General features: G+C 46.5%; 1 protein-coding gene across 1 annotated transcript; it reads right to left on the bottom strand.

Moving 5' to 3' along the window:
- Positions 1–22,674: 22,674 nt before the first annotated feature.
- On the bottom strand, positions 22,675–90,298 carry TMC2 (transmembrane channel like 2). Its single transcript, XM_039912807.1, has 22 exons — positions 90,214–90,298; positions 87,732–87,772; positions 85,083–85,124; positions 84,131–84,238; positions 82,777–83,108; positions 81,802–81,954; positions 79,328–79,418; positions 76,300–76,381; positions 76,097–76,203; positions 72,371–72,469; positions 71,649–71,791; positions 70,748–70,895; positions 67,970–68,158; positions 66,372–66,551; positions 64,787–64,936; positions 61,795–61,923; positions 60,893–60,960; positions 59,553–59,792; positions 55,328–55,453; positions 52,283–52,361; positions 50,405–50,522; positions 22,675–22,784 (listed from the first exon to the last, which is right to left on the bottom strand). Exons 1-22 carry the CDS (start codon positions 90,296–90,298, stop codon positions 22,675–22,677), a joined length of 2,820 nt encoding a protein of 939 aa, XP_039768741.1.
- Between the last annotated feature and the right edge of the window lie 50,474 nt (positions 90,299–140,772).

The raw sequence follows: 140,772 nt of genomic DNA, 5'->3' as shown, positions 1-140,772 counted from the left end.
GAGGGACACAATGCAGACTCTTCCCGATAACCTATCAACCTGAAAAATGCCACGGTTGAAGGTATCACGACGACCTTAGAAGAAGGATGAGACAGATGATGGTGGAAATTCCCAGAACATCCCGCTGTTCTCCACAGTTATCCGGATCCTGGTCATGACCTTTACAGTCACTCTGCTGAGGAATCCTGTTGACCGGCAGCCCGAAATACGGAAGAGCAGAAAAGATATTTGCAACACGGCAGGAGAGCGGCAGAGAGGCACTTCAAGCCATCTACCACACGTTTATAGCTCCTAAAAAAGGCGTTCGACATCATGAGCTTATGAGAGCCCCAGGAACCATGAAGCCAAGTTGGCAGCCTTGAGAAATGCAGCAAGTTTTTTAGGAAAATACCTCCATACAGTCGAACTGGCTGCACCAGAGAAGCAGGTGCTGCCTTACTTCGAGCGGCTTGGCGTAGTGGATAGAACAAGGGCCTGGGAGGAAGGCCGTGGGGTCTAATCCTGCTCTGCCACTCGTCTGCTGTGTGACCTTGGGTAAATCACCTCACTTCTCTGGGCCTCAGTTCCCTCATCTGCAAAATGGGGATCGAGACTGTGAGCCCCACATGGGACGGGGACTGTGCATGGGACAGGGACTGTGTCCAACCTGATTTGCCTGTATCCCCCCCAACCCGGTGCTTAGTATAATGCCCGGAACATGGTAAGTGCTTAACAAATACCAGAATTATTATTATTATTTCCTCTTCGCTATCAAAGTCAATTAAGCCTGTGCAGTTGTTCCAATTCTGGAAGAGATAGAAGCTCAGCTGATTACGCTTTAACTTTAGGTGGCACCACAGCCAATTTCTAGAACAATTTCAGCTGGTTCACCTTTGTGCCTTATTTCACAACCAAAGGGCCGCCCTGGATGCACTGAAGCAAGATTAATCATGGGTCTCTTTCACTGGGAGGCTTATTTGAAAAAGGAGGGCAAGAGAGGAGGCCAACTGCTCCACTTTGAACATTTTTTATAAGGAGGTGAGTCAGGTATCCACTTTTTTATCCATGTTCACAAGTCAAATTTCACCATTCATAGGGAGAGGAGTGGGGGTGAGTGAAAGAGAGAGAAGTTGGGGAAGTGTGAAGGGGAGAAAATATATACTTATGAATTTCTGAATCTGGGGTCTGTTTCTGAAATAGAGACTCTGGTACAAAAGGAGTTTACAGCAACAACATCTAGCATGGAAATACAATACACTTAAAAGCACTAGGTTCTCCTTTGCCTCCTAGATTGGCTTTGTCAATAAATATCCAGTTATAGCTCAAACCAGCCACCTGATATTAAGTCATTTGTTTCACATGCCTAATGGAAAAGTCCGTTGACCCCCCCAAAAGAAAATGATTTAAATGAAGTATTTTTTTATTAGATTTGGTTTTCCAACTGTTTTCACTTAATGGAATTTTATTCTTAATTTCAACCTATATAGTGCTTTTGATGGGAGACTATCACCTTTTTCCAGCCCAATGGCCCCTTTTCTATCAATGGCAATTAAATCCAGAAAAATGATTGCTTTTGAATGGTTTTAGATTCTTTCCCCCCGCCTTCCACATCTCTGGCATATTGCTCAAGCCAACCAAATTGGAGCAGGCAAATTCAGTTTGATAGGACAAGGCTCAAAATCCCCAAATTAAAATACAAGCATCTTGGGGATAGGTTGATTGTAATGCGCAATGTGTAATTACCACAGAGCTCGGTACGTATGGCTACCCAACTCGATTTGTTTGATCTGTTCACTTCAGTTTTCTTAAGGGGTTTTTGTTTCCATGTTAAATGTGACTGCTGAATGCAAGGACTTTACACTTGCCACGGTACCGGGAGCTGAATGTAAAACTCCAAGAATCTCTGTTGCGGTTTAATATCCAGTAGTGATGCACTGAACTTTCATTCATTCAGTTGTATTTACTGAGCACTTAGTGAGTGCAGAGCAGTGTAGTAAGCGCTTGGGAGAGTCCAAACAAGAGATGGACACATTCCCTCTCCAAACCAGCTTATGTGTCCGTTACCCTTCCCTTTTCTCCCTTTTAATTTTTGAGATTGTGTACCGCTGAGGGACGGGGACCATAATTCCCACTTGGATAGGTTTTTCCCAGCACCGAGTACACTGGTCTGCATACAGTGAGTGTTTAATAAATTCCATTAATGCTATTACTCTGCCTACTAGTATGTGCCCATCTCCTGGGAGGCATTGCAGCAGACAGATGAGTCTGGAAGACTGGTAGGAACCAGGAGAATGACGCTTATATTCCTTGACCAGAGGTTTCATGAAATTTAAGGAGACAGAGTTCAAAAGAGAGACAAGCTTGATGGGGGGGTGCCCATTCGTGCAGCAAGGTGTAGTGGCTAGAACACGGCCCTGGGAATCGGAAGATTATGGGTTCTAATCTCAGCTCTGCCGTATGTCTGCTCTATGACCTTGGGCAAGTCAGTTCACTTCTCTGGGCCTCAGTTACCTCATCTGTAAAATGGGGATTGAGACTGTGAGCCCTCTGTGGGACAGGGACTGTGACAACCTGATTTGCTTGTATCCACCTCAGTGCTTAGTAGAGTGCCTGGCACATGGTGAGAGCTTAACAAATACCATAATTACTATTATACAATAAGCGTTTCTACTTATGTGCCAACAATGCCAGAGGGTGTTTACATCACATGTTGGTGATTTTGGCCACACTTGCCCAACACTGATAAACTCTCACCATCGCTGGTGTCACCTTTGAAAATGCAACACGGTTTTCTATTTATCTCTCCACTGAATCTCTTTGTTGTTGTTATTAAAGACTCACCGTGCCAGACACTGTACTAAGATCTAAGGTAGATACGGGCTTATCGGGTTGGATGTCCCCTGTGGGGCTCACAGTCTTAATCCCCATATTGCAGGTGAGGGAAGTGAGGCGCAGAGAAGTGACGTGACTTTTCCGAGGTCACACAGCAGACTGTATTACCCATTCTGTTTGACCGTCTATCCGTAGGAGGATACATCTTAGATCTAAAATACTAAACAGACATCAGGGAGGTGGAGAGGGAGGGGCATTTTGGTGCTGAAAACAGAAACGAAGACTCCTGATTTTTCTCACCGCGGCCTAGTGGAAAAATCACAGACCAGGGGAGTCAGAAGATGTGAGTTCTAATGCTGGCTCCACCATATGTCTGCTGGGCAACCTTGGGCAAGTCACTTAACCTCTCTGTGCTTTGAAGAAATCAACTGTAAAATGGGGATTAAGGCGGTCAGCCCTGTGAGGGACAGGGACTGTGCCCAACGTGATTATCATGTGTCTACCCCAGCACTTAGAGTAGTGTGTGACACATAATAAACACCGAACAAATAGCACAATTTGTTTCTAATCACAATGCTACTGAAATCTGATCTGCGTACTACAGTGTTTGCTAAGAAGACGTAACTGGAGCAGTTGCCGTAGGAGGGCCGATACGCTGAACCTGAATTCTTGACTTCGCTCCATTAACGACTGGATTCCGCTTCACAGTCGATCTTACCCTCTCATCTGGAATATCTTTTTTCCTTTCTTTTGGTTTATTCAGCAACATAAATATGATTAAGTCCCGTCGATGGCAATCCAGCGGATCCTGACGCTGATGTCTTGAAAAGCCATTTTAGTGCAACACTGGGGTTTTCGTGGGGGAACAGAAAGGAATGGTTAAGGCAGAACTAATAGCAATGAGCCCGGTATTCCTCCTACTTAGGACGGCCACAGACCCATCATCAACTCATTCTTGCGGACGGCAGAAGGGAAGCTGGGCTCCTGCTTTGGGCCCTCATTATAGGCAGATAGAAATCTGCTTTTACAGAGAACGTAGGATGGCCACAGGCCCATCATCAACTCATTCTTGTGGACGGCAGAAAAGAAGCTGGGCTCCTGCCTTGGGCCCTCATTTAAGGGCAGGTAGGAATCTGCTTCAACAGAGAACGATCTGTGGAACCACCTGCAGTCTGGGCTGACACCGGACCTAGTATCCACCCTGTTCCATTCCAAAGCCAGCTGCTCTTGGAGCTCAGAAGAGAAGGTCCCAAAGGAGAATGGGGCAGTGACGACTTGATGAAGGGATTTTGCAGCTTCTATCCTTTTTTATTTTTGGTATTTGTTAAGCGCTTACTATGAGCCAGGCACGGTTCTAAGTGCTGGGGTAGATAATGATAATCGTAATATTTGCTAAGCACTTCCTGTGTGCCAGGTTCTGTACTGAGCGCTGGGGTGGATACAAACGAATCAGATGGGACACATTCCTTATCCCACGTGGGGCTTGCAGCCTCAATCCCCATTTTACAGATGAGGGAACTGAGGCCCAGAGAAGTGAAGTGACTGGCCCGAGGTCACACAGATAAGTGGCGGAGCTGAGATTGTCAACCATGACCTTCTGACTGCCAGGCCCATGCTCTATCCACGACACAAGGTAAGTAGGTTGGACACAGTCAATGTGCCACATGGGGCTCACAGTCTTAATCCCCATTTTACAGATGAGGTAACTGAGGCACCGAGAAGTTAAGTGATTTGCCTGAGGTCACACAGCAGACAGGTGGTGGAGCCGGAATCGGAATCTAGGTCCTTCTGACTCTCAGGCCAGTGACTTAGTATTCTGCACCAGTCTGGGGCACCTTGATTCTTAGAGGAATGGTAAAAAATGACTGCCCTCCCGGAATTCCGTCCTGTGGTTAAGGGATGTATCAGTGGGGAGATTCAGGGGCCATGAAGAATGGTGGGATTTTTTGACTAATTATCCCAGCCCCTAATAAATGGCTGTATGCATTCTAAGTTATCAAATGGATGTAATAATAGGAAAGTAAAATATAACTATGATTTTTAAGTGCTTACAATACACTAAGTATTGGGGTATATCCAAGATAATTAGGTCATACTTGGGACTCAGTCTACCTGGGGGAGAATAATAACAATAATACTAGAAGCAGCGTGCTTCAGTGGAAAGAGCACGGGCTTGGGAGTCAGAGGTCATGGGTTCGAATCCCGGCTCTGACACCTGTCAGCTATGTGACTGTGGGCAAGTCACCTCACTTCTCTGTGCCTCAGTTACATCATCTGTAAAATGGGGATTAAGACTGAGCGCCCCATGTGGGACAACCTGATTACCCTGTATCTACCCCAGCGCTTAGAACAGTGCTCTGCACATAGTAAGCGCTTAACAAATACCAACATTATCATTATTAATAATACAGAAGTAATGATGATCTCATCAGATTGTATAAATGTCACTTAGATCAATTCTGAATACACTGTCAAAGCCTCACAGAAAAATAGTGTGGCCTAGTGGAAAGAACCTGGCCTGGGACTCAGAGGACATAAATTCTAATCCCAGGTCCGTCATTTGTCTGCTGTGTGACTTTGGGCAAGTCACTTCAGTTCCCTCATCTCTAAATGGGGCTTAAGACTGGAAGCCCCAAGTGGGCCATGGAGTGTGTCTAACCTGATTAGCTTGTATCTTCCCAGGTGCTTAGTACAGGGCCTGGTACATAGTAAGTGCCTAACAAATACCATAAAAAGCAACAACCAAAGAGTGGCAGATCAATATTGAACTGAGGTCCTTTTGACTCCCAGTCCCATGCTCTATCCACTAGGTCATGCTGCTTCTCTTTGCTCTGCTGAAGTAGGAAAATTTTCTTTCTCTCTCTTCCATCTTCGGGAAATTAGGGTGGGTCACTCTGGAGAGAACTGGGGGCTGCCTGAATGGTAGCCTACGCGTTTTCTGATCGCGACCTCTGCCGTTCATCCCACATTCCTAGGGACAACATGCTGTGCTCTCAACCTCAGAAATACCGGTCCTGGAAACTCAGCCCAGAAGACTGGATTCATGGATAGCATTGGACTGATCCTGTGAATGTGAGAATTAATAGTCATAATAGTTATAGTACCCACAGTCCCTCAGCACTCGTGTACCTATCTTAAAATATATAATTTATATTAATGCCTGGCTCCCCTCTAGACTATTAATTCGTTGTGGACAGGGAACATGTCTGCTGTCTCTGTACTGGATTCTCCAAGTGCTTAGTACAGTACTAAGTGCTCGATAAATTCCACTGATAGTGATTGAGCACCCAATGCCGCTGCTTTAAGTGCTTGGGAAGTACGAGCAAGTGATATATTCCTAGCAGAAGGAGCTTACGATCTAATGGGAAAGACAGAGTGGATAAATAGGAGAGAGAGAGCTAATTGAGTGGCTAATCGGTCAGTAGTTTAGACTTGATACGGAAAGGACGAGTGATCGTTGGAGGTCTTAGAAGAGTGATGAGATATGGGCAGAATGGTGTTTTAGAAAAAGTTGCTTTTGCAACTCTGGGTCCTTCATTTAAAAGCACCCTGATGCTCAATTTACAATGTTCCAAATGTTTCCCAACCCAGGGTTTGTAAGGAATAATGAACAATTTCAAAGTGCAATGGCAATAGATTGTGACCAGCTCTCATTGAGCAGAATGTGGTTTGACAAGAAACTAGATATTATGTATGCAATAGTATGACCTATATTTAAGAGTGGAGAAAGTTTGAAATCTTTGGCTAAGCAAAGTGCTATTTACTTCCACATCATTTACATATTATAGCACAGTTTTGAAGGCTATAGTTGCATAATTAAAACTTCTAATGTACAAGCGAACTTACAGGGAGTCTCTCAAGAAACCACCCTTTTTCCAAATGTATTTTAAAATGACCTTAAAGTTTGAACAATATCACATAGAGAGGGAAAACAAAAGAACCCTGCAATAAAATACGTGCAAAACTCATTGAAATAATCAGTTACAATCACCATTTCAAATGCAAATGCTTTTACAATTTTTTAAAAAATTCCTTTAAAGGTTTCAGAAGGTAAACTTCGACATTAGACTATTTTTTCTTATGAACTGAAGAGGACTGACCCCCCAGACCAATAGATATATTGAAATGTAGCAGTGATGATTAATAATTGGGTTTTTTTTTTTGAGAAACAAAGCTGAATAATGATGCTAAGCAGTGGAAATTCATCTACTCTGTATGGACCAGAAAAATCAGAATAGAATATGATTGGAGATGGGGCTCCTTAGACCTGCCTTGACATATAAAGCATATGGGTGATCAATAAATGGTTTAATTGATTGGGTTGCAGTAGACTCGGCCTGTTTTTTGGTTCACTCCTAATTTGAGAAGAAAGCTAATTCATAGTATTTATAATCCTGCTGGTCTGCTAGGACACTTCTTCAGGAGAGAATGAAAAGAGGGACTCCAGTTTTCTATCTGTAAGAAGCGGAAAGAAGCAGCTTGGCCTAGTGGAAAGAACGCAGGCCGTATACCTCCTGTGTGCCCTTGGGCAAGTCATATACTTTGTGCCTCAGTTCCTCATCTGCAAAATGGGGGCATCAAGGCCTGTTCTCCTCCTATCTAGACTGTGAGCCCCATGGGGGAGCTGACGATCTTGTATCTACCTCAGCGCTCAGTCTAATGCTTAGGATATAGTAAGTGCTTAACAAATAGCCCCATTATTATCATTATCCGAAGCGGCCGCTACGGCGACAGTGGGTGTGCTGCAGGGGAAAAAGTCAAGGGGCAGAAACGAAGCAAGTAAGCACAAACTGCAGCTGCCGACCTCTCACCCACGTTCTGTCTCTGGCCTGGATTGTCCTCTTCCTTCCTACCTGACGGATAATCACTCGCCCCATCTTCAAAGCCTTATTAAAAGCACATCACCTCCAGAAGGTCATCCCCAGCTAAGCACTCAGCTTTCTTTTTCTCCAGCTCCCTCCTTGCACTTGGGTTTCCAACCTTTTAATTCACCCCCTGGCACTTACGTACATATCCATAATTTATTTATATTACTGTCGGTCTCCCCTCTAGATTGTAAGCTTCTGGAGAGGGGAGGGGAAGATGCGTCTTCCCACTCAGCCACACAAGGTGCCTGACTCGGAGCGAGCTGTTATCTTCTCTAAACTACATCTCTCTGGGAATGGTAGCAAGGGCTCAGCACACGGTGAGCACTCAGTAAATACCACTGATTAACCGATCGATTGCACCACATTTTCTCAATCCTTTTGTGTATGAATGATCCCTCCTTATCCCTTTACTCCCTTTTTTTTCCCCCAGCTAAATCTTCCTAGAAACCAAAGTCATACGGCATTTGGATTTAAAGGTGCAATTGGTTGGAAGAGTCGAGTCTGATGCTCAGAGGCACAGACTTGGCTAAGCAAATGCTTTTCTTTCTTTATGAAATGTTTCGGGCCCAAAAGGGTGGTATATCATGAAATTACCGATCATGTCCCTCAACCCTATAGATGAGTCATGAGTCTTTCTCAGAAATGATCCCCCAAATGGGGATGGGATAGCAGCCCTCTTAAAATCACAAGGCTGCACTTTGTCTATTCCAAATCATCGGAGGCAAAATTAGAGAAGCAGCGTGGCCTAGTGGGTGGAACACGGGCCTGGGTTCTAATCCCTGCCCTGCCACTTGTCTGCTATAAGACCTAGGGCAAGTCACTTCACTTAATGATGATGATATCCGTTAAGCACTAATTCTATGTCAAGCGCCGTTCTTCGTGCTGGGGTAGATACAAGTTAATTGGGTTAGACACAGTTCTTGCCTCAAGTGGGACTCACAGTCTTAATCCTCATTCTATAGATGAGGCAACTGAGGCACAGAGAAGTTAAGTTGCTTGCCCAAGGTCACCCAGCAGACAAGGGGCGGACCTGGGATTGGAACCCAGGTCCTTCTGCCTCCCGGGCCCACACTCAATCCACTAGGCCATGCTGCTTCTCTAATTTTGTCTCTGATGAGGTAACTGTGCCTCAGTTACCTGTAACTGTAAAGTGAGGATTAAGACTGTGAGTCCCATGTGGGGCAGGGACCGTGTCCAACCTGATTTGCTTGTCATCAACCCCAGTGCTTAGGTCAGCGCCTGGCACATAGTAAGTGCTTAACAAATACTATAAAACTTTTTAAAGAAATATCGAAGAGCAAATGTCTCCCCTGGTGACTGATGGACCTGGCTGGCCATTGCTGCTGTTGTTGATTTTCTTTTTTCTTTTTTTTTTCCTTTCTACTTCGCAGAGAGAAAAGACGGTAAAAGTTCCTTCTTTGAGTTGCCAGGGTGCTCAGAGCCCATTGTGCAGAATCATTGTCAGGTTAAATTAGGGAGGACAGACTCCATGAGTGTAAAAAAATCAATACTTGATGGAAGATTGCTCCCCGGAAAATCTGTTTTGATTCCAGGATTAATTCGCGACCAAAGGCTTCTGCAAAATGACATGCCATTAGTCAGAAATGAACACATTCTACCCTTGAAATTGGATGGAAATATGTCAGGTGATTGACCCTTCATTCTCTCTGCTCCCTGGGCTGAAAGAGTGGGTGTGGCAGCTGGGTGAATTAGGGCTCCGAACCAGGTCCATTTTCAATAGAGGAGGGGAAAAAAAAAAAAGGATTTGAAAAAAGTCATCGGTGCAATGGGGTATTCTCTAGGCCATTGTTCTAAAGCTATTACAAATGAATTTTGTCAAGGCAAATGCATCTGTCTGGAAGGTCTGACTCTCCTGTGCCTTCTAAACCTCTCCGTAAACCATACTTAAAATCTTAAAATAAAGTAAAGATTTTTTTTTCCAAGCCAGGACTTGCATTATTAATGACAGCGTAATCTGTTTGTCGTATATAAAGCAACACTCCTCCCCCTCCTTCCTTTGTTGGTTTCTTCGACTGGAAAACTTTTCCAGAGGCAAACGGGCTCTCGAGAGAGGCCCGATGCTTCCTTCTTCCCGGTCCTTTCCCCGGAATAGCAGTCCCTCAGGAGTGGGCAAAGGACAGAGCAGAGAGTTCTGGGTACCCAGCAGGCTCCGCTTCTATTTAGGCCAAGCACATCCTCTCTTCTCCAAGTGCCAAGCTCTAGGACAAAAGGGCATTTTAATCTCTCTGTTGATGTATTTCTGGCCCTGAACTCTAGCTGCTAAGGTGTCGAAACATGCTGAATCTGTGGAACAGGAGGGGGTCGTGACATTAGATGTTTGTATTTATTTAACTGGTAGAGGAATCGCCAAGGTGAAGCCGGCCTGCTTTGGTGGAGTGGCTTTTCCCCCCCCCACCGGTCCCGGAGACGAAGACATCAGTTTTATCAGTTTTAGTAGCTAACAACTGGGCGGCAGATTGAGACCTCTTAGCGGAGGAATGCGCCCGCTTCATCCCTAACGCCGCCTGTGACTTGATTAGAATCCCCTTATGCTGGAGTAAATAGAGATGGCAGGAGATGGTTCTGAAACCTGTATTAATCAAAAACAAAATCGCCGTGCGGGCCGTGGTGTATCCGAGACGAGCGGCGGTGGCAGCTTCTTTTGCAGCTTGCTCTACACGCTGTTGCTCTGGTTGGTTCGGCTTTTGACTCTGGAAAAAAAGTGAAGATCTTTTGGCTAAAATTGAGCACGGCAGAACGGGAGTGCAGAACAGAGGCAAGCCAGTTAAAATGCCAGAGGGTAATAAGAATAATGTTGGTATTTGTTCAGCGCTTACTGTGTGCCGAGCACCGTTCTAAGCGCTGGGGTAGATACAGGGTAATCAGGTTGTCCCATATGAGGCTCACAGTTAATCCCATTTTACAGATAGGTCACCGAGGCACAGGGAAGTTAAGTGACTTGCCCACAGTCAGCTGACAAGTGGCAGAGCTGGGATTCGAACTCATGACTCTGACTCCCAAGCCCGTGCTCTTTCCACTGAGCCACGCTGCTATACCATCACCCCTGGTAGATTGATCTCATTCAGTCTGGAACTTTTGCTACGTTCCTGCGTAACCTTAAGCACTTTGGATACTCAGCCCAGCCAGATAGGTAAATATCCTTATATTGTCCTATTTCCTCCATCTGTAATTTATTTCATGACCAATTTCCATTTAGACTAGTCAGGGATTATATTTACTAACTCTACTATATCGTACTTGCCAAGTGTTTAGTATAGTGGCTTTGCACACAGTAAGCGCTCAAGAAATACTGTTCTTTGATCGATTTTGCTCGTCCTCCCTCCTGCCTGGAATTCCCACGCCTTTATAGTCAACAGGCCCCCTCTCTCTTCCTCCTCAAGCCTTCCCTACAATTGATATCTCGTCCAGGAGACCTCTCCTGGCTCATCTCTCATCTCCTCATCCTATTTTCTCTGCTTGTCTTGTCTTATGCTGTCGAGTGATCTCTGACCCAGAGCGACGCCATGGACACATCTCTCCCAGAACGCCCCACCTCCGTCTGCAATCGTTCTGGTAGTGGATCCATAGAGTTTTCTTGGTAAAAATGTGGAAGTGGTTTACCGCTGCCTCCTTCCGCACGGTAAACTTGAGTCTCCGCCCTCGACTCTCTCCCGTGTCACTGCTGCCCAGCGTGGGTGAGTTTTGACTAGTAGCAGATTATCTTCCACTCGTCGCTGGCCAAGCTAGGATTGGAATGGGTAGGCCTCTGCTTGACTCTCCCTCCTGCAGTCGAGACTGGTAGACTAATGGAAACTCTCCAGGTGTGACCCTCCCACTGCATTATTTATTCATTTGAGTCTCCACCTCCTAGAAATTTAGTTCCTTCCCCATCTCCAGCCACCAGAGCACTTACGTACATCTCTTTGCTTCCTCCTACTTGGAATATGTTTTAGTGTCTGTCTCCTCCACTAAATTGTAAGTTTAAGGGCAGGGAGTGTGTCTGGAGAAGCAGCATGGCCTTGTAGATAGAGCCACGGGTTTGGGAGTCAGCAGGATCTGGGTTCTAATCCCCGGTCTGACACTTGTCTGCCAGGGTGACCTTGGGCAAGTGACTTAACTTCTCCTGGACCTCAAGTTACCTCATCTCTAAAATGGAGATTAAGTTTTGTGACCCCATGTGGGACTAGGACAGTGTTCAACCTGATTTACTTGTACCCGCCCCAGCTCTTAGTACGGTGCCTGGCACATAATAAGCGCTTAAGGGATACCACAGTTATTACAAACTATTGAACTCTCCCTAGGGCCCAAGGAAGTGCTCTATAAATGTTATTGATTTTATCAATCGATGTAAACTTGATTGGAAATGCATGGACTTCTTCAAATGATTCAGATAGAGGAGGCACAGAAATCTTAGCTATTGAGAGTTATTGTGATGGCATGAGTGGTTGGGCCATGAGAATTGTTCAAGGAAGGGAGGAAATATGCTACCTAGTGACGATGATGGTATTTGTTAAGCGCTTACTATGTGCCAAGCGCTGTTCTAAGCGCTGGGGTAGATTCATGGTAATCAGGTTGTCCCACATGGGCTCACAGTCTTAAGCTCCATTTAACAGATGAGGTCACTGAGAAACAGAGAAGTGAAGTGACTTGCCCAAAGTCACACAACTGATAAGTGGCAGAGCCGGGATTTGAATCCACGACCTCTGACTCCCAAAACCGTGCGCTTTCCACTAAGCCACGCTGCTCCTCTGGCAACGAGGCACCAAAGAGATGACGGTACCAATGTCAACACTGTTTGGTGCCTATTTTCCAGCCAAAGGGGATCAGGTCCTGGAGGTTTTTCTTCCTCTATCCCTGCTTGAAAACAAGAAAGTCAGGGATAATGGTGCAAAAAATTTCATTGGGCGATTCTGAATGCTAATCTTTTCCTCAAACCCAACAAGATCTAAAGAAAACATGAAATAGTTATGAGATCTAGTGAGAAACGGGGTGGCCTAATGGAAAGGAGCACGGGCCTAGGAGTTAAAGGATCTTGGTTCTAATTTTGCCCTCGCCATTGTCCGCTGTGTGACCTTGCACAGGTCACTTTAGTTCTCTGCTCTAGACTGTTAGTTCATTGTGGGCAGGGGATGTGTCTGCCAACCCTGTATCATACTTTGCCAAGCCTCTTAGTATGGTGCTGTGGCATATAAATACCATTGGCTATTACATTCTGCCTCAGTTCCCTCATCTGCAAAATGGGGACGCAGTACTGCTTTCCTTCCTTCTAAGACTACGAGCCCCATGTGGGCCTGATTATCTTGTATCTACCCCAGTAGTTAGGACAGAGCTTAGCACATAGTAAGCACTTTAACAAATATGACATTATTATTATTAATTGTCATGGTCTACTCCTGTCTGGTGACTGGAACATGAGGCTTATGAAAGATGAAAATAAACCATTTAATTTATAGAAATGATGCATTAGCACAGTTAAATAAATCAAGAACATAAGTCACCCAACTAAGATCTCTGTTTCTACTTTAGGCCCTGTGGCTTAGGGTTGGGATGTAACTCTGGCCGTTAAGAAGAGCATTTTATTTGACATTTATTTCCCCATATTCTAGAGGCCTGTGGGATGATTTCTACTATAGGATCTAAGGGGCAGAGCAACAGATGTAGAATCAGGAGCCCTCAGTCCTTCTCCCAGCTGCCAAGGGAACTCCTGAATCAACTGGGAAAAAGTAATTTCGTCTTTCTCGGTGGTAAAAAGGGAACTGGAAGTTTCTCTGATGGAGGGGTCTCTCAACTTCTCTGGCCTTCAGTTACCTCATCTGCAAATGGAGATAAAGCCTGTGAGCCCCGTGTGGGATGTGGACTAGATCCAACCTGATTATCTTGTGTGCTCAGTACAGTGCCTAGCACATTAACAGATATCATTAAAAACCCACACTTTTTAGAAAGGAGAAAAGACTGTTTCGGCTGACAGGGCATCCATATCCCAGAGGTAAAGATTATTGAAAAATTAAAAATAAAAAACCTCTTGCCCCACCAAGAGAGACGGTTGAAGTCTGTGAACTTTGGACATTTGATATTCACCCTATCCTCAACCCATGGAACTAAGATACACATATTTAAATTATGTATCATAAATTATTTACTAATTAATATAATTGTCTCCCCCTCTAGACTATGAGCTCGATGTGAGCAGGGAATGTGTCCCACCAACTCTGTTGTATTGTACTCTCCCAAGCCCTTTAGCACAGTGCTCGGCACCTCGTGAGCATCAGTAAATTCCACTGATAAGGAAGAGGGTGCTTTTGCTATCAATTTTTTTTATTCTGAAATTATCCCCAGTGCCTCTTAAAAGGAGTAATTGGTGAACTTTCTACCTGATCATGTAAGGAGAAGGGACTTCAAAGGTGTCTTTCAATGTTAGTCCGTAGACGGATTTCAAAAAGAGTTAATGACATACTTTTTCTATTCAATTTCATCTTGCAAGATAAAAAGGAGAGCCACGAGAATTTGCCTATAGCAGAATGAGTTCAGTCAATACTTTGCTACTTGCCTCTGTCGATGCCATCAAAATATTGTTTAATAATTTGAGTGCAACCATGCAATTTTCTTCTCCAGCAATAGCAAATTAGGCACTTACTAAATAATTGACAAAATACTTAATTCTAGGGAGGTCTTGAAGAAAATACTATTATTATTAGGAATTCTTCTGAACTTTTCTTTCTTTTGGTGTCTACAATACTTTAAAAAACATGTCCACATCATTTTCTTGAGTAACAGATCATTTTACATCTTGGGAACTGACGTAGTCTGACTATGCATTGATTGATGTAGATAACCACCAGGTTCACAAAAAATAATTTACATCTCTATCAGAAAATATGAATAATCTCTATTTATGTTTATCTTACATATGTGTGTATCTTGTTACGGGAAAGGGATGTGACCGCTAATTCTTTGGTAATGGACTCTCCTGAGCACTTAGTACTGTGCTCTGCACATAGTAAGCAACGAGGACCAGAGTAGCAGTGTGGCCTAGTGGATAGCACACGGACCTCAGAGTCGGAAGACCTGGGTTCTAATTCCGACTCCACTACTTGTCTGCAGTGTGATCCTGGGTAAGTCACTTCACTTCTCTTGGCTTCAGTTCCCTCATCTGTAAAATCGTGGTGCAGTGGAAAGAGCACGGGCTTGGAGTCAGGCCATGAGTTCGGAAATCCCGGCTCTGCCACTTGTCAGCTGTGTGACTGTGGGCAAGTCACTTAACTTCTCTGTGCCTCAGTTCCCTCATCTGTAAAATGGGGATTAAGACTGTGAGCCCTACGTGGGACAACCTGATTCCCCTGTGTCTACCCCAGAGCTTAGAACAGTGCTCTGCACATAGTAAGCGCTTAACAAATACCAACGTTATTATTAAAATGGGGATTTAGACTGGGAGCCCTATGAGGGACAGGGACTGTGCCCAACCCGTTTTATCTTGTATCTACCTCAGGATTTAGAAAAATGTTTGGTACATAGTAACCTATAACATTATTATTCCTAACTCTCGGTCACTGCTCCAAACAATAGGCTAGATTGTCCTTTACGATTCTTCATTTGGAGTCAACCTTACTGATATGAATGGCACAACTTCCTGCTTAATTGACATTAGGAGAAGCAAATATGCCATATTAAAGAACTCAAAGCTTAAAATGACTGAGGTGTGACCTTGGGCAAGTCAATTCACTTCTCTGTGCCTCAGTTCCCTCATCTGACTGTGAGCCCCTTGTGGGACATGGACCGTGTCCAACCTGATTAACTTGTATTTATCCCAGCACTTAGTACAATGTCTGCCACATAGTAAGCACTTAACACCTAACCCTCAAAAAAAAAAATCGAAAAAGAAACCCTGAAAAGTTCTAGGTGGACTCAGAAATACACCTCCTTCAAGAGTGCAGGAATGATAGTGGTTTAACTCCATAAAGCACTTAGCTCTCATCCACGGATAAGCACTTATATGCTCTTTGGGATGGTACCTTCTATTTGCTCTAAACGTTTATCAAGAAAAATGAGGGACCGGCTGCCTGACAGCAAGTCTTGATAAAATAATGCTTGTGTCTTGGTAGAGCATTGATACTTTGTTTAGGAGATCTCTGAACCCCGTAGTGCCATGTGACCAAAGTGAGGGTAATAAAACAGCCTATACCTACAACGTTCACTTGGGGACGATGTCATAGAAAGAAAGTCAGATCCTTGTCCTAGATAAGTCTCCTCAGAAACCAGTGGTTGGTTTACAGAGTCAAGCTCTATACTAAACACTGGGATAGATACACGATCACAGTCCAAGTAGAAGAGAGAACAGGTATTGTCCCCGTTTTGCCCAAGAAGGAACTGAGGCACAGAGGAGGTGAAGTGACTTACCCAAGGTCACGCAGCAGCAAGTGGTGGAGCTGGGATTGGAACCCAGGACCTCTGACTCCCCGGCCCGTGCTTTATCCATTAGGCCATGCTGCATCTCATCTGATCTAATGGCTGGGTGAAGGTGAGGAGGATGTAGAAAATAAGATAGTATAGAAAATAAGTCTAACTGGGTGACAGAATCCAGATTAGAGCAGCGCGATAACCTTTTCTCGTCCCGGAAGCCCTTATTTAATGATACGAGCTATTTGAGGGGACACCTGCAGTAGTCACAAAACCCAGAGAGTTGGGTTGATCTTGGGGAAAAGGCACTGTTCTAAGATGGAGAACAGAAAAAATTGGGGCAACCAGTTATCTTAGCCTGCAGCCACAATGTACCTCTTGGCTATCCAGTCTAAATAATAATAATTACGGCATTTATTAACTCCTTACTACGTACCAAGCACTGTTCTAAGCACTCAGGTGGATACAAGATAATCAGGTTGTCCCATGTGGGGCTCACAGTCTTAATCCCCATTTTACAACTGAGGTCACTGAGGCACAGAGAAGTGAAGTTGCTTGCCCAAGGTCACGCAGCAGACGAGTGGCGGATCCGGGATTAGAACCCACATCCTCAGACTCCCAAGTCCGGGCTCTTTCCACTAAGCCACGCTGCTTCTAGTGATAGGAACTAGCAAGTCAAAGTAGAGAAGCAGTGTTTCCTAGTGGAAAGAGCAGAGGCCTGGGAGTCAGAGGCCCGAGGTTCTAATCCTAGCTCCACCATTTGCCTGCTGTGCAACTTCGGGCAAGTCACTTCACTTCTCCGTGCCTCAGTTATCTCATCTGTAATATGGGGTTTTCAGACGGTGGGACAATGACTGTGTACAACATCATTATTATGTATCGATCCCAGTGCTTAGTTCAGTTTAGCCTGGCAGATAGTAAGCGCTTAAATATCACAATTATTATTATTAGCTTGGAAGACTACAGTATAACCGAGAGGGTAGACACATGCCTTGTCCACGTAGAGCTTATAGTATAGAGGGGGAGGCGAACACTGAAATAAATTATGGATACGTACTTAAGTACTGCGGGGCTGAGGGTGGAGTGAATAAAGTGTGCAAATCCAAGTTCAAGAGCACAGAGACTTTCTGCCGTACAATTTTCTCTGGTAAAAATGTCCATGTGGCTCCCATCTGTTGGGAAAAGAAGTGCATCACTTCTGGAATGACATCAATCCATCGATTGTATTTATTGAGCGCTTACTGAGCGCAGAGCACTGTACTAAGCACTTGGGAGAGTACCATGTAACAGAGTTGGTGGACACATTCTCTGCCCCGACAAGCTCACAGTCTAGAGAGCACTAAGAGGAAATTGAGGGATTAAAGCCGGGGGGACCTTCCAGCTTCTGTGACGGACCCGCTTTAGTTCTCTGAGACTTGGGTCCGTGCACGGATGACCAGGGGTTATTTCCTGAGTTCAGGCAGTCTTCAGAGTTACGAGACAATTGGTTCCTGAAAGTGCATCATAAATTGAAGCATAAATCAGTCAATTTTCCCATGGGACCGATGTTAGTAATTTGGCATTGTCCGGAGCAAAGATAATCAATCAATCATGGTTATTGAGCTCTTAGTCTGTGCAGAACACTGCACTAAGTGTTTGGGAGACTGTAATATAACATTATAACACAGGTGGTAGACACAATCCCTGCCCATAATAATAATAATGTTGGGATTTAAGCGCTTACTTTGTGCAGAGCACTGTTCTAAGCGCTGGGGTAGATACAGGGTAATCAGGTTGTCCCACGGGAGGCTCACCGTTAATCCCCATTTTACAGATGAGGTAACTGAGGCACAGAGAAGTGAAGTGACTCGCCCACAGTCACGCAGCTGACAAGTGGCAGAGCCGGGAGTCGAACCCCTGACTCCGAAGCCCAGGCTCTTTCCACTGAGCCACGCTGCTTCGATTAGAGACGAATGAGCTAGCAAAATTAGTTAATTGAAATTGAGACAGAGATGTTCCAAAACAGGGCAGCCAACATTTATTTCATTAAAAGTGAAATTGAGTACATTAACTCTCGTCGTGGTGTCACTGTCCTGTGATCAGCTAACCACGCCTGTCTCCTCTCCCTCTGCCCCCCGCAACCGTCCTGGAAGTGTCTCACCAATCGCAAGCTTTAAAAAATTGCTTCCCCGTCTCTCCCTAGTAGAGATGGCAAATGCCAGAGGGTCCATTTAGAAGCATTGTAAGTGCTGTTTGTCATATCTCAAAATGTTTTTCCTTGAGAACTGCCCTTGTGCAGAGCACTGAACCACTGTAGGAGAGTGACCAAGAATTGCAAGGCACCTCTGTCCCTTGGGAGTTTTCATCTCAGCACTGGAGGAATGAGAAAACACGCTCAAAGCCACCAGCCCCAGCTCCTTATGGCAATGGAGACTATATAGAGAGAGAACAAGCGTGGCCTAGTGGATAGAACACATGCCTGGGAATCAGAAGGACCTAGGTTCTGATCCTGTCTAGGCCTCTTGTGTCCTGGGTGACCTTAGGCCAATCATTTCACTTCCTCTGTGCCTCACTTACCTCATCTGTACAATGGGGATTAAGACTGTGAGCCCCATGTGGGACAGGGACTGTGTCCAGTCATCTAGCTTGGATCCATCCCAGCACTTAGTACGGTGCCTGGTGCACAGTAAGCACTTTATAAATACTATTTTTTTTAAAAAAAGATAGCTTGCCTTTAGCTCTGACTGTTAGGGAAGAATTGTATACACATGCAGGCCCACAAACACCCAATCCAGCAGGACTAGCTACAATTACCAACACACCAGATGACATTCGAAACATCTTTCAGATAAGTCCATTCAAATTATTTCCCGTGTAGCTTGTCTAGTCCTGGAGAATGCAGACTATTGCTCGGCCTAGAGGTCACTTGGGAGAAAAGAGCCTTAAGGTTTTGTTGATATCAGGTGTATTCAAAAGAGAATTGCAAAATACAGACTCAAAAGAACCAGCTCAGAGGGAAGAGTTAATGGAGTCTCAACAGTCTGCCTATTTTATGCTAAGAGGAAAAGCAATGACCTCCTTCAGTCAATCAATGGTATTTACATAGTGCTTACTATGTGCGGGACATTACACTAAGTCCTTTCTTCCTGCCTGGAACAGCCTCCCCCTTCATATCTTTCACTGTGCTACTCTCTCCATCTTCAGAGTCTTACTAAAATCCATCTCCTCCAGGAAGCCTTCCCTGACTAAGTTCTCGTCTCCTCATTCTTGTTCCCCGATCCTGTGTGACTTTGGGCGAGTCACTTCTCTGGGCCTCAGTTACCTGTAAAATGGGGATTGAGACGGCGAGCCCCACGTGGGACAACCTGATTACTTCGCATCTACCCCAACGCTTAGAATAGTGCTTGGCATAGAGTAAGCGCTTAACCTGTGCCATCATCATCATTCTTATCAGGTTAGCCATGCATCTCTTTTAAAAAAAATGGTATTTGTTAAGTGCTTACTATGTGCCAGGCATTATACTAAGCACTGGGGTAGATTCAAGCTAATCAGGTAGAACACAGTCCGTTACTCACACGGGACTCAAGCGAGCAACAATATTTACTGAGTGCAGAGGACTGTATTAAGTGCTTGGAAGAGTACAATATAATAGGATTGGTTCCCTCCCCACAGCAAGCTTTACTCATGGTATTAATCCCCATTTTATAGATGAGGTAAATGAGGCACAGAGAAGTTGTGACTCGCCCAAGTTCACACAGCAGACAAGAGGGAGAGCTGGGATTGCAACCTAGATCCTTCCGACTTTCAGGAATGTGCTCCATTTACTAGGCCACAGTGTTTCTCACTTAATTTCTTCCTCTCTTAAGAGCTCAGCGGCATGACATAGTGGATAGAGCACTGGTCTGGGAGTCAGAAGGTCGTGGCTTCTATTCCCGGCTCTGCCCCGTGCCTACTGTGTGACCTTGGGCAAGTCACTTGACTTCTCTGGGCCTCAGTTACCTCATCTGTAAAATGGGAATTAAGAGCGTGAGCCCTATGTTGTACAGGTATTGTGTCCAACCTGGCTAACTTGTATCTGCCCCAATGCTTAAAACAGCACTTGGCACATAGTAAGGGCTTAACAAATACCATTATCATTATTATTATTATTACATTTGTTAAGTACTTACTATCTTTCAAGCACTCTTCTGAGCATTGAGGTGGATACAAGTTAATCAGCTCGGATATAATCCCTAGTCCACATGAGACTCACAGTCTAAGTAGGGGAGAGAACAGGCTTTGAATTCCTACTCCGCAGTTAAGGAAACTGAGGCAAAGAGAAGTTTGGTGAGTTGCCCAAGGTCCCACAGCAAACATTTGGCAGAAGTGGGATTGGAACCCAGATCCTCTGATTCCCTGGCCTGTAGTCGTTCCACTGGACCACACTGCTTCTCAGTGAGAAGAAAATGGCAAATGATTGTGTTTTCTTCGTTTTCATATGTAATAGATTCATTGTTGTCACTGTCAGTTTGGACCGTAGTACTTTACAGATTCAGAGGGAAGATACTTTATTCAAAGTTTTGGAAGCAATCGAATATCTACAGAAGTTGCTTGGGCCATTCAACAAGAGTGATCCTTGGCGTCCACTGGTAAAAGGGGGGGGGATGAGTTCGACGTTCTTTTAACGGAAGTGTGAAATAAGGAATTTCCCTCTACCCATGGTAAATTACTGAGCTCCTACATGAGAGGAATTTTTTTGAAATTCAGGCTTCTATTGCCCCCTGGTGCTTACCGTTGTTACTGGACACATAACTGGCCCTCTCCCCATAAATCATCTCTTAAATTTGAATTTCTTTTTTTTTTAAATGGCATTTTTTAAACGCTTACTGTATGCCAGGGACTGCTCTAAATGCTGGGATAGATATAAGGTAATTGGGGTGGTCAGAGTCCCTGTCTCACATAAGGCTCACAGTCTTAATCTCCGTTTTCCAGATGAGGTCACTGAGGCACAGAGAAATTAACTCACCGGCCCGGGGTCACCCAGCAGACAGGTGCTGGAGCCCAGGATTAGAACTCAGGTCTTCCGACTCACAGACCCATGCTCTTTCCACTAGGCCACTCACAGCTATAAGAGAGATTTAATGGTATGTTTCTGGCAACATGTTGCTAGAAATATATTGAAGGAGGAAACTAGCCAAGCTTTATTCATTCAGTTGATTTTTGGACCTCATTGACTATTCAATGAATTTAGCAGAAATTTCAAGGTAACCAAAAAATGATCTGGAAAATTCCAAGATCCTTAAATGTAAAAGCTATCCCATATTTTCAAAAGATGAAGTTGCTTCTAAGCTATGTCACAGAATTTTTTTGCCTAAACAAATCAATCAATCATTTTTGTTGAGTGCTTACTATGTGCAGAGGCCTGTACTAAGAGTTTGGGAGCGTACAATATAACAGACATATTCCCTGGCCACAACAAGCTTACAGTCTAGAGGGGAAGACAGACATTAATATAAGTAAATACATTATGGACATAAGTGCTGTGGGGCTGGGGGGAAATAAAAATGGAAATGAAGAGAAAGGTGACAAACTTCATTATTTACGTGCATTTTCAAATAACTCCAATATGACCAGTTAGCCCAGATCCCCATGGGGCTACTGCCCAAAAAATTAAATCACATGGGAAATCTCTGCATTACAAAGTAGTTTCGGTCTGCTAAATTCTGGACATAACTGTAAGGATTAACTTTTTCCCAGTATCCAATCTCTGCTGGCAGATGGGTTGGTTTCCCCTGAAAAAGAAGGGTTTTGTCCTCTGGGAAGCAGCGTGGCTCAGTGGAAAGAATACAGCGTTGGGAGTCGGAGGTCATGGGTTCGAATCCCAGCTCTGCCACTTGTCAACTGTGTGACTTTGGGAAAGTCACTTAACTGCTCTGTGCCTCAGTTACCTCATCTGTAAAATGGGGATGAAGACTGTGAGCTTCACGTGGGACAACCTGATCACCCTGTATCGACCCCAGCACTTAGAACAGTGCTCTGCACGTAGTAAGTGCTTAACAAATACCAACATTATTATTATTATTATTATTATTATTAAACCTAAAGACCCTCAACCCTCCAATTCCCTCCAAGCTGCTATAGGCAGACTGTTGAAACTCCATTAAATCTTCCCTCTGAGCTGGTTCTTTTGATCTGTATTTTGCAGTTCTTTTTTGAATACACCTGATATCACCAAAACCTGAAGGCTCTTTTCTCCCAAGCGACCTCTAGGCCAAGCAATAGTCTGCATTCTCCAGGACTAGACAAGCTACACGGGAAATAATTTGAATGGACTTTATTTGAAAGATATTTTGAATGTCATCTGGGAGAGGACAATACAAAACTTTCGCTCTTAAGCCTGTTGTCCCCACTCGCCATCCAAGCCGGAGAGCAAGGTGTACCGAACTCCTTAGGTGACCCTCCGGCCCAATTCATTCATTGCTTCGATCGCATTTCTTGAGCGCTTACTGTGTGCAGAGCACTCTAAGTGCTTGGGAGAGTACAGTGTAGCTATAAATCCCACAGCCAAATCACACAGCCCATCCTACGGGGACACGACAAACCAGACTCCTCCCTGAAGTCTCGGGGATCGGTCCACCAGGGTTCACACGGGATCCCCGAAAGTGGGGCTCTGGTCAGGGCTCCAGGAGAAGTCTGGCAAATATAGGCCACCCATAAGCCACTCGGTGAAGAAAGGATCTCCGCCGGGTAAATCTTCAAGCAGGATCAAACAGCAGATCTAACTAACCAATGGTGCCGTGCCAAGCTGCTCCCCCAGGGCGTGCCGGTGAGTGCTTGGACTCAGCCAAGCACTTAGTACAGTGCTCTGCACACAGCAGTCACTCAACAAGTACGACTGATTGAGCGATTGATCGATGGAGGGTCAGCTCTTTGTGGGCAGCGATCACGTCGGCCAACTCTATCGTATTGTACTATCTTGAGATTCTGAGTTCATTGTGGGCAGGGAAAGTGTCTATCAACTCTGCTGTATCATTCTCTCCCAAGCACTTAGTATAGTGTTCTGCCTACAGTAAGCGCTCAGTAAATACCACTGATGATGATGCTTAGTAGTACAGTGCTTTGCCCATAGTAAGTACTCAATACGTTCCACTGATTGATTGATCGATTCAGGGGTGTGGACTTACCCTCAGAATATCAGGCCGCGGTGAATCCAGTGGCAGGTCCACTAGATTATAAGCTCCTTGTGGGCAGGGGATTCTATTGTAGTGTGCCCTCCCAAGCTCTTAGAATTACGTTCTGCACGCATCAAGCGCTCGATACCATTAATTGATCAAGGGGGCCGAAGCAGCCTGCGTTCCTGATTTTGTCCTCCCTGATTTTTCAGGGCCTCTCCGGGCTCACAGTTAATCGATCAGACAATCAGTCGCAGCCCATCCAGAGAGCCCCAGTTGAGACCAGCAGGTCAGCACTCAGCCCTACTTGGATCCAGTGTTCACCAGTCCAGCCGGACTGGCACATGAAGGCATGATGCCAAACCCTCCCTCCTCGGGGCATTAGGAAGTGGGAATTACGGCAGACCCTCTTCTAGGCCAGCTGCTGCTTTGATGCCTCCTGGCCAAGGTTTTGTCTCACTGACAATAGCTATCACTGGCATCAATAATTTAAAGCCACACACCCTGTCAAGCTGTAAATAATTTAAAAAATATATAATCCATGTCCACCTTATTACTGGGCCGCTAAATTCCTCTTTACCTGGTTTTCTAACCAGGTAATCTATACCCATGCCGGTCAGCAGCACAAGATAGCGGTTTCACTTAAAATAATAATAATAATTTTGAAATACCATTTTACATTAGGTTCCGCAGAGGAAGCAATCAACAGTGGGTGTCTGTAGATTCGTTGTTGTTTTTCAGGCATGCTAACGTGATATATTCCAGTGATTGTTCAGGGCCGGGAGAAGAAGAAAATACAGCCCATCGCAGAGGCAGGCTCAAATATTCTGCCTGTAGCAATATTCCTCAGAAGAAAGAGAGCATCATTAAGCCAGAGAAAAATCTTAAATAAATAATAATTCCTCCTAAAAAGACCAAGGAGAAAGGAAGAGGTCTCTCACTGCACACTGGGATGTAAAATCAAAATATGTTGAGTCAAAGAGATATAGAGAAATGTTCCAGGAAGCAACTCTCTCTCTGAAGAACAAAGGAAGGCAGGAAGGAGGAAGGGAGTAAAGAAAGGCAGAAGTAGAGGAAGTGCCGAAGGAAGCAGAAAAGAGAGTTTTTGAAGTTCCAGTTTACCAACAGCAATGTCAAGACTATATGCCGTTCCTAAGATTGCTCTTTTGCTCCAGTGTTGCCCCAGTCAACCTATCAGTAGTATTTATTGAGAGTCCACTGTGTGCGGAGCACCGCACTAAGCATTTGGGAGAGTACTATAGTGGTAAAATAATAATAATAATCACGGTACCTGTTAAGCATTTACTATGTGCCAAGCACTGTTCTAAGTTCTGGGGTAGGTACAAGTTTCTGAGCTCTGGGGTAGACACAAGTTAATCAGGTTGTCCCTGTGGGGCTCACAGTCAGAAGCCCCAGTTTACAGATGAGGTAACTGAGGCACAGTGAAGTGACTTGCCCAAGGTCACACAGCAGGCAAGTGGAGGAGTGGGGATTAAAACCCATGACCTTCTGACTCCACTGCGCCATGTTGTTTCTCACTGTCTCTTCCCTCAAGGATTTTGATGGGTCAATTGATCAGTTGTATGTTATAAATCAATCAATCAGTTGTATCTATCAAGCGCTTACTGTGTGCAGAGCACATCACTAAGCATTTGGTAGAGTACCGCAGAGCTAAAAGACACTACATCTTCCCTCATGGATTTTAAAAATCAACTGATCATTTGGATTTATTGAACGTTACCGCCTGCAGAGCACTGCGCTAAGCATTTGGAAGAGTTCCCTAGGGGCGAAAGACACCATCTCTTATGGATTTCACAAATCAGTCGATCGATCGTATTTACTGAGTGCCTGTTGAGCGCTTCAGAGAGCATCTCCAAAGTTGTTGGTAGACACTTTTCCTGCCCACAGCGAACTACCGTTCACTCCAATATTTTGTTCAGTGCTTGGGGAAACCATCTAAGAGATCTACCCTTGAAGAGGGGGAGAAACAGCCTCCCTAAGAGGAGAAAAACCCAAACACTTTGACCCGGGCTGTTAGGATAGCGGGACCTCTGGGGAGCAGTGGGACTTCAGAGGATAGTGTCCAGAGAAAGACCACTCTATACTCATTCATTTAATCGAATTTATTGAGCGCTTACTCTGTGCAAAGCATTCATTCCGTAGTATTTATTGAGCGCTTACTATGTGCAGAACACTGTACTAAGCGCTTGGAATGTACATATCGGTAACAGATAGAGACAGCCCCTGCCCTTCGACGGGCTTACAGTCGAATCGGGGGAGACGGACAGACAAGAACAATGGCGATAAATAGAATCAAGGGGAAGAACGTCTCAATAAAACAACAGCAAATAAATAGAATCAAGGTGATGTACATCTCATTAACCAAATAAATAGGGTAATGAAGATATATACAGCTGAGGGGATGAGTACAGTGTTGAGGAGATGGGACGGGAGATGGGGAGGAGCAGAGGGAAAGGGGGGAGAAGAGGGTTTGGCTGTGGAGAGGTGAAGGGGGGGAAGAAGGAGCAGAGGGAGAAGTGCTTGGGAGAGGACAATATAAACCCATCCAACAGGGACAGGGCAACTCTTGGGGAAATTAATAAATAATAATAATGATGGTATTTGTCAAGCGCTTACTATTTGCCAAGCACTGTTCTAAGCGCTGGGGGAGATACAAGGTAATTAGACTGTCTCGTGCGTGGCTCACAATCTTAACCTCCATTTTACAGATGAGGTAAATAAGGTACAGACGAGATAAGTGACTTGTCCAAAGTCACACCGCTGACAAGTGGTGGAGCCGGGATTAGAACCCAAGACCTCTGACTCCCAGGCCCGTGCTCTTGCCGCTAAACCACACTGTAGTGCCCTGAACCCTGAGGAGTCTGATCTTGAACTACCATAGACTGCAGGACTATGAGGAAATTGCTATCCCAACTCAGCAGAGCCATCAGTGGGAAGCAGTGTGGCCTACTGGAAAGAGCACAGGCCTGGAAGTCAGTGGATCTGGATTCTAATCCCCACTCTGTCATTTATTTGCTGTGTGACCTTGGACAAGCCTCTTGATTTCTCTGGGCCTCAGTTACCTCATCTGTATAACGGAGGTTAAGATGGTGTAACAGTAATGATAATAATAACTGTGGTATTTATTAAGCTCTTACTATGTGCCAGGCACTCTATTAACCACTGGGGCCAGTAGTGTGAACCTCATGTGGGACAGGCACTGCCAGATTAAGTTGTATCTACCCCAGTGTTTAGGACAGTGCTTCGCACATAGTAAGTGCTAAACAAGTACCATTATTATTATTATTACAGGCAAATTGGCTAAGACACGGTCTCTGTCCCATAGGGGGTTCCCCGTCTCAATCTCCATTTTACAGACGAGGTAACGGAGGCCCAGAGAAGTTAAGTGACTGGCCCAGGGTCACACACAGCAGGCAAGTGGCAGAGCCAGGACTAAAACCCCTGAACCTCTGACTCAGTTCAACCTGATTAGTTTGGTGATTAGATTAGTTACTCCCTCTGACGCATAGTAAGCGCCTAACAAATACCACAAAAGAAAAAAAGCCAGCTGTCCCTTTGGGTAACTGAAAATGCTAATCCTCAGTGTAACGGAAGACTACGGTTTTGTGCCATCCGCAAAATGGGGAGGAAAGGGTTTACCGATAAGGCTTTGTGAGATGCGGAGTTGAGAAATGCCAGACCAAATATTTGAATTTATTTCTCCAACTTAAATATTTCCTAATCCATCCTTATGCTTTCCGTTCAGGGAAGTTGAGGTGCCTGATAAATCTCCCCGGATACCTCCCAGAGAGCTCAGGGCCCGAAATTAACAATTGCCTAAACCGAACAGACCCACTGAGGCCTGCAGTCAATAATAATAATAATAATGATGATTATGGTATCTGTTAGGCGCTTACTATACACCAGGCCCTGTACTAAGTACTGGGATAGATACGAGATAATTAGGTTGGCCACAGCCCCTGTCCCACATAGGGCTTACAGTCTTAATCCCCATTCTCCAGATGAAGTAACTGAGGCACAGGGAAGCGAAGTGACTTGCCCAAGGTCACTCAGCAAATACATTTGCCCCCGGACTCCCACGACAGAGATTTTCCCTGACTCTAGTACCTGATATTTGTACCCACTTCTCTCTCTCTCTCCCTTCTCTCCCTCCTCCCAGTGCTTTAGTCAGCATATTGCTCTGTTTATGAGTTTTAAATAGCAGAGCCTGGAAGCTTCGACTTTCCTCCTTTCGTCCCCTCAGAACGTTCCACCTACCTGTCCATAAACAATGGAGCAGAAGGTAAAATTTTCACACCGGCACTGCAGCTGCAATTTCTCCGGGTGCCGGTGAGAGATCTGATGCTGTTAAATTAGAGCGCTCGTAAAAAGTTACAGCCTTCCGCTCATGCATGTTATTTCTCTCTCTTTCCACCCCAGTTTCTACACCGGCTGCCCCGCGGATGACCTTGACGCTGGAAGCTTCTCCGTTCAAAAGAGGTGTTATACAAGAGGAGACAGCGTAGATCTTTTTTTAAAAGTCCACAGAACCTGAATATTTATGGTATGCCAAGATGTCCCATATTGAAATGCAATTCCTGTCACCTATGGCTACTGAAAAATGATTTTCCGGATACAGCGGTGGCATTTTTTATCTTTCACATACTGACAGGTAATGGGATTGCTGCTCTCATACATAATCTCTACATCTTATTTTGGCTCCGGGAAACAAATACTAGTGGCAAACTAGCTAAACGCTATAGATTTTTGACCAGGTGGATGGGCAAAATCTAAAGGTGAGTTTCAGAAGCTTTGAGAAGTCCAAGATCCTTTATCCTCCTGTGGAAATCACCACTGGCCCCATTTAAAGGCTGGGAGAGCTCACCAGAGAGAGGTCAATTGATTTGCTAAAGCTCATTCAAAACTCAAAGGTGAAATTAGAATCTAGATATATTGCATTTTATTTTATTTAGGTAAATTGTATTTTAGACAAATGTACTTTCTATTGTATTATATTGTGTCATATTTTATATATTTTTATACATATATAGGGAGAGATGTCTATATTTTAGGTATCTTGTATTTAATTATATTATTTTTCAAGGTAGTTGTTGAGCTCTTACTATGTGTCAAGCACTGTTCCAAGCTCTGGGCTAGATATAATTTAATCAGGTTGAATACAGTTCCTGTCACACAAGGAGCTCACAGTCTAAGTAGAAGGGAGAAAAGGTGTTGAATCCCTATTTTTCATTTGAGGGAACTGAGGTACAGAGAAGTGAAGTGACTTGCCCAAGGTCATCTCCCAGGTAAATAATAATGTTGGTATTTGTTAAGCGCTTACTATGTGCAGAGCACTGCTCTAAGCGCTCGGGTAGATACAGGGTAATCAGGTCGTCCCACGTGAGGCTCACAGTTAATCCCCATTTTCCAGATGAGGTAACTGAGGCACAGAGAAGTTAAGTGACTTGCCCGGAGTCACACAGCTGACAAGTGGCAGAGCCGGGAGTTTGAACTCATGACCTCTGACTCCGAAGCCCAGGCTCTTTTCCACTGAGCCACGCTGCTTCTGGCAGAGCTGGGATTAGAACCCAGATCCTGTGACTCCCAGTCCCATGCTTTAATGCTTTAGGTCATTCTGCATTTGGTGCAGATCCCATTTGACTCATGGGATCCATCGATCCTATCATTTATAAGTATATATTTTTGTTTATGAATATAAAGAGCATGGGAGTCAGATGGCACGGGTTCTACTCCTGGTCTGTGTCAGTTGTGTGACCTTAAGCAAGTCATTTCGCTTCTCTTGTCTCAGTTTCTTCAAATGCAAAATAGGGATTAAGACTGTGAGACCCACGTAGGACATGGACTGGGTCCAACCTAATTACTTTATATCTACCCTACCGCCTAGAACAGTGCTTGGCACATAGTAAACACTTGACAAATACCGCAATTATTAATATTATATACATATATTAAATATTGTGTACTCTCAAGCGCTTAATACAGTGCTCTGCACACAGTAAGCCTCAATAAATGCAACTGATTGATCTGAAGAAATTCCTCTCCCATTCTCTTTCCACCAGACCACCACTCAGTCTGGGTGGACAAAATGAAAAGGATGGTCTTAAGTTGCCGGAGAGGCATCAGATGTCCTCAGAATTTGATGGAAGACCTCGCGTTCCATCAATCAATCAATCAGTGGTATTTATTGAGCACTTTCTGTATGTAAAGCACTGTACTAGGTGATTGGGGGGAAATGCAATTAGGAAGTTAGGTAAAATTCCCCTTCTCCTCAACCTCCCCCCCACCTCCCCATACACACACTCTGCCTCAACTACACATTTCATTCACCTGAGTACTGGGTGGGACAGGGCAGGATGCCACCCAAATCACGGAACCCCTTCCGAACCCCTCTAATCCACCTTCAGTCTCTTGGCTAGTATAGACAAGCCTTAGAGAAGCAGCGTAATCCAGTGGAAAAAGAGCACAAGACCCGGAATCAGGAAACTTGGGTTCCATTCCTGACTCTGCTACTCTCCTACTTATCTTTTTTGGGGTGTTTTTTTTTTCACGATATTTGTTAAGCGCTGACTACGTGCCAGACACTGTACAAAGAGGTGGAGTGAATACAAGTTAATCAGGTTGGACACAGTCCCTGTCCCACATAGGACTCACAGTCTTAATTCCCATTTTACAGAGGAGTAACTGAGGCACGGGGATGCTAAGGGATTTGCTCATGGTCAGCAAAAAAGTGGCAGAGCCAGGATGGAAACCTTCTGGTCCTTCTGACTGCCACTAGGTCACCCTGATACGTGATGCTGGGCAAGTCACTAAACTTCTCTGTGCCTCGGTTTCTTCATCTATAAAAAGGGGATTAAATATCTTTCCTCCCTCCATCCTTAGATTGTGAGCCCCACGTTGGCGAGGGATTACGTTCAACCTTATTAACTTGTATCTACCCTAGCACTTAGCATATAGTAAGTGCTTAACACGTGACATGCTCGTTGTCCTCTACGCGCAAAGCTCCGTGTGGGCAGGGAATGTGTCTTCCAACTCTGTATCGTACTCCACCGAGGGCTGAGCACAGTGCTCTGTAAGCACTCAAAAAATATCACTGATTATTAGGCATATCGGCTCTCGTCAGATCTGTGTCCCCATTCCGCCCCCGGGTCCTTGACCAGCGTATCAAAGTCACAAATCACTATGAGGTTCCTGAAATTGAGACCCTCAACACGTCAGATCACGAGGAGGAAGTGTAGTGCCGCAGACAAGAGATTATCATTTGTATATTATTATATATTAAAACATTTGTATTATTGTACTCATCATCATTCTCATTATGATCATCACGGGAAAGAGCACAGGTCTGGAGTCAGAGGATGTAGGTTCTAATCCCTGCTCCACCTTCTCTGTGACCCTGGGCAAGTCACTTCACTTCTCTGAGCCTCAGTTATCTCATCTGTAAAATGGGGTTTAAGATTGGGAGCCGCCTGTGGGACGGGGACTGTGTCCAACCTGATTAGCTTCTATCTATGCCAGCCCTTAGAACAAGGCTTGGGACAAAGTAAGAGTTTAATAAATATCAAAATGATTTGTATTGTTATTATTATAATATTGTTTCAGATACAGTCAGAACCACTGGAAAGCCATCTCCACTCCCCAAAACGTGAAGACACTCTAACCTCTCCTGGATAGTCTCTACTGTCTTGACTTTCTAATGGTTAAATAGCTAAACCTGTGATCTACCCTCTGCTTACCTTGTAGATTTATTCATCTGAAAAATGGGGATGAAGAAGACTGTGAGTCCTATGTGGGACAGGGTCTGTGTCCCACAGAATACCTTGAATTCTGAAGGTATATCTGAATACCTTGTATCTACCCAGTGCTCAGAACGTCGCCTGTCACAAAGTATTGGCAAATACCGTAAAAAACAAAAATATAAATATTTCTTCCCAGTGCTCTGGCTCATTTATTCTTCATTTCCTTTCTTCCTTCCCTGGCTTTCTGGTCTGAGCTCCCAGTCCCTAGAAAATAAAAACTGTGGTATTTGTTAAGCGCAGCGTGGCTCAGTGGAAAGAGCCTGGGCTTTGGAGTCAGAGGTGATGGGTTCGAATTCCGGCTCGGCCTCTTGTCAGCTGTGTGACTTTGGGCAAGTCACTTCGCTTCTCGGTTGCCTCAGTTACCTCATCTGTAAAATGGGGATTAAGACCGTGAGCCCCACGTGGGACAACCTGATTCCCCTGTGTCTAGCCCAGCGCTTAGAACAGTGCTCGGCACATAGTGAGCGCTTAACAAATACCAACATTATTATTATTATCACTTCACTATGTTCCAGGCACTGTTCTAAGCACGAGGGTGGATATAAGCATATACGGTTGGACACAACCCCCGTCGCACATGGGGTTCGGTCTTAATCCGCATTTTACAGATGAGATAACTGAGGCACAGAGAAGTGAAGTGACTTACCGAAGGTCACACAGCAGACAAGTGGCGTAGCCGGGGTTAGAACCCAGCTCCTTCTCGCTCCCAGGCCTGTGCTGCATCCGTTAGGCCCCGCTGCTTCTCCTAAGCACACACTTTCCTTTTCTAGGTGTTTCCAGATGCGTTTTCCTCCTTGAACTGGTGCAGCATCCGTGCCCTCAAGCCCGGGAGATCAAGGAACGTCTCAGAAATACAGTGACAAATCAAGACTACGCCATCTGGCAGGCATAAACATAAATGAGATGTGAGCCTCAAATCTCAAGAAAGGCCGGATCATCATCAATCTCTTCTCTAGGCGGAGTCCCATGACAAGGGAAGAATTACTCGGTGGTGAGTGGTGTTTTGGCCAATTGGCACTGTTCACTTTACAGTGATTCATTTTCACCAGCTAATGAGTTCCACCTTTCCCCCCCTCCCCCCCCTTACCATGATTCTGTGAAACACTAAATTTATTTTACAGAACACATCTTAAATTTCGCTCGTTGGCCTGGTTGGACTTCGTATTTCACTGTACCGGAGGCAGAAATGCAGCTTGTTGCTGTAAATTCTCCTCACAAAACTTTGGAGAATCCTAGGTTCTTTCTGCTGGAAGGAGGGTTTCCATAGAGGGAGAAGTGACTGGGGTCAGACATTTTCCACAGCGGTCATCCCGAGGTTGGACTTTGAGTCCTCCTTACTGGATAAAGGATGATGGGGTGGGGTCAAGAGGAAAGGAAAATGGTGGAAAAGGAGGTGAGGGAGCAAGGGGAGAGGGCTAAAAGTTTGTATTTACCTCGCTCTGTAAACTCCGCAAAGAGTTTTCAGTCTGGGAGTGGGGGGAAGAGGGGAGACAGACATCAGTACAAATAAATAAATGACAGATATGTACATAATAGCTGTGGGGCTGGGAAGAGGGGAAGAAAAGGGGGCAAACAAGTCAGGATAGCGCAGAAAGGTGTTGGAGAAGAGGAAAGGAGGGGCTTAATCTGGGAAGGTCTCTCGGAAGAGCTGTGCCTTCAGTAAGGCTTTGAAGCGGGGGAGAGTCATTGTCCGTTGGATTTGAGGAAGGGGAGGCATTCCAAGCCAGAGGCAGCATGTGGGCTAAGAGTTGGCAGCGAGATAGGCGATAGTGAGGCAGAGTGAGAAAGATTGGGATTAGAGGAGCGAAGCATGGAGGTGGACTGTAGGAGAGTAGTGGGGCGAGGTAGGAGGGGGGTAGGTGGTGGAATGATTTAAATCTAATGGTGAGGAGTCTCTGTTTGATGCGGAGGTGGATGGGCAACCACTGGAGTTTTTGAGGAGTGGGGTGACGTGTCCTGAACATTTCTGTAGACAAACGATCCGGACAGCAGAGTGAAGTAATGACTGGAGTGGGGAGAGACAGGAGGCTGGGAGGTCGGCAAGGAGGCTGATGTTGTAATCCAGGCGGGATAGGATGAGTGACTGTATTAACGTGATAGCAGTTTGGATGGAGAGGAAAGAGTGGGTTTTAGCGAGGTTGTGAAGGTGGGACTGATGGGATTTAATGCTGGATTGAGTATGTAGGTTGAAGGTTATGGGTTTGTGAGACAGGAAGGGTGGTGGTACCGTCCATAGTGATGGGAAAGTCACGGGGAGGACAGGATTTGGTCGGGAAGGTAAGGAATTCTGTTAATCAGTATTTATTGAACATTTACTTTGTGCCCAGTGCTGTGCTAAATGCTTGGCAGTGTATGATACAATAGAATTAACGGAAGGATGCACTCCCTTCCCATAAAGAGTTTACGGTCTAGTCTCTAGTGTTCCTTTCCTTGCCCTCCCCCTTTGCCCTCTCCCCATTGTATTTTAATCTAATCTAATCTAATCTAAAAATTTCCTGCCTTCCTGGTCATAGGTAGCAGTCTCCCCTGTCCTTGTTCTGTTTTTTTCTATCTGTCATTTATTTTTATGTCTGTCTTCCCCATTAGATTTGTAAGCTCCTCTTTGAAAACTAGTATTTGTTAAGAGGCCTCTTGCCTAAGCCCTCCTCTCCTCTTCTCCCACCCTTTTGTACCATCTTGACTTGCTCCCTTTATTCAGCCCCTCTCCCAGCCCCACAGTATTTATGAACATATCTGTAATTTTATTTATGTATTTCAATGTCTGACTTCCCCTCTGGATGGTTAGCTCACTGTGGGCAGGCAATATGTCTGTTATATTTTTAAATTGTACTTTCCCAAATGACAAGTACAGTTTTCTGCATACAGTAATCGCTCAATAAATACAGTTGCCTGGCTTAGTGACTTAAGCGCTTACTGTCAAGCCCTTTCTAAGTACTGGATAGATACAAGTTTAATGAGGCTAGATACGGTCCTTGACCCAAATGGAGTTCACGGTATAAGTAGGAGGGAGAACAGGTACTGAATCCCCATTTGCAGTTGAGGTAACCGAGGCACGAAGAGGTGAAATACAGAGTTAAAGAAGTTAAATACAGAGAAGCAGCGTGGCTCAGTGGAAAGAGCACGGGCTTGAGGGTCATAGCTCATGGGTTCGAATCCCGACTCCACCGCTTGTCAGCTGTGTGACTGTGGGTAAGTCACTTAACTTCTCTGTGCCTCAGTTACCTCATCCGTAAAATGGGGATGAAGACTGTGAGCCTCATGTGGGACAATCTGATTACCCTGTATCTACCCCAGCGCTTAGAACAGTGCTCGGCACAGAGTAAGCGCTTAACAAATACCAACGTTATTAAACGACTTGCCCGAAGTCACGCAACAGGTAAGTGGCAGAGCCAGGATTAAAAGGGAGGTCCTCCGGCTACCAGGCCCATGCTTTATCCACAGGGCCTTGCCGCTTCCTCGAGGACACGGATCATATCAACCAACTCTCTTGGACTGTACTTTCCCAACCACTTAGTAAGCACTCTGCACCCAGTAAAACACTCAATAAATATCACTGATTGATCGACTGATTCTGTCGTCTTGCACTCTCCCTCGTGTTCTTTTTATTGATTCAATCATTCACTGAGGGAACTCGCTTTCAATCAGTCAGTTGTCTTTATTGTGTACTTCCAGTGTGCAGAGGACTGTACTTGGAGCTTGGGAAAGTAGAACAGAGTTGGTAGAAATGATCCCTGCCCAGAAGGAGATTAAAATCTATTGGAAGAGCCTACAAACTACAATCTGCCTCTATGCCAATAAGGATATAGTTTCCCTACCCCAAATCTGCCCTTTTGCCTTTATCTTACCCTCTTTCCCTTATTTGGGAAAAAGTCTGGAATCCCACCATGGGTTTGGAGCCCGTAGCCATATGGTGGCACCCTTTACCCTTTCATGCTGGCTTTAGGCAAGGTGGAAGAGGAGCTGTTCATTGGGATATATTTTTAATGGTACTTGTTAAGTGCTTACCATTTGCCAGGAGGTGTGATAAGCCTTGGGGGTAAATACAAGCTAATCAGGTTGCACACAGTTCATGTCCCACATGGGGCTCACAGTCTTAATCCCCATTTTACAGATGAGGTAACTGAGTCACAGAGATGTTAGGGGACCTGCCCAAAGTTACACATCAGGCAAGTGGAGGAGCCAGGATTAGAACCCAGGTCTGACTCCCAGGTCCCTGCTCTATCTTCTAGGCCATGTGGCTTCTCTGCTGATCCCTGTCAGCTTCTGCGGTATTTTTCGTTCTCTTCCCACAACATTTCAAGCACGGCTTTACACCCAGTCGGGCCTTAATAAATGATGTGGACGACGGCAGTGAGGGCGATAATGAAGACTGGTGATCGTACGAGGTTAAAGATGATTTGAGAATAGTGATTCATCTCTTGCCATAGTTTCTTTCAATAACAGGGCTATATTTTAAAGAAATAATCTGGGAGACAGACATGATCCCATGTATTATCATTTGGGTTGAGCAAATACTGCACATAAATTTGTTCTGCAGGAAACTCTATGGATACGCTACCGGAACGACTGCAGGTGGAGGTGGAGCATTTCCGTGGCGTCGCTTTGGGATGGACACGACTGGACGGCATAAGACAAAACAAGTAAAGAGCCAGGAAGAGAGCACCATCTAGTGACTTCCAACTTCAATTGTTTCTCCAACTGAGACATAGAATTTGGGATGATTAGATATTTATTTTTGGTATTTGGTAAGTAATTACTACATGCCGGGTACCGTACTAAGCGCTGGGGTAGACACAAGCCAATCAGGTTGAAAACAGTCCATGTCCCACATAGATCTCACAGTTTTAAACCCCATTTACAGTTGAGGTAAATGAGGCACGGGGAAGTCAGGTGACTTGCCCAGGTAAGCACCCCAGAAAAGTGATGAAGCTGGGATTAGTCCTTCTGACTCCTAGGTCTGTGCTCTACCTACTAGGCCACTGTAGCCATTTGGTGTGACCCTTTACCCTTTCATACTGGCTTTAGGCAAGGTGGCGAAGGAGCTGTTCACTGTTCATTATTCTGAAGAATAATATTATCTGCTGAATGTCTATTAAGCTCAAAATCTTAAGAATATAAGGTGGGAGGACTGGTGACAGAACATAAGTAGAGATATCACGACAAAGCAACATAAAGGACAAGGGAAAATGCAAAAAATACAGCAAAAAAAAATTGGATACTGTGCTATAAGAGCAGGTTTTCATGATATTTGAAATTTAGAGTCCAATTATATTAATCTCCTCACTACTTCTTATAGGTGAAAATTTTCCTGAAAAATCTCAGGAAATTCTCCTGGATCTGCCCCTGCTTTTTCAATTTAGGTTAGCTTATCATTAATGCATGCGATTGTCAACTGTGATAATAATAACTGTCATATTTGTTAAGTTCTTATGTGCTAAGTGTTGTGGTAGATACAATATAATCTGATCAGACCTAGTCCCTGTCCCACATCTGGCCCAACAGTCTAAGTAGGCGGGAGGGCAGGTATTGAATCCCCATTTTAAAAGTGAAGAATCTAAGGCCCAAAAAGTTAAAAGACTTGCCCAAGGTCATTCATTCATTCAATAGTATTTATTGAGCGCTTACTATGTGCAGAGAACTGTACTAAGCGCTTGGGATGAACAAGTCGGCAACAGATGGAGACAGTCCCTGCCGTTTGACGGGCTTACGGTCTAATCGGGGGAGACAGACAAGAACAATGGCAATAAATAGAATCGAGGGGTAGAACATCTCGTAAAAACAATGCCAACTAAATAGAATCGAGGCGATGTACAATTCATTAACAAAATAAATAGGGTAACGAAAATATATACAGTTGAGCGGACGAGTACAGTGCTGAGGGGATGGGAAGGGAGAGGTGGAGGAGCAGAGGGAAAAGGGGAAAATGAGGCTTTAGCTGCGGAGAGGTAAAGGGGGGATGGCAGAGGGAGTAGAGGGGGAAGAGGAGCTCAGTCTGGGAACGCCTCTTGGAGGAGGTGATTTTTAAGTAGGGTTTTGAAGAGGGAAAGAGAATCAGTTTGGCGGAAGTGAGGAGGGAGGGCGTTCCAGGACCGCGGGAGGACGTGACCCGGGGGTCGACGGCGGGATGGGCGAGACCGAGGGACGGTGAGGAGGTGGGCGGCAGAGGAGCGGAGCGTGTGGGGTGGGCGGTAGAAAGAGAGAAAGGAGGAGAGGTAGGAAGGGGCAAGGTGACGGAGAGCCTCAAAGCCTAGAGTGAGGAGTTTTTGTTTGGAGCGGAGGTCGATAGGCAACCACTGGAGTTGTTTAAGAAGGGGAGTGACATGCCCAGATCGTTTCTGCGGGAAGATGAGCCGGGCAGCGGAGTGAAGAATAGACCGGAGCGGGGCGAGAGAGGAGGAAGGGAGGTCAGAGAGAAGGCCGACCCGGTAGTCTAGCCGGGATATAACGAGAGCCCGTAATAGTAAGGTAGCCATTTGGGTGGAGAGGAAAGGGCGGATCTTGGCAATATTGTAGAGGTGAAACCGGCAGGTCTCGGTAACGGATAGGATGTGTGGGGTGAACGTGAGGGATAAGTCAAGGATGACACCGAGATTGCGGGCCCGAGAGACGGGAAGGATGGTCGTGCCATCCACGGTGATAGAGAAGTCTGGGAGAGGACCGGGTTTGGGAGGGAAGATGAGGAGCTCAGTCTCGCTCATGTTGAGTTTTAGGTGGCGGGCCGACATCCAGGTGGAGACGTCCCGGAGGCGGGAGGAGATGTGAGCCTGAAGGGAGGGGGAGAGGACAGGGGCGGAGATGTAGATCTGCGTGTCATCTGCGTAGAGATGGTAGGCAAAGCCGTGAGAGCGGATGAGTTCACCGAGGGAGTGAGTGTAAATGGAGAACGGAAGAGGGCCAAGAACTGACCCTTGAGGAACTCCAACAGTTAAAGGATGGCAGGGGGAGGAGGCTCCAGCGAAGGAGACCGAGAATGACCGGCCAGAGAGGTAAGAGGAGAACCGGGAGAGGACAGAGTCCGTGAAGCCAAGGTGAGATAAGGTATGGAGGAGGAGGGGATGGTCGACAGTGTCAAAGGCAGCAGAGAGGTCGAGGAGGATCAGAATGGAGTAGGAGCCATTGGATTTGGCAAGAAGGAGGTCACGGGTGACCTTAGAGAGAGCAGTCTCGGTAGAGTGGAGGGGACGGAAGCCAGATTGGAGGGGGTCTAGGAGAGAATGGGAGTTAAGGAATTCTAGGCATCGATTGTAGACGACTCGTTCTAGGATTTTGGAAAGGAAGGGTAGTAGGGAGATAGGACGATAACTGGAGGGGGAAGTGGGGTCAAGAGCGGGTTTTTTTAGGATGGGGGAGACGTGGGCATGTTTGAAGGCAGAGGGGAAGGAGCCCTTGGAGATTGAGTGGTTAAAAATAGAAGCTAATGAAGGTAGGAGGGCAGGGGCGATGGTTTTAAGAAGGTGAGAGGGAATGGGGTCTGAGGCGCAGGTGGAGGGGGTGGCACTTGCGAGGAGGGAGGAGATCTCCTCTGAGGATACTGCAGGGAAGGATGGGAAAGTAGGGGAGGGGCTTGGTGGGGGGGAAGGGAGAGGCGGAAGGGTGACTTTGGGGAGCTCAGACCTGATCGTGTTTATTTTCGTGAGGAAATAGGTGGCCAGATCATTGGGGGTGAGACATGGGGGAGGGGGAGGAACAGCGGGCCTAAGGACAGAGTTAAAGGTCCGGAACAATCGGCGGGGGTGACGGGCATGGGTGTCGATGAGGGTGGAGAAGAAGCTTTGCCTGGCGGAGGAGAGGGCAGAGTTAAGGCAGGAAAGGATAAATTTGAAGTGTGTGAGGTCGGCTTGGTGCTTGGACTTTCGCCAGCGGCGCTCGGCAGCTCGAGCATAGGAGCGTAGGAGACGGACGGAGGAGGTGATCCGGGGCTGTGGGTTAGTGGAGCGAGAGCGGCGGAGGGAAAGGGGGGCGAGAGAGGCGAGATGAGTAGAGAGGGTGGAGTTGAGAGCGGAGACCCGATCGTCGGGAGTGGGAAGAGAGGACAGGGCGGCAAGGTGAGGAGAGATGCTATTGGAAAGACGGATGGGATCGAGAGAGCGGAGGTCTCTGTGGGGCAGTAGCGAAGATCTGCAGGGGGAGGGAGTGTGAGAGATGAGGCAGGTGAGAAGGTTATGGTCCGAGAGAGGGATTTCAGAGTTGGTGAGTGAGGAGATAGTGCAGCGGTAGGAGATGACGAGATTGAGGGTGTGACCGAGTGGGTGAGTGGGCGCGGTATAGTGGAGGAGGAGGTCGGCAGAGTCAAGGAGGGATAGCAGGCGGGCGGCAGAGGAGTCGTCGGGTACATCCATATGGATGTTGAAGTCTCAGCGGGCAGGTGGCAGAGCTAGAATTAGAACTCAGGTCCTCTGATTCCCAGGCTTGTGCTTTTTCCAGGGAGAGTGCAGAACATTTGCAGGGAGAATATACTCTGCTATATTGCACTCTCCCAACCACTTAGTACAGTGCCCTGCACACATTAAGAGCTCAATAAATACGACTGATTGATTAATTGATGGAATAAACATTGTACAGTTGCTCGGTACCGTATACCAGAAGTAAAACGTACAGTCCCTGCCCTCCCTGAGCGTGCAATGTAATGGGATGCCTGATAGCTATTCTTCAATCCATCCATATTCTACTTCCATGCATTCTTCTTGACATTCTGGGAGAGGACTCAACTGTCGTATGGGTGCTTTCAAAATAAGAACACGCCATATCACTTACCTATTCCTGCCTCGTCTCTTCCTTGCGGGTTAATTTCTCCCTTGAACATGGTCGGTCCTCCTATCTAACCTGGCAGCAGATTCCTTTTATTAATCACTTCCAATTTCTTCATCTCGTCCCTTTTAGTTCACCTGTCTGACTGTTTAGAGATCCCGCTCTGATGGTGCCCCAAGGTCACTGCGCTTTCCCACAATTCTGTCACTCTCCCAGCTGACAAGCTGGCTTCTTGGTTCAGCTTCTTAGCATACAGGATTCTGCTGAGTCCTCGGTGTTTTTCAAATGCGTTTTCGTGTCTTCCTGAAGTTGTTCTTTCACTAATTCATTCGCAGCAAGTCTGTTATAAAACCACCTGGCGGATGGCAAATCTTTCAGGGCAGAAACTATTGTGTCGTGGTATGGGGGACGGTTCGTAAGATTAAACTGACTGCTGCGGGTGATAAATGCATCTGGGCGGTAAAGAGCCATTTTTTAGTGGTCACGGTGCAAAATGGACAGTCACCCGTGGAGAGGTGAGATAGAGGTTTTCAACCATGCCCACTACCTCGGACAGAATCTCACCATCAGTAGTGAGATCTTCAAGACAGAGGACCGCTCTCTAACAAAAACGATCAGTTCCTGTCTCCTCACTCCTCAAAGACCTCCCATGGCTGTCCTTCTACCTCCACACTCAGGCAGCTTTAAAAAACTCAGCTCGCTCCATCCTACCTCACCTGACCGACATCCTACAATAGCCCGGCTCACACACTCTACTCCTCTATCGCCAGCTTACTCACTGTGGCCCAATCTCGTCTATCTCACCCATGACCCCTTTCCCACATCCTTCCCCTAGCCTGGAACTCCGTCCCCCTCTTTATAAGCAAGACCACCACTATCTCCAACTTCAAAGCATTATTAAATTCAACTCTCCAAGGGGCCTTCCCCGATTAAACCCTCTTTTACCCGGCTGGCTCTCCCTTCTGCGTCGTTTATGCACCTCAATCTGTGACTCTTGGACACTTGATATTCTCTCCACCCGCAACTCCACAGCACTTGCATAAATATCTTTAACATATGTTATAAATCACATATTCATATTAGTGTCTGTCTCCCCATCTACTCTGTAAGGTCATTAGGGACAGGGAACATGTCTTCTCTTTCAAGTGCTTAGTACAGTGCTCTGCCTCCATAAATACGATTGATATTTACTTTAGAGGATGACATGCTTGTATAGAAGTGTGGCCAGATGTGTATTTCAGAGAGAGGCTTGTTATCATAATATAATGTTGGTATTCGTTCAGCGCTTACTACGTGCAGAGCACTGTTCTAAGCGCTGGGGTAGATACGGGGGAATGAGGTTGTCCCACGTGAGGCTCACAGTCTTCATCCCCATTTTACAGATGAGGGAACTGAGGCACAGAGAAGTGAAGTGACTTGCCCACAGTCACACAGCTGCCAAGGGGCAGAGTCGGGGTTCAAACCCATGACCTCTGACTCCCAAGCCCGGGCTCTTTCCACTGAGCCACGCCGCTTCTTGAGACTCTGGTCACTGGATTAAGAGATCTCCTCGGACGTCCCAACCAGAGAAGCAGAGTGGCTTAGCGGAAAGAGGATGAAACAAATAGCCAAACAACTTGGGTTCTAATCCTGGCTCTACCTGGCTCTGCTGCGTGTCCCTGGGCAAATCACTTCAATTATCTGGGCCACAGTAACCTTATCTGTAAAATGGAGATTAAACTGTGAGCCCCAAGTGGGACAGGGACTGTGTCCAACCCAAGTTGCTTGTGTCCACCTCAGTGCTTAGTACAGTGCCTGGCACATAGAAAGCACTTAATAAACACCATAATTATTATTAAGGCGGTCAGGCCCAGGAGCACCGAGTGGTACGGCCGAGAGAATGGGGACGGGTTTGTCTGGGGCTCTAGCTCAAAGAAGCTGCTGATTCTCGGGTGGTGGAGCACTTATCCAAGGATCCTCGCTGCAATTTAGGATTGTAGTTTTGGGCGTTGATTATCGTTGAAGGGTTTTGGCTGGAGTGAGAACCAGCTGTCAATCTGGGAGCCCTCCTGGGTGGGGCCATGGTGTGCTGTGAGGAGTTTCGAGGCGTTGGAAGCAGCTGTCCGTCATGTGGGGAATTTGGCATATGGCAGTGACCTGATTTTGGTTTTTTTTCATTTTTTATTTTTACAGTATTTAAGTGTTTACTATATAAGCACTGTACTAAACCAGAGTAGATACAAGATATTCAGGTTGGCACAGCCCCTGTCAATCAGTCAGCATTTACTGAGTGCTTACTGAGTGCAGAACACTGTACTAAGCCCCGGGGAGAGTATGACGTAACAAGAAAAAGACACATTCCCTGGCCACAATGAGTTTACAGTCTAGAGGGGAACACTGTCCATATCCCACGTGGTGCTCACAGTCTTAATCCTCATTTTACAGATGAGGTAACTGAGGCCCAGAGAAGTAAAGTGACTTGCCCAAGGTCACACAGCAGAGAAGTGGCAGAGCTAGGATTAGAACCCAGATCCTTCTCACTCCCAGCCTGCAATCCATCCACTAGGCTATGTCTATTGTAGCCCCCCGAATGTCAAACCCAGGAAACGGTTTTTATTTCAGGTCTTTAACAGGAGAAAGTCTTCCCAGCATCCGTCTGAGGTTCTGGACCAAGCTTTTTTTTTTAATAGTATTTGTTAAGCACTGCTCTAACCCTGGGGTAATCAGGCCGGACACAGTACCCGTTCCACATGGGGCTCGCACTCGAATTTGGAGGGAGGAAGATTTCATTCCCATTTTCAGATGAGGTAACTAGGGCACGAAGATGACTTGACCAAGGTCACACAGGCACGCAAGTGGCAAAACCGGGTTTAGAATCCAGTTCCTCCGACTTCCAGGCCCACTCCTCTGCTCTGCTCCTTGCCGGAGAGCTGATATTAAAAGACTACATCCTGTTCTCCTGAGGAAGCAAGAGGACTGAAGAATTAACACCCTTGTGTGTCATTTTCAGGGGTTCATTTTCTTTCCTCCCCACCCCCTGCATCAGATCTCCGGTCAGTCAGTTAGGTGTCAGCATTTTGGGGCCTGAGTGGTGTTTTCTCTCGGGCTTTAAAAAGAAACCGACAGCAGGTGGCACTGATGATCTGTGAGCATCACCACCAGCCCTTGTGTGGGGTGTGAGAGACCTCTCCGAGGCCTGAGTTCTGTGCTCCATCCACCAGTGGCTTATCTACAGAGTCCAGCAGCATCCCTCTCTGCCACTGACCCTGTATCCTTGGTCCACAACATCCCAGGTGAGCCCAGGGATTCTGACCCAGGGAACTGAAGCGGTGTGGCCTAGTGGAAAGCCCCTGGGCCTGGCCTTGCCCCTTCCTACTTCACCCCTCTCCTACAAAAACCCAGCCCAAACACCTCAAATTCATCAATCTTGCGTAAGTGCAAAATAACGAAGAATAATAATAATTAGGGTGTTTACTATGTGCCAAGCACTATACTAAGCTCTGGGGTGGATACTGAAAGATCGGGTAGAACAGAGTCTCTGTCTCTCATGGGGCTCACACTCTCAATTCACATTTTACAGATGAGGTAACTGAGGCGCAGTGAAGTGAATTTCCCAAAGTCTCCTGGAATACTGCATCGGCCTCCTTGCTGACCTCCCAGCCTCCTGTCTCTCCCCATGCCAGTCCATTCTTCACTTCACTGCCCGGATAATTTTTCTACAAAAACGCTCAGGATATTTCACGCCGCTCCTCAAAAAAAACCTCCAGGGGTTGCCCAGCTGACTCCGCATCAAATGAAAACTCCTCATCATTGCCTTTAAAGCACCCCCAACCCCCTCCTACCTAACCCAGGCTTATCTCACCACTGATTCCTTGCCCACATCCTGCCTCAGGCCTGAAACACTCTCCCTCCTCAAATCCGACAATGACTCTGCCCTTCTTCCAAGCCTTATTGAGGGCGCATCTCCTCCAAGAGGCCTTCCCAGACTAATCCCCACTTTTCCTCATCTCCCACTCCCCTCAGCATTACCCTCACTTGCCCCCTTTGCGCTTCCCCCCCTCCCGGCCCCACGGCATTTACGTACCCATCTGCCATTTTATTTATTTGGATTGATGTCTGTTTCCCTTTCTCTGGACTGAAAGCTCACTGTGGTCAGGGATCATGTCTGTTGAATATGTCTCTGACTACTAAATGTAGCAATAGGCTTAAAGTAGCCCCACGGTGGTAGTCATGTGTTAGGGGACTTCAGGATTCTCAAGGAAAGAAGTCTTCCCTGGCCTGAACTGCAGCGTGGCTCAGTGGGAAGAGCCTGAGCTTGGGAGTCGGAGGTCATGGGTTCGAATCCCAGATCTGCCACTTGTCAGCTGTGTGCCTATGGGCTAGTCACTTCACTTCTCTGTGCCTCAGTTCCCTCATCTGTAAAATGGGGATTAACTGTGAGCCTCACGTGGGACCACCTGATGACCCTGTATCTACCCCAGCGCTTACAACAGTGCTCTGCACATAGTAAGCGCTTAACAAATACCAACATCATTTTGACTCTCAGGAGATAAGCCTGCAGAGATAGGCCAAGAACTCAGAAGAGGAGGTGAAAGGTAAAAAGGTGCAGAGGAGAGAGAGTAGAGTAGGTGAAACTGAGGAAAGGGAACGGAGACTAGCAGAAGGGGGAAATGCAAACGTCTTAACCTCATATATGGTTGAGTTTTCTTCCAGGAGAGCCACAGAAAGGATTTAATATTTCAGGAATCACCAGTAGAAAAGGAAGAAGCAGTATGGCTTAGTGGATAGATCACAGGCCTGAGAGTCAAAAGGACCTGGGTTCTAATTCCAACTCCAGCCCTTGTCACTTCACTTCTATGTGCCTCAGTTACCTCATCTGTAAAATGACTGTGAGACTCATTTAGGACAGGGACCGTGCCTAACCTGATTCCCTTAAATCTACCCCAGTGTTCAGAACAGTGCCTGGCACATAGTAAGTGAATAACAAATGCCATGAAAAAGATCGAACAGAACAATTGATGCTGAATCTGTGGTCTGGTCCTCATTCCCCTCCTGAAGGATATTAAAGTGAGAGAGAGGCACAGAGAAACCGAGTCCTGAAAGCATCGCCCTAGGCTGGTGAAAATTAACCTTAAGGTCTCAGTTTGAGGGGGCAGCCATTGGTTTTGAGAATTCCTTAAATTTAATAATGCTTTTATTTAAAAGTAATCAATGTTAATTGATATTAACCACCAAAAAAAGAGAGAGAAAATCAGTCTACTTGGGGAGCTACTGAAGTGAAACTGTTGCTCTCCCCCCCCTAACCCCTGACCCCCTTATAAAAAGGGAAAATCAGTCTACCTGGAGGCCACTGAAGTGAAGTGAGACTGTGAACCATTAGGGTGATTAGTGACTGCCCAAGAGGCAGAAGTGACTGTCCAGAAGTCAGAGATCCAGAAGGACTGTTAAAAAAAACAAACTCTGGTATTTGAGAATTTTCAAGTCACTAGTTTCAGGGTGGAAAGAGTCCTTCTCTTCCCCTCCTTTTCCCTCATTCCCCCCCTTCACTTCAGCTGGAACCAGAGGAAAAACCAGACCCCCAAGATAATGCCTCTTTTCTGCCTTCGTTGCGGTCTTATAATGGAATCAACAACTGCTTGGTTTTGCCATGGAGCAGGGTCTGGAGGCAGGATTTCAGAGCCTGGGGTGGAAGAGACAGGGGTCTGAGAGTCGGAAAGACCCGAGTTCTAATCCCGGTTCTGCCACGGGTCGCCTATGTGACCTTGGGCGGCTCACTTCACTTCTCAGTGCCTCGGTCACCTCATCTGTAAAATGGGGATTAAGAGTGTGAGCCCCATGTGGGACAAGGACTGTGTCCAATCTGATAGCTAGTGTCTACCCCAGTGATTAGTAGAATGCCTGGCACCTAGTCAATGCTTAATAAACACTATTTTAAAAGTCACTTAGCTCCTCTGTGCCTCGGTTACCTCGTCTGTAAAATGGGAATAAAGACTGTGAGCTCCATGTGGGAAAAGGAGTGTGTCCACCCTCATTAGCTTGTATCTACCCCAGAGCTTAGTGCAGTGCCTAGTAAGCGCTGAACAAATACCATAAAAAAAGAGAGAATTCGTCCCCGACCACGGGAAACTGACACAAAACCCAATGTCCCCCATGCCCTCTCACACCCTAGGGGTCAAGGAGTCTCCTGGGCCTTTCCAGAGAGCCTTGGGCCTGGTAAGGGGCGGGGTTGGAGCTGGTTAGGGGAGGTGGCCTGGGGCCGAGAGCGGGGGTCATGGGTCACAGCCAGGTGAAGGGTCACGGGCATCTTTGCTCCTCTTCCTGAGCTGGCAATCCTGGGGTCCTGGCCCTCTCTCCGTGCCGACGGCTCCTTATCGAGAGGGTCTGTCTTGTTCTCTTGAGGCAGCAAACCAAGGGAGAGAAAGAGGACAGAAGAATTAAGACTTTAGTGTGTCATTTTCAGGGGTTCTCTTATTATTAATGGTATTTGCTAAGCACTTACTATGTGCCAGGTACTATACTAAGTGCTGGGATAGATACAGGGTGATCGAGTTGGACACCGTCCAGATCCCACATGGGGTTCAGAGTCTTCATCCCCATTTTACAGATGAGGGGACTGAGGCACAGAGAAGTGAAGTGATTTGCCCAAGGTCACACAGCAGACAAAATAATAATGTTGGTATTTATTAAGCGCTTACTCCGTGCAGAACACTGTTCTAAACGCTGGGGTAGATACAGGGTAATCAGGTTGTCCCACTTGGGGCTCGCAGTCTTCATCCCCATTTTACAGATGAGGCAACTGAGGCACCGAGAAGGCAAGTGAATTGACCGAAGTCACCCAGATGACAGGTGGCAGAGCCGGGATTAGAACCCACGACCTCTGACTCCTAAGCCCGTGCTCTTTTCATTGAGCCACGCTGAATCCCAAAAGGCAAAGCTGGGATTAGAACACAGGACCTCACATCCCCAGGCCAGTGCTTTTCCCACTAGGCCATGCCGCTTCTCTTAGGTCCTTGTGGGCAGAGAACGTGTCCGTCCACTCTGTTACACTGTACTCTCCTGAACTCTTCGTACAGTGCCCTGGACACAGTGAGCGCTCAGTAAATAAGATGAATCAATTCATTGATCCCGTCCCTCTCTTCTCCTGAGAAATAAGTAATCCTCTTTCACATGGGAGCAGCTGTGCCTGGACAAGGGACCTGACTCGGTACATCTCATCTAGGGCTCTCGGAACTGTTTTGGTAGATCAAGCGCACAAATTTTCCGAGTGTCATATTTACTGAGCGCTTACTATGTGCAGAGCATTGTACTAAGTGTTTGGGAGAGTACAATACAACAATAAACAGATACATTTCCCATGCAGATAATAGTATTTATTAAGTACTTACTATGTGCCAGGCACTGTACTGAACCCTGGCGTAGGCACAAGATAATCAGCTCAGATGCAGTCCCTGTCCCACAAAGGGCTCACAAGTCTTAGTGTTCATTTTACAGATGAGGTCACTGAGGCACAGAGAACTAAAGTGACTTGTCCAAGGTTACACAGCAGACAAGTGGCAGAGCTGGGATTGGAACCCATGTCCTCTGACTGCCAGGCCCGAGCTCTTTCCATTAGGCCAAGCCAACTTTGAAACTGGTTTTACAAAATGAATTAGCGTCTCCTCACATGACTGTGATTAAGCCGGGGCTGGGCAGTAGCGGGCCGGGAGCGAGTCGAGGGCGGAGACTCTTGTTTACTGCGTGGAGAGCGACAGTGGTAAACCACTTCCATGTTTTACTGGAACTTCTCTGTGTCTCAGTTTCTTCAACTGTGAAATGGCGATTCCCTACCTGTTTCCCCCTCCTATTAAGACTGTGAGCCCTTTGTGGGACAGGGCCTGTGTCCAGCCAGATTATCTTGCATCTACCCTGGAGTTTAGAACAGTGCTTGGCACGTAGTAGGTGCTTAACAAGTAAAATGACGATGGTTATGTTAATTATAACAATATACAATTTGTTCACACAAGAAGTTCACTAAAAATATCACCAGGCTCAAGAGAAGTCTTGATAAATCCATGGACGGGTGGTCTACGATAGGCTAGTGGAGAGAGCTTTAGGGACATTAACTCTCTCAGTCAATCAGTCATGTTTACTGAGCGCTTACAGTGTGCAGAGCACTATACTATGTTCTTGGAAGAGCATAAAATAGCAGAGTTGGCAGACACACTTCCTGCCCACAACGTGCTTAGGGCCCAGAGATGGAAACAGACATTAATATAAATAAATAAATTACAAAGATGTACGAAAGGGCTGTGGGGCTGAGGGAGGAGTGGAAAAAAGGGAGGAAAGCCAAGTGCAAGGCCGAGAGTGAGAGAAGAGGAAATGAGGATTTAGATTATAAACGCCTTGAGGGCAGGAATCACGATCTGCAACGATCTGCAGAGAAAGGGCTCAATAAATTCTACCAATGGATTGCCCATCAGTAAGGATGAGGAAGGGTGATCCAGAAGGGTAAATGTGGCCCAATTCCAATAACAATTTGTGAAATCACCGTTGAAGTCAGGATTCCGGGCTGGGTGGATCTGTTCTTCTGCCTTCCACTGTCCTGATCCAAAATTGGCACTGTGCCTGATTTTATGTCATCCCTTCAGCATGAAAAGGATCGGGTTCCTCCCAGCAAGGCATTTTTTCTGCTTTCCAATTTCTCCACTTAAGCAGTGACTGGCTGAGTAGTCTGCAGAAACTCTTGAACATTGTTGAGTTGATTTTTTTTTTTACCCAAATCAGTAAGTGAAGAGCAGACACAATGCACTGGATTTTCTGCATCAGAATCCAGAGGGTTTTGCTAAATTAAAGGTGGAGGGCCAGGGGTGGAAGGGAAATGAACAACGCTCTGTTTATAAAGGGAAGTTGGCTTGTCAGAGCCAGGTCAGGAAAGGTGGGGTGTGGGGGGAAAGGAAGAAAATTTGGAGAAGTGGCTAGGAATGGCAAAGAAGATTCGGCTTGTGGATGGGAATGGGTTGAGGGGGAGGATGTGATTAGGAATGAGTACAGGGAAGGGCTAGGATGGGAATAAGGATAAGGCTGAGTTAAAAATTCCCAGAAATGTCACCTGAGGGCCTCTGCTAGTAAACGAAACATTTAACAACAGCTCCTGAGCCATCAGGAGAGTGGCAGCTAAATTGATCCAGTCTCTGACAAATAGGGCTGTCGGATGTCTAATAAAAATAACAATAACAATAATAATAGTAATGATAATAGTCTAAGAGGGAGAGAAAATGATTTTCTCCATCAACACCCACTCCCTTGTAGAGCTCAGACACTTCCACAGCTTTAACTGCCATCTCTTACACAGATGATTCCCAAATCTACACCTCCAGCCCTAATGTCTCTCCTACTTTGCGGTTTTGTATTTCCTCCTGCTTCCAGGACATCTCTACTTGAAGTCCCACCAACACCTTAAACTTTACATGTTCAAAACAAAACTCATATTCTCTCCCCATGATTTTTCCAACAGTGTAGGAGAGCACCAGCATCCTCCCTGTCTCACGAGCCCAAGACCTTGGCATTATCCTTGACTCATCTCTCTCTTATTCAATCTGTCATCAGATTCTGTCAGTACCACTTTGAAAACATTGCTAAAATCCGCCCTTTCCTACCATCCAAACTGCTACCAAGTTGATCCAAGTACTTGTCCTATCCTACCTTGATTCTGCATCTTCCTCCTGTCTTTCCCCACTCCAGTCCATACTTCACTCTGCTGCCCAGGCCATTTTTTTTTAACAAAACCATTTGGTCAATCTTTCCCCAGTCCTCAAGAGCCTCCAGTGGTTGTCCATGCATCTCCGCATCAAATCAAAACTCCTTAGCATAGACTTTTAAGTGCTTAATCACCTTAACCCCTTCTAAACTTATTTCCCTGATTTCCTACTATAACCCAGAAAGCACACTTCACTTCTCTAATGCCAACCTACTCGTCGTATCTCGATCTCATCTGTCTCACTGCTGACTGATTGCCCACATCCTGCCTCTGGTTGAAACACCCTCCCTCTTCAGACAATCACTTTCCCCGCCTTCAAAAGCAGCTCTTCTCCAAGAGGCCTTCCCCAACTGAGCCCTCATTTCCTCTTTTCTTGCTCCCTTCTGCATCACCCTTGAACTTATATTTGTTTCCTTTATTGCCCCCTCCCTCAGGTCCACTGCACTTGTGTACATATCGGTATTTTATTTATTTATATCAATGTCTGTCTCCCCCTCTACACTGTAAGCTCACTGTGGATGGGGAATGTAGCTACCAACACTGTTATACTGTACCTTCTCAATACTTAATATGGTGTTCTGCACACAGTTAAGCGCTCAATAAATACAATTCGGTGATTGATTGATTTACGATCCATTTTACAATTGAGGAAATTAAGTCAAATACTAACTTGTCCAAGTTCATATAGCAGGTAAGAGGCGGAGCCAGAATTACAACCCAGGTGCTCTGACTCCCAGGCCCATGCTCTTTCTACTAGCCCGCACTGTTGGAGATGGTTCCTTATTCTGCTACCTTGTCCCAGGTTCCCAATCAAGTTGAGTTGGAAATAAGGACCCTCAATCATCCCACTTCTGAGTAACCCAAACTCCATCTCTCCCTAGGAACTGCCCTGTCAAATCTGAAAGCTCTGGATTCATTTACCTTCCTTGGAAGGGCGGAGGTGGCCAGCGTTTTGTAAATTGTTTGCGAATGCTCCTCCTGAACCTTGCGCCGCACAACCGCCTTTGGTAGACTTTTTGCTTTTCTCAACCTCGCGAAGCTGCAGAGAGAAATTAGAGTGGGATCCACATGGGTTTACTTCTGGGGGTGGCAGAAAGGACAGACTGGTTTTCAGTTATCAAGAGGTGGAGCAAATGTGGAGTTTTCATAAAATCCACCCTCTCCCTCCCTTCTTGCTTTATTCTAAAGCGACCACTGCAAAAGCAGGGCTTTGAAGAGGCCCCGAAGATGCTAGGGAGGACACGGGGCTCAGAACTGAGGACGCTATGTGGAACCGGACAGTGAGTAGCAACAAGGTGTCCTGGCCCTGATTCCAGGATGCCAAGGGTGACCAGGCAGAGCAGGGAAAATGTCTAGTTTCTTGAGGAGAGACAATCAGAATTGGAGAAAATGGTCAGAGTTCTTTTCTGTGAAATACAACAGGATATTCCTCTAGTGTTAGCCACAGCAGATGAACCACCTGCATGCTTTTTTTGATGGCACTCATTCCTCATGCATTTTATCAGTCAGTCGTTCATATTTGTTGAGCGCTTCCTGTATGAAGAGCACTGTACTGAACGCAGGAGAGGATACACTGCAACACAGTTGGTTGACGTGTTCCCTGCCAGCAAAGAGCTTGTAGTCTAGAGGGGAAAGTAGTATTTGTTAAATGCCGCGAGCCGAGCACTGCACTATGTGCTGGGGTAGGTTCAAGATAACCAGGTCCCACAGGGGGATCATCGTCTAAGTAGAAGGGAGAACAGGGATTGAATCCCCATTTTGTGGCTGAGGGAACTGAGGCACGGAGAAGTGAAGTGACTTGCCCAAGGTCACAGTGCAGACAGGTGGTGGAGCTGGAATCGCAACTCGGGTTGTCAGACTCCAAGGCCCGTACTCTTTCCACTGTGCCGTGCTGCTGGGATATTGAGTTTATGATGTTCATAAAATGGACCAATCCAATGACACTCCACTCTTCTTTAGCGTGAACTAAAACTGGTGCCCCCCGTTAAGCGGTGATCACTATTATAATCTATACCACAATATAATTATAATAATAATATCATTATCTCCACCTCTAGACTGTTAGGTCATTATGGGCAGAGAACCCATCCTCTGATTCTGTTGAATTGTGCTCTCCCAAGTGCTTAGTATAGTGCCCTGCCCATAATAAGTGCTCAATAAATACCATTCATTGACTGATTGATAAATCGACCTCGCGCGGGCCTCAGAAGAAGAGCTCCTTGTGGATGAGGATCACATCTACCAACTCTGTTATATTGTACTCTCCCAAATGCTTAGTACAGTACTCAGCACCCAGTGAGTGCTCAAAAGAGACCACTGATTAATTGATCGATAAGGATGAACAGGGTGATAAGCATTTGGAACATGATATTTGGTTAAAAAAAAAAAAAAGCACTCCAGTTTACCTCTTCGGGCATCTAGAGCACATCAGGGAATGGGTCTAAAAAATAATAGTATCTGTTAAGCGCTTAAATGTGCCAATCACTGTTCTAAGAGCTGGGGTAGATACAAGTTAATCAGGTTGGACAGTCCCTGTTCCACATGGGGATCACACCAATTCTGTTATATTGTACTCTCCCATGCACGTAGTACAGTACCCTGTACCCTGCAAGCGGTCAATAAATACCACCGATTGATCTATTTTAAGAATGCCTTTTCCTCCACCCCGCAGAGTGGGACCCATAGGGAACATATCCGTTTATTGTTCTGTTGTACTCTCCCAAGTGCTTGGTACAGTGCTCCGTACACAGTAAGCGCTCAATAAATACGACCGAATGGATGAATGAACGAGCTACAAACCCCTTGGATTTTCTTCCTCAATTCTGTGTTGGCTCGAGCGAGACCTTCAGAGACCGAATTCAGATAGTAGATGGCCAAGCTGCAAGAGCAAAATCATTATTGAGATTGGACTCCACTGGCAAATGTCAGATTGTACAGAGAATTGTACCTCCCCCAGGTCAGTCTGTCGGTCGAGTTTATTGAGCGCTTACTGTGTGCAGAACACTGTACTAAACACGTGGGAGAGTACATAGAAAATTGTAAGCCCCCAAAAGCTTACAATCTAGAGGCAGAGACAGACATTGATACAAATAAATAAATTACAGATTTGTACGTAAGTGCTGTGGGGCTGAGAAGGGGGATGAATAAAGGGAGCGAGTCAGGGTGACGCAGAAGGGAGTGGGAGAAGCGGAAAGGTGAGCTTAGTCAGGGAAGGCCTCTTGGAGGAGATGCGCCTTCGATAAGGCTCTGCTGCACAAGAAAGCAGACTGGCCCTCCCCCTCCACCCCCTGCCCACCTCCGGGAGACCTCACGTAACACCTAGAAACCGGATTTGTCACCGAGACAGAATTATGACCCCGCCAGCTGCGGTGGACCTGGAACTCTAGCTCTCTCTCCCAGGAGGCTAAGCATCCGTCTCTGTCTGGCTGACGCATTGCAGAAGATCCGCTAGGAGAAGGGCAAGCCTTTTCGACGCGGACTGCGATTTGGGCAACCTGTCTTTATGTCTCCCACCTGCCTGGGAACGATAACTGGGAGGCAGAGCTTGGTCTGGTGCTGAGGAAGGCTAAACTAGAATAGGTTTGGCTTTGGACTTGACTCAGTCAGTCAATCGTATTTATTGAGCACTCACTGTGTGCCGAGCACTGTACTAAGCGCTTGGGAGAGTGCAATCTAACAATACAGATGCAATCCTTGCCCACGACGTGCTTACAAGTCTAAAGTCTAGACGGACTGGACTGTCTAGGGGGAGGAGATGGCAGGAAGCAAAGCATCTTCTCTGGAAGAGGAGGTTGCTAGGAGGAGGGAAGATAGAAAGGCCGAGCTGGCCCTCAGGTGCTGAGGAATGAGTTCGTTCCTGATTAAAAACTAATTAAATAAAAGAAATCAGATGACATTCAAGAAGATCTGTGGATTATTGGCTAGGGACGGGCCTGGGAGTCTTAAACCCGGCTCTGCCGCTTGTCCTCTGTGGGACCCTGGGTAAGTCACTTTACTTCTCTTTGCCTCAGATCCCTCATCTGTAAAATGGGGATTAAGATTGTGAACGCTATGTGGGACGGGGACTGGGGACTGAGTCCAATCTGATTGACTTGAAACAACTCCAGGTCTTAGCACAGTGCCTGGCACATAATAAGTGCTTAACAACTCCCATAAAACACGGTTTCTTTCTCTGAGGGATTCCTGCAGATGTCGCTCGGTGTCAGAGATAGAAGTTTCACCTGGCAGGCCCCCCTTCACCAACACTGGCTGTCCCAGTTAGGTACTGGTTAAAATTAACTCCAGTCAGCGACAGGTATGATAACCTGGCTTTCTCACAGGTAGGTGAACAGTGGCAGTGAGGCATAAGGTCTAAGGGCTACAGGGAAGTGGGAGGAGGGGAGAAAACCCAACTCATTTTTGACTGGCACAATGAACCCGCTCCTTCTTCCACCACCGATAGAGGTAGAATTTAGCCTTGTAGTTACATGTGAACTGCAAGTACTTTTGCGGGTATTCCACTGCCAAGAAGCAGCATGGCCTAGTGGATAGACCGAAGCCTGGGAGTCAGAGGATCTGGGTTTTAATCCTACCCTGCCTCTTGTCTGCTGCGTGACCTTGGGAGAATCACTGAACTTCTCTGTACCTCAGTCACCTCATTTGTAAAATGGGGACTAAGATTGTGAGCCCCATGTGGGGCATGGGCCGTGTCCAACTGATTAGTTTGTATCTACCCCAGCGCTTACTACAGTGCCTGGTACATAGTAAGTGCTTGACAAATACCATTTTAAAAAAAATAAACAACAAAAAAAGACAGTGGCCCCAGTAATCTACCCGGATTTGCATTTCTTCCATGGATTTTTGATTTGCTTTCCTTCACTGCAGAGGAGCACTTCTAGACTGTAAGATTGTTTCTAGACTGTAAATTTGTTTTGGGTAGGGAATATATCTGTTTATTGTTCTCTCCCAAATGCTTAGTACAGTCCTTTGCACACGGGAGGTGCTCAATAAATACGACTGAAAGAATTTGTTCACCACCCCAGTGGGCGTTGAGCTAATATTTCTCTCCCAGACCAGCACCGAGACTGGTTTGTGTAGTTTTAGAGGAAGGGACGGGTCTGAGATTGCCATTCACCGGAACTAGTGTTGGATCCACAACAGCAGAGCTAGTGCTCTGCACACAGTAAGCGCTCAATAAATATGATTGAATTGAATGAACGAATGAATAAGTGCTCAGTGAGCCTGGCTGAATTTCCTATGGTGGACTGACTACCAGTTGACTTGAAAAAGCGATCATCTCTTTAACGAGCGCTTTCTGCTAACAGTGTTAGCGTATCGGCTCTGCTAGGGAACAGAGATCTGGAGATGAGGAAAGAAAGATGGAAAAAATGGCTCAGTTGGTTAGAGAGCCAGAGTGATGCAGTGGGTAAGGGAGAGGGGCAGGGAGGAAGCATCCCAGGTGGGGTGAAATGGCAAGATTCCAGGGAAGAGGGGTCCATGCCTCTCTCCTGCCGGCCCCCTTTGTCCCAGCCTTGGCTCCCAATTTTGGGACCCGGGATCCATAGGAAGAGAGGAAGGACCAGGATGCTTCTCTATCTCATGAGCAAGCAAGGAGGCAGGGAAGGACTGGAGAAATGACCCCAGGGTTGCCCACAGTGGGTGGAAAATGGAAAAGTTCGGGAAGCATGGGAGAGGAGGGCAGGTGGTACTAGATCTCCAGTGAGGCGAGAGAGAACAGGAAGACGGCTAACACCTTAACTATCTTCTGAAGAAAGACCGGGACAACAAACGCAAATTGCAGAAAGGAATCCGAGCCAGAGAAACTGCCCAAAACAACCCCACGGGCTGCGTCAGTAGCCAACTTACACCATCAGTATGATCACAGGGATGATCAGACCCGGATTGGCGATGTAGCCAAAGATCCTGCCGATAAAGGATGGGAAGTCGTTATCGATGGTTTCCTGAATGACATCATACATCCGGTTCTTTCCACTGGGAAGGGAAAGGACCGGTTATAAACTGCGGGAACCTAGGGTTATCAATAATAATAATAATTATGGTATTTGTTGAGTGCTTACAATGTACCAGGTACTGTTCTAAGCGCTGGGGTACATACAATCTAATCAGGTTGGAGACAATCTGTGCCCTACATGGGGCTCACAATCTTAATCCCCAATTTACAAATGAGGCAACTGAGGCATAGAGAAATTAAATGACTTTCCCAAGGTCAAGCAGAAGACAGGTGGCAAGAACCCAAGGCCCGTGATCTGCTCTATCCGCTAGCCCATGTGCACATCTGAATTTACAGTGTGTTTCTTCACTACCGCTAGCAGGTAAATCAATCAGTGGTATTTATGGAGCCCTGACGGTGTGCAGAGCACTGTGCTCAGTGCTTGAAGAGATCGGCCAGGCTACTGCACCGGGCTGTGCTGTCACGCTAAACCGACAACTTGGTGTGACAAGATGGACCCCTACATCATTTGACTCAAAAAACCCCTTCTTTCCTCAGTGTTGTTAGTTTCCAAGGAATTAGGAGAGGGTAGGGGCCTGACTGATCAGCAAGCGATAAGGAGATTTTTGACCTAAAATCTCATTAGACTGTAAGATCCTCAGGGCATGGAGAAGATCTACTAACCCTACTGTACCTGCCCAAACACTTAGTATCATGCTGGGTGCAGCGTAAGTACTCAGTAAATACTATCGATTGATCGATTGAGTGGAAATCCCTCAAGACCCGGCAGAAATAACCATTTGGAAATAATGTCGGGCAAAGGCTGGTACCAGTGGTATTTTTTGAATGGTATTGGTTAAGTGCTTACTATGTGCCAGGTCTCTCTCACGAATCGACGCCTTACCGTCGGCACGGGAGGAGAGTTCACATACGCCAGTGATCTCTAGACTGTGAGCTCGTGGGCAGGAATGTGTCTCTTTATCGTTGTACTGTATTCTCCCACGCGGTTAGTATAGTGCTTTGCACACAGTAAGCACTCGATAAATACGATTGAATGAATTTGTTAAATGCTTACTCTGTGGCAAGCACTGAGGTAGAGTCCCACGTGGGGTTCAAAGATTAAACGGGAGGGAGAAAAAGCATTGAATCCCCATTTTACAGATGAGGAAACTGAAGCAGAGAGACATTAAGTGATCTGCCCATGGTCACACAGCAGGTAAGTGGGGGAGCCAAAATTCAAACCAAGATCCGCTAACACACAGCCCCGTGTCTTTTCCCCTCTAGACTGCAAGTTCATTGTGGGCAGGGAATGGGTCAGTTTATTTTTATAATGTACTCTCCCAAGTGCTTAGTACAGTGCTCTGCACACAGTAAGCACTCAATAAATACAACTGACCGACTGACCGGCTGACTTGCACTAGGCTATGCTGCTCTTCGGTGGGGGAAGTGTTGCTCTAGGTTAAATGGATGGGGTTCTCGGCAGAATTCATTTATCCGTGCTGTCTTCATCCATCTGAACGGGTAATCTAAGTTGGCTGAGCATAAACAATGTTTCCTGTCCTCACTGCTTCAGCTGCTGTATCTGGGGCTTTAAAAAGAAATTACGGGCCTTGCTAAGCACTGTGTGCCAATCATTGTACTAAGCACTGGGATAGATACAAGTTTATCAGATTGGCCACTGTCCCCGGTCCCACGTGGGGCTCACGGTCTTAATCCCCATTTTTCAGATAAGGTAAGTGAGGCCCAGAGAAATGAAGTGGGATTTACAGATGAGGAAACTGAAGCAGAGAGAAGGTAAGCGATTTGCCCACGGTCACGCAGCAGACCCGTGGTGCAGGCGGGATTAGAACTCAAGTCCCCCTGCTGCCTGCCAGGCCCGAGTCTATCCACTAATCCACTCTGCTTCTCTAGGGCTTGGTCTGAGACTGTCTTGTTCTGCAGTCAAATTAAAAATGAATGACTGCGCAGTTCAAAATAGATACCAGAAAACCGGCTTTAGCCTTGTGACAGCCGGCGAGTAACCGGGTGCCGGTGTGTGACGGCCAATTTAATAAGCCAGAGCAGAGCGCTTTCCTCGCCCCTGGGCGGATCCATGTCACCTCTCATCATTAGCAGGGACACATCACCAGTTACCAAAGGTCAAATTTCCCCTTCTTTTCCTCCTGCACGACTCAGACGGAATGCGCCAGTATTGAAGCAGTGAGGCCCAGAGGAAAGAGCATGGGCCTGGGAGTGTCAGAGGACTGGATTCTAATCCTAACTCTACCACTCTACCTTCTGAATGACTCTGGACATGTCATTTCACTCCTCTCTGCCTCAGTTCCCTCATCTGCAAATGGAGGTTCGGTGTCCGTTCTCCCTCCTATTTAGATTGGGAGCCCCACTGTGAGACTCAGTTATCTTGAATCTACCCCCGGCGCTCAGTAGAGTGGCTGGCACAGAGTAGGTGTTTAACAAATACCACAACAATAATAACAGCAGCTGGCATTTCTGGTCTGATTAGAGCTTGATGGTGTTCCTGATCAGGCCATCCCCATCAGAAACACCACCCCTGACCCTCCAGCACATCAGGTTCGTTTCTTTGTTTTATGGTATTTGATAAGTGATTATTATGGGGATAACACTGTTCTAAGCACTGGGGCAGATAAAATTAGGTTGGAGACAGTCCCTATCCTGGATGGGGCTCACAGTCTAAGTAGGAGGGAGAACAGGAGAACTGAGGCACAGAGAAGCCAAGCAACTTGCCCAGGGTCACACAGTAAGCGATTGGCAGAGCAGGGATTAGAACCCAGGTCCTCTGACTTTCAGACCCATGCTCTTTCCACTTGGGCATGCTGTTTCTCTATACCACCAGTGATCCTCCCCGAGCCCTGAGATCTGGGGGCTGCTTCCCAGAGCGGGTCATCTGTAGGCCGGGGCGGGAACGCAGCGGTGAAGAGCGGACTGGCGTTATCCTCTGAAGCAATCTGTGCACAGGGAACACCTGGGCTCAGTGAAAGGAGCCCGGGCTTGGGAGTCAGAGGTCATGGGTTCCAATCCCGGCTCTGCCCCTTGTCAGCTGTGTGACTGTGGGCGAGTCACTTCACTTCTCTGGCCCTCAGTGACCTCATCTGTCAAATGGATATTAACTGTGAGCCCCTCGTGGGACAACCTGATGACCCTGTATCTCCCCCAGTGCTTAGAATAGGGCTCTGCACATAGTAAGCGCTTAACAAATACTAACATTATTATTACTGTTCTCCCCCAAGCACTTAGTACAGTGCTCTGCACGCATTAAGCGCTCAATAAATACCACTGATGGATTCGTATTGCCTGTGGAGGCCAGGAATAAGAGGATGAATGAATCAGGCAAATTCAGGCCTGGCCATTTGATCCAGTGAAAAGAGGAGGGAGGTAGAAGACTTTGCTTTCTTTTCTGGTTAAGCATCGATTCTCTGTGCAACCTTGGGTAAGTCACTCAAGTTCCCCAGGCCTCAGTAGAGCCGTTCCGTGAAATGGGGGACACTAATACCCGTCTTTCCCTACCTCCTGAGAGGTAAAGATCATGAGAGAAAAGAAAAAAACAAGTCAAAGCACATTAAGTCGTTAAGGAGAGGCAGAGGGGCCTAATGGATAAAACAGGGTCCCGGAAGTCTGAAGGACCTGGGTTCTAATCCCGACTCTGCCGCCTGCCTGCTGTGTGACCTTAGACAAATCAATTCGCTGCTCTGTGCCTCAGTTACCTCATTCATAAAATGGGAATTTAGACTGGGAGCCCTCTGTGAGACGGGAATCGCGTCCAATCCGATTTGCTGTACCCACCCCAGTGCTTAGAACAGTACCCGGGCGCAGAGTGAGCACTTAACAAACGCCATAATGATTATTATCATTAAATCCAAGGCATTATGCGTTTTTGAATCTTGCCGTGAGGCAGGTTCTTGGAGACTGTGTACCACAATCGACACCGAAATCCTCCATCCACGTTTAAGAGGAAGGTCAATTACAAACGATTCCGTGAGTCAACCGCACCATCCTCTCCCGAGTGCTTAGTAAAGCACCCGGCACAACGAAAGCACTCAAGGAATACCCTGGATTGACTGCTGAGACCGAACCCGTGGGGCAAGTCAACAAGCCACCTGCTCTCCCTGGAAGACGCCATACCTGAAAGGGCCACAGTCGAAGGAAGGAGGGAGGGACATGATGGTGTAGGCCACAGGCAAGAGGCTGAGGAAGAGGATCAGCAGTAACAGCCCCATGTAAAAGTTATTCGACTTGGAGGCCTTGAAAACCCTCTCGTGCGGGACATTGCTGCTCATCACGGCCCAGCACTGAAAATACATGGAGGTCAGTAAGCGCAGCACATTGATACCAACGAGACCGGGGGCGTAAAAGGAGCCCATCCTGGAAAAGAAGAAACAGAAGCCGTCATCGTCACCGGGAGGGGAGGAGGATTTGAGCGGGACACCGGGACCTGTGGTGGGTGCCGAGGGGACAGTCACGGGAATCGGGGATGAGGAATTTCCCCAGGGGGAGGGCAGACTGATTTTAGAGAAGGAGCGGTCCAAGGTATAGGGTTCCTTTCATTAAAATAGCCAGGAGAAAAGGGTGAATTGGTGACGGTGGTGGGGCTGAGCGTGTCAGGTGACCATGAGTGTAACCCTGGCATCCCTACTGTCTGGGACTTTCTGCTATAAACCGGGGGCAATGCTTACAAAATCAATCAGTGGCATTTATTGAGCGTTTACTATGTGCAAAGCACTGACTACGTACAGAGCACAAAATCCCTGGAGGCTGGCTCCGGTTAGGGGAGAGGGTCTGAAATAATAATAATGATATCTGTTAAACTTTTACTATGTGCCATGCACTGTTCTAAGTGCTGGGGTAGATACAGGATAATCGGGTTGGAACAGTCCCTGCCCCACAAAGGACCTACAGTCTTACTCTCCATTTTACAGATGAGGGAAATGAGGCACAGAGAAGTGAAGTGACTTGCCCAAGGCCACTGAGGGGGCAAATGGAGGAGCCGGGACTAGAACCCTGGTTCTTCTGACTCCCGGGCCTGTGCTCTATTTGTCAGGCCATGCTGCTCAGACCCCAAAAGCCTAAAAACCTGGTTTCCTGCTCAGTGTATTCTAAGGGCTGAGGGAAAGCCGGTCTAGAGACCTGAGTAGGGGAGAGGGAGTCAAAAGAAGAAACAGCGTGGCCTAGTAGAAAGAGCACGGGCCGGGGAGTCAGAGGTTCTAATACCAGATCTATCACTTGCCTGCTGTATGTCCTTGGGCAAGTCACTGAACGTCTCTGGGCCTTAGTTTCCTAATCTGTTAAATGGGGATTAATACCTGGTCTTCTCCCTTCCTAGACCATGAGCCCCTTAGGAGACAGGGACAGTGTTCGGACTGATTATCCCGTAACTACCCCAGTGCTTGGGACATAATAAGCACTTAATAAATGCCATGTTTACTACTAGAACCACCCCTAGGCCCCAAGTGACTATTTCTCACCAGATCATTCCTTGGTTGAAGATCAGACCGAGGACATTTCCGCTGATGTCAAACTCCGAATAAGAGGGCTGCCCAGAGAGAGAGAGAGAGAGAGAGAGAAAAGAAGAAGGCATAATTGTGTGGGGCTGGTCACATGCCCACAAAAGGCTCCCGTGACAGGAAGTTCCCTTTGAACACCCAGCCCAAGCAGTTCATTACCGCTTGGCATCTTCAAATTGGGCCCCGGATCTTAAAGCAGGGGGTTTAAAATGATCCTGAGGTCAAATCACGCCTGTCCCTTTCAGGAAAATATGGAACTCCCAGAAACCGCACAGTGTACCTCCAGCAAAGCTTATAGGCTGAGAGGAAGGGAGGGTGGACGTGGTGAGAAGCAACTGTTTCCCTCATTCATAATACATTTCGCCACATGAATTTTTCAAACTCGACTCTCAATAAGGGAGAGAGAAGTGGAGGGAAGGAGAGACAGAGAAAAGGGAGAAGGAAGAGTAGGGAAAGAGAGATTAAGAGAAAGTGAGGGAGAGAGTGAGAGGGAGAGAAAGAGAAGAAGAGCGTATCTATCCCAGCGCTTAAGAGGAAGCGTTTAGACCAATTTCTTTTATCTATCCTCGTGCCAAGCCCAGTGCTTGGCGCATAAGTGCTTAAAAAAATTCCACTATTAAGTAGATTTTGCTATGTGTACATTTCTTGTCCCCTTTATGGGTAGAGTCCATGGGCTTAGACTCTTTTTTTTACTGAACTAACACGCAGTTGAATGAATGAATGAACTAGGGTTGTTCCCCTTCTAAGCTTCATTAGTTGGTCCAGAGAAAACAGCCCGGCCTGGAGCGGTTTCAGAAATCTATAAGAAGCATCAGAGATTGACACTGCGTCCGGTGGCACAAGCCCATCCCACAGCGACCTACAAATCCAGCCTCCAGGTCCCAGCACCAGCAGTAGTTCATGAATCTGACGAAGCAAGCGCGGAGGAAATCTCCCAGCAGAATGGTTATAAATGTCACCAGAATGTCAGACACCGTCAGCCTCACAAACTCCTGCAAGAGAGGAAGAGGGTGGTCGGTGAAGCATCCGTCCTCGAGACTCCTCAGGTAACGCAGAAATCCCCTCCTCCCCGGGCACTGGGTGGGGATGGCGGGGTCTTTCGTGGGCCCCGAGGGGGGGATCACTGGACTAAGGTTCAGACTTGCATGGAAGAGGTCACGAGATCTCGCCTCTGACACCACCCCCCGGGTCTCTGTCTCCTCATCTGTAAAACAAGGATTGAGACGCTGCACCGGGTTGTGAGGGGGAACTGTAGACAACCTTGCCCACAGCATGAAACAGGGTGGCCTAGTAGAAGGCAGAAGGGCCTGGGCAGCGGAGGACCTAGATTCTAATCCCAGCTGTCCCACTTGTTGCTGTGTGACCTCGGGAAAATCACTCAGCTTTTCTGCACCTCAGTTTCCTCATCTATAAAATGGAAAAATGAGGATTCAATACCTGTTCTCCCTCTCCGACTGTGAGCCCAATGTGGGACAGGGACTTGATAATAAGAATTATAATGTTTTTTGTTAAATACTTACAATGTGCCAAGCACGGTTCTAAGCGCTGGGGTAGATACAGGGTTATCAGGTTGTTCCACCTGGGGTTCACAGTCTTAATCCCCATTTCGCCGATGAGGTAACTGAGGCACAGAGAAGTTAAGTGACTTGCCCACAGTCACACAGCTGACAAGTGGCGGAGCCAGGATTAGAATTCACGATAATCCAACCTGATAATCTTCTATCTACCCCAACCCTTAACCAATGCCCCAGCTGTTATTACTTTCTGTGCCTCAGTTCTCAACAAAATAGGTATTACCTGTTTTCTTTCCATCTTAGAGTTTGGTCTAGTGCTTTGCCTGATACGGTTTTCCTGTATTTACTCCAGCACGAAGCACAGAACTTGGCCCAAAGCAGGTGCTTCGCAAGGGCCACAGTTATTATTATCGTTATTATGATTGTCATAACTATTCCACAAAATGCTAAATAACTTTTGATGAAGTACCTCGTTCAAACATGGACTTGTATAGATCCTGCCCTTAAAGTATCCAGTTGCATTGGAAAGAAAAGTAGGCTTCAGCAGTTGAAGCATCACAATAATAATAATAATAATTTTTGTTAAGCACCTACTCCATGCTCATACTAAGCACCGGGGTAGAAACAAAGTAATTACTTGCTCCTCATGGTGCTCACAGTCTAAGGGAGACTTAGAAGCAGTGTGGCCTGGTGGAAAGAGCAGGGGCCTGGGAGTCCGAAGATCTGGGTTCTAGTCCTAGCTTCACCATCTGTCTGCTTTGTGACCTTGGGCAAATCACTTAAGTTTTCTCTACCTCCGGTACCTCATCCGTAAAATGGGCGTGAAAACTTTGGGACGTAGACCGTGTCCAATCTGATGATCTCGTATCTACCCCGGTGGTTAGTGTAGTGGCTGGCACATAGTAAGCGTTTAGCAAATCCCACCCCACCCCCCTACACGAAAAGAGAACTCTTCCTCTGTTCCCTCAATTCCACATGAATCATGATTTCGGATGACTCCTCCACACCGGGGCTTGAAATTCTGTGGATTCAAGTGTTCATCGTATATGCTCTAACTATTGGGTGGATCCAGGTGGCCGACGTAGAAATTGTCAAGGAGCAACTGAGCTCTCTGAGAACCCCCGGGGGCCTGAGAGGCGTCTGCACGTCACCGGCCTGCGGTCCACATTTGCCTTCCAGATGGGAGGAGTTCAGACCAGTCCCCGGACGTGGTCAGTGAGCCAGTCCGCGGGGCTCTCCGTCCTGCCGCTCCTTCCCGGTCCCCAGCCCTGGGCGGCCTTGTTCACACGCTTCCCTGGATGAATGCAGTTTAATCAGGAGTGCCATGACCAGGGAAATCAACCCAGATGCCCCTCTTGCGTATCCCTTGGCCCACCGGACCCCGGCTGGGTTTGACCCTCTTTTAATGAATACCAGCCAAGCGGGAACTCCTAAACAACAAACACACACACGCGCCCGCACATTCACACACATACCTGTCTCCCCCACCCCCATACAGGAAATTCAGTGTTGTTTTTGAGACTCCCTTAAAATAAATGCATTACCGCATTAACGTCCTCCCGCAGCAGGTGGTGTGTAATAATGACACTGGAGTCATTTGCGCCGCACTTACTAGGTCCCAACCACTGCACTAAGCTCTAGGGTAGATATGAGAAGCAGCGTGGCTCAGTGGAAAGAGCCCGGGCTTGGGAGTCAGAGGTCATGGGTTCTAACCCCGGCTCCACCACTTGTCAGTTGGGTGACTTTGGGCAAGTCACTTAAGTAAGCGCTCAATACATACGATTGAATGGACTTCTCTGTGCCTCAGTTACCTCATCTGTAAATGGGGATTAAGACTGTCAGCGCCACGTGAGACAACCCGATTACCTTGCATGAACCCCCGCGCTTAGGACAGTGCTTGGCACATAGTAAGCGCTTAAATACCATCGTTTTTATTATTATTATGAGATAATCAGGTCAGACCCAGTCCCTGTCCTATATTCGCTGCCTAAGGGGCAGGGAGAATGAGGCCCAGGGAAGTGAAGTGAAGGGAAGTCCTCTAGACTGTAAACTCGTAGTGGGCAGGGACCGTGTCTGTTTATTGATCTGTTGTACTCGCCCAATCGCTTAGTACAGTGCTCTGCACACAGTAAGCACTCAATAAATACGACTGCATGAAAGTGACTTGCCCAAAGTCACCCAGCGGGCAGAGCCAGACTGCCAGTCCTGAGTTCTTTCCGCTAAGCCATGCGACTTCTCACTTCGGAAACAGGGAGAGAGGGAATGGAGAATTCACGGGTAAAAAGAATTAGGCGTGAATTGTCAGTGGTTAGTGAAAAAGCAAGAAGGCGAAAGCACTCACAATGCCCACGGTCGTCTCCCAACAGGAGCCCCTGGGCACGTCGGCTGGGTGGAGCGGGGAAACTGTGCCGTTCCCATCCCCCGTGGACGCGTTGTAATAGTAGAACAGGGTCCAGTGGGTGATGTTCTTTACCTTGTCTTCATTGGACAGCTAGAAAAGAAGGCCGAAATGCACCACTGAAATCGTCGACCGACAGTGCAGCCAATCTATTCATTCAGTCATATTTATTGAGCACTTACTGTGTGCTCAATGTATATTCAATATAGTAAGTTATATAATAAAAATTGGATGTATTTTGTATTCGCTATAAATAAGTGATACATGATTTAAAGATATTCAAGGATTGGAGATCCCTGCTGGTCTGGGTAGGATGTAAGCAGGATCGTTGTGTCTGTGGAAGAAAAGGCTGTGGTCTGATATGGAAGTGGTCTTCAGGAAGCAGTGTGGCCCAGTGGAAACAGAGCAGGCCTGGGAGACAGAAGACCTGGATTCTAACTCCAGCTTCCCCACTTGTCTGCTGTGTGACCTCTGGTAAGTCATTTAACTGTTCTGTACCTCAGTTTCCTCATCTGTAAAATGGGGATTTACTCCCCGATCTCTCTCCCCTTTGGGCCTCACATGGAACGAGGACTGTATCCTACCTGATTATGTATCTACCTCAGCGATTGATATAGTGCTTGACACAGAGTAAGCCCTTAAATACCATAATTCTTATTAGGAAATTAGAGGATTATTATATAAAGAATCACGGGATTGTGCTTGAACTAAAGCACGAGTGATTCAGGTTAGACACTGAACAGAAGCATATGTTACGTTATGCTCTCCTGTTATACTGTGCTCCCCAAACACTTAGTACAGTGCTTTGTATAGAGCGGGCACTCAATAAATATGATGGAATGAGTGAATATGACCATAAAAAATGCCATTACTTGGTCACTGTCGGCTCTCTAACAACATCATCCTCGGCCCTCATTTTCGTAATTAGAGATGGACCACGTGACACCCCTAACTTTCCCTCTGACGGCCCTCCGTGGAACGCTGAGTACAGTGCTCTGCACACAGCGCTCAGTAAATACGATGAATTGATTGATCGAATCAGTGTTGCTGATGGAATGTTTGTCATCCCCTGAACAGTGGCACAGAGGGGGCTGCAGGCTCTCAAAAGTAGGCGCTCCATTTCAAACGAGAAGACATGTCTTTTCCCCTCTCAGGGTCGTACCTGGGGAGTTCCCAGCACTCCGTTTGTCTCGACTACGGGAAGAAGAGTCAAGGGGAGGCCTATCCATTCCATTCCTAGCTTGAGCAGTGACTAGCGAGTGCAAGGCCATCTGCTGCAAGTCAAAAACTCACCTGTGCTGGGCAGCAGCGTCACGGGAGAGAGTCGAGGGCGGAGACTCAAGTTGACGGCGCGGCGGGAGGAAATGGTAAACCACTTCCATATTTTTACCAAGAGAACTCTACGGATCCACTACCAGAACGATTGCAGATGGAGGTGGGGTGTTCTGGGAGAGAGACGCGTCCGTGGCGTCGCTATGGGTCGGAGACGACCCAACAGCGGAAGACAAACAAATAGCCGTGTCTTTACCTTGAGATGGACGTCATCCATCAATGCCAGGAGGAAGGTGTAGAGGTTTCCAAGGAACAGAGCAAAGATCCTCCCCAACTGCCACTTGAGCCCAACGCGAGGATGGTAATTCTCTAGGGCCGCGATGGTTTCGAAGAGCGGAGGACAGAACATTCCCAGCAGGGACATGACAATCTCCACCTACCAATTAGAGTCCACCAGGTGACGGTTGAAACGTCCTTTCCGTATTCGGTTTCCTAACTGATTTTGCCTCTTTTCTGGCATGCTCGGGTGGTTATTAGAGTGAGAGTCTTGGTACGACAGAGACTATTATAATCAGTATCATATTTGTTCAGTGCTTATTACGTGTCAGGAACTGTACCGTGAGAGCTGGGATAGATTCAAGAAAATCAGGTTGGACACGGTCTCTGTCCCACATGGGGCTGAGTCTTAATCCCTATTTTTTTTTTTACAAATGAGATAAACTGAGGCCCAGAGAAGCGAAGGGAGTTGTCCAAGGTCACACGGCAGACAGGCGGCAGATCCGGCCCAGGTCCCCTAACTTCCAGGCCGCTGCTCTTTCCACTAGGCCATGCTGCCTCCCGGCTGAAAGGAATGCCAGGAACCAGGAGGAGCGGTTTTCCCTGAGATAGGGCTATCACACTCCCTAAGATTATTTTCTGTCACCTGCAACCTGATGCCTCTCGATGTCTCAAAACAATGCTTGGCGTGTCACATAGACCGGGACACGGTATCGGTGACAGCTGCAGGTGTCCTGGAGAGAGTTACACTGGGCCAATTTCCCCGGGTCAACTAGACTAACAGGCCGCTGCCGTAGGGGACGAAGAAGAGAAGCAGCGTGGCCTAGTGGGTAGAGCAGGGGCCTGGGAGTCAGAAGGACCTGGGTTCTAAACCCAGATCCTCCACTTGTCTGCTGTGTGACCTCAGGCATGTCACTTCACTTCTCTGGGCCTCAGTTATCCCATCTGTTCAGTGAGGATTAGTTCCTATTCCTTCCCATTTAGAATGCGAGCCCCATGTGGGCCACGCACTGCGTTCAAGCTGATTATCTTGTATCTACCCCAGCGCCTAGATCAGTGCCTGGCACATAGTAAGTGCTCAACAAGAACCATAAAAAACAAAACAAAAAAAGTAGGCCATGCTGCTTCCTTTATTCATCCCCCCTTCCCAGCCCCACACCTCTTATGTACATATTTCCCCCGATTAGACCGTAAGCCCGTCGGACGGCAGGGACTGTCTCTATCTGTTGCCGACTTGTTCATTCCAAGCGCTTAGTGCAGTGCTCTGCACATAGTAAGCGCTCAATAAATACTATTGAATGAATTGAATGAATGAATATCCGCAATTTATTTATTTATTTTGATATCTGTCTCCCGCTCCAGACTGTAAACTCACTGTGGAGCGAGAACGTGTCTCTTTATTGTTGTACTGTAATCTCCTAAAAGTTTAGTACAGTGCTCTGCACAGAGTAAGCACTCAATTAATGCGACCGACTGACTGAATGACTGCTTCTCCAAGTCTGCTTTCCCCTCCACGTTTGCCCGGCCTGGTCTAAGTTAGCTCTCAGAGAGCAGTCACAACCCAGTCTTCATTCTCACCTCGTTCCTTTCGTACCAGCTGGCGTTCTGCATTTTTGAAAAATTCTGGGATCGCTTCACCACGAAATAAATGAGGTAGCCACTCCCACAGAGGCAGCAGATGATGAGGAAGTTGGCCAAAACACGGAGAAATCTCGTCAGATGGATGTTCTCTTCTTTGTTACTCTCCTGTTCGTCCACGATTGACTCCTGAGTGAACAGCGAAGAACGCAGAGGCGGTGAGTAATGCAACCATTCGCCTTGGGCCCGTGTCGAGTTCTCGGGGATTAATATTGGATCAGAGTGGATAATATCCAGTGATTTCCCGCCCCCCCCCCCAGCACTCCCGATACCATCTCTTTCAATCAATTAATTGTATTTATTGCGTGTTTACTTCGGGCAGAGGACTGTTCTAAGCACTTGGAGGAGTACAATGTAACAGAGTTGGTAGACATGTTCCCTGCCCACAAGGAGCTTACAGTCTGAGAAGCAGCGTGGCTTAGTGGAAAGAGCACGGGCGGGGGAGCCAGAGGATGTGGCTTCTAATCCCAGCTCTGCCACTTATCAGCTGTGTGACTTTGGGCAAGTCACTTCATTTCTCTGTGCCGCAGTTACCTCATCTGGAAAATGGGGATTGAGTGTGAGCCCCATGTGGGACAACCTGATTATCCTGTATCTACCCCAGAGCTTAGAACAGTGCTTGACACATAGTAAGCGCTTAACAAATATAATTATTATTATTAGAGGGGAAGACAAAAATTAATGTGAATAAATGAATCACATATATATATATGTACAGAATAATAATAATAATAAACTTGTGGTGTTTAAGTGCCTACTGAGTGCCAGACGCTGTACTTAGCACTGGGGTAGACACAAGCAAAGATGCAAATTCATGTCCCACACGGGGCTCATAATCTTAATCCCCATTTTACAGATGAGGTAAACGTGGCACAGAAAAGTGAATTGATTCACCCAAGTTTTCACAACAGACAAGTGGCAGAGCTGGGAATAAAACCCAGATATTTCTGACTCCCAAGCCCATGCTCTATTCAATAGGCCAACTGCTTCTCTATGAAGCAGCTCTAAGTACTGTGGGGCTGAGGGTGGCGCGAAGTCTAATCAAGAGGGTGACGCAGAGGGGAGGGGTAGAATTATTTAGTGTCTCAGCAGACTGTATTTAGGGTCTCAGTATTTAGAGTCTCAGTAGATGGAGGAAGTTTCAGGAACAAATGACAAATGGCTTCGGAGTTTGGGCAGCCGGAGGGGCGTGGGGAATGATAGGGCTGAGTTAAGAAAAATGCGAATCCGATGCCTGCTGATTGCATCTGGGAGGGTCTCGCTGTTGAGGGATGGGGCGGAGGGGTCCGCGACAGCTAAGGAGAACCTCCCTCTGAGACAGATCATCACACTGTAAGCTTTTAGTGTTTTTCCCTTCCCTTCCCCAGGGACTTGAGGTTTCCAAAATAACTTTAATCAGTGCATGGCGATGCCTAGAGACCTCAGTACCCTCCATAATAATGCCACCGAACCCTAGAGACAGGACGCGGTTTACGTAGAGGGTGGGAGCAGCATGGCCTAACAGAGGGAGCACGGGCCCGGGAGTCAGAAGGACCTGGGTTCTAATCCCCGGTCCTCCACCTGTCTGCTGGATAACCTTGGGCAGGCCATTTCACTTCTCTGTGCCTCAGTTATCTCATCTGTAAAATGGGGATAAAGACCAATGTGGAATAGGGATGGTATCCAACCCTATTTGCTTTCATACACCCCTGTACTTAGAACAGTGCTTGGCACATAGTAAGGGCTTGACAAATATCATAATTGTTATCCCACATGGGGCTCACTGAGTATGAGAGAGCAGGATCGAATCCCCATTTAACAGATGAGGTAACTGAGGCACGGAGAAGTGAAGCGATTTGCTCAAGGTCACACAGTAGGCAAGTGGCGGAGCCAGAATTAGAACCCAGATCCTCTGACTCCCAAGCCCCTGCTTTTTCCACTTGGCCACACTGCTTCTGTGTTGTGTTGTACTCTCCCAAGTGATTAGTACAGCGCTCTGCGCACAGTAAGCGCTCGCTAAATACTGTTGATCGACTGGGGCGGAGAAGGCTAAAGGATAAATCAACTTCTGTCTTTAATAGTGGACAACTGTGACGGAGAGAACGATGACCCGTTTGTTCTCCATTTCTGTAAAAGACCCAACAGGAGGAAACAGCAAGGGAGAATTCCACTGGAAAAATCTTGACCATCCAAGGATTGATTATCGGAACCAAACTACCAAGGGTGATCGGGGGCATCCACTCCCCTAGAGACGATGGATGACGGACCCGTGTAGAGGAAGGGGGCTTGGACTGAATGACCTTTCATGCGTCTTTCAGGAATTAGAGTCTATGAAAATCCTATAGTAAGTAAGCGGGTTTGCTGGGAATAGGGACGTCGGTCTCTTCACCCCCATGGGATGTTTTACCCTTTGAAGACAGCAGTGCCGGTGCGATCCAGTTCGGGCCGCACACCCATTTCCCGGCATCCCCGTACTCACAGGCAATTGCGGTGACGACCATTAAAACCTGACAGATCATCTTTCCTCCAGACTGTTGAGGGAAGCCCCAGCCTTTTTCTGCAGTGATTCTGCTCGGTGTTTCTGCTGAGAGGCAGCTGGGAGACATTCTTTCCACTCCCTGTGCACGTAAACCGAATCGCACTGAATTTGCTTCATACGTAAGAAATGGGGAAAGTGGGCCTGAAGGGAGAACCTGGGTCAGGGGCCGGAGAAGAGGGAAATGGGCCATCCGAAGCTACCTTGAAGCTGGTAGTGATGGACGCGTACTTGTTGTCAGCCGTCTCTGGGTTGCCGATCAAGTAGTCCCAGCTAGTAAACATTTTGAAGCTGAAAGTGAAGTTTTCCCCGTCGCCATCGCCAGTGCTCTCTTGAGCATTGCTCGCCATCCTGCGTGATAGACCACAGTCCATTAATCGGCGACACCCAGAGAAGACCAGCTCTGGCTCCTCCGTAGCCAGCCCCATCTCCGTCCTCTCAACCCGTGTCTGCGAAGGCAGGGGCGGTCCCCAGGAGGGGCGTCTGCGAGATGGATGTCTTCCGGTGACAGAGGCCGGCAGGGAGAGATCTCAGCTGAGCTGGGGTTTTAACAAACAAATAACATGTTGTGTAATTTCTTCCTGGGAGTTTAGAGCTCTGAGAACCTGGACACCACCCTGTCAAGTGTCAGGCACTTTATCGAGGGGGCATCTAAGAAGCTGGGTATGGGCAGGAAACATAAGAATAATAATAATCGTGGCATTTGTTAAGCCCTAACTATGTGTCAAGCACTGTTCTAAGCACTGGGGTAAATACAAGCTAATCGGGTCGGGTTGGACACAGTCCCTGCTCCACATGGGGCTCACGGTCTGAATCCCCATTTTGCAGATGAGGCGACTGAGGCCCAGAGAAGTGATGTGACTTGCCCAAGATCACACAACAGACAAGTGGCAGAGCCAGGATTAGAACCAGGTCCTCTTTCTGACTCCCAGACCCGCGTTCTATCCACCGGGCCGTGCGGCTTCCAAGCGCTTGGTACAGTGCTCGGGGCACGGTAAGCACTCGATGAATAGGACTGACCGACCGACTGAGGTTGAGCTACAGGGAGACATTCATTCTGAGGAAAATGAAGAAGAAAGCTTTGAACAAAGTAAGCGTACTTACGATCTGATAACGACCATCAGGCTGTAGCCAAAGACACTGATCCCAACCATGAAGTAGGCCATGGGCAATCTGTATTTCAACCACCCAATTGTCCTCTGGTTGTTGTAATATCCATAAAAGAGAGCAGAGTATTTGATATAACCCTACAGAATAACAGATACATGAAAGCTTTGGATGTTTCCTCCCCCTGCAGCTACGCCGTGTCTTTCAAATGTATAAAATGTCATCTCTCATTTATTTGAACTTAGATAATTAAAACCTGCGCGATAAACATGGTGCGGATTAGCCCAGAGAACAGGCTATGCCCGTTCTGTATTGATTTAATACAGCCTGGCAGGATCTAGTCATACTCTCTGGGTGTCAGCACTAATTAATTCATTCATTGTGCTATGTTTTAAGCGCTTACCATGTGCTAAGCACTGTGCTAAACACTGGGGTAGACAGGCAGGGACGATGTCTGCCAGCTCTTTTGGAGAAGGACCTGGGTTCCACTCCCGGCTCCGCCACATGTCTGCTGTGTGACACTGGGCGAGTCACTTTACTTCTCTGTGCCTCGTTTACCTCATCTGTAAAATGGGGATTAAGACTGTGAGCCCAGTGTGGGACAGGGACTGAGTCCTTTCCTCTACCCCAGCGCCTAATACGGTGCCTGGCGCATAGTAAATGCTTAACAAATACCATCATCGTCATTATTATCGTACGAAGGCCGGGACCGGCCCTACCTCAAAATCCCAAAGCACAGAAAAGTCCATCGCTTTGTCTTCTTCGGCTCGGGGCACGGTTTTCCGAGGGATACTCCCGTAAGGCACGCCCATCAACACCTGGCCCGGGAGAGGAGGGATCCAGTCAGAACCTGGAGATTGGGAACCCCACAGGTGGTAGGGACTGTCTCCAACCTGATAAACTTGCATCTACCCCAACGCTTAGAACAGTGCTTTGCACTTAGCAAGCGCATTACAAATACCGTAAAGCAAACAAACAAGGTTCCTTTCCCTCCGGTGACTCCCGGCACACCCTCGTTCCACTGGGGAATGCTGCTTAAAGAACCTATCTCCTCTGCTAAATCCAAATGTGAGACTTCAGTTCAAATTCCAGTATTTTACATGCATGAAATGCAACGGAAACAAGTGGCGTTACCTCACGGTCTCTCTGCACTGTCTTGGCTTATGTGAGTTGTCCTCCTATTACTCACATTTTCAAATAACTGGGGAACACAGGAGGTTAGAGGGAGCTTTTGTGTAGTGATATTGCAAGGATTTGTAGTGAATTACTTTGAGGATTAGGGGCACTCGGGCTTATTTTTTTAATCCTATTTAGAAGGACTCATATCTCTCGTGGAGAAAAGAGTTAGGAGGCGATCAGCAGGAAGTTGAAGGGCCAAAACAATTAGGACGGAGAGAGTTCAGATCATCTGATGTTCAAAGAAGCAGGCGAAATCGAGTTTGGCCATTTCAAACGCATGCAGGGACCATTTTTTAATTTCTTTAGTTGAGATTTTCTTTTTCTCTCTGCGTTCGTCTTTGAGTAAGAAGGTACAGAGAATCTATCCTCTATCTCCAATGGTCTTTTGATCCTTAACCTATCTCAAAGACTGATTTTACCTCCCTAAAAGCTCAGTGTAATGTTAGAGAGAGACATGGGTGGCTGGAGAGAGTCTGAACATCTCAGTGTCAATTTCTCCATCTTCCTGTGCTGAGGGTGTTGTTTTTTTTGGGGGGGAGGGGGGTGCTATTAGATCGTTTCAGTTTTGGGAGGGGCACATAGGCCCTATAATGATGGGAAAGGAGCTTGGAAAGGGGCAGGACTATTGGCTAGCGGCAAGTTCCGATTGGTCAGTAAGTCAGTTAATATATTTATTGAGCACTTACTGTATGCAGGGCACTGTACTAAGCGCTTGGGAGAGTATAGTATAACAATGCAACAGGCACATTCCCACCCACGATGAGCTTACAGTCTAGAGATTTGTCGTGGGCATGGGGTGGTCCTCAGGATACTCTTGGCAGGTGGGAGGTTCCAAAAACCATGGAATAGGGATTGTTGGGGTGTATGTGTTGTTTTTTTTCGGGGGGGACCCATCAGGGTGGGCTCTAAGTAGGGCATTCTCTCCTCCATGCTTGGGTGGGCATATTTCTGAGGCTCTTCTCACCCTTAAGGGGTTGTGAGGACAAGGACGAAATAATCTGACTGGCCACTAATTTTGAGCTTCTTGGAGAGGGGAAAGAGGGGAGTTAAAAAATGGAATTCCTTACCAGGTCAGGGATTCCACTCCCTAAACACCAGCCCGGGATTCACTGATTCTGCGGGCAGACGTTGACCCATATGGACTGATTTTCTGGCACTTTAGCGGGGAGGTGTGTCCTCCATACTTTCCTCCACCCTTCCCCCCGGTAAAGCAATGACCCTAAGATGACCACCTTCATTCACCAACCCCTATGGACAGAATTAGCCCTCCCAGATTCCAAGAAACTTGAGCTTCCTGAGTTCGTTTTACTCTTCTGGATGGATCTCCCCAGAGAGCCATCTGTAGTATCTAATCACACTCCCCAACGGTCTTTCAATTCCTCTGGATTAGGGGATGGGACCTCTTAATAAATAAGGGGAATATTGGATCGATTGTAACACTTGATTTTCAGGATTTCCTATGATGTAGTCGTGCCAATTTAACAGTACATCCATAAGTAGCCTGTGTAGCTACTATACTGCAATGTCTAAAAGGATTAAAAATCATAGAGTATGCATTTCTAGCCTGGTCAGCCATTTAGGTCAAGGGCCGTGAATTCCAGTAGATCGATTAAATTTCCCAAGTGGGTTGAGGCGAGGGAAGAAGGTGGATTTGGGTGCACTCAGTTCATTAAAACATTTGTGATAAGATGGCAATAGGCTAGTTATCATAGGACTGACGAGAGAACCTTTTGCCGAGAAGTAGCTGGGGGTATTCTGGGAGGCTGAAAACTACAGCCTTGAAAATACACGTAATAATAGACATTTGGACCTGTTCTGAGTATCTGATAATAGTAATAATAATACTAATGTTGGTATTTGTTAAGCACTTACTATGTGCAGAGCACCGTTCTAAGCGCTGGGGTAGATACAGGGTAATCAGGTTGTCCCACGTGAGGCTCACAGTCTTTGACAGATGAGATAACTGAGGCCCAGAGAAGTGAAGTGACTTGCCCACAGTCACACGGCTGACAAGTGGCAGAGCCGGAATTCGAACCCATGACCTCTGACTCCCAGGCCCAGGCTCTGACTCCCACTGATTAAACACTCATACTTATGTGACTATGTTATGGAATGGGAAGCAGAGTGGCATAGTGGATAGAGCACTGGCCCGAGAGTCAAAAGGTTGTAGGTTCTGATCCCGGCTCCATCACTTGCCTGCTGTGTGACCTTGGGCAAGTCACTTCGCTTCTCTCTTCCTCAGTTCCCTCATCCGTAAAATGGAGATGAAGACTGTGAGCCCTATATAGGACAGGGACTGCGTCCAACTCTATTACCTTGTATCCACCCCAGTGCTTAGTACAGTGCCGGGCACCCAGTAAATGCTTAACAAATGCCAGTTATTATTCGTATGTATAGTTTGGGTAGTCTCTACTACTCGGGACAGGGAAGGAGTGGTTGTTTTGGCATTTTAAGGAGCAGGAATGCTCCTGCTACCCGTAGGAGGATCTGGATTTTTTTTTATGGCATTTGTTAAGCATTTACTGTGTGATAGACACGATACTAAGTGCCAGGGTAGATTCAAGCTTATCAGGTTGGACACAGTGCCTGAGAAGCAATGTGGTTTAGTGGATAAAGCACAGGCTCCGGGGGGCAGAAGGATCGGAGTTCTAATCCCGGCTCCACCATACGTGAGCTGTTTGACCTTGGGCAAGTCACTACCCTTCTCTGGACCTCAGTTCCCTCATCTGTAAAACGGGGATTATGAGTGTGAGCTTCATGTGGGGCAGGGACTGTGTCCAACCTGATTAACTCTATCCCAGCGCTTAGAATAGCGCTTGGCACATAGTAAGCACTTAACAGATACTATAATAATACTCTTATGTTATATATTATCATATGATAATTATCATTATTACTACATGGGGCTCACAGTCTTAATCCCTATTTTACAGATGAGGTAACTGAGACACAGAGAAGAGAAGTGATTTTCCCAAGGTCACAGGGAAGACAAGTGGCCGGGTCAGGATTAGAATCCAGGTCCTTCTGACTCCCAGGCCTGTGCTCTATCCATTAGGCCATGCTGCTTCTCTAAGGATCTTCAGCTGCGGCCTTAAAGCTCTGGCCACTTGTTAACTCCCCGTTACCCTCCCCTTCCCGGAGGAAGGGAGGGAGGGTCCACTCACCTCCATTCACGGGGGTCAAGGGTGTCGTGGTTTGTAAGCCTCCCCAAACCGAAGGGAAGCAGGAGAAGATATCGACCACCAGCCAGACATAACCTCTCTTACCTCCGGAATGATCACGAGCCCAAAAATTAGCCCAAAAAGAACCAGGTTGATCCCGTACATCCAACGTAGGAAGATAAAGTAGGATGCGACCGAGGACCCGAAATGACCTGCATTGGACGAACGGAGGGGTCAGAGTCCTGAAAGATAGGCCGAACGGACGCGACGTCTGAAGGCCCCCTGGCTGTGGAGAAGTCCACCCTTACTTTCAATCTCTTTGATCTTCATTTCCCACGGAATACACTGAGTCTTGAAATTATCGAAATCTCGCTTAATCTTGACCCATTTCTGAAACGAAGAGATAGATTTGTCCGTCACCACCGTTACCCGGTTGTTCCATAATGACGATACTAATGATGATGTCGGTATTTATTAAGGGCTCACTATATGCCGAGCGCTGTTCTAAGCGCTGGGGTAGACACAAGGGAATCAGGTTGTCCCACGTGGGGCTCACGGTCTTAATGCCCATTTTACAGATGAGGTAACTGAGGCCCAGAGAAGTTAAGTGACTTGCCCACAGTCACACAGCTGACAAGTGGCGGAGCTGGGATTCGAACTCATGACCTCTGACTCCAAAGCCCGTGCTCTTTCCACTGAGCCAGGCTGCTAATAATAATAGTAATTGTGGTATTTGTTAAGCGTTTACTATGTGCCAGGCACTGTACTAAGCACTGGGGTGGTCACAAGGAGATCAAATTAGACACAGTCCCTGTCCTACATGGGTCTCACAGTCTTAATCCCCATTTTATAGATGAGGTAACTAAGCCCCAGAGAAGTGGAGTGACTTGCCCAAGGTCACACAGCAGACGAGTGGCAGACCTGGGTTCTAATCCCAGGTCCTTCTGTCTCCCAGGCCTGTGCCCTATCCACTAGACCACACTGCGTCTCCAGTCTCCAGTCTTCTCTTGGACAAGTCAGTTTGCCTCAGTCTCCTGACCTGTAACATGGGGATTAGCGATTCTTTCGCCCTTCTCTTTAGGCAGTGAGTTAACCTGGGACTGAACCGTGTGCAATCTGTTGCTCGGGATGGTTCTTGGCACATACTAAGAGCTTAAAAACGATCACAAGTACTGTTTATTGTTACTATTATCGTTATTATGATTGGAATATAATGTAATATTCTCTCTTTCCTTTCCTCTTCTCCCACCCCACTACGCCCTCCATTATTTTCCCTTACAACTTTCCAGAAATGGGTAAAGAAAATGGAGGGATTTGCTCAAGAAACTAATGGCTTCTGCCATTGCATTTGAAAGCCATATTTTTCATTTCTTCCCAATGTAAAAGCTGCTTGCTTTTGGTTTGGAACGTAACCCTTCCTTGGGAAAGTCTGCTCGGTTCGCTTTCTACATATTCACTTTCTCGGGGCATAAATATAGTGCCGAGCTTATTTGGAAAGTTGAGAAGTGATTGGATGAATGAATAAATGATTGACAGTGTGAGTTAGAACTATTTAAGCATCCTAAGCATCATAAAACTATGATTTTCTAAAACCAGGATGAATCTCATACATCCCTTAATTCAAAGTAGGGAAGGACTAAGCTAAATTGAGGTTCCATAGTAACATTACATGGAAGATAATTTTTGGCCTTTACAGTTTGCTCAAAGCTTGCTTCTGCTTCTGATCAATTTTCCTGGCAAAGGTATCCCGTCTGAAAGCACATTAGTTGCCTGGAGACTATCTGCATTATACGAATCTTAACGTTGCGTATTTATGCTTCACCTTGCCTGAGCCCTGTTGAATGAAGGGGCTTCTTCGTAATGCTTGCATTTATCATCATCAGGGTTATTATTAATAATAACCATAACCCTCTAAGAATTACCTGTGAAATAATAAGAGTGTTCTTTGCACTAAAAAAGAAAAATATCTTCTAAGGCATCTCAGATGGAGTGACTTTAAAAAAAATGTGTGATTCTGTCCCCTTGCTTACACTGTGAACGCTTCGAGAGCAGGGATTGCGTCTTGTGACTGTATTGTAATCTCCCAAGAGTTTACCTCCTCCAAGAGGCCTTCCCAGACTGAGCTCCCCTTTTCCCTCTGCTTCCTCTACCCCCCCTTCACCTCTCCGCAGCTAAACCCTCTTCTCCCCCCTTTCCCTCTGCTCCTCCCCCTCTCCCATCCCATCCCCTCAGCACTGTACTCGTCCGCTCAACTGTATTCATCACCCTATTCATTTTGTTTAATGAGCTGTACGTCACCCTGATTCTATTTATTTGCTATTGTTTTAATGAGATGTTCTACCCCTTGACTCTATTTATTGCCATCGTTCTTGTCTGCCCGTCTCCCCCGATTAGACCGTGAGCCCCTCAAAGGGCAGGGACTGTCTCTATCTGTTGCCCATTTGTACATTCCAAGCGCTTAGTACAGTGCTCTGCACATAGTAAGCGCTCAATAAATACTATTGAATGAATGAGTGCTACAGTGCTCTGCCTCTAGTAAGTGCTCAGTGAAGTCCACTGATTAATTGACCGTTAAAAATATTCCCGGTTTGTGCTAGTGGAAGAAGTTTATGCCTTTCTTCTCCCCACCAACTATCACCACATGAGTGAATCCTTCACCCTTTCCTCGTCTCTCTCTCTCTCTCTCTCTTTCTCTCTTTCTCTCTTACACACACAAACACACACCTACGCGCTTTCAGAGATGCGGATATCTTGGCTAGAACCCAGAGATTAGGGATGGCTGTGAACTGGTGGATGTTCTCTACTTGTTGCTCAAGACATGGTTTTTTCAATGCAAAATGATTAAGTTAATTCTAAGTAATAAGGGTGGATTCTTACTGCTGGATTGGCAGCTGAAATGGAGAGTCCTACCTATTAAGGAACAGGGTACAACCCCTTCCCCTCCCGCCCCCCGCACGCCTTCGAGTGAAGAAGGTGCGTTCGCTGGAGAGAAAAACTCTAGATATTGTACATTTCCACCCAATGAAGAGAACCAGGCAGAATGATCTGAGGAACCTGGGAGAGAGGAACCTGGGTTTTGGCTTCAGGTACATCCTCTTATTTATTGCGTGACCTTGGCCCGGTCTCCTCAGGTCTCAACCTCAGTTTCCCCATTGGTCACACGGAAATCTTTCGCCCTGCCACTTTTCCAGGGTGAGTCTTGGGCGTTCTTGAGCGATCCTCAGAAATCACCACTGAGACCTTGGGACCCAACATGTTGAACAAGGACAAAGGATGCTGATGATGAAAACTCAAGTCTCACCCAGAAACCAAGTCATGACATCTCTTGGCACCTACCTTGCTCATCATCATTTTATAGGCGTAGAATTTCTTGCCTTTTCCCTTTCCTAATGCTCCTTCAAACTTCTCGACAAAAGCTTGCGCCTCCCTAGTTAAAAAATAGGGGAGAGGCTTAATTAAAATGGAACATTCAAGAAATCTCAGCTGTAAAAGGGTACAGATGGCTGAAATTATAACCCCTTTCACAGTGGGTTGATGCTGGGCCTACAGGATTCAAGCAGTCTGTCTTCCACATACCCTTCAGTGGGAGAGCAATTTTTTGAAGAGGTCATTGCACCCTCAGCTAGGAAGCTCCGGGGAGATCTCAAACTTCAACCCCGACCCAACACATAAACACAGAAAACGTCAGCGTCAAAGTGGGAGAAGGAATAATGACCCCATGAAGCAGCGTGGCCTAGTGGATAGAGCACAAGCCTGGCAGTCAGAAGGACCTGGGTCCTAATCCTAGCTCTGCCACTTGTCCGCTGTGTGACTTTGGAGAAGACGCTTAGCTTCTCTGGATCTCAGTTATCTCATCTGTAAGATGGATGAAGACTGAGCCCCACATGGACCGTGTCCAACCTAATCAGCTTGGATTTAGTACAGTGTCTAGCACATAGTACTTGCTTAACAAATACTGTAAAAAAAAGAGCTGGCTGTATTGGGGATAAACTCAAAAAGTCCTAGCCCCTGTAGTTGGACTGGCCCCTCCGTGGATAAACCAATCAGTCTATCTCGTCCTGATCAGAGTTGCCAGCCCTGTTGCCATAGTGATCGGGGATCCTACGTGCGTGTATGTATACGGCTGGTAATGGGGAAGGGGTGATGGAGGGATGAAGGGAGGTTGGAAGAGTTGAGGAGAGAAACTCCTCCATTTCGAGCAATTGTTTCCACTCTCAGGTTATTATTCTGGGCCAGGTGTGGTTCAGAGCAGCCCGTGAGCAATTTTTACGGATTTCTCCAGGTAAGCCGACTCTCTTTGGAAAATTAATTGAGGTATCTGTTAAGCTTTTACTCTGCGAAAGGCACTGTACTGAACGCTGGGGAGGTTACAAGCAAATCGGCCTAGACCCAGTCCCTTTCCCTATCTCACGGTCTTAATCCCCATCTTACAGATGAGGTAACTGAGGCACAGAGGAGCGAAGTGACTTGCCGAGGGTCACACACCAGACAAGTGGGAGAGCTGAGATAAGAACCCAGGACCTTCTGTCTCTCAGGCACGTGCTCTAATCACCAGGCCATGCTGCTTTTCTTTGGAAAAGTTAGCTAAGTGCAGAAATGGACTTAAAGGTAGATATGGTAATTCCTCAGGTGGCAGCGTGGACTAGTGGAAATAGCATAAACCTGGGAGTCAGAGGACCTGAGTCTTCATCTCAGCTCTGCTGTTTGCTTGGGCAGGGAACGTGTGGACCTATCTTAGTTATACTATACTCTCCCCAACGCTTAGGACAGTTTTCTGAACACAGGCATTCTAAATATGATTGACTGACTGAATTTGGGCAAGTCATTTAACTTCCCCGTGCCTCAGTTTTCTCATCTGTAAAATAGTGGTTAAATGCCTGTTCTCCCTCCCATTTAGCCTGGGAGCCCCACGTGGGACAGGGAGTGTGGCCGACTTGTTTATCTTGTATGCACCCCCAGTGCTTGAAACAGATTAAGTGCCTAACAAATATTATCATTTTAACTGGTTCCTTGAGAATTGAGGGCTAGAGGACAGAATACTAAATACAGTAAAGTTTTCCCATAGGAAGTCACGTAAAGTAAACCAATGTTTTCCTGAAGAGCAAAAAAAAAAATGGATCAAAACAATATAAATATTTTAGAAAACAGTGGCCAGACACAGGAATCCAATTATATGATCACCTAGCAGTGTAATCATGTACCAATGATAAAAGATTCTGAACTTAATATTTTCTGTTTGCATTTATTAAATATTTAGTTTTCAATGTGTTATTTTTCCCACCCTCTTCAGCAAAAGGCCCCTTTTGTTAACACAGCAAACAGAGAACAGCAGCTTTGAAATGGGTTTTCACTCTCACCGTTTGAGTCAGTTAAAGGTTGAGAAGATGAGGAATGCATCAGTGGGAAGGAGGGAGGTGTTCGAGTCATGGCAAACTGAGGGGGATGGGGAGAGAAAGAGAGTGGGAGTGAGAGAAAGAGAGATAAAGAGAGACCTGGGTCCGTGGTGCCAGAAGAGCAAATCTAGGTAGAATGAGCAACCGGTGGAAAAAGAACAGTTCTGGGAGTTCCGGAACTGATTTCTAATCCCAGTTCTCTCGCCTTCGGTATGACCTTGGGCAAGTCACTTAACTTCTCCGTGCTTCAACCTCGTCATTTGTATAACGGGGATTCAACTCCTGTTCTCTCTCCCCGCTTATACTGTGAGCCTCGTGAGGGACGGAGACTGTGTCCGACCTGCTACTCTGGCATTTAGTACAGTGCTTGACATGTAGTAATCACTTAACGAATACCATAATTATTATTGCTATTACCTGAGCACTTCCAGTTTCTTCATCATCCGCCAGGGTTTATTCCGCATAGTGGATATGAGTTTCTTCTTTTCATCTACCTGTTCCATGATGCGAGCCAGCTCCTCCTCTGACATAGACTCCTCGTCAGAAGAGGTGGATACAGAGATGGAATTGCTAGGAGAGGAAGGGGGGAAGGAAGTGAGGGTTAATGGAAAGGACTTGGATTACATTTTTAGTCGCACCTCTTAGACTTGGCAGCTCAACCTGATAACCAGACCTAAAGAATGGGTATATCCTGCATCTATGACGGTAAGATGAGGGAGTTTACAGATTTAAAGGGAGTCCCCTATTATCAGAAGAAAAATTGGGTTCGCTTTAAGATGACTGTTGCTCCATACTCTCTTTTAAATGGAATTTATTAAGCCCTTATTATGTGCCAGGCGCTATATTAAGCACTGAGCTAGAAACAAGCTAAACAGGTTGGACAATGTCCATGTGCCAGGTGGGGCTCACAGTCTCAATCTCCATTTTAAAGATGAGGTAACTGAGGCACAGAGAAGTGACCCGTCCAAGGTCACAGGACCCACATTGGGCGGAACTGGAGTTAGAACCCAGGTCCCCTGACTCCTGGGCCCATGCTCTTTCCACTAGGCCATGCTGCTTTCCTTGGTTTCGTTTGAGTTCTGTCCTTTGGATGACAGTTGCAGACAAGAAATCACTTGGATATTCTTGCTTCCATCTTTCTCTTGCCATTTCTAAACTCTGATTGAAGTGCTAACCTGCCACAACTTCGCCAAAAGTATGGAAACAAACAAGGAGCCAGGAAAATCCATTAGACAGATGATCAACATTCCAGAATTAGAAGCTAAACATATGGGAGACTGGTAATTACGATCCTATTTTTGATAAGGACAGAACGCGTAACCGTGTCCTGTGGCAAGGCAGAGAAGGAGAGGTGAGGGTAGAGAGGAAGCGCTTTTGAAACTAACTTTTCACCTGGTTTTCATCTGCTTTTTTGTCTTATCTTCCTTTCTTTTTATTTGCTTGGCCTTATTTTCGTCCTCCTTCTGCATTTTGCAGGAACCCGTCCGACCCGGGCTTCCACCCTCCTGGCAGGTGCTCTCCCATTCCTCATCCCTAGTTTCCTCTCGGCGTTTCTTCCGGACAGCTCTTTTCCTCCGGGGAGATCTGGTGTTATCCCCTCTTTTGCTTTCTTCCTGGCTGCTGCCATCTTTCTTTCTCTTGCTGGAGCGAGCCTCCCGGTTGTTCAGGCTGGACTCCGCCTTCAGGTTTTGCTTCCCGGGAATTTCCTTCCCTTTTTTTTTCATCTGCCCCAAAGAGGAAATGAACACGGCTAGTTCTGTTGACTAGTGCCTCCCTTTTATGAGACCCAGGATGGGGAAACCAAGTCTTTCATGCCGGGAAAAGATATTTTTGCATTGCCTCTTAGGGTATGTAGGTCTCCTCAGATTTATGGACAAAGGATTAGTGTAAGGAAGCAGAGGGCCAAGTTACTCATCTTTCAGGAATACTCTATGGAGACCACCTCAAAAATTGAAGCCTTTATCTGCCCTTTGGTTTCAAGTCTTTCCTTCAGCCAATTCCCTCACCAATTCTCTCTTTTCTCCCACTCCAGCCCAGCTCAAACTCTTAGGGTGTTTCAATCATGCCTCTCCAGTTTATGGATTTTCTCGCATGAGACACTCCCTCTCCGTTCATTTACTGAGTACCTCCTGGGGCCAGAGAACTGTGCTGAGCTTTTGGAAGAGTGCATATCTTGGTTAGATTAACCATATTTATTTCATCCCTGTTCTCATTGTACCCTCAGCATCTCCTCTCTTCAGTCTAAACTGCACATCACTGCCTGGATTTTTTTCTGGAAACGTTTTTTGGCACATATCTCTCCACACCCCAACCGACATCAGTGGCTACCCATGACCCTATATTAATGCTCCTCTCCCCCTGTAGACTGTAAGCTCACTGTGGGCAGGAAATATGTCTGTTTCATCTATTGAACTTTCCCAAACACTTAGTACAGTGCTCTGCACACAGTAAACACTCAATAAATAATAATAATCATAATAATGTTGGTATTTGTTAAGCGCTTACTATGTGCAGAGCACTGTTCTAAGCGCCGGGGTGGATCCAGAGTAATCAGGTTGTCCCAAGTGAGGCTCACAGTCTTAATCCCCATTTGACAGATGAGGTAACTGAGGCACAGAGACGTTAAGTGACTTGCCCACAGTCACACAGCTGACAAGTGGCGGAGCTGGGATTCGAACCCACACCCCCTGACTCCCAAGTCCGTGCTCTTTCCACTGAGCCACGCTGCTTCTCTAATAAGATTGACCCTCAGAATCCAGCGAAACTCCTCACAGTTGGCTTCCTGCTCTTCACCTGCTCTCTCGATCTTACAAATTGGCCAGTACTTTCCAAGCCTCTCAGACTCATCTTCTGGCTAGAGGGAAGGGGAGGGTTCAATAAATCAGTCAATCAGTGGTGCTGTAATAAGCACTTGGGCTTGGGCAATATAGCAGAGGTGGTAGACACCTTCCCTGATCACAACAAGCTTACAGTCTAGAGAAAGGCAGCTATTGTGTGTACAAGGTGGGTGAGACCGTACTCCCACTCTGGCCTTTTTCCACCATACACACACTCATAGGTCAACTTCACCGTCGATGGTGACTTTTTCGAATCGGAAAGGCGATGCTAGAGAAGGCTGACATGAAAGTGAGTAACGGTCATCACCACCTGGACCCTGTGAAAGCGTCCTTGGCTACTCCCTCTTGGACCCTGACCCCCTTCTCAAGGGTGGTTCACTCTCGGGCTATATTTGCCAAGGTTGGAAATGGCGGTGATTTCTGTGGGAATCCTGATGGAAATTGGTTCCACGGTATTTAATGTTTCACAGACCCAAGACACAAATTCCCCCAGTCTCTGCTCTCGATGGCAGCATTGCCCTTTATCACGGAGTTAGAGTCTTGTTAGGATCTATTTATTTCAAATGACACTGTGGGCCAAGCAATATGTTAAGCTCCGAGGTAGACACAAGATAGATAGTCTTTTTGGACCCAATCTCTGTCCCACAAATGGCTCTCAGTTTAAGGGTGGGATGAAGAAGGGATATAGTCCCCATATAAGGACAGCTACCCCGCATCACATTGCTGAAAAATTTATATCCACAAAATAAACCGAGCAGGACTCTAGTTCTGGTCCTTTAATTAAACAATTAAGCGGAACAGAAAAGCTGCAGGTAGGTATCCCTCCCCCCCAGAAGACAGGACGTTTAATACCTATTTTACCTTCAGTTCGGGAGTTTCTCTCCACTTGTCCCCCGATTTTATCTGCAAGAAGAGATGTCATGAACGATTAGGGAGTTGCTGGGTGGCGTTTCCTATGCGATATTTAATAATGATGGTAGTGGTTAAGCGTTTTCTATGTGTCAAGCACTGTTCTAAACGCTGGGGTAGATACAAGGTTACCAGGTTGTCCCACGTGTGGTTCACAGTCCTAATCCCCATTTTACAGATGAGGTAACTGAGGCACAGAGAAGTTAAGTGACTTGCCCAGAGTCACTCGGCTGATAAGTGATGAAGCAGGGGTTCGAACCCCTGACCTCTGACTCCCAAGCCCGTGCTCTTTCCGCTAAGCCATGCTGCTTTTCGTTTAGAATCCCCTAGTTTAGCTGGGCGGGTATAGCTCTCTAACGACTGAACGAAAGCATTTCCTCTAGACCGCAAACTCACTGTGGGCGGGGAACGTGTCTGTTTACTGTCATATTGTACTCTCCCAAGCGTTTAGTATGGTGCTCTGCACACAGTAAGCACTCAATAAATACAATTGAATGAATTTCCAGTTCGGAAATACCAGTTTTGGAATTTCAGAGCTCTCTGGCTCAGAATTCACTCCCACCCCAAAGATCGAGGTGGGGAGCTGGTGCCTGGCGAAAGCTACGATGAACGCTAAAATGTTTAAGGCCGGGGCCTGGGGGTCCTGTTTAGCAGAGCAGCATGGCCTAGTGGATAGACCCCAAGTCTGGGAGTCAGAAGGACCTGAGTTCTAGTCCTGGCTCCACTCCTTTTCTGCTGAGTGTCCCTAGGCAAGTCACTCTACTTCTCTGTGCTTCAGTTACCTCATCTGTAAAACGGAGCTTACGACTGTAAACCCCATGTGGGACGTAGACTCTGTCCAACCTGGTTACCTTGCATCTACCCTAGCGCTTAGAACAGTGCTTGGCACCAAGTAAGCATTTAACAAATACATAAAAGCAAAGTCACCTCCTCAGTTGTGGACCTGGCAGAACAGTCCATTTCTAACTCACCTTCTTCCATGAGGATCTTCAATAGGCTCTTTCTGTCTCATGTTAGTTATTCCTCTGATTTTTTTCCCCCTTCTTGAGATTCACAGTCATTCTGTCGAAGATATCGACGATTACCGTCTTGCTCGTCTCCAGCCCCGGGCGTCTCGGCTAGGCTTCGGGTGAGGTTGGGTTGGGGGCTGAAGGTGGAAGGGGAGAGCTAAGCGGGTATCCACCCGGCATCAATCCAGTCCGCACACTTCACTGCGCCCGTTTCCTTGTTGCCAAGCCCTGGCCGGCTTGATGTTACACGTCATTAAATAAACATGAAGGAAACCCCTGGACCAGCGGGATCATCTGACAGCAACGACTCTCTCCCTCTTCAGATGATGACAGGCAAAGTCATCGGGCTTTTGTGCTGAATCCACTCGGTTCTGCCCGGATGTGTGTCGATGTAGACGTTCCGTAATTCCTAACTCCTCAATCCGTCTCGACTAGGACCCAACCCCAGAGTTAGGGCATGTTTTTCGGATGACACGCGGCTCTTTGGATACAGTGCCACTTGGCGTTAGGAGAGACAGTTATTAATGGCAATAACTGTGGCCCTTGTTAAGCGCTTACTATGTGCCAAGAAATGGGATTGATTTAATTTAAGCAGATCGGATTCCAGTCCTTGTCCCACAGATTAATGTGGAGAGAAAGCAGGTATTTCATCCCCACTGTACCGATGAGATAACTGAGCCTCAAAGACATTAACTGACTTGCCCGGCGTCATACAACAGTTGAGTGGAGGATTTGAGATTACAACCCAGGCCCATGCTCAATCAATCAATGGTATCTATTGAGCACTTAGCACTTGGGAGAGTCCAATTTAACAGAATTGGTAGACAAGTGCTACAGGCCTTTTGGCCTAGCGGTTAGAGCATGGGCCTGGAAGTCAGCAGGACCTCGGTTCTAATCCTGGCTCCGCCACTTCTCTGCTATGTCACCTAGGGCAAGTCACTTCACTTCTCTGTACCTCACTTACCTCATCTATAAAATGGGGATTAAGTCTGTGAGCCCCACGTGGGATTATGGACTTTATCGAACCTGACTAGCTTCTATCAACCCCAGCACTGCAGTAGAGCCCCTGACACATGGTAAGCACTTAACAAATACCATTTTTAAAAAAACCAAGTTTACAGTCTAGAGGGGGAAACAGACATTAATATAAATAAATACATTAGCAATCTAATAAATTATGAATATAATAAGTGTTCTTTCCACTAGGCCATGGGGCACAAGGGGAATATTACGAAGTGCGTTTCTTAACTTGAAGTCCTGAAAGAGCCCCACTCCTGTGTTATGAAAGAATTGGGGATGTTCCCCCGGATTCGAACTGTTTTCTTAGCTCTTCGGCAGCAGGACGGGTGACAGAAAAGGAGGCTCTTCCAGGGTATGCTGGGAAGGTATCATCATGTTTTATTAAATCCTCCAACACCTTGCTGCTTGGATTTAGCAGACAGCTCTCTTTGCTCTACTCTACCTTTGTCCCTGCAGATCTGGCTGTCAACACTGAGCGATGGGACAGATGCACTGTGTGGAGATTAGCCAGGAAAATCAAAGAGCCGGGCTTCAAAGACTCAGATAAATGATTAGTTTGGCTCTAACCCACAGAGAGGCTCTCTTCTTCATGGTGGCCGGTTTCCACGTTCACTGAGGAAAAACACAAATCGCCATTTAAGTTGATGTTCTATAATTCCTAACTTCACGAAACACTAGCCCATCATTCCACCCCAAGCCTGAGACTGTGGGGAGGATGAGTTCTATTAGGTGAACTGAGCCAAAAGAGGCTATTTTACTCATCCAAAGTTACTCTGGAAGCTATTCCTAAAGAAACAGATCAGGTCGTTCATACTGACTCCCATCCTTACAGGTAGGTTCAGGTCCCAGAATGGCTTACTGGCCTGTCGTATTTTCGCCAAACCTTTCCCGTTAGTTCCCAGAGTCAAGGAGAACAGGTAAGACAAATGGGCCTGGACTAACTGACATGGCTATCTGAAGGGTTGAAAGAGGCTGGCCCAATAAATTCCATCTGTAAAGGTGAAATACCCTCTAACTGTTTACAAGTAGGTGGGTGGTGTTTCCTCCCCATGAAAGCACTGTTAAGGTCACATCTTCTCCATGAAGCCTTGCCTGATTAAGCCCTCATTTTCTCGGCTCACTCTCCTCCTGCTCCGGTGATGCACTTCGATCTGCGACCTTTGGACATTTGAAATTCTCCCCATCCCCAGCCCCACGGCACTTAGGTACGTATATTTCAGTTATTCATTAGAAAAGACTTATAATTCTTCATATTAATGCTTTTCTCCCCCTCTGGTAATTCTTTTGTACCGTAGTCTCCCAAGTGTTTAGAACAGTGCTGTGCACATAGTAAGCACTCAATAAATACCATTGATTGATTGATCGCTAAAAAAACACAGACCTACTAAAAGACAATTAGGGTTTTTTTCACCTGCAGGGCGCTGATCATGCCTCCCGTCTACACTTGTTGAAGACCTAATAAGAAGAGGTGGGATTAAGTGAAAGTTACAGAAATTTTGATTGGGTAGAAAAGAGAAAACCTCTCTGACTTTTTAGCACGATAAAACTCTCGGCTGATTTACCAAGAGAGATTGTGGCATCCCCACTGTTGAAGACCTAAAGCAACGGGACCACTTTTGTTCTTCCTTTTTTCAGGATTCCCACAACGTGGATGGGATCGACTACGCCCTCATATATGTTGATATTTATGTAGAGTCTTATTATTGTTATTATTGCTATTAATATTTATTGGGCACTTACTGTGTGCAAAGCATTGTACTAAGCACTTGGGAGAGTAAAATATAACAGCAGACACATTCCCTGTCCAAATAGTACTGGCTGAGGTCTCACCATCATTAACCATTACCGTCCCACCTCCCGTCTCTCCCCACTCCAGTCTGTACTTCACTCCGCTGCCCAGATCATTTTTCTATGAGCCGACGCGTCACCCCGCTCCTTAAAAAATTCCAGTGGTTGCCCATCCACCTTTGTATCAAGCAAAAACTCCTCCCCATTGGCTTTAAAGCACTCCATCACCTTGCCCCCTCCTATCTCACTTCACTTCTCTCCTTCTCAAGCCAGTCCACACACTTTGTTCCTCTAGTTGCTAACCTTCTCCCTCTACCTCCATCTCACCTGTCTCACGACCACCCCCTTGGCTACACCCTGCCTCTGGTCTGGAACGCCCTCCCTCCTCTAATCTGACCGACAACCACTCTTCCCTGCTCCAAAGCCTTACTGAAGGCACTTCTTCTCCAAGAGTCCTTCCCAGACCAAGCCCCACTTTTCCTTATCTCCCACTCCCTCTGCGTCATCTTTTCTCTTCCCCCCTCCCAGCCCCACAACACTTCTGTACATATCTGTCATTTTATTTATTTGTACTGGTGTCTGTCTCCCCACATCTAGACTGTAAGCTTGTTGTGGGCAGGCAGTGTCACTGTTTATTGTTGTATTGTACTTTCCCAAGTGCTTAGTATAGTTCTCGGCACACAGTAACCACTTAATAAATAAGATTGAATGAATGAATTAATTTCCGTCTTTAAATGAGAAGAAGCGTGGCCTAGTGAAAAGAGCATGGGCCTAGGGGTCAGGAGACCTGGATTCTAATTCTGGCCTATGTCACCCGCCTGCTGTGTGACCCTGGGCAAGTCACTTAACTCCTCTGTGCCTCTGTTTCATAATCTGTTAAATGAGGACTTAAGTACCTAATCGCCCTCCCCCTTATACTGTGCCCCACCATCCCCTATATGGGAGAGACTGTGACCAACCTGATTACCCTGTATCTATTCCAGACCTTAGTACAATGCTTAGAATATAATAATTGTGGTATTTACTGAGCACTTCCAACATGCCAAGCACTCTCCTAAGCCCTAGGGTCATTAGAAGTTCACCAAGTCTAAAGAACATGTATTGAATCCCCATTCTGCAGACGAGGGAACTGAGGCACAGGGAAGTGACGTGACCCAGCAGGCAAGTGGCAGAGTTCTGTCCACTAGGCCATGCTGCTTCTCTAGAATATGATAGGCACCTTACAAATATCACAATTATTTTTAGGAAAATATATAGGCACTCACCTGCATGGAGGCAGTGGGTTGGACCAAATGACTTCTGAAGGACCCTCTCGTTTCTCGGAATCTGTGATCCAAAGAAGTACCCCATGACTGCTTGACACTGATTTATATTTGTCCAATATTGCCGGCGTCAAGCTGCGAGAGGTGATACGGTCCTCTCCAACCTCCCCACTAAGTAGAGGTTATGTTTCCCTTAGGAGATAAGGTGTCCCGGGTGCTTTCATTCTATCCTCAGAGTTACATGCTGAGAAATGAAGTCTGCTCTTTCCCTTTGGGTAGGGGCCACCTGGCTATAAATAAATCATGCGCCTTTGTCAATCTAAACAATTACTTATGTAAATGACATTCTAGGGGGTTGGACAGGGGTAATTCAGCCAAGACTAGGCCCTAATTCATAAGATTCTTCCCTTCATCACTAAAACGAGCCTACTTCCCACCTGGCAACCCATATTTTTGGCATCAGCCACCTTGATTGATGTTTCACACACTTTCAGGTTTTAAGTAAAAACAGTTTAGTCTGAGGAATGTGTAACCAGACTCTGGTGGCCCGAACGACATGCCTTTTAAGTTTTAATGAGATATTACGTTTCTTTTCTTCGTGCTGGTTAACACGGAGCTGTAGCTAATTAATACTTGAGTTACATTTTACTGGCCGTTCAGCTCATCCATAAATAATGGTCTCCGTGAAAAGTTTTCCAGCTCTAATATTTGAATGGTGCAAACTATGCCCAACCTGATTAGTCTGTATCTATTCCAGAATTTAGTATAGTTCTTAGAATATGGTAATTGTGGTATTTATTAAATGCTCACTATGTGCCAAGAACTCTACTAAGCCCTGGGGTAGATACAAGGTCATCATATCCCACGTGGGGCTGCCAAACAATAGGTTTTTCTAATGAGGGAATTGAGGCCCAGAAAAGTCAAGTGACTTGTCCAAAGACATAGAGCGGGTAGGTGGCAGAGCTGGGATTGGAACCTCGGCAGTCCACCAAGTCAGACGTTGGCGATTCTGAAATCAAAAAGGAGCAAGAATGAGATCAGTGGAAATAAAACCCTCAAGCGGGATGGGGTGTTCCCAAATTATGCCGGTGGGATGGAGAAGCAGCACGGTCTAGTGGATAGAGCACGGGCCTGGGATTTAGAAGGAGCTGGGTTCTAATCCCAGCTCTGCCACTTGTCTGCTGTGTGACCTTGGGTGACTCTCTTCACTTCTCTGTGCCTCAGTTGCCTCCTCTGTAAAATGGGAATGAAAACTGTGAACCCCATACGGGACATGGGTTGTGTCCAACCTATCTTGTATTTATCACTGTGCTTAGTAATGATAATAATAATAATGGTGTTATCTGTTAAGTGCTTACTATGTGCCAGCCACTGTAATAAGTGTCGGGAAGGATACGGGCAAATTGAGTTGAACACAACCCTGTCACGGGTGGGGCTCACAGTCTCAATCTCCATTTTACAGATGAGGTAACTGAGGCAGAGGATGGAATGTTTAACCTGTCCAATTAGGGAGAGGGGCATGACAGTAGGACACCCTAACGGCCGCTGGATGATGAACGGAAAGGAACCCCCTCAAAACAGGGGGAACTGAGGACACATTTGCAAAAGAACCCCCCAGACAAAATGGCTGAACGATTGGAAACCGGGAGACGACACTGGAAGACAGAGCGGCATGACACCTCACCCACATCCTGCCTCCGGCCTGGAACACCCTCCCTCCTCATATCCGACAGACAATTACTCTCCCTGCCTTCGTAGCCTTACTGAAGGCACATCTCCTCCAAGAGGCCTTCCCTGACTAATCCCTCTTTTCCCCTTCTGCCACTCCCTTCTGCGTCACCCTGACCTGCTTCCTTTGCTCTTCCCCCTCCCATTCCCACAGCACTTATGTACGTATTTGTAATTCATTTCTGTCTCCCCCCTAAACCGGAAGCTATCGTGGGCAGGGAATGTGTCTGTTTATTGCTATTTTGTACTCTCCCAATGCTTAATACAGTGCTCTGCAGATAGTAAGCGCTCAATAATTACAAATCGAATGATTGAATGAATGAATGTTGTTGCAGTCCCGACAAACATGGTTTTTATCCCATAAGAAGCTTCCAGCAGAGGATCTGACATCTCTAAGATCGTATAGGTATTTAAGGCTGTCAGTGCACTTTGACCTCTCCAGATACGTGTGCATATACCCGAAAACCTCACCAACAGAGACGTCACCCTCCAATCTGACGATGACGAACCAACTGTTCCTTTTCCTCCTCTCCAAAAGAATGACTTTTAGAATTAGGAGCTAGAAAATGACTTCCTCTCTGATATCCATCAGTGATATCTCCCAAGCGCTTAGTACAGTGCTCTGCACATAGGAAGTGCTCAGTAAATATGTTTGACTGCCACAAACTGATCTATCTATATATCTATGTATACTTATATATATATATACACACACACACATATATATAAAACTATATATACAAACTGATCTATATATCTATGTATATATATATACATACATACATATGTATATGTATATCTACATAGACATATAGATAGATCAGCTTGTATATATAGTTTAATATATATATTTATCTCTCAGTGACAAAGCCATTCACCAAGTGGAAGTTCCAGAAATACTGCTTTTTTTCTGGGGCTACCTCCTTTTGAACAATTCATTTTCACCAACCCCTGCCTAAGCTTGTCATTCCAGAACCAGAAGCAATCTGACACAACGTGTGTTAATTACACACTCTCTCACGCTCCCCGATGTGACAGCCCCGTAGAAATCTACACCCTCTCCCCGGGCAACGAGGATCCGGGACCTCCGCTGTCAAGGCTGGAGAGTCTAGTTTGTCAGAGAAGGTATTATATTGGAGGATCCTTTGTTACTTATAAATCCAACTTTCTTTTTTCAAGGCGCTAATTGACGGAGAGGATGTTCAGAATGGATGTTCGCGCGATGGGGAGATGAAGTGTTCTGTCGGAATGTGGTGACTTTCGTCTTGTTTTGTCCAGCTGCAATTCTTCCTCCTCTAAAGTACTCTTCTCTTCAGCCAGACTGCCACGCCTGGAAAAATCTATGCTTCATTTCTTTCCCTGTAACTCTGATTTTCCTCCCACACAAACTTCTCATGGGTATCAGAAGTCTTTTTCTACACTGTGGGGGTGGGGGTGTCTCTATATTCCTTCCCTGTAACTCCTTCAGAGCCTAAGATGGTACTTCTCAAGCGCTTACGATGCGCCAAGCACTTTTCTAAACACTAGGGTAGATACAGGTTGATCAGGTTGGATAAAGTCCCTGTGTCACATGGGGCTCACTCTTAATCCCCGTTTTCCATATGAGTTAACTGAGGCCCAGAGAAATAATGTGATTTGTCCAAGGTCGGCAGACAAGTGGCAGAGCCAGGATTAGTGCCCGGGTTCTCGTGACTCCCAGGTCTCTGCTCTATCCACTAGGCCATGCTGCTTCTCTAAGGTATTAATAATAATAATGGCATTTGTTAAGCGCTTAGTATGTGCAAAGCACTGTTCTAAGCGCTGGGGAGGATACACGGCGATGAAGTTGTCCCACGTGGGGCTCACACTCTTAATCTCCATTTTACAGATGGAGTAACTGAGGTGCAGAGAAGTTAAGTGTCTTGCCCAAAGTCACACAGTGGCTGAGCCAGGATTTGAACCCATGACCTCTGACTCCCAAGCCCGGGCTCTTTCCACTGAGCCACGCTGCTTCTCTATGTGACCAGCATGGTACTAAAAGCTGGAGGAAGTACAGTATAATCAGGTCGGACACAGTTCCTTTCCCACAAGGTGCACACCCTATTAGTAGGAGGGAGACCGGGTATTTAATGCTCATATTATGAATGAGGAAACTGAGGCCCAGGGAAGTTAAGTGACTGGCCCGAGGACACACAGCAGATAAGTGGCAGAGCTGAGATTAGAACCCAAGGCAGTTCCACTGGGCCAAACTGCTTTGTATTCAATTCATAGATACAACTGGTGTGGTCTGAATGAGATTTTGTTAATGTATGTGAGTGTAGCTGACCACTGAATAATTGACAATTCCCTTCTGCATTGTGGGCATGTAACGGTTTCTCCTGGCTACACTTGTGACAATCGTTTCCGCAGTGCCTGGTTTCGTCTTCGTTTCTCCCTCCATTAAGTCGTGACGGTTGGACTTGGGACCACATGAGCGTTAGGAAGCCTGTGAACTCCACTTTTAGCTGCGGTATTCCAAGGCTCTTTGTTTTCTCACATTGTTTTGCATTTGTGTTTTAAATCCCTCTTTGATTAGCAGCAGTGAGGCCTAGTGGAAAGAGCACAGGCCTGGGAGTCAGGAGACTTGGGTTCTAATCCTCACTTTACCCCTTGGTTCTCTAACCAAGACCATGACCTTGACCTTGAGCAACCCCCTTCTCCGTGCCTCAGTTTCCCCACCTACAAGCTGTGGGTTCAATTCCTGTCGTCCCTTTCCCCGAGACTGTGAACCCTGTTGGGGACAGGGACTTTGTCTGACCTAATAATAATAACGACGGTAATAAGGGTACTCATTAAGCACTTGCTATGTGTCAAGCACTGTGCTAAGCGCTGGCGAAGATACAAGTTTAGCAAGTTGAACACAGTCCCCGTCCCACCTGGGGCTTACACTCTTAATCCCCATTTGACAGGTGGGGTAAGTGAGGCCCAGAGAAGTTAGGTGTCTTTCCCAAGGTCGCCCAGCAGCGTGCTCCGATTGTACGGTACCCACCACAACCCGTAGCGCAGCGATCGGCAGTTACCAAGTGCTTAACAAATATTGGGATTATTATGTGCCGGTTCTTGGCTTTCCAGCGGGGTCCAGTCTTGTTTATTCTTCACTGTATTCTTCCCCAGTACTTAGTACAGTGTCTTTGTGAACAGTAGTCATGCAGGGGTATTTCCTGAGCACCTATCGCAATCTTCCTAAGGCCTCCTCTCGAAGACGGTCACCCAATTCTTGATTGCTATTTATCAGGCTGCTTTCCCTTATGCTGCTCTCTCTAAACTGTCTTCAGCTGAGCTACATCTCTCAGAGAATTGAGATAAATACATTGATTTATCCAGTCACCTTGAAGTGCTTTAATAATAATGATGTTGGTATTTGTTAAGCGCTTACTAGGTGCAGAGCACTGTTCTAAGCGCTGGGGTAGATACAGGGTAATCAGGTTGTCCCACGTGAGGCTCACAGGCTTAATCCCCATTTGACAGATGACGTAACTGAGGCCCAGAGAAGTGAAGTGACTTGCCCACAGTCACCCGGCTGACAAGTGGCAGAGCCGGGATTCGAACCCATGACCTCTGACTCCCAAGCCTGGACTCTTTCCACTGAACCACGCTGCTTCTCAATGAGCTTACGGTCTAGATGTATCTCTTTCCTTCCCTTCTCCCTCCTTCCCTCCCTTTCCCTCTTCTCCTATTCCTACTTTTATCCCTCTCCCAACACGCTTCCCCCGTCCCCCATGCCTCCAGACCGGCCACCATCGGTCCCTAAAACATCCAAACCAAAGTGGCCTACGATTCTAAAAACCAAGCAAGCTAAAAACAGAAATGAAAATTGCTTCAAAGCTATAAATAAAATTGATTCTGTCTCTCCCCAAGCCTGCCGGAATGGAAAGTGTGAATGCTTGAAAACGCTTTAAAAGTTGCTCGGGGATGGAAGATGGGCTATTTTATTTTGGTGGGCTCATTAGCTCTAGGAGCAGGTTTAGAAGAGTGTTCAAACCACCTCCAAGTCCTCCACTATCTCTTTTTCTCATTTAATAATGGTGCTCGTTAAGCGCTTACCATGGGCCGGACACTGTACTAAGTGCTGGGGTAGATACAAGATGGTCAGGTTGGACACAGTCCATGTACCACAGGGGGCTAAACGGTCTTAATCCCCATTTTACAGACGAGGTGACTGAGGCCCAGAGAGGCAAGGCGACTTGCCCAGCGTCAGAGAGCAGATGAGAGGCGGAGCCGGGATCAGAACCCGGGCCTTTCCGCCTCCCAAGTCCCCGCTCTAACCACTAAACCACGCTGCCTTTATATTTTATTTCGGCGGGTTCATTAGCACTAGGAGCATGTGTGTCAGGGTCCTAGAGCTGCCTCCCAGTTCTCCAACCATCTCCCCAAGCGAAGCCATTTTTCCTGAGTCTGTGACTGGGAAGGGATGCTTGGTCAGCTCTGCTTCTGTCAAAGGCCGCCATGAAATCATTCAGGGAGCGGTATTTATTCAGCACTTACTGTGTGCAGAGCACTGTACTGAGCAACTGGGAGCGTACGACAGAATTAGGGGATGCCATCCCTGTCCCAGCTCGCTCCGTGGTCTAGCGCAGAATCATCACTCCTGAAAGTCTTGAGGTGACTGAGGACGGGATTTCAGCCCATCTTCCCAATGAAGCTGTGTTGCCCAGTAAGTATTAAACCGCTGCAGTTCTCTTCTGCTAGGATGAATCTAAAAGCTATTGGCCGTCTTCGCCATCAGCCGTGAAGGAAAGCAGGAAGGAAAACAGACAGGAGTGGCAGAATAATCACGTCGAATGTATCACCAAATCATGTCTTTGTTTCTATCAGAGGGAGCCTCTGCAAACCTTTCCCATTTCAATTAATAAATGATATTTACTGAGTGCTTACTGTGTGCAGAGCACTGTACTAAGTGCTTGGGGAAGAATAATTTCCACTCTGCCATAAACGTTTTTTATGGTATTTGTAAAACATTCATTCATTCATCCATTCAATCGTATTCACCGAGCACTTACTGTGAGCAAAGCACTGTTCTAAGCACTTGGGAGAGTACAATATACCAGTAAGGAGACGCAATCCCTGCCGACGACAAGCTTACAGTCTAGAGATGTGTCAGGCTCTGTATTAAATGCTTGGGTAATGATAATAATATTGGTATTTGTTAAGCGCTTACTAGGTGCAGAGCACTGTTCTAAGCGCTGGGGTAGATACAGGGTAATCAGGTCGTCCCACGTGAGACTCACAGTCTTCATCCCCATTTGACAGGCGAGGTAACTGAGGCATAGAGAAGTGAAGTGACTTGCCCACAGTCACCCAGCTGACAAGTGGCCGAGCCGGGATTCGAACCCATGACCTCCGACTCCCAAGCCCGGGCTCTTTCCGCTGAGCCACGCTGCTTCTCAAGAAGAAGGGTAGATACAAGCTAATCAGGTTGGACGTAATCCCTCTGCCCACACTCATTCATTTATTCATTCCGTCGTATTTATTGAGCACTTACTGTGCACAGAGCACTGTACTGAGCACTTGGGAAAGTATAATATAATACCAAACAGTCACATTCCCTGTCCACAGTCTGGAGCGGAGGAGAGAGACGTCAATGCAAATAAATAAAGTTACAGATATGTACATAAGTGCTGTGGGGCTGGGATAGGGGCAGAGCAAAGGGAGAAGGTCAAGGTGACACAGAATGGAGTAGGAGACGCGGAAAAGAGAAGCTTAGTCGGGGAAGGCCTCTTGGAGGAGGTGGGCCTTCAGTAAGGCTTTGAAGCGGGGGAGAGTAATTGTCAAATTTGAGGAGGGAGGGCGTTCCAGGCCGGAGGCGGGATGTGGGCTGGGGTCGACTGGCTTGTACGCTCCTTGGGCTCAGGGATCACGTCTGCCAGCTGCCCAGTGCTCTGCATACAGTTAGGCACTCAGTAGATACCCCTGACTCGTTAGATCAGACCCGTCTTTGGTAACGTTATGGTCGGTTGAGTGGAAGGCGATGTCAGGGAGCGTCATCGACCCAGTTTATGAATCAGGACACTGCATTAACGCTACCGAACCAATCCACTATTTTTTTTAACGGTATCAGTCAAGCACTTAATATGGGCCAAGCACTGTATTAAGTGCTGGGGTAGATACAAGCTAATCAAGTTAGATTTAGTCCTTGTCCCATATGGCGCTCACAGTCTTAATCCCCATTTTGCAGAGGGTGTAACTGAAGCACAGAGAAGTGATGTGACTTTCCCCAGCTCACACAGCAGACAAAGGGCAGAGCAGGGATTAGAACCAGGTCCCTCCGACTCTCAGGCCACGCTGCTTCTCCATCACTCGGCTTACCAACCCGCTCCGGGGAGACCCAGTCCAGGACACCGGTACCTACCGCTCTGTTAGGACAGGATCGAAGCACCGACGATGAGAAGCAGCATGGCCTAGTGGGTAGTGCGACCTGGACCGTGTCCAACTTGATCAGTTTGTATCTACCCCAGAGTTAGTAGAGTGCCTGTCACATAATACCGTAAGCCCGTCGGAGGGCAGGGACGGTCTCTGTCTGTTACCGATTCGTCCATTCCAAGCGCTTAGTACAGTGCTCTGCACATAGTAAGCGCTCAATGAATACTATTGAATGAATAATAAGCGATTAACAAAGAGCATTAAAAAGTGTAGCATCTAGAGGCCTTTAATACAACTCGGGCTACCCGAGGAGGCATACCAGCAGCTTCTACCGGTGGGCTTGTACCAGCAAAGATGCCTTAATGGTGCCTTTAGCGATCCCTTACTTGCCCCTCATAATAATTATAATGGCATTTGTCACTATGTGCCAGGCACTGTCCTAAGCACTGGAGCAGCTTCCTCCCGTGGTGCTAGGTACATCATAATCGGGTTGGACACAGTCCCTGTCCCACATAGGGCTCGTAGTCTTAATCCCCATTTTAGAGATGAGGTGACTGAGACTCAGAGAGGCTAAGTGATTTGCCCGAGGTCACACAGCAGACAAGTGGCGGAGGGGGATTAGAACCCGTGACCTTCTGATTCCCAAGCCCGTGCTCTCCCCACTAGGCCGTGCTGCTTCCCTAGCTGTTTGTAATCTGCATCCTTAGCTCTCTTTCCTTCCTCATCTCTGCCTTCCCTTCCTCATCTGTCCTCTCCCCACCGGCCCTGAGGTATTTAGTTCATACCAGCTGCACAGGCACGCTTCACTACAGTCTGCCAAACGGAGACTTTCCCAGCCCCTACCCATCTCCCCGCAGTTAACTGTCCTAGCCTCGTCAAAACTATTCCCGTCTCCTTCCCGAGGCGGGTTCACCAAATCGTGTCTATAACAGTTGAGCCATCCTCGGTATCCCGACTATCCTTGACTATTCCCCAGCTGATCGGTTCCTTCAATCGTGTCCGTGGCAGCTGGCCTAGTCCCTGATATCGGGCCGTTGCCCGGGCAACAATTAGCCTCTTCTCTCCTCTGCTAGACCGTAAGCTACTTTGTTAGACTGAATGCCCCTTCAGAGCAGAGGTCACACGAACCCGAGCGTACTATACTCTCCCGAGAGCTTATTACAGTACGCTGCACATGGTAATTGCTCAGTAAATACCACCGATTGATTGACTGATGGTGCGGTTCCTCTACTCAAAGCAGCTGAAAGAGAGATGGCAACTCCTTGGCGGATTCTCAGAAGGGGCTGAAGCTCTGATGAGGGCCAGGGTGTCTTGCTCAGAGCCTGCAGCGCTTCCTGAAGCTCAGGAAGGAGAAGCAGAGGGAGACGAGTGTCCGGCAGGAGGTAAAGGACGAATTTCTCCTCTAGGAGCAGTTGAAGGTATGATGCTCACACGTTTTCTGGGAAAGGACTGATCACGTGCCCTAAAGAATCTTCTCCTTACCTGCGGAAACCCGCTTACTGAATGGTGAACTGTGGTCTGCAATCCACGATAAGCGGTGGTTCCTTATTTTGTCACATTCATTTTCTTTTCTACATTGAGACTGTGTCTTTAGGGCAAAATGTTTTCCCACACTTATCCAACCATGTTACAGAATGAGGTTTATTCACATGTACGAGAGAGGCTGGTAAGATGGTCAGGTTTGTGACGATCCTTTCCACGCTCCCCCTTCGGAAAGATTAACCAGCCTTCACTGTATTATGACAGTCGCTTCGTACAATTACGGTGTTTAGCTCAACACTTAGCCCAGTGTTTGACATAAAGTCAGCATTTATTCATGATTGCTATCATTATTTCATCCCCTCAGCACTGTGCTCATTTGTATATAATTTTATTAGTCTCTTAATTTTGTTAATGAGATGTAGGTCCCCTTGATTCGATTTATCATGATTACGTTGTCTTGTTTTTGTCCGTCTCCCCCGACTAGACGGTAAGCCCGTCATTGGGCAGGGATTGTCTCTGTTGCCAAATTGTATATTCTAAACGCTTAGTACAGTGTTCTGCACACAGTAAGCGCTCAATAAATGGTATTTGTTTAGCACTTACTAGGTGCCAGGCATCGTACTAAGCCCTGGTATAGATGCAAGCTAATCAATTGGACCCGGTCCATGCCCCACATAGGGCTCCCATTCTTAATCCCCATTTTGCAGATTAAGTAACTGAGGCACAGAGCAGTGAAGTGACTTCCCCAAGGTCACACGGTAGGTAAAACGCTGAGCTGGGATTAGAACGCAGGTCCCCCGATTCACAGGCCCGAACTCTTTCCACTAGGCGATGCTGCTTCTCCTTTACTTTCAGCATTTCCAACCCAGGACTCTTCACCCATCAGCAGCGATTAGATTTCAAAGTTTACTTCAGGAATTTCTCATTCTCATCTTGACCAGTTCAGACCCAAACTGAGTGGAAAATGTTGCATGGAGCCATGGAACAGGCTCATAAATTAGTCTGCTTGAAAGGTTAGGCTTTGCATATTTAAAAAGGCTCGGTCTGGAGTGATTTATTTATAAACTAATAAAATGGCATATAGGAGAGGTGCACTTTATATTATCTCCCTCTAATTTTACTGTAAAGACCAGAAAAAAAAACCATCTGGAACTATCTACATCTGTGTTCCTTTAGAGAGGATGAAGAGAAGAAAAAAATAATGGCACAGTAAGTGCTCAATAAATATGATCGAATGAGTAATGAATGAGTAAGCTGGAGAATGACCCAGGAGATACTTATTGCTTACCACGAAGCCAGGAATCAGGGACTGCTTGTATTTTCTCCATTGCCTCCAGAGTCACGCATGGAAAACCGGTGGCATTGTGGAGATCAACCTCTATTTAACATTTCCTGTAATATCATTGGCCTTCTATAAATCTCTTGGATAATGATGGGATTTTTATTGGTAAATGTTAAGCTCTTACTGTGTCGTGCACTGTTCTAGGCTCTAGGATTGATACAAATTAATCAGGTCCCATATTCAGGCTCATCGTACATAGACGGGAGGAGGATTTAATCCCCATTTGACAGATGAGGGAACTGAGGCACCGAGAATTTAAGTCACTCGCTCAAGATTGTAATCCCGGCTCCACCACTTGTCTGCTGGGTGACCTTGGGTAAGTCACTTCTCTGTGCCTCACTTACCTCATCAGCAAAATGAGGATTGAGACTGTGAACCCCACATGGGACAGGGACTATGTCCCAACTCGATTTGCTTGTGTCCACCCCGTTGCTTAGTTCAGTGCCTGGCACAGAGTAAGCATTTAATAAATACCATCATCATCGTCACTATTATCGCACAGCAGACAAATGAGTTCTGAGTTCTGACTCCCGGACCCCTGCTCTTTCCACTTAGGCCAGGCTTCTCCTCTCTGTGCCAAACGCTGAGCCAAATGTTGGGTAAATACAGGATAATCCAACTGGACCCAGTCCCTGTCCCACACGGGGCTTACAGTCTGTTTCTCCACCACTTTTATTTTCTGAAGGACAGAAAGTGGGGATCCAAATCCCCAGCAGAATTTCCCCCATATCCTTCTAATCTGTAAGCTTGTTGTGGGCAGGGGACGTGTCTAGCAACACTGTTGAATTGTACTGTCCTAAGCGCTCAGTATAACGCTCTGCACACACTAAATGCTTAATAAAACCACTGATTGATCTATCTGTAAGGCTTCTCACAACACCTTTCTAGCGATGAAGAGCTGTAGGCTTAACATTGTTTCCATGACACTGACCGAAAGAATCACCGATCCAGGGTTTTCTTCCCAGATGTTGGCCTTTTTTCCCCTTGGGAGTTCTTGCCCTCCCTTCTCATTTACCCTTCCCAGAGTCCTCTGAACCCCCTTCCTCCTTCTTTCCCCAGTTCCTTGAGCCACTCTTGTTGTCACTTCTTGATTTGCTCCGTGATAATAATAATCATAATAATTGTGGTATTTGTTAAACGTTTACCGTGTCCCATGCACTGTACTAAGCACTGGGATGGATACAACCAAACCAGGTTGGACACAGTCCCTGTCCCTTGTGGGGCTCGTAATCTCAATCCCCATTTTACAGACGAGGTAACTGTGACTCAGAGATGTGAAATGACTTGCCCAAAGTCACATGATAAGTGGAGAAGTCAGGATTAGAACCCAGGTCCTTCTGACTTCCAACATGACTATGCCATGTTGCTTCTCTGCGTTCATGGGAAAGCTGCCATGCTTCATTTTAGCCTTCTCTCCCCCTGCCCTCTCAGCTGCCCACATATCAATCAAGCAGTGGTATTTATTGAGCACTTTCCTGTGTCCAAAACACTGTACTAAGCACTTGGGAGGGTGCAATACAACGGAGCCGATAGACACGTTCCCTGCCCACAGATATGCCAGAGCCTCACCATACTACTCTGAAGAATTCTTAGAAGACATAATGCTGCCGGGATTACATTACTCCGGGGAGAGAAGTAGGTAACTACATCAGTGGTACTTCCAAGAAACAATAATAATAATGGGATTTAAGTGCTTACTATATGTCAAGCACTGTACTAAGCACTGGGATAGATATAAGATAGATCCCACATGAGGCTCTCAGTCCAAATAGGAGGGCTCACTGAACTAGGAAATGGGGCTCACCTCTTTATGGGCAGGGAATGTGACTGCTAATTCTGTTGTACCCTCCCAAGCACGTAGTACAGTGCTCGGCACATAGTAAGTGCTCTGTATGCAGAGGACTTCATCATCATTAATGGCTTTTACTGAGCGCTTCCTGCGGGCGGGGGGCTATGCTAAGTACCTGGGAGAGTACAGGACAACAGAGTTGCAAGACAGATTCCCATAGTACTGATTGAATGGTAGCTGGGACCCCACTTTGGGATTTCTGCTAGCCTCCAGTGTCTATTCGCCCCCCCAGATGGGTTTCAACTTGGTCCCGAGAGCAGTGAACTCGCCCTGTGGTTTTCTACCGCCACGGGGAATCCCATTACTTCTCACCATAGAGAAGCAGATAGTGCCGGTGCTTAGAACGGTGCTTGGCACGTAGGAAGCGCTTAACAAACACCGTCATCATCGTGGACCTGGGAGTCACAAGGTCCTGGTGGGTTCTAATCCCAACTCTGCCATTTGTCTGCTTCGTTGTCCTTAGGCAAGTCCATTCACTTCTTTGGGGCTCAGTTTCCCCATCTGTAAAATGGGATTGAAACTGTGAGCCTTATGTGGGACAGGGAACTGTGTCCAACCCGATTACCTTGCGTCTACCCCAGCCTTTAGTACGGTGCCTGGCACACAGTAATTGCTTAACAAGTAAAGCAGCTACCATTCCTGGGCTTTTTCTAGGGAGATGAAAACACCATTACCTTCCCTACTGCTCAATAAATACCATGGAATGATTGAGGCACTGCTATGAAACCACTGACCATTTGTGTGTGTGTGTTGAGTACTTCCTTAGGGGAGCTCAATAAAATTAGTAAATGAACTCCCTGCCCTCAAGCAATTTACAGTCTAGCAGGAGAAACAGACAATAAAATACGTCACAGGTGGAATTTCAAAGGTGTACCATGGTCATTTTGAGGAAATGAATGGGTTGGCTAGCCCAGCCCTGCAAGTCAGAGGACCTGAGTTCTAATCCAAGCTCTACCATTTGCCTGCTGTGTGAGCTGGGGTAAGTCGGTTAACTTCTCAGTGCCTCAGTTTCCTCAGCTGTCAAAAAGGGATTCGCCACCTGTTCACCCTCTGAATTAGACTGTGATCCCCATGTGTGACCAGGGATCTCTACCCCAGCGCTTAGTGCTTAGCTCAGAATAAGGATTTAAATACCACAGTTATTATTCTTAGCTCCTGCAGCTACGGGGTGTCTGCTGAAAAGCCTACCTGCCAACCCTAAAGCTGGCCCAAGGAGTTAGAAGCACCTGCTTTAAGAACAAAAGATTTCTTGAAAAGTCCAGACCATCCCCTGTACCCGGTGGGTCCAGCTCAAGTTGGGAAACCCTGCCCTTAGGGACTCCGTTTCCAGCTCCGTGGGTGCTCCCGGAAGAAGCCAAGCTCCCTCTCCTTCACAGTGAATGTTCCCATCTAATGAGGTCCTTTGTACGGGAGCTGCCTTTCGGTTGCTAAGACTACGGGCCTCTCTCCTCAAATAGCAAAATAAATGATTGCCTAAATTAGGCAGGAAAAGGTTACACCTGAGCTCCTGTCTTCCCTGTGTAGATACGGAGAAGAGAGTGTAGGTTCAAGGATCTGGCAGTAGTGGGAACTTTACAATCCTTCTGTCCTCCCCAGGGCAACGCCGAACAAGGCAGAGCTGAACCCCTCTTTACTCGGGCAGGTCCATGGATGTTCAAAGGAGAGAACTGGATTCCCCACTCTGAAACCGAAGGCTTGCGAAGTGGGGAGGGGAAGCTCTCAATACCCTTCCAGAAAGGCAACTGTTAATTCATTCAGTCGTATTGACTGAGCGCCTACTGTGTGCGGAGCACTGTACCAAGCCCTGGAAAAGTACAATTCGGCAGTAGAGACAATCCCTGCCCACAGCAGGCTTACAGTCTAGAAGGGGGGAGTGAATCATGTTTATCGAGTGCTCACCGTGTGCCGGGTACCGTACTAAGTACAACACAACGATAAAACAGACAAGTTCCCTGCCCACGATGAGCTTGCAGTCTCGTGGGAGGGACGGGCGATGATATAAATACATAAATAAATTACGGCTCGTACTTAGGTGCTGTGGGGCTTGGAGAGGGGATGAATAAAGCAGGTCAGGGTGATGCAGAAGGGAGTGGGAGAAGAGGAAAGGAGGGCTTAGGAGGAGGAGATGTGCCTTCATTAAGGCTTCGAAGGTGGGAGAGAGTACTTGTCTGTCAGATTTGAAGAGGGAGGGTGATTCAGGCCAGAGGCAGGATGTGGGCAAGGGGTCAGTGGAGAAATAGATGAGACCAAAGCACACCTCACCCCACCAAGAGTGCACTCTGTCTAGTCTTCCAGGCTGGTTTCTAATAATAACAATTATAGCCTGTAAGCCCTCTAGACCGAAAGCTTGTTAATAGTAATACTAATAATCCTTGCATGCGTTAGGCACTTACTATGTGCCAGGCACTGACCTAAGCATTGGGGTCGATGCAAGCAAATCGGGTTGTACACAGTCCCCGTCCCACATGGGGATCACAGTCTCAATCCCCATTTTGCAGATGAGGTAACTGAGGCACAGGGAAGTAAAGTGACTTGCCCGAGGTCACGCAGCAGATAAGTGGTGGAGCCAGGATTAGAACCTATGACCTTCTGACTCCCAGGCCCTTGCTCTACCCACTACACCATGCTGCTTCCCTGCTTCCCAGTACTAAGTGCTGGGTCTAGATACAATGTGAGTAGATCAGACACGTTTCCTGTCCCCTATAGGACTCACAGCCAAAGTGGGACAAAGAACAGTTATTGAATCCCATTTAATTGAATCAGCATTTACAGATGAGGAAACTGAGGCCCCGAGCAATTCACTGACTTGCCCAAGGCTCCACGGCAGGCAAGGGGCAGAGATGGGATTAGAACCCAGGTCTCGTGTCTCCCAGGCGCCTGCTCTTTCCACTAGGCCACACTGCTTTAGTGGGATAGGCTGGTTAATAACAACAGTGGCATTTGTGAAGTACTTAAGGATGTGTCAAACACTGTATTAAGCACCGAGACAGATGCGAGATTATCAGGTGGGACATAATCCCTGTCCCACATGGGGCTCACGGTCTTAATCCCCATTTTTCAGATGAGGTAACTGAGGCCCAGAGAAGTGAAGTAATTCCATGTGCTCACATATAGGTGCTGTTTTGGGCCCTATTTGCAACACGTGCCCAGTTTAAGTAGGCGGGGGGGACTCTCTGACCCCCATTTGGGTTCTGGCCTTGACCTTTGGGGCCTTTCCCTTGATTAGATCTCAGAGAAAATGATCTAAGGCTGGATCCCCGGGTTTCCTACGGAAAGTACCTTCCTTTTGCTTTTTGATCCACTCACCTCACATCTGGGCTGAGGGCTTCTCCTCCACCAAAGCCCCCAATAAATGTTCATTCACTCATACAGTCGCATCTCTTGAGCGCTTACCGTGTCCAGAACACTGGACTAAACTCTTGGAAAGTCCACGGGGAGTGTGGAGGATAGTAACTGTTCCGGGTTTGGGTCCAAAAATGGAATCGCTCGACGCATTAGTTATTATAGCGCACATCTGTGGCAGAGAAAGTCGTCTTAGCCCCTCATCCATCAGGCTCATTGGAATTGCCAGGTTTTTTGATTGATTGCAAGGTTAATGGAAAAGCATATCGATTTATCTAAAAGCACCTCCATACTCTATAAGCTGGTGCAAAAAATAGTGCCTGCATTAAGAGAGACACGTTTTATTAATAGCTGTATGGTGGAAAGGGTCAGCAAGTTTAAGTATAAAAACGGGTTAGAGTCTTCCAAGGTCAAATGTGGGAATCCTTTTTTATTTCTACGGTTCTCCAAAATAATTGGGAAAATATTTAGTAGATAAGAAAAAGCTGAGTAAAACTGATCCTTTATTGGTACTTTTACCATCTGAAATATATGTAAATTAATACATTTATATATTTTGTGAGAAGTAGATACCAGGGTTCGTCAAACCTCATCAACTGAAGTCGCAAAGCAGAAATTAAAATGATCAAGAGACGCAGATCGAAACAGTCTTTTAACCTTCTGTGGGGGTGAGGGAAGGGTAGCGAGTGAAAGCTAAGTAAACTACTCTCAATCTCCTTTCCCTATTTTCCCCTCACACTGCCTCAATCAATCATATTTATAGAGTGCTTATCGTGTGCAGAACACTGTACTAAGCGCTTGAGGCGAGCCCAGTATGACAGAGTTGGTAGACACATTTCTGTGCCCTCAATAAGCTTACAGTCTAGAGGGAATAACTGTGGCATTATTTAAGTGCTTTACTGGGTGCCAAGCACTGTAGTAGATAGAAGATAATCGGCTCCCACGCGGGGCTCATAGTCTAAGTAGGAGGGAGAACACATTTTGAATCCCCATTGTGCGGATGAGGGGACTGAGGCACAGAGAAGATAAATGATCTATCAAAGGTCACACAGCCGGTAAGTGGAAGAGCCGGGATTAGAACCCACGTCCTCCGACTCTCTGGCCCGTGCTCTTTCCACTGGGGCATTCAGTTTGGCCACCCTTGAGTCCTCACCGGCTAATCACTCAGTTACTCCCCAATCTTCTCCTCCTGCCCCTCTACCACTTATGTCCCTATCTTTAAACTCTGCTGCTTGCTCCTGTTTTTTATTACCTTTAATGTCCATATCTCCGGCTAGATTGAGGCCTATTCACTGCACTGAACTCTCCCAAGTGCTTAGTACAGTGCTCTGCACACAATACGCACTCTATAAATGCCTTGCTTAGTTGATTGGATAATTGACCGCTTGAGGTACTTGTATTTACTTTGTATATTTGCATTTTGTTTGATTCTTTCACCATTTCTGATGTGTCTGCCTCCAATCCCTCCTCTCCATTTAAACTCTTAGATTATTAATCCCCCGAGAGACAGGGACGATATCTAATTCCCACCTGCATATTCTCTCTGTGCTTTGTCCAGATTCTCTTGATTCTATTTACTGCTATTGTTTCTGTCTGTCTCCCCGCCCCCCGATTAGACCGTAAGCCCGTCAAAGGGCAGGGACTGTCTCTATCTGTTACCGATTTGTCCATTCCAAGCGCTTAGTATAGTGCTCTGCACATAGTAAGTGCTCAGTAAATGCTATTGAATGAATGTACAGTGCTTTGCACCCAGTAAACTCTTGATAAATACTATTATTACTACTAGTGTACCCTAGTGGAAAGAACATGGACCTGTGAGTCAGAGGACTTGTGTTCTAATCCTGGCTCTGCCTATTGCCTGCTGTGTGACCTTGGGCAAATCACTTAACTTCCCTGGCCTCCGTTGCTTCCTCTGTAAAATGGGAATTAAATACCTGTCCTCCCTCTGACTCAGACTGTGAAAGCCCCATGTGGGACAGAGACTGTGGCCAACCTGATTTACTTCTATCTTCAACACTTAGAACAGCGTTTGACACGTAGTAAGTGCTTAACAAATTCCACCCCTAATATACTACTATTTGGCTTTCCTGAATTTCCCACTTTTCTAACTTTTGCAAGGACCATCTCCTAGATTTAATATTAGGAGAACAGAATCATTCGGTTTCTTAGTAGAGGCACCAAGTCAATGCCTAATCTGGAAGGAATATTCTTGTTCAGCAAGAATTTGTTATCCCCTCTTCTTTGCTACCTTCTTTCCTGATTTATCCCACCGGATGGGATCCCAAAATATGACATTCCAAGAAACAGGGACAGAGTCTGAGGATTTCACCAAGATGGTAGAAGACTAAATTAAACCAACTCGGAGGACCTAGTTTCTAATCGTAGCTCTGCCACTTGTTTACTGTGTGACCTTGGGAAAATCACTTCACTTCTCTCCGCCTCAGTTATCTCATCTGTGAAATAGAAATTAAACTGTGAGACCCATATGGGACATGGATTGTGTGTCCAGTGTGACCAGTTTGTCTCTATCCCAGGGCTTAGGGCAGTGCCTGGCACATAGCACTTAACAAATACCATTGAAAAAGAAAAAACAAACAATGGATCAGATTTTTTTGATCCCTGAACTACTTTGTAATAGAAATATCTTAGGTAAAATATCTCCTCCTGAGATCCTCTAAGAGGTTTACTGACATTATCTAATCCCATAATATGCCAGATTGTTTTGGCTATGACCAGAATACAGCCTCTACCACTGTGTGTGTGTGTGTGTCTGGATAGGGAGAAAATAAATACTGTGAAAAACTGAAAGTAGGTTTCAGAAGACTAAATCAAGCTCGGCTTGCTCACTTTGTCAGAAACCAACCTATTTGAGGGACAGTTCTCAACAAGAGAACTGAATTTGGGAGAGATAAAGATGGATTAATTTGCTACTGAGTGGCAGGGAAATTTCCTACGAGACCTAAATTTTCTGAAGTCTCAACTTGTGGTCGTGGTAATATTTACTGAGCTCTCAGTACAGTGTAATGTACTAGGTGCTTAGAAAAAACACAGTAAAAATGGTGTCCATTCCTTGCCCACTGGGAGCTTACAGTGTTAGATAACCTGGAATTGGGCTGCAAGGAACAGCAGCTAGATAGGTTTTTTAATAGGGCCTTTAAGGGTCGTTAAAGACAAATGTGCACCGACTTCCTTGAGAGCATTTCTAGGGGACAATAAAGGAAGCTGAACTTCTGGTACATTAAAACTTTAAAGAGATATTTGCTTAGTTCTAAAGATGAATCAAGGGAAAAAAGTTGGCGCATCTTTGACTTGAAAATCCTTACGGCTAAACCTACTGGGCCTATATCGTTTCTCATCTGAAGCAGAAAGACGCTTCAGAAGGCTTCGAAGGAGGGCAGAGTAATCGTCTTTTGGATATGAAGACGCTGGGCGTTCTAGGCCGGAGCCGAGACGTGAGCAAGGGGTCAGTGGCGAGATAGACGAAACTCCTCCGTGGTCTGTGCTCTTCCACTAGGCCCAGTAGGTTTAGCCGTAAGGATTTTCAAGTCAAAGATGCGCCAACTTTTTTCCCTTGATTCATCTTTAAAACTGAGCAAATATCTCTTTAAAGTTTTAATGTACCAGAAGTTCAGCTTCCTTTACTGTCCCCTAGAAGACGATTACTCTGCCCTCCTTCGAAGCCTTATTGGAGGCACATCTTCTCCAAGAGGCCTTCCCTGAAGAATGATGATGATGTTGGTATTTGTCGAGCGCTTACTATGTGCAGAGCACTGTTCTAAGCGCTGGGGGAGATACGGGGTAATCAGGTCGTCCCACGTGAGGCTCACAGTTAGTCCCCATTTGACAGAGGAGGTAACTGAGGCCCAGAGAAGTGAAGTGACTTGCCCAAGCAGTGTGACCCAGTGGAAACACGGGCCTGAAAGTCAGAAGGACCTGGGTTCTAATTCCGGCGCTGCCGCTTGTCTGCTGTGTGACCTTGGGCAACTCATTTCACTTTTGGGTGCCTCAGTCACCTCATCTGTAAAAATAGGGATTAAGACTGTGAGCCACCTTGAGACAGGGACCGTGTCCAACCTGATAATCTTGTATCTCTCCCAGTGCTTAGGACAGTGTCTGGCACATAGTAAGCGCTTAACAGATACCATTATCATTATTAAGTCCTCATTTTCTCTTCCCTCTGTGTCACCCTGAATATCACCCCTCTCTCAGCCCCATAGCACTTACTTACATATCCGTAATTTATTTATTTATATTAGTCTTTCTCCCCCTCTAGATTATAGGGTCCTGGAGGGCAGGAAATTTAATTACCAAACCTATTACATTGTTATATTGTCCTCCCCCAAGCACTTAGTACACCGTAAATGCTCCATAAATATGAATGATTGATTGACTGGAAACTCATATTGGAGTTACTAATTAGAAATCAATCAGTGGTATTCCCTGAGTGTTTACTTTCTGCAGAGTGCGGTACTAAACACTTGGGAGAGAACACTACAAAAGAGTTGGAATCGTTATAATATTTGTTCAACACTATGTGGCAAGCACTCTTTTAAGAGCTGGGGTAGAAACAAATTAATTAGGTCGGAACCAGTCTCTGTCCCACCTGAGGCTCGCAGTCTAAGTAGGAGAAAGAACAGGTTTTGCGTTTCTGTTTTACAGATGAAGAAACTGAAGCTTAGAGAAATGAAGTGATTTGCCCAAAGTCATATAGCAAACAAGAGGCAGAGCAGGGATTAGAACCCAGGTCCTTTGACTCCCAGGCCTATGCTCTTTCCACTCGGTCATGCTACTTCTTAAGATATATACATTGGAATTTGCTTCTCAGAGACCACTTGAACAACTGCAAGTGGTTGTGAGTGAATGTGCAATTTCTAACCTTTTCCTCTATCATCCTACTTTTCCCAGAAATAACCCATTATGAAACCTTTATCCATTAATTTATCCAAGTCCCAGTTGAACCTCCTGATATATTAGGTCCACATAGCGCTCCATGGAAAACAACATCATGTCTTGTCCCTCTTTGAGTGAAGAAACATTTCCCTTTATCTTGAACCTACCATCTTTGAGTTTCCATAGGTGAGTCCTAGTTCTAGAAGTATAAGCTTTGGCGAAAAACAATTCTGAGTTTGCCCCTTAATAATAACGGTGGTATTTGTTAAGCCCTTACTCTGTGCCAAGCGAAGTGTACTAAGTGCTGGGGTAGCTAATCAAGGTGGACGCAGAAACTGCCCTACGCGGGGCTCACAGTCTAAGTAAGACGGAAAACTGGTATCATCTATGCGTATGAAGAAACCGAGGCACAGAGATGTGAAGTGACTTGCCCAAGGTCACAAACAGGCTAGTGGCGAAGCCGGCATTAGAAATCAGGTGCTCGAACTTCCAGGCCCGTGTCCTTTCCACCACGGGCCACAGGGCTTCTCAAGACAACTGTAAGCTGCTTGGAAAGTTGTCATGCCTTTCTACAGATTGTGGGAGAGCAGAAAGGAAATCTTTTTTAAATCAATTAATGGAATTTATTGAGTGCTCACTTGGCTACTGTGTGACCTTAGGCAAGTCACTTGACTTTTGTGTGCCTCAGTTACCTCATCTGTAAAATGGGGATTGAAACTGGAATAATAATTATAATAATGGTGGTATTTGTTAAGCGCTTACTATGTGCCAAGCACTGTTGTAAGCGCTGAGGTAGGTACAAGGGTTTCCCATGTGAGGCTCACAGTTTTAATCCCCATTTTACGCATGAGGAAACCGAGGCACCGAGAAGTTAAGTGACTTGCCCAGCCCTGTGAGGGATGGGGACTGTGATAATAAAGGACCTGATTATCTTATAGCTAGCCCAGTGCTTAGTAAGGTGTCTAGGGAAGCAGCATGGCTCAGTGGAAAGAGCCTGGGCTTGGGAGTCATAGCTCATGGGTTCGAGTCCCGGCTCCAACGCTTATCAGCTGTGTGACCTTGGGCAAGTCACTTAACTTCTCTGGGCCTCAGTTAGCTCATCTGTCAAATGGGGATTAAGATTGTGAGCCTCATGTGGGACAACCCGATGACCCTGTATCTCCCCCAGCGCTTAGAACAGTGCTCTGCACATAGTAAGCGCTTAACAAATACCAACATTATTATTAGTAGTAGTACATAGTAAGCATTTAACAAATGCCACAATTACTACTGCTGTTGTTATTATCATTCATGCTCATGGTGGGCAGGGAATCTGTCAGTTGTGTTGTGCTCTTCCAAGTATACAGTGCCCTTCACAGAATAAACACTCAATAAATACCACTGATTGACTAATAATGCCCTTTCCCATCCTCCTACCCAACAGGCCCCTGGACAGGCTCATTCCCGCTTCTCCTATGGAAACCGGCCCAGGTTGGAACCCCACAGGCTCCAACTGATACAATTCCTGTCAGCGTGACGGAGCTGCCTCTTTCACGGAATCTGCTTTTTATCGAGGAGGGCTGTTTTCCTCTGATTTTTCTCTGAACTCTAAGGAAATATGACAGGCGCACACCGTACTGCATGACGAACATAGTCGGAAGCTTCGAAACCCACCCTCAACCCTGTGCCTGGAGAGGTTAGCGTGGAAAGATATCCTGGGAGCTCTCATTTTATGGTTTATGCCCTGCCCACCTACTTCTCCTCCAGGCTGGTTTCTCTCCAGGATGGTGCTGGCAGATGAATTCATTTTGCAGTTGGAAGCAAGCGGCTCAAATGGCAAAGGCAATCTCTAAATTCACTCCCCTGTGTGATCCTGTCTGTTTATTAGAGCAAGCAGTGCAGTCGGCGAGCTGTCTCACAAGTTCAGGAAAAATGTCCATGTAAACGAGGTGTTCGCTTCTGGAGGGAGGATTCCCTCTCTGGGTTTTTCGGTGGGGAATCCGGCTATCTTTCTGAGGGTGTTCATTTAATAATAATGTTGGTATTTGTTAAGCGCTTACTACGTGCAGAGCACTGTTCTAAGCGCTGGGGTAGATGCAGGGCCATCAGGTTGTCCCACGTGGGGCTCACAGTCTTCATCCCCATTTTAGGGATGAGGTCACTGAGGCCCAGAGAAGTGAAGTGACTTGCCCACGGTCACACAGCTGCCAAGTGGCAGAGCTGGGATTTAACCCTGGCTCGGTCGGGATTCCGATTGGTTGCCCTGGGTAGTGCTAAGATCCATCCCTGAGAGGGATTAGGATTTTCCCAAAAGAAGAATAGAATCAATCAATTGTATTTATTGAGTGCTTACTGTGCAGTAATAATAATAATGGTATTTGTTAAGCGCTCAATATGTGAGGCACTGTACTAAGCGCCGGGGTGGATACAAGCAAATCAGGTTGTACCCAGTCCCAGGCCCACACGGGGCTCACAGTCTCAATCCCCACTTGACCGCTAAGGTACCTGAGGCACAGAGAAGTTAAGTGACTTGTCCAAGGTCACACAGCAGACAAGTGGCAGAGCCGGGATTAGAACCCATGATCTTCTAACTCCCAGGCTCATACTCTATCCGCTGTGCCATGTAGAGCACTATACTAAGCGTTTGGGAGAGCACAATATTACAGGGTTGGTGGACACGTCTCTTGCCCACAGTAAACTCACAGTCAATCAACCAATGGTATTTATTGAGCGTTTCCTCTGTGCAGGCACTGTACCAGGGAGAGGGAGTGCGGTGGAGTTGGTAGACGTGATTCCTGCCCTCAAGAAACTTCCAGTCTAGCTAGGGAGACAGGCATTAGAAGAAATTTCTGGGACCCAGTTACCTCTTCTGTAAAATGGGGATTTAAAACTGGGAGCCCCACGGGGGACAACCCGATTACCTTAGATCTATCCCAGCGCTTAGAACAGTGCTTGGCACGTAGCAAGCGCTTAACAAATGCCATTATTCTTATTAAATTACGGGTAGGGGAAGTGGCAAAGCATAGGATTATGGGCATAAGTACCAGGAGCAGACATCAAAGTGCTAAGAAAAAAGGAAAAGTGATCCCCACGTCTCCCTGTAAATTATAAGCTCCGTGAAGGCAGGGATCATGTCTACTAACTCTGTCCTACTCTCCCCAGTGTTTAGTACAGTGCACTGCACACAGTGAGCACTGAATAAATGCTACTGATGGATTGTAAGAATAGAAGCTCGCTGTGGCCAGGGAACGTGTCTACCAACTCTCCCAAGCGCTTAGTACACTGATCTGCACACCGTAAGCACTCAGTAAATACTGTTGGTTGAGTGCTTCCATAAATGCAGCGGTGCCTTGAATCATTTTCCCTCTATTAAAGAAAAATATTTACGCCATTTATTCCTTTTACTGGTTTACTCATAGATTCCATTTTTCCTTCTTTCGTTCCTTCCTGTCGTATGATCCCTGTCTCCATCAGCTTTATCCCATTTATGCCTGCCTGATTCCACCAGACTGGAAACTCCTCGAAGGCGGGGATCATTTCTTTGGTTTCTGTTGGACTCTCTTAAGGTGTTAGTTCAAGCTTGGCCGTACACGGTTGTTTAGTTGATTTTGCTCTTACGATTTTCCATTATCGAAGGCATGAACGACTGGCTGAATCAGTGTTTTCTGGTGAGTCTCGGAGGGAAATTATAAAGACGAGTGGAGGAGATTATAACCTTGATTCACTGTCGTGGCCTTTCACACAAAGTCAGCTGAGAAACGGTGTGGCCTAGTGAATAGAGCATGACCTGGAAGTCAGAAGGAGCTGAGTTCTAATCCCTGCTCCGCCATTTATCTGCCATACGATCGTAGGCAAGTCACTTCACTCCTCTGTGCCTCAGTTACAGCCTCTGTAAAATGGGGATTTAAGACTGCGAGCCCCATGCGCGACAGGGATGGCATCCGACCTGGTGACCTTGTAGCAGAGAAGCAGCGTGGCTCAGCGGAAAGAGCCCGGGCGTGGGAGTCAGAGGTCATGGGTTCTAATCCTGGCTCCGCCACTTGTCTGCTGGGTGACTTGGGGTCAGTCACTTAACTTCTCTGGGCCTCAGTTACCTCATCTGTAAAATGGGGATTGAGACTGTGACCCTCACGCGGGACAGGGACTGTGTCCAAACCGATCTGCTTGTGTCCACCCCACCTCTTAGTACAGTGCTTGGCACACAGTTAAGCACTTAACACATAGCATAATCATTATTATTATTGTTACCCAAGTGCTTAGTATAGTGTCTGACACATAGTTAACCAACACCAGAGTTGTTATTATTAATTATAAATGCCACCAGAATGGGCTTTGAACTCCGAAGTATCTCGATACCAGCATTGAACTATGCCATGTTTTCCAGAACAAATTCTGGGACCCTTCTGGAATGCTCTGGTGCATAAAGTTCAAAACTCGTCCTGGGGTTGTCTTCGACTGAGTGGCTCTTTGCCGCCGCTCTTCAATTTCACTGCTTCAGACAGGCCCGCAGACTTCGCGGACGAGCAGCAGAGCGTCCCCCGGTCAGTGAAGTTTGCAAGGACACAGAGCAGCCCCACAGTGAGTGAAGAACCCGAGGAGAGAGAGACGACAGAAGAACAGTGGGTTACGGACTGTAGTCCGCCCTGGGAAGGATCACAGTCTTCAACACCGACTCTAAAAATGAGGAGAGTCTGGGGGAGCCAAGCGCTCATCTTGGTTTCAGAGCGGCCCGACATTGCGCCGTTCAAAATTGGTTATTAATATTAACACTGTAAAAATCACTGCCATTCTCCTTGGCACAATCGGTTGTTCATTAAATCTCCCTCTGGTGAGGGAACCACTTGGGATTGATCGGACAAAAAGGAGAGGCGGAGAAAGGAGGCTTCTCTTTGTTTTCGCTCTTCGAGTGCCAACCTACTCAGTGTACCTCGATCTCGTCTATCTCGCCGCCTACCTCTCGCTCACGTCCTGCCGCTGGCCTGGAACGCCCACCCTCTTCCTATCCGACGGACAATTCCTCTCTCCACCTTCAAAGCCTTATTGAAGGCGCATCTCCTCCAAGCGGCCTTCCCTGATTAAGCCCTCATTTCCTCTTTTCCCACTCTCTTCTGTGTCTCCCTGATTTGCTCCCTTTGTCCCCTCCTCCCTCAGCCCTACAACGTTGACATACATATCCGTAGTTTATTCATTTATGTAGTGTCCGCCTCCCCCTCTAGACTGGGAGCCTGTTGTGAGCAGGGACTGTGCCTGTTGGTTGTTATATTGTACTCTCCAAGTGCTTAGTACGCTGCTCTTCACACAGTAAACACTCAAATTTGACTGAATGATTTGTTTTCCTCCTCCCGCTTCCATCACCTTTCTCTCTCTCTCCCTCTTCTCCTTTCTGTCCCTTCAAGGTTGTGCTCCTGAAGCATCTTCTACTTTATCTGACTTTCAACCCCAGCAGCATGGTCTGGCGGTTAGAGCGAGGGCCTTGGAGTCCCGGGGACCTGGGTTCTAACCCCGGCTCCACCATTTATCTGCTGCGTGTCCTTGGACAGGTCGCTTTACTTCTCTGTGCCTCAGTTCACTCATCTGTAAAATGGGGATTAAGACTGTGAGCCCCATGTGGGACTGGGACTGTGCACAACCCGATTTGCCTGTATCCACCCCAGCGCTTAGTACAGTGCCTGGCACATAGTAAGTGCTTAACAGATACTGTAATTATCATTATTAAGCATGGATTAGCTTGCTAGCTGCATCCTTGGATAATAATGGCTTCTCTCTGTATCACATGAGGTTTCTCTCAGGCCCATATGATTTCCTACAATTCAAACCCCAGGCAATAAGCCAAATCAGCTTTTTCTCGTGACTCCTAGAGGGAAAACATAAGGACAAGCAGAGGAAATTATAACCTTCCCTCACTGCTGTGGCTTTTCACGTCAAAGGAAATGAAAAATATCGATATTTTTAGGAAGCCGTAGTTCTTTTAAGATCTCAGCTGACCCAGATCGGTGTGGTGCTCAGCACATTAATTCATCGGACTAACTTCTTCGATAATTGGGTCCTGGTACTACAGACTTCGTGACCCAAGCTTCGTGGTCACTGTCACATGTCAGAGGCAGTGATCCAGAATATCTCAATAGCTACAGTGAGTGTCTGCGGGGCCATTAAGAGGCGGCGTGGCATAGTGGCAAGAACGCTGGCGTGGGAGTCATAGGACGTGGGGTCTAATCCCAGCTCCACCTCTTGTCTGCTGTGTGACCTTGGGCCGGTCACTTCTCTGTCCCCTCATCCGTAAAATGGGGATTAAGAACGTGAACCCCATGAGGGACTGGATCTGTGTCCAACCCTATTACCTTGTGTCTACCCCAGGGCTTAGAACAGTGCTTGGCATATAGTAAGTGCTCAATAAATGTCATTATTATTATTCATTTGCTGCCCAGAGAAAAATGAAATTTCTTCATTAGTTGTCTTTCTTTGTGATCCACCAATGGCACTCGAAGGTATTACTGCAACTGTTCAAAATGCCACCGATTAGAATGACTACCAGCTCCTCAGTCAATCCCTCATATTCACTGAGCACTTACCATGTGCAAAGCACTATAGTAAGTGCTCGGGAGAGTACGGTGCAACAGTAGACACATTTCCTGCCCACAGCAAGCTCACAATCATACTTATTGAGCTCTTAGTGTGTGCGGAGCCTTGTACTAAGCGCTTGGGAGAGTACAAAGTATTGGAGTTGGTTTGCACATCACCTGTCCGCGGGCAGCTTCCAGTCTAGAGGGGGAGACGGACATTAATATAAATAAATGAATCACAGATCTGGACGTAAATGCTGTGGGGCCGAGGGAAGAGGGATTAAGGGAAAAAAATCCAGCCTCAAGCCAATACTACAACTAGTGTTTCCAAAAGCAGCCTCCAAACTAACGAGAAACTAAATATGTGGAGTTGGGCGTGTGAATCTCCAAAAACAATAATGTGTACAATAATATAAATGATAAGAGTGGTATCTGCTAGGCACCCACTCTGTGTCAAGCCCTGGGGCAGACCCGCCATCCCTGTCTCTCATGGGACTCAGCGGTTTAAGGGGAAGGGAGACCGATCAGTCAGTCAATCGGTGGTATTTATCGAGCGCTTACTGCGCTCAGAGCACTGTACTGAGCACTTGGGAGAGTGCAGTACAACAGAGTTACCGGTCACATTCCCTGCGCACAATGGCCATTTTACAGTTGGGGAAACTGAGGAAGTCCTGGCTTCTCTCCATTAGGCCACAGTGTTTCTCTAATGCTTTCTTTTAGGTTGCACGATGGTGGAAGTGAAATATCCCAGGGGGGTTAGGGAGCAGCCGGATAAATGTTGTCGCCCCTCAGACGGTAAAACACCTTAAAGCTAAATCTGGGTGTCCATATTCACACATCCTGTGCTGAAGGAACTGCCTTAAAATACATCCGTTCTTTTTAAAAAAATTGAAAATAAGAACAATCCCGTCTACCGATATTCCTTTTTATTCTTTCAATTCAAACAAATAGACTTGTTTATTGAGCACAGCCAAATAATTAAACCTAAGCATGACTGTTTTCTGTAATCTGTTAATCAAACAAGGCAATTAACTGTTCAGTCTTCTAAAATGTATTGCCACAGAAACCCAAAGAGTTGTCAGAACCAGACTGTTTTAGGAAGAGTTATGATGAGCTGACAGGTGATTTATTTCCCGCTTTGCCGTAGCAAGGGTCCATTTATCTTATCTGGTGGCAAGAAAGCCTTCGTGTTGAAAAGAAGCATCCTGCTTAATATTCATGAGCTTGAAATTTCGTTACCATTCAGATGTGTAACCCGTGTGTGCCTCTCACTCTTAGACTATGAGCCCCTCAAGGTTCAGGGAAAAAGTCTAATTCCCATTGAGGTGTCTTCCACTGTTTAATACAGTGCCCTGTGTAGTAAATGCTTAATAATCAATTCATAAATAATATTTATTGAGCAAATATTGCGTGCAGTCCACTGTCCTAGTTGCTTGGGAGAATACACTGCAACAGGGTTGGTATGGATTCTCGATCTGCCTTGGGCAAATCGCTTCAACTAGAAGCAGTATAGCCTAGCGGAAAGAGCACGGGCTTAGGAATCAGAAGGACCTGGGTTCTAATCCCAACTCTGCCCCGTTTTAAAAAAAAAATAAATGGTATTTGTTAAATGTTTACTATGTGCCAGGCACTGTGCTATGCTAATCAGGTCAGACACAGTCCATGTCCCACATGGGGTTCACGGTCTTAATCCCCATATTACAGATGAGGTAACTGGAGCACAGAGAAGTGAAGTGACTTGCCCAAGGTCACACAGAAGGCAGATGGCAGAGTTGGAATTAGAAACCAGCTCCTTCTGACTGCCAGGCTCAAGCTCTGTGCACTAGGCTGTTTTTCTGACCTTGGGGAAGTCACTTCACTTCTCTGCCTCAATAATGTTAATGTTGGTATTTGTTAGACGCTTACTATGTGCCGAGCACTGTTCTAAGCGCTGGGGTAGACACAGGGTCATCAGGTTGTCCCACGTGAGACTCACAGTTAATTCCCATTTTACAGACGAGGTAACTGAGGCCCAGAGAAGTGAAGTGACTTGCCCACAGTCACACAGCTGCCGAGTGGCAGAGCCGGCAGTCGAACCCATGACCTCTGACTCCGAAGCCCAGGCTCTTTCCACTGAGCCACGCTGCTTCCCCTATATAGTAATATATATTCCCACACATAGTAAGCGCTTAACAAATACCATCATCATTATTATTCTTATTATTTAGGAAGAGTTGTGATGAGCTGACAGGTGATTTATTTCCCGCTTTGCCGTAGCAAGAGTCCATTTATCTTATCTGGTGGAAAGAAAGCCTTCGTGTTGAAAAGAAGCATCCTGCTTAATATTCATGAGCTCCCAAGTGCTTAGTACAGTGCTCTGCCCACAGTAACCGCTCAGTAAACATGACTCTCCACTGACTGATGTCCCCCATCGAAAATGGAGGATGAGACTTCAAACAGTCGATGGCATTCTCCAGTTCTGAGACTTCAGGATCCAGAGGCTGCAAGGAGGAATGGATTAGCGTCCTAGCAGCTTGGGTCGTACCACAGATTTCCGTCCTTCTGTACGGTGAGTCAGGCTGTAAACACTGCCTCTGTGAAATGTGGGCTCTGGGGCTGTTTTTTGCCCCACCCAATGGTCGGGGTTTAACTGGCACCATCAGAAAGGCAATATATCCCAGCTCCGCCACTTGTCAGCTGTGTGACTGTGGGCGAGTCACTTCGCTTCTCTGTGCCTCAGTTCCCTCATCTGTAAAATGGGGATGGAGACCGTGAGCCCCACGTGGGACAACCTGATTCCCCTGTGTCTACCCCAGCGCTTAGAACAGTGCTCTGCCCGTAGTAAGCGCTTAACAAATACCAACATTATTATTATTATTATTACCGAATCCTCACCAGGCCCATTTAATAACTGAGCTAATCCGACGTACTTTAAGGATTAGGTCACCGGGGCTTGATTTGTAAAGATTTTTCACTCCCAAGAGTTTTAAGGAAAAAGCAAATATCGATCTATCTAATGACGATCCAGCCAGGAGCTTCATGCTGGAGTAGCAATGTGCATGGGAGGCAGGGAACTTAATGAATTAAGAGTGTCAATCAGTCGATCCTATTTACTGAGTGCTTACTGTGTGCGGAGTACTATCCTTAGCACTTGGGAGAACACGGTCACATTCCCTGCCCATATAATGTCGGTATTTGTTAAGCGCTTACTACGTGCCGAGCACTGTTCTGAGCGCTGGGGTAGATACAGGGTCACCAGGTTGTCCCACGTGAGGCTCGCAGTTAATCCCCATTTTACAGACGAGGTAGCTGAGGCACAGAGAAATTAAGTGACTTGCCCACAGTCACCCAGCTGCCAAGGGGCAGAGCCGGGATTCGAACCCATGACCTCTGACTCCCAAGCCTGCGCTCTTTCCACTGAGCCGCGCTGCTTCTCATCAAGCTTACAGTCTAGATGGGGGGATAGTTATTAACATAAGTAAACAGATGGCAGATATGCACATAAATGCCGTGGGACTGGGGGTGGGGATGAATAAAAGAGTAAGTCAGGGTGATGCAAGAGGGAGTGGGAGAAGGGGAAAGTGGGTCTCCTCGCTTCCGTTCCCACCTGGCAGATATTCCTGCCTTGCAGAGGGGGTTCGCAGCCTGCCCACGCTTTGTTCCCTGTTTCAGGTTGAGCGTGGAAAATCAAAGGCAGCTGGCTGAAGGAAAAAACGGTGCTGAGGAGGGAGAGGCACCTCGTTTATAGGTGACCCCAGATTCACGGAGGAGCACGGATTTCGGCTCAGTCCCGTGGCGGGAAGGGGAGCACACACCCCCTTTCCGTCACCCCCCTCCGTTCCCCGTTCCCCCCAAGACAATCCTTGCTTACACCTATGGCCAGAGATTTTGGTCAGTGCTTTAGGGTAGCCACTTTTCCCTGTTTCTGGAAACCGCATCCTTTTACGGTATTTTTTAAGTACTTATTATGTTCCAGGCACGGCAGGAAGTGCTGGAGGAGATACAAGCTGATCAGTCCACGTGGGACTCACTGTCTTTATCCCCATTGTACAGATGAGGTAACTGGAGTACAGAGAAGTGAAGTGACTTGCCCAGGGTCACACAGTAGGAGGGAGAGCGGAGAGTTCCCCCCATCTTTCCCTCATATACCTCTTCTCTCAAATGCCTTTTCCCTCACCTGAATACCCGTTTCACGCAAGTCCCACACCTTCCACTCTCTCACCGTGTACAAGTAAAAACACATGTAAACGTGGATGGTGTGTCTCCACAGGGATGAAAGAAAGAACATCTGATCCTGTCCCTGTAACTGTGTCTTTTTTTGTCCCTTATTCCTTTTTTCTCTTCCCACTATCTTTTTTAATGGTATTCATGAAGGCCTCTTACTACCTGCCAGACACTGCAAGCGCTAGAATTCTTGTCTTACGCTATCAAGTTGTCCCTGACCCATCGCGACACCGCGGACACATCTCTCCCACAACACCCCACATCCATCTGCGATCGTTCCGGTAGTGTATCCGTAGAGTTTTCTCGGTAAAAATAACGGAAGAGGTTTACCATCACTTCCTTCTGCGCAGTAAGCTTGAGTCTCCGCCCTCAACCCTCTCCCATGCCGCTGCTGCCCGGCACGGGTGAGTTTTCACTTGCGGCACATTGCCTTCCACTCGTAGCCACCGTCCAAGCTAGGAATGGAACGGTTTTGCCTCTGCTTGACTCTCCCTCCCGTAGTCGAGACCGGTAGAGTACTGGAAACTCTCCAGGTGTGTCCCCGAGAGGAAAATAATGATGATTAATAATGTCGGTATTTGTTAAGCGCTTACTACGTGCAGAGCACTGTTCTAAGCGCTGGGGTAGTTACAGGGGAATGAGGTTGTCCCACGTGAGGCTCGCAGTCTTCACCCCCATTTTACGGATGAGGGAACTGAGGCACCGAAGACCTGGAGGAGATACAAGATAATCAGGTTGGACACAGTCCCTGTCCCACTTGCGGCTGAGTCTTAATCTCCGTTCTGTAGATGAGGAAACCAAGGCACCGAGAAATTAAGTGTACCTTAATTCACACACAGCAGATAGCAGACAGTTGGTAGAGACAGGGATTAAAACACAGATTCTCTGAATCCCAGGCCCATGTTCTATCCGCTAGGCCAGGCTGTTTCTCATCTTAATAGTCGTGGGAGCTTTTCGGAGCCCTCTCTGACTGAAAGGACTATTCTCGCCTTTGCTGTGATGTATTATTTCGGTTGGCCTTTAATTAACGGATTTATTATGGTATCCGAAGGCAGGTTTGGTGAGGCTTTTATTTATGTAGCCGGCAGATTTTTTCATTGATTCTGAACACGGTACCTAGTTCAGATGAGAATAGTATTGCCAACAGCCATGCTATTCTGTTTGCTAATATGTGCAATGATATATCTCTTTATATTTTCCTTTGTGCACCTTTTATCATGCCCTGTCCATAAAATAGCATACATAACAGTTCACACCATACTGCTAGAAATATCATTAGCATAAATTTGATCGTGAACTTAATGAAATAAATCCTCTGTTTTCCATTTCTTTAAATTCCCTACCTCGTCAATTTCCTTAAGTAGAGGTCTCAATCAAGCTATCGTGGACATGAAACATGCATCATTCACTCTATATCTTCTCTAGGAACAAGAGTGATATGACATTAAAATAGAGCAGTGGTTGAAATGAGTGATGGCTATTAATGAAGACTTCATTATTGAACATGGATCTCTGGGATACAGGCTCGAAGAGTGGATCTTTCTATATTTCGGACTAGAAAAACGCGGTAGGGGCAGGACCCCGTTCTTCTCTCAAGCAGAAATCTAGGAAAATAATGATAATAGCAGCGTGGCTCAGTGGAAAGAGCCCCGGCTTGGGAGTCGGAGGTCGTGGGTTCGAAACCCGGCTCTTCCACTTGTCAGATGTGTGACTGTGGGCAAGTCACTTCACTTCTCTGTGCCTCAGTGACCTCAGCTGTAAAATGGGGATTAACTGTGAGCCACACGTGGGACAACCCGATTACCCTGTATCTACCCCAGCGCTTACAACGGTGCTCTGCACGTAGTAAGCGCTTAACAAATACCAATGTTATTATTATTAATAATAATAGTACCTGTTAAGCACTTAGTATGTGCCAAGCAACATTCTAAGCCCTGCATTGGTAGAATTCCGTCAACTTGGACACAGTCCCTGTCGCGTCATGGGGCTCCATCTAAGTAGGAGACATTTTACAGATGGGTCACTCAGGCTCAGAGAAGTTAAGTGACTTGCCCAAGGTCACATAGCAGACACATGTCAGAGCCAGGACTAGAACCCAGGTCCTTTGACTCCCAGGACCACGTTCTTTCCAGTAGCCCGTGCTGCTTCTCAGTAAAATGCACACTGGGAAAGAGCTCATGGACTCTCCTGCCGGCAGCATTTTTAAGGAGGAGAAGATTTCACAAAGCTGTGCGTATTCTTCACGGTCCCACAGTTTTTGCTTTAGGTTTGTTGCTAGTGCCCGGAGCAGGAGTGCCACTGCACTGGGCAGGTGGGCATAAGTGATGTCACATGTGTCACTCTGGGGATCCAGGAGAACGGGACGCCGTCACGTACACCATTTTGCGGAGGTCCGTCGTAAGGCGCTTGCCCTTAGGGTGCTTGTCTGGGGTAACCCTGACTCCTCAAATGCTCGAGAACCTTTCTGTTTCCCCCCAGGGTCCATTGAAAAGCCAGGGACCGACCCGGCCGGGGGACACGGGTGTCAGCGCCGAGGTCATGGAAGGCTGGTGATCGAAACGGTGGCAGGCCATAAAGGCATCTGCTATCGGTAGTCGGTCGCCAGTAAATCGTATTCATTCATTCGATCGTATTTATTGAGTGCTTACTGTGTGCGGAGCACTGTACTAAGCCCTTGGAAGGTACAATTCAGCCACAAATAGAGACAGTCCCTGCCCACGACGGGCTCACAGTCTAGAACGGGGAGACAGACAGCAAAACAAGTAAACAGCCATCAATGGCATCATTATAAATAGAATTACAGATGTATACATATCAATAAAATAAAACCAATTATAAGTACGTACATATATGCATACGAGTGCTGTGGGGCGGAAAGGGGGGTAGAGGAGAGGGAGCGAGTGAGGGCAATGGGGAGGGGAGGGGAAGCAGAGGAAAGGGGGGGGTTAGTCCGGGAAGGCCTCCTGGAGGGGGTGAGCTCTCAGTATTTATTGAGTGCTTACTGTGTGCAGAGCACTATACTAAGCACTAGGGAGAGTGCAATGGCACAATTAACGGATATATTCACTACCCACAACAAACTTACAGTCTGGAGGACTAGCTTAGTCTTGTGGAGCTGTGTGACCCAGCGGGAAGGGAATGCATCTGTAGAGAAAGCAGCGTGGCCTAGTGGAGAGAGCCCGGGCTTGGGAGTCAGAGGTCGTGCATTTCGAACCCGACTCTGCCACTTAGCTGTGTGACTTTGGGCAAGTCACTCAACTTCTTTGGGCCTCAGTTACCTCATCTGTAAAATGGAGATTAGGACTGTGAGCCTCACGTGGGACAACCTGGTGACCTTGTATCTCCCCAAGTGCTTAGATCGGTGCTTGGCACAAAGTAAGCGCTTAACAAATACCAACATTATTATTCTTATTATTACTCTACCAAGTATTTTAGTACAGTGCTCTACGCTCAACAAATACCACTGATGATGATGAAAGAGCACAGGCCTGAGAATCAGAGGATTTGCATTCTAATCTTTCTCTGCCCCTTCCTAGCTATGTGACCTTGGGAAAATCACTTAACTCCTCTGTGCCTCAGTTCCCTCATCTGCAAAATGAGGGTTCGATACCTATTTGCCCTCCTACTCCGACTGTAAGCCCCATGTGGCTCAAGGGCTGTGTCCTTCTTCATTATCTTCTATCTGCCCCCGTGCTTGGCACATGGTAAGTGCTTAACCGGTACCAAAATTATAAATTATCCGGATAGACTAGCTGAAAACTGGACTGACCGGTATAAAACCAGAGCAATTACAGCCCATCCAGATCTCTGTCCACTCCCAGATCACTCCGTTAGGTTGAAAGCAGAGTTTTCCTTGGATTTCGATCCAAAGAAATCCAAGATGATGCTGCCACTGGTGAGAATCCATCCCTGACTGTCCTCGAGAGAAAATCTCACACACACTTTCCCCGTAGCCTGTTCTTTAGATTATGTCAAAGGTAGGAAATTTTTTATAGCATTCGTTAAGTGCTTACTATGTGCCGGGCACTGTACTAAGTGCTGGGGTTGATAAGAGTTAATCAGGCTGGACCAAGTCCATTTCCCAGTTGAGGCTCACAGTCTTAATCCCCATTTTAAAGATTAGGGAACTGAGGCCAAGGGAAATGAAGCAACTCGCCCAAGATCATAGAGCAGACAAGTGGTGGAGGTGGAATTAGAACCCAGGTCCTCCTGACTTCCAGGCCTGTGTTCTGTCCATTAAGCCATGCTGCTTCTCAGCGCTTGTGGGGTGCAAATTTAAGCCTTCCTCATCTGGTTTTGGAGGAAGCGGGAGGCTATCTAAAGCGTGACTAGATTGGGTACATAGCTATTTCACCAATCCATCCCTCCAACTGAAAAACAAATTGATTCTTCTAATTCAATTAAAGGGGAATTGAATAGGGAGGATTGGTTTCCAGGTTGTCAGAAATCCAATTTTAAAAATGACCTGGGGAATGAAGCGGGAAGATACTCCGGAGTCTACCCCAAGATCTTTCACCCTTCCCTGACCTTAACTGCATTTCGCCATCGACAGTAGCCATCGACTGGTGGCGGGCAGGGAGGCGAAGCCAGGGACGTCAGTCAGTCAGTCTTATTTATTGAGTGCTTATTGTGTGCAGAGCACTGTATTAAGCACTTGGGAGATTATGACATAATTATAACAGACCCCTGTGTCCTCTTCCCCTAAAGTCCTGGCCTCTGGCACTTTTCCTTTCTTTTCATTCGCTCATTTATTCAATCTTATTTATTGAATCTTATTTATTCAATCTGTCTTTATCAGACAAGTGGTAGATCTGGGATTAGAATATTCACTGAGTAGCCATAGGTTCACAAAGAATATAATGTTCTGGGTCTTTTTTTTGTTTCGTTAGTTTATGGTATTTGATAAATAAGCGCCTACCACGCATCAAGCACTTTTCTAAGTGCTGGGGTAGGTACAAGTCTCTGCCACTTGCCAGCTGTGTGACTGTGGGCAAGTCACTTCACTTCTCTGTGCCTCAGTTACCTCATCTGTAAAATGGGGATTAAGACTGTGAGCCCCACATGGGACAACCTGATTCCCCTGTGTCTACCCCAGCGCTTAGAACAGTGCTCTGCACATAGTAAGCGCTTAACAAATACAAACATTATTATTATCATCATTATTATTACAAGTCAATCAGGTCGGACACAGTCCCTCTCCCCGTTGGGGCTCACAATCTAAGTAGGAGGGAGTAGGATTCAATTCCCATTTTATAGTTGAGGAAACTGAGGCACGGATGAGTTAAACGACTTGCCCAAGTTACACAGTAAGCAATTGGCAGAGCCGGGATTAAATGGAAAGGGACTCCTGTGAACATTAATTGGGAACTATCCATAGGCATAAATAACAAATAGCTTAACAAATAGCACGTGCCATATGCCAAACGCTGTACTAAGCGCTGAGATAGATTCAAATTAATCAGGTCCCACACGGGGCTAAGAGTTTTAAGAAGGAGGGAGGACAGGTATTGAATCCCCTTAAAGCCCATGAGGGAACTGAGGCCCAGAGAAGTACAGTGACTTGCCCGAAGTCACACAGCAGATAAGTGACAGAGCCGGGACTGGAACCCATTTCTTCCGCTCTCCAGTCCCGGGCTCTTTCCACTAGACCGTGCTGATGGTGGCCTGATCCCTGGGCAAGATTTTGTGAATGTTTGGCAAAAGCTATTTAATACGTGACCTCTCTGAGAATTGATTCCGTTGGGTCGTAAATACTTAAGTAAATAAGTAAAGCAGAATTGGACATTTGTGGTTTTGATCTCCAATATCTTCTCACAATAGAAGGCACTGAATCGACATTTTAAGAGCAGAAATAAGTTTCCACTCCAGGTGAACCTCGTCACCTGTGATTTGAAGATGCCGATAGCTTTTTTGGCATAGAACGCTGCTGGGACCATCTATCTGTTAGAAGAAACCGTGCCCAAATTTATATGGCTTGGATATTCACAAGAAAATTAGTCAACGCCAAGCCAGCAAATGGAAATGCTAGCCCATTTCCAGGTCTTGTGTCACTTCTTAACTCACTGGAGAAACAGGGCAGATAGGATCAATCAATCAATTGTATTTCTGGAGCACTCACTGTGGGCAGAGCACTGTACTAAGCACTTGGGAGCACACAGTGCAATTGAACTGGTAAAGAAAGAGCCCACCGAGAAGCGGCGTGGCCTAGAGGAAAGAGCAGGGGCCTGGGAATCAGAAGACCCGGGTTCTAGTGCCAGCTCCACCACTCGTCTGCTGTGTGACCTCGGGCCAGTTACTTAACTTCTCTGTGCCTCAATTTTCTCAACTGTCAAATGAGGATTCAATCATTCAGTCAGTCAGTTGTATTTATTTAGCGCTTACTGTGTGCAAAGCACTGTACTAAGCAGTTGGAAAGTACGCTTCTGCAACAGATAGAAACAACCCCTACCCAACAATGGGCTCACAGTCTAGAAGTGAGGAGACACAACAAAACAAAAGAAAACAAGCCAACTCTTGCACTAACACTGCAAGTCCCATGCAAGACATGAACTGCGTCCCACCTGCTTATCTTGCAACAACCCCAGCACTTATGTACATATCTGTTATTTATTTATTTATATTAATGTCTGTCTCCCCCTCTAGACTGGAAGCTCACTGTGGGCAGGAAATGTGTCTGTTTACTGTTATACTGTTCTCTCCCAAGCACTTAGTACAGTGTTCTGTACACAGTAAGCGCTCATTAAATACGACTGAATGAATGAAAGGAATTAAATCCTACTACCTCCTACTTAGACTTGGAGCCATATATGCAACGAGTACTGGGCCTAACCTGATGTCTCGGATCTACTGCAGTGCTTACTAGCACTCAATAAGTGCTTAATAAGTTCCGTTATGTGATTATTCTTTTGCCCGTGGACAGTACTGATCGTGAAATTTCAGCTTGTTTTTGCTATGTTTCAGACTTGCTTCCCATCATCTCATATTTCTGTCCAACCCCACACAGATAAAGGGCCCTTGGGGGACCTGAGTGACTTTTCTGCATCTTTGAGGAACTTACTGCCACGGTAGTGGTGGGACAGCTTGGGATTTAGGCACTGGGGTTCTCAAATGTTCGTTTCAACTCAGACTTTGGTTCTTTTAATATGTCATTGTTTTAAAGCCAACTGGCTCTAGTGGGTCTGTCAATCCCGCTCCCATGAGTCATCTTGTCTCCCGGCGTATTGCTGGAGTAAAATCATCCACTTAGATCCGCCAACAGCTCCGCATCGGCGAGGGCGTGGGGTGCTTGTTGTACTTTTATTTATGTTCTTCCCTTGGGGTGTCCGCCTCCGCTTGCGTGTTGAATCACCCCATCCAGCGATTTGAAATGGCCTTTCCAGCTCATGTCTCTTACACCTCTGTGTGACTCTTTCACATCCCCCATAATATGGGAAGGAACCTAGTGGGCGTTGAGACAAAGAATCCATCAATCAGTCGTATTTATGGAGCACTTACTGTCTACAGAGGAGTGGAATAAGCGCTTGGGAGAGTACTCTGTAACAATATAGCAGACGCATTCCCTGCCTACGTCGAGCTTACAGTCTAGAGGCAAGATGGATGTGTCTCTTTTCTTAAAGACCGTAGGGACGTACCCGAGGAGGTAAGGACATCAGACTAAGGCCAATGTACTTACTTCGGTCCAGTGGCCCATCCAGACCCACGGTCTCTTTTTGACAGTGGCTACAGGATGCTCAGAGGAACAAGGTCATGGCTGCTCTCTCGGTCACCCATCCCGTCGTGCATGAATGGATCCTCAGGCGTCTCTAATTGTCTCCGTCTCCTTGCCTAACTCTCCGTCTCGAAACCCACTCTGGACCACATTGAGCGTGGGCCTGGGTGTCAGAAGGCAATGAGGTCTAATCCCATCTCTGCCACCTGTCTGCTTTGTGAGCCGTGAGTCCATCCGGATTGTTTCTCTTTCCCAGGTTGTCAAAGGTGGCTTGTGATTTGCTACTCTGTCCCTTCCAGAGACTCTTGACTTCCTGGACTTCTCCTTTCTCCTCCCTGAGCCACATTTAATAACTCTTATTTTGCCATTCCCCAAGGTTGGAGTTTGGCAGAAGAGAAAGGAAGATGACTTGAGAGAGGGAAGGGTGGAAATGAGCAGGCCTTCCACCATCACTCGCTGACCACGTGAGGAGAGGAGGGAGGAATCCATGATCCCAATTCTGGACTCCTACAACTTCCCCAGGAGAACCAGGTGAAGGAAAAATGATCTAGATACAAAGAGGATGAGAAAGAATCACTCTGGGAGCTCCCAGCACCCCCTAATCAATCCCTGCCTTTCCCTAAAGGAGCACTGTGAACTAGTGGAAAGAGCAAGGGCTGAGAGTCAGAAGAAATGGGTTCTAATCCCAGCTTTTGTCCTTGCTTACTGTGTGACCTTGGGCCAGTCACTTAACTTCTCTGTGCTTACTTTCCTCCCCTGTAAAAAATGAAGACATGGTACATGTTTTCCTTCTCCCTTTTATAATAATAACTGTGGTATTTGTTGAGTGCCAGGAACCATACTAAGCGATGGGGTGGATACAAGCAAATCTGGTTGAACACAGTCCCCGTCCCATGTGGGGTTCGCAGTCTTCATCACCATTTTACAGGTGAGGGAGCCGAGGCCCAGAGAAGTGAAGTGACTTACCCAAGGTACACAGAAGACGAGAGGTGGAGCCTGGACTAGATCCCATGACTGTCTGACTCCCAGGCCCGTGCTCTAAACACTGTGTAAACATGGAACCTCAAGTGGGACGGAGACTGTATGATCCGCTTTTACCTTCACCTTTTAGATTGTGAACTGCTCGAGGGTCGGAATTCTGTCCCTTTGTGCTCTCCAAAATGGTTAGTCCCCTGCTCTGCACTTAGTCACTACGCAAAAATTACCGATGACTGATTAATTACACCCACCCCTATACTTAGTACAGTGCCTGGCTTATAGTAAACACTTAGCCAATACCTCAATTATTATTTTTATTATTGTCACTGTTATCAGCGATTCTGTCTGCTCCGGGGGATGGTGAGGGAAAGGACATGAAATAGAAAACTTCCCCAAACAGAGACCTCCTCTTCCAGCCCCCATATAATCCAGCCTCTCTTTTCCTTCCTAGGAGATGGAAGAGGAGGAGGTCAGGGAAGGAAGAACCTCTGAGGCTGGAAAATCCTGTTCCACATGAGTTCTGAAAATCAGCCTGAATAGGGACAACTGTGTAGAATAACTTCACAACCACTGGGATTTTTTGTGTGTGTGGTGCTTGTTAAACATTTACTATGTGCCAGGCACTGTACTAAGTGCTGGGTAGATACAAGTTAATCAGGTTAGACAGAATCCCTGTCCCATAAGAGGCTCACAGTCTTAATCCCATTTTAATTTTGCAGTAACTGAGAGCCCAGAGAAGTGACTTGTCCAAGGGCACACAGCAGACAAGTGGTGGAGCTGGGATTAGAACCCAGGTCCCTCTGACGCCCAGGATTTTAAAGTAGAGGCAGCTGGGTGAACTCCTGGTATCATGAATAATTTCTGACTTATTTTCCATAGGGTTTCTGTCGTTATTATTGCTTCAATCTACAACTACTCAATGTTGATTTTTTTTGCTTTTTTATTTTTGCTGCTTCAGCTTTGGAAATTTGATGTCAATCTATAAAAACAACCAGTAAATGAAACAGGCCAGCAGTACAGTGTATTTTCTTTCTCTACCTTCACTCCCCATTTCCCTGTCTCGGTATGCAGAAATTGCTCAAATAGTTGGGAAAATAAAGATTGTTTCTGAAAACCCATTGGAGTCAGAGTACCCGTCAAATCAGTACCCGTCAAGTCCAGGACTTCTGAAAAAAATAGTTTTATGCAATCATTTCTACTGAAAATATGCACTGCTTGCCAGGTGCTCCAATGAACTGAAACAGAGAGCTTTGGGTTAGCTTGTTGTCATATTACTAAAATACCCCTTCCTTAGCAAAAATCTTAGCTCCTTAGAGAAGAGATCTGCCCCCTTAAAAGCCCCATTAAATGAGCTATTCTTGTTCATTCAATTCATTCAATAGTATTTATTGAACGCTTACTATGCGCAGAGCACTGTACTAAGCGCTTGGATTGTACAAATCTGTAACAGAGACAGCCCCTGCCCTTTGACGGGCTTACAGTGTAATCGGGGGAGACAGACAGACAAAAACAATAGCAATAAATAGAATCTTGTTCCTTTCACTGTTGGGAAGCAAAGGATCATGTCTGTAATGGGTAGATAATTTTGATCCAGGAGATGGAGTGAAACGGCTAGGAATTTAGCGAATTTCCAAATCTGAGGGTGGACACGTTGATTCCACTTTGGATTTTAGTCATTATGCCAACTTCGGGAAGGGATTGTTCCCAGCCAGGAGAGCAGTCGTCACTGAGCCCAGTTGAATTGCCTGCTCAACACCATTCTAAGTGACCTCCCAAACTTCCTCACCCACCCCTTACCTGTCTATGTTTAATTCCCCTCTCAGCCCAGTCCCCTCGCTGCCTACCCAGACATTTCCCAGAATGAACTGGGCCATGAGGTTATATACCTAATAATAATTATAATTATGATATTTGTTAAGCACTCACTATGGGCCAGGCACTGTAACTAATAATTATGGTGATTATCGTGTTATTTGTTAAGTACTTACAAAGGGCCAAGCATTGTACTAGGTGCTGGGGTGACTACAAAATAATCAGGCCAGTCACAGTCCCTATCCCACCTGGGCCTCCCAGTGTAAGTGAGAAAGAGAACGGGTATCTAGTCTCCATTCTGCAGGTGAGAGAATTGAGGCTCAGAGAAGTAAAGTGACTTGCCCGAGGTCACCCAGCAGGCAAGCGGCAGAGCTGCCACTAGAACCCAGGTCCCCTGGCTCTCAGACCTCTTTCCATTAGGCCACGCTTTTTCTCAAATTTGTGTTCTCTTTGACAGGGTTGGCTCTCAGGAGCAAACCTAGTTTGTTTTAGACATCAAAAGGAGCCAAATTTGCCTCAAACCACATCATTATTGTCCCATATTTCAATCCGTTTCTGTGTGTGTTTGGAAAAAATTGACAAGGTAATTTTCCCCAGTGCTTTGTCATTGACTCCGGTCTCTGGAGGGGTAGGGTGAGTTATGAGGAAGAAATGAGCTCCAAACTAAACAGTAATGATAATGAGAGAAGCAGGGTGGGCTAGTGGATAGAGAACGGGTCTGGGAGACAGAAGGACCTGGCTTCTAATCCCACCTCTGCCATTTGTCCACTGTGTGATCTTGGGCAAGTCACTTAACTTCTCTGTGCCTCAGTTATCTCACCTGTAAACTGGAGATTACGACTGTGAGCCCCATGTGGGAAGTGGACTGCGTCCAACTTGATTACCTAGAATCTACCCCACTGCTTAGAACAGTGCCTGGCACATAGTAAACCCTTAATAAATACCATTAAAAAATACCACAATTATCATTGGTATTAGGAGGGAGAGTAATAATAATGTTGGTATTCGTTAAGTGCTCACTATGTGCAGAGCATTGTTCTAAGCGCTGGGGCAGATACAGGGTAATCAGGTTGTCCCACATGAGGCTCACGGTCTTAATCCCCATTTTACAGATGAGATAACTGAGGCACAGAGAGGTTAAGTGACTTGCCCACAGTCACCCAGCTGACAAGTGACAGAGCCGGGATTCGAACCCATGACCTCTGACTCCCAAGCCCGGGCTCTTTCCACTGAGCCCGCTGCTTCTCTCAGATTATGGAAAATGCTCCAAAGGAAAAATTGCTGTTTGAATGAATGACAGTCTCCCTTCCCCAGCCAAGCCCTTTTGCCAAGTTTACCCTTCCAGTAAAATCCTAAGAAGGAATTTTAATCTTCATTCAATAGTATTTATTGAGCGCTTACTATGTGCAGAGCACTGTACTAGGCGCTTGGAATGTACAAATCGGTAACAGATAGAGACGGTCCCTGCCCTCTGACGGGTTTACAGTCTAATCGGGGGAGACGGACAGACAAGAACAATAGCAACAGGGGTTGAGAAAGTCCACACTGAGGATCATCATCGGCAGCTTAAAATGAACAGTGACATAGGGGCTTTTCTCCACCAGAGGATCCAGCCATGAAGTATGGGGAATCAATCAATCAATCAATCAGTCTTATTTACTGAGTTCTTCCTGTGTACAGAGCACTGTACTAAGCACTAGGGAGAGTACAGTATAACAGACACATTCCCTGCCCAGGGGTTTACGGTCTAGAGAGGGAGAATCACTGCATATTCAGAGAAACGAAGGGAGAATCTTTGCCTATTCAGAGAAACAAACCAGGTGGAAATTGTCTTAAGAGATAATGCCAGGCTGGGATGTGCAAAAGCTGCAAATGAGGCAATAAAATTTCTTTAGAGTTTTATGGGTCGACTTGGTGAACATCCATGGACCTGCTCTGACCCAGTGAGCGTTCTGCAAGGAAAAGCGCAATTGAGTACAGTCTTAACAGTCTTCTTAACAGACACAGAATTCTTTCCAGGGACAACAGAAAAAGCAAAGAAAGGAAAACACTAAGGGAATTCCTTTTTCACATTACTGACTCAAGTGGCTTGAAAGTCTTTTTGTTTAATAGTATTTGTTAAGCAACTTCTCTGTGTCAGGCACTGTACTAAAGCTCTGGGGTAGTTACAAGCTAATCAGGTTGGATAGAGTATCTGCCCCATATGGGGCTTACAGTCTTAATCCCCATTTAACAGATATGGTAATCAAGGCACAGGGAAGTTAAGTGCCTTGTCCAAGGGCACACAGCAGACAATTGGCAGAGCCAGGATTAGAACCCAGGTCCTTCTGACTCCCAAGCCCAGGCTCTACCTAGTAGGCCATGATGCCTGTCCAATCAGAAAAAAAAATATTTTTTCCTCCACCGAAAAATGAACTGGTATATATGAAATCAAGCTTCTTGTGGTTAGGAAATATGTCTACTAACTTTATTACATTGTCCATTCATTCGGTAGTATTTATTGAGCACTTACTATGTGCAGAGCACTATACTAAGCGCTTGGAATATACAATTTGGCAACAGATAGAGACAATCCCTGTCCAGTGACGGGCTTACAGTCTAATTGGGGGAGACAGACGGGCAATCTCTCCCAGGTACCTACTATAGTGTTCCGCATATAGTAAGTGCCCAGTAAATATTGACTGATTGACTGATCAACACACACATATACGCACACATAAAGATAGATAGAAATCTATAGAGAGAGAGACAAACACATATACACACATATATATGTGCATATGTGTTTATCTCTCTCTCTATAGATTTCTATCTATCTTTATACATCTACATAGAGGTTCATTCATTCAATCATATTTATTGAGTGATTACTGTGAGCAGAGCACTGTACTAAGCACTTGGAAAGTACAATTCAGTAATAGAGACAACCCTTGCCCACGCAGGGCTTACAGTCTGGAAGGCGGGGAGACAGACATCACAACAAGTATGTAGGCATTAATATAAATAAATAGAATTATACGTACTACCCCAGCGCTTACAACAGTGCCTAGCACATGGTAAGCACCTAACAAATACCACCAAAAGAGTGTATATGCGGCTTTCTAGCTGTGTGACCTTGGGGAGTTGCGTAACTTTTCTGGGCCTCAGTTTCCTCATATGTAAAAGAAGGATTAAAATACCTGTTCTCCTTTCTTCTTAGACTGTAAGTCCCAGGAGGGACAGGGATCGTGTCCTTCCTGATTAATCTGAATCTAGTCCAGTGCTCAGAAAACAGGGCTGGACACATAGTAAGCGCTTAACAAATACCACTAGCATTATTCCTTATCAGGTTTAAGGGCCTCGCTATCGATGAAACAATATCTGTCGATGAAATGGTTAGAGCATTTATTGTATGAAGAACATTTTCATTCGAATTTACAACACTTATGAACATGTAAAGCTCACCTCCTCCAAGAGGCCTTCCCAGACTGAGCTCCCCTTTTCCCTCTGCTCCCTGTACCCCCCCACCTTCACCTCTCCGCAGCTAAACCCTCTTCTCCGCCCTTTTCCTCTGCTCCTCCCCGCTCCCTTCCCATCCCCTCAGCACCGTACTCGTCCGCTCAACTGTATATATCTTCATTACCCTATTTATTTTGTTAATGAGATGTACATCGCCCTGATTCTATTTGCCATTGTTTTAATGAGATGCTCTTCCCCTCGATTCTATCTATTGCCATTGTTCTTGTCCGTCCGTCTCCCCCGATTAGACTGGACTGTCCCTATCTGTTACCGATTTGTACATTCCAAGCGCTCAGTACAGTGCTCTGCACATAGTAAGCGCTCCATAAATACTATTGAACGCATGAATGAATAATCCAGGTAGTGGTGCTATTCAACATTATTAGAGTTGTTTAGCTTGGCTGGACAGACTTCATTGGCAGGCAAATAAATTCAGCACTCTGGGCCTGTGCTCTACCTTCTCCTAGCTTAGAGAGACAATATGCTCCGCCGAAGACCTTGAAGCAAAGAGATTCATGCTCTGGCCTCAATTAATGGTGGTATTTGTTAAGCGCTTACTATGTGCAAAGCACCGTTCTAAGCGCTGGGGGATACAAGGTAATCAGGTTGTCCCACGTGGGGCTCACAGTTTTCATCCCCATTTTACAGATGAGGTAACTGAGGCAAAGAGAAGTGAAGTGACTTGCCCAAAGTCACACAGCTGGCAAGCGGCGGAGCCGGGACCAGGAGTGGACTTTCTAAGCAGGTTCTCTCCACCCGTGTTTCCCAGGCTTGGACAGAATTCCTGTCCCTCAGTTTTGGACAGAATTCCTGTCCCTCATTGGTGGAAAATGAGAACCCTTTTTTAATTTTGATTCATTTTTATTTTTTACTTTAATGGTATTTGTTAAATGCTTACTATGGGCCAGACACTGTACAAAGTGCTGTGGTATTTACAAGATAATTGGGTTGGACACAGTCCCTGTCCCACGTGGGCCTCGCAATCTAAGAGGGAGGGAAACAGGTCATGATCCTCATTGATGAGGTAACTGAGGCACAGAGAACTTAAATGATTTGCCCAAGGTTATATAGCAGGCAAAAGGCAGAGCAAGGATTAGAATCCAGATCCTCTAGACTGTGAGCTCATTGTGGGAAGGGACTGTGTCTGTTAGAGCGTTGTAGTCTCCCAAGTGCTTAGTACAGTGCTTTGCACACAGTGAGGGCTCGATAAATACAACTGAAGGAAGGAAGACCCTCTGACTGCCAGCGCTGGACTCTTTCTAGCAGACCACACCACTAGAGATCGGGGAATGCAGAGAAGTTCAGAAGCAGAGGAACTCGTAAACCCTGACCGTCTTGATTTGGGCAAGGGTTGTGTCAAGATAGAGTGTCACGCCAATTAATCCATCCATATTTACTGAGCACTTACTGTGCCCAGGGTGCTGTACTGAGCGCTCAAAAGAGTCCACTAGAACAGAGTTGGTAGACACATTCACTGCCCACAACAGACTTGCAGTCTGAGGGGGAGACGGACATTAATATAAACAAATAAATGAATTACGGCGGCGACATAAGTGCTGTGGGGCTGAGGGAGGGGTGAATAAAGGGAGCAAATCCAAATGCCGTCTTAAGAAGGGGGTAGCTTTCCTATTCTCAACTCCACCCACGTGAAGCAGTGGAAGACCATCTTTTGGTCGATAATTCGATCACGCCACGTGCAGAACATCATACTACGAGTCTGGGAGAGAGTACAGTAGAAGACAGGATCCCGATCCACAAGGAACTTACCCCCAGGTAGCAGAGACAGACATTAAAGACCTCACAATCTAATGGGAGAGACCGTTTCCCTAACACAAATATAGACGTGTTTGTTCTGGCAAGATTTTGATATTTATTTACCCTTAAGGCTGAGTCCTCAAGAACAACTTGGATGAAAGGCAAGCCTTAAGTCTCTGAAGACCAGAGGGTCATGCATAATTCATTTAGCCAGGAGCTGACTGGACTGTCGATTTCCAGATGCTTATTAAAGGCATATTGTCATTCACTCTGAGGTGGTGCAGGAGCGAAAATGAAGAATTCCCACCGCGTGTTTCTTTCTGCATGGTTCAGACAAGGGTGAGAAGCAGCGTGGCTCAGTGGAAAGAGCCCGGGCTTCGGAGTCAGAGGTCATGGGTTCGACTCCCGGCTCTGCCACTTGTCAGCTGTGTGACTGTGGGCGAGTCACTTAACTTCTCTGTGCCTCAGTTCCCTCATCTGTAAAATGGGGATTAACTGTGAGCCTCACGTGGGGCAACCCGATGACCCTGTATCTAGCCCAGCGCTTAGAACAGCGCTCGGCACGTAGTAAGCGCTTAACAAATCCCAACATCATTTAGCAGCACGGCGTAGTGGATAGAGCCCTGGCCTGGGAGTCAGAAGGTCATGAGTTCTAATCTCGGCTCTGCCACTTGTCTGCTTTGTGACCTTGGGTAAGTCACTTCACTTCTCTGAGCCTCAGTTACTTCATCTGTAAAATGGTGATTGAGGGCAGGGACTGTGTCCAACCTGATTAGTTTGTATTCACCCAGCGCTTATTACGGTGCCTGGAACAGAGTTAGCGCTCAACAAATACCATAATAATAATTATTATTATTATGTAATAATAATGATAATAGTGGTACTCTAAATGCTGGGATCAATATAAACAACTCACCTTGGACACTTTACTGAACACTCACTGTATGCGGTGTGTTCTGCCGTGTGCTGAGGAAATTCCAAAGGACGTACACCCAGTTCTGTTAATGATAGTTATAAATTGGATATTTATTAAGTGGTTACTATAAGCCAAGCACATAACCCCAGGGAATCAATTAATCAATAACTGATATTTATCCAAACAGATATTTCCTGCCATCCCAACGTCCTGTGATCACAAAGTTCACATGCTTGACATTTGCCATGGGAAAACACATTTCCTTCTACTTCTTTTGAACCTATTACCTTGGAGCTTCAGTGAAGTTATTTGCCTCAGATGTTAATTTGGATGGTTTTCCTTCTCTAAGAATAAAATGATGATAATAACTGTGTTACTTGCTAAACGTTTAGTGTGCGCCACGCACTGTACTTAAGCGCTGGAATAGATACTGGATATTCAGGTTGGACAGAATCCCTGTCCCACATGGGGCTCACAGTCTAAGGATGAGAGAGAACAGGTATTCAAACCCCATTTTACAGGTTAGGAAACTGAGGAATTGGGAAGTTAGATAGCTAAGGGCACACAGTGGGCAAGAGGCGGAGCCAGAATTAGAATCAGTTCTCCTGATTCCCAGTCAATCAGTGCTATTTACCGGGTGCTTACCATGTGCAATGGACTGTACTATGTACTCGGGACACTGAAATTTAATAGAGTTTTGGTAGACTTGATCCTTGCCCTTAAGGGGCTTACTGTCTAGCTGACTGTCTTGTACCCTTTCCAAATAGGCCATGCTGATTTTCTAAGTCAATCAATCAGTGGTATTGATTGAGTGCTTACTATGTGCAGTGCACTGAATTAAGCACCTGGGAGAGTACAATACAGCAGAATTAGCAGACACATCCCCTGCCCAAAATGAGCCTACAATCTGGAGGCAAACTTAATAATAATAATAATGTTGGTATTTGTTAAGCGCTTACTATGTGCCGAGCACTGTTCTAAGCGCTGGGGTAGACACAGGGGAATCAGGTTGTCCCACATGTTGTTGTCCCACATGTAAGTTGTCCCAAACTTACATTATAGAGACCATATCACCCAGTAAAACCTTTCAGATTAAAACGGCAGCTGTTGGGGCAATAATTTCATGGTGAAAAGGAAATCCTGCTGGTATCCTTCTTTCTGAACTCCAATTTATACAGTTGAGGAGACTATTGGGAAATCTTGCCTTGAGAAGCCTACGGATAGACCTTGCTTAAGGAAGGATGGAAGAACGCTGAGACAGTTTCCTCATCACACACTTTTGTGTGTGTATTCTTCAGGCCCCTTGGCATTTTGCTCCTCTTAAAGACAGGCCCAAGGTGGTAGAACGCTTTTCAATTAAAAAAGTCATCGTGTACCTCCTCAGAATTTTCACCTGGTTGTCCCAAACCTGTCTCAGCTTCCTTTTCTGGCTACGGGAGTGAAGTCAGTTCTGCTCCAATGAGGTTTAGCCCTTATCGATGTGGGTGAGAGGGAGAGTCGAGTCTGAGGGAGCTTGGATGGATAACAAGGAAGGATTAGAAAACTGGGAAGTGAGGGTGAGGAGTAAGCAAAAGAGGTTTTGAATGTGTGTGGAGAAAGGAGACTGAGAGAAAAGAAGTGAAATTAATATCACTGTCCATTTGAGGGGAAATGGTTCAGGCATTGGAGGCTAAATAGAAAGTGCTCCCAGTTGTGCTATTACAGGTGCTTTCACTTGGCCCTGGGCTAGAACTTTAATAGAGAATTAGGAAGGAATTATTAGACTGTTTGAGCTTGTTCGATAATGGTCCTCCACACTCTAAGCTGGTTGTGGGCAGGGACCGTGTCCACCAAATCTGTGGCACTGTAGTCTCTCAAGTGCTTAGTACAGTGCTCAGCTCAGTACATATCATTAATTCTGGCAAACCGGGGTATTAGATAAAATGGCTCTGTGTGTTAACGTAGCATCAGAATATTTGAGAACAGCACTTGTCTTTCGTAAAGTGGGGTTATGAAAGAACAAAGCCCTCGTTCGTTGTGGGCAGGGAATGTGTCCGTTTATTGTTATATTGTACTCTTCCAAGCGCTTAGTGAGTTCTCTGCACAAAGTAAATGCTCAATAAATATGATTAAATGGCTATTATATGAGAAGTGAGTGTATGT

Source organism: Ornithorhynchus anatinus, chromosome 8 (assembly GCF_004115215.2).
Source record: "Ornithorhynchus anatinus isolate Pmale09 chromosome 8, mOrnAna1.pri.v4, whole genome shotgun sequence".
NCBI classification, from domain to species: Eukaryota; Metazoa; Chordata; class Mammalia; order Monotremata; family Ornithorhynchidae; genus Ornithorhynchus; species Ornithorhynchus anatinus.
The sequence above is the reverse complement of the archived record's forward strand: the minus strand, read 5'-3'. Positions and strand labels throughout refer to the sequence as shown.

Bases quoted from the DNA above. Each gene is read 5' to 3' on its own strand.
- TMC2 (XM_039912807.1), bottom strand. From the start codon at position 90,298: ATGGGGTACTTCTTTGGATCACAGATTCCGAGAAACGAGAGGGTCCTT. The intron at 81,955-82,776 runs GTGAAAAGTTAG...TTCCTCTCCTAG, and splicing joins AAAAAGCAGATGAAAACCAG to CAATTCCATCTCTGTATCCA. The intron at 71,792-72,370 runs GTAGGGCCGGTC...GTTATTCTGTAG, and splicing joins CTGTGCTTTGGGATTTTGAG to GGTTATATCAAATACTCTGC.